This window comes from Gymnoscopelus microlampas, assembly GCF_963454915.1.
Source record: "Gymnoscopelus microlampas genome assembly, chromosome: 1".
Classification (NCBI taxonomy): Eukaryota; Metazoa; Chordata; class Actinopteri; order Myctophiformes; family Myctophidae; genus Gymnoscopelus; species Gymnoscopelus microlampas.
The window spans coordinates 44598328-44741486 of NC_139962.1; the positions used below are offsets into that span (position 1 = coordinate 44598328).

Here is a 143159-nt window from a genome sequence, read left to right on the forward strand (position 1 = left end):
ATCAGTAGTTGTAGGCTGTAGAATGAAAAATAATATTAGTTTTATTATTGTCTTGTTGATGGCGAGACAACCTCTAGAAATCAACCTTCAGAATCTGGTGAATTTAGGTGTAGCCTACAAATAAAAGAAACAATTCAGGTCATACTTCCAAAACCAACCAAACTGGGTCAGATAGCCTTTTATGTCAGCCTATGACTCTACAGAGGCTGTCAGAAGCAGAGTACCCTGCAGAAGTTGGACAAATTGAGTTGTTAGTTAAGCACAAGCAAAAGCACTCTGTGTAGACACTCCTCGGACAGTCAATAGTAGGTGACAAAGAAAGCTGCTCAAACCCCCTCTTACCCACCTGGGGTTCAGCTGTAACCTTATCCACCAAATGGTCTTAGCTACACCAGCCCCCAGCCCAACAAAAAACAAACCACCAGGCTTGATAAGCTGGCAACAGGTGCAAGCTGTTCCAAAGCCCCCATCCCAAATGACACCCCCAACCCCCTGCCTGCCTGCCTGCCTGCCTGCCTGCCTGCCTGCCTGCCTGTCTTTTCATCATTGTCATTGTATGCCTAGCCAGGTGAATCAATCGTGTGTGTGTGTGTGTGTGTGTGTGTGTGTGTGTGTGTGTGTGTGTGTGTGTGTGTGTGTGTGTGTGTGTGTGTGTGTGTGTGTGTGTGTGTGTGTGTGTGTGTGTGTGTGTGTGTGTGTGTGTGTGTGTGTGATTTAGCAATAAACTTAATTTCCATCCGTAGTCCCACAAACAAATACACCACAGCAACAACATGACAATACAGAGAGAACATACAACTGCTTAAAACTAATTTTAAGGATAACCTACCATAACTAGTTCAAATCCAACAAAAAAATACACATACCTACCAAAGTCTAATACCTAAACAATAGAATATCTAAAGCCTCATTTGAAATGTCTAAGAACTCATGAAAAGTCAACGCTTTATAACAATAATGAACACACTAAGCATTTATGACTTACACGGTCAAGTGTAAATACATTGTAATCTGCTTATTACACTGTATAATTACATTTATAAGCACTTATAAGAACACTATAACACTATTAAGCCTTTTATAATTCATTATAAGGTCAAAGTGTCAGTTTCATAATCACTTGGTCGCTGGGTAGGCCTACTGACATCACAGACATTTTGGTGACATCAATGAGTGTATAATTCCCATAGTTGTAAAAAAAAAAAAAAAACAGTATTAATGTTAAATGCAGATATACTGAATATTGTTTTATTTGTTTGATTTCATTATAAGTAGCTATTATCAAAGAAGTGTGATGTTAACTCCATGCACACACACATGTAGCCTACAGTCAATGGTGCACAAAAACTAAAATATAGAAGAACTCGGTGGTCTTTTGCTCTGGTCTGTTTCTGGATTACCATTGTCGACACGCTATGGTTATGTCTCCCCCTGCTGACCGATTACCTATTTACATGAGGACCTGTAGAGGTTTGTGAGAGGGACAGTCACTACTCTCACTCAGTCAAGCTTTTGTCTCAATGTTATTTGTGATGCAATTCTGTGATATTGTCACATTTCCTTTCAAACTAATTTGGTGGTGTATGTGTGGATTTGGGACAGGTTATTAGTCAATAGTCTGGAAACAATATTTTTCTATGCTTTTTAATTATTTCCATACTTACCCAGACCTGGAAATGACTCAAATCAAATTCCACACTTGTGTAGGAACCTATGGTAGGATCCCTGTGTACAGCTCTATGCTGCTCCCTGGTGCCAGCTGTAAAACATTACAGGTGTCAAAATTCTAGAATCTTGGGAGAAACCACTGAACATTCTGGAATGAAGCTTAATGTGGTATGAAGATATAACCAGTGGTGGAAAGTACATTTACTCAAGTACTGTACTTTGGTACAATTGAGGTAATTTTTACTTTAATGGAGTATTTCCAATTTTAAATACTTTTACCCCGCTACATCTCAGAGGCAAATATGGTACTTTTACGCCACTACAAATACTTGAAAGCTAGTTGTTACTTTGTCGATTTTATTATTACAAAGAAAGCATACACTAACCACTTCATCCCTATAAAATATATACCTCGGCTATTTGAAAATCGCTGATCTAAAAGCTTACAACACGTCGCATCGACAATGCGATGCATTGTGGGCTTGTCGATCTGCCATTTTCAAAAGATTTTTAAACATTTTGAAAACTGAAATGGGACATTCTGCATATAAGAGTACTTTGTTTGGTACTAGTTTATTTTGATGCCAGTACTTTTATTCAAGTCAGTTTTGAATACAGGACCTTTGCTACTTTTAAGTAAAAGAAAACTGAAGTACTTCTTCCATCACTGATTATAAACTGGTTGAATTGGATTGTTAGTCACGGTCATGTTCAATATTTTCGTTTGTCTATCGGCCCCTTATGGACCAAATGTGCAAATAGTGTTTAATGATCCGGAAATAAGAGAAAAATAAAACATTACATGGCTGTTTGATTAGGAAATGACAAAGATGCAGAATAAATGTGACTCAAATGAAAACAGACAATATGCTTTGTTTCTTTCCCCATTTTATTTGAAGGAAATGCATTTTCTCAGTTTACCTAAAAAAAGGACTTGCACTTTGTCATCACAAAAACAACTGTGAGCCAAGATCAATGGGTTGAATTAAAAACTTTGTACAGAATCTTGTCCAGTTAAAAAAAAAAAGAAAAAGCCACAATGAACACAAAGTTTGTGTAGTCGTGTGTGTTTGTGTTGTACAAGGTTCAACAGTAAGCAGGTTCTGTCAGACACACGCACGAAGACGTAGACACGTGGTAGGTTCACCCTATACGATCACCAGGGAGGGTTACATTCCTGAAGGATTCAAGCAAACACCATGGGTGTTTTGATTGTGTTCATCGAATCCTCTTCTGCTGTCGTGCGCGGTAGATGTCATGTACAGGTGGGGCTATGGCTCCCTTTTCATCTTCCTCATCCGAGTCGGCATTGGGCCTCTTCAGTGACTTGTGGTTCTCCATGGCGCCGTTGCCCTCGCCACCTGCATCGGGCTGTCTGCCTGTGATCAGCTCCACAGCGGCCTCGCACGCTGCAAAGCACACAGAAAAGTGATTAACATTTATTATGTCATGGGGCTGACACAAACTAACATGAAAACAGAAGAGCTTTGGCTTTGACTAGTGGTTCTCAAAGTGGGGTCCCCAGCAACATTTGTTAATATAGCATCAAAATTATTTTAACCACTTTAGCCCTAAGTCAGCTATTTGAAAATAGTCATCTACAAGCTCACAATGTGACGCATCACAACGCGATGTGAGTTTGTAGATTAGAAGTGTTGAAGATTTTGAAACATTTTAACACAAATCTTGTACCCTGGCAGAATATATTTTCAGATGAGGGGCCAGCCAAATACATTAATTTGGGGGTCCTTGACATGAAAAGGTTTGAGAACCAGTGGACTAAAGGGTTGAGAAAAGCAACTTACTCTCAGGAAGTGTGCATCTCCTGAAAGATTCCATGAGCTCATCGACTTGAACAAAGGGACCCTATAGGACAGAAATAAACAGACGCCCAATTGTTGAAATTATACGGATACGCCAATGGCTTTTGCTTCTTGAAATTCATCAGCTGTTTTGCGTGCTCGGCTGTTGCAGCTACTCACCGTGAAACATGTGGGTGGAGGAAGGAGCTTCATGAGGACAACAGCAGCTGGAGGGACAGGGAAGACTCCACCAGGAACAGGGTGTAACCCTGGAGCTGTGGTTAACATCAGACAATTTCAGACATGCGAGGACAAATGAGTTAATTCTTAACTTAATTCTAGTTGTTTTTTTCTTCAATTAAGGTTTATGATCAAGCATAGGTGTTACATACGGGCAAGGTGACGGGGCTGAAAGGGGATCATCTGATTGGTGTCCGGTTTGGGGTACTCAGGTTTACGGTCTGCTTCGTCCTTAGAGGGTGCAGACGGGGTCACCACCGTCTCTGGGAGTAGTGCAGCGAGTTTGGCACGAGATACATCCTACAAACACAACAGATGACACAGGGTTATAAAAGAAAGAAAATATCTTAGCCGAAGGAAAGGCAGGACCTGTTAAACTGCCTAAAACAAAGGACTGTAGTGTGTGTACACACCTTGTATCCAAGGGCTTTCAGTTCACTGGCAGAGCAAGGGTATAGGTCCATGAACTTGTATCTGTCTACCAGCAAGGCAGTCTCTTTGCCCTCATATTCGTCCTTAAAGGCCGTGAAACGCCTGCGCTCCACTTTCAGAATACTAGCCAGGTCTCCTATGTTGCTCTCAAAGGCCAGGAACCGAGCCCAGATCTCACTGAGGGGGGAAGTGAATAAAAAGTATTAGAGACATGGATTAGCACATCAACCACACTTTAACACACACACAAAATGTATTCAATATTTGCCTTTACCCAGATTTTTCAGGCGACAAGCTTCCTGAGGTGAGGACACGCTCAAACAGTACCCTAGTGTTGTTGTCCTCTGGAGGGAGAACACAAGAGGATGGAGGAAAAGTCACTCATCAATCTTACATTTGGGAGACAAAGCCTCCTGCAAAATCTATAGCCACCACAACGTGAACAAAAGGTAAGTGAACCAAAGTTGAAACTCAAAAGTATTAATGTTATAAATCCTCTCTGCGCTCTAGCATCTATCACACTATCAATATAAGTTATACATGTACAGCAAAACTAAAAAAAAAGGTTTTTAAGGTAGCTTTGGATGCCTGACATTCCCTTTTCTACATATGTATAAACTACAGTATGAAAAGAGTCAATCACAACCTACCGTTAAGGTGTGAGAGGTAATCAATGTAGGCAAGAATGTACTCTGGAATGTCACCATATTTCTTCAAACCTAGTTCAAATATCTTGAAGGCCACAGATTTATCCTGTGAAGAGAGACGAGAGGATTTAAAGACTGATTCTAAGACAAAAAATAACCACATGAACTCTAGCATCCCTATTCTGGGGCATGTCATAATAGGCGAACATTCTGCAAAAATAACACATCTACTGTACAAGCGCACTATGCGTTGCAACGCATTGTGAGCTTGTAGATTGGCTATTTTCGCTATTTCACGTACAACGAAGTAGATAGTGCTTAAGAGGTTATGGAGGCATGTGGTTATGGCTCATTTTGTTTATAATAAAACTACATTTTAACTGATTAAGGGAGAGTGGGAGTATTTATGTCTTCACCTTGCTGCAGTAGTATTCCATCAGCGCCGCAGTTACATAGACATGGTGACGTGTACGTGCGTCCTCTCTGGCCTTCTTGAAGATGGTGCGACCCATTTTGATGCCCTCTGCCCTCCTGGCAAACTTCATGTACTGGATGTAGACCAGAGTGGGGTCGATGTCTTCAATGGCCAACAGTCGATTATAAATGCTGTGGACCTTTTCATGTTTCATACGACTCTGAGAGGAGCAGAAGTTAAAGGATTTGAAAATAAGATCAGACAAATCAGTTTACCTCTAAATTACCAATGTATTGCCGTTTGTCCAACATGTACACTCACTTCTTCATAGTCGGCAAAGGAGAAGTATAGCAGCATGTTCTTCTTCAGAAGAGTCGCAATGGCACGCTCGTAGATGTTCGCTGCCTCGTCACTAAACAGCTTGGCATTGTTCATGTCCTAAAAGCCAATAAAAAAAATAGGTTTAATTTTGAAAATTTGCAGATTGGTTATTTTGGGTGTGTGACACTTCATGCTTAGGCTTAAGATGTATTAGCATCCTCTTACCCCCTTTTCTGCCAGCAGTTTGCTGGACTGCTCCAGGTATTGTGCTGCCTCATACCATACATCAGGATGGTGGCCCAGCACAAGAAGGCACTGCTCATAGGCAAACATCACTAGAACACAAGATGCAAACAAATGTTGAGATGGCTGCGCTGAATATACCAAGATATATTCAATATTATGCAAGACCTAGTGACAGTCACAGGCTGTTGTTTGGCCAACGCCGAGTCTTAAAACATGTAATAGACTTATGAAAATAACTGAGGCTTGGGAGGAAGGAGCACAACTGATCAGACCATACTAAAGTTGCCAAGTTCTATAAATACAGACTGGACCTATTCCCATTTGTGGTTCAGACTTTCAAATCCCTCCTACACTTAGTCTCAAGCCTTCTCTCTCCCCCTCTGGGGGGGCACAAGGACTCCAGGCCAAAGTATCCAGTCTCAACCCCATCTCATCTCACTCCAAAGAATCCAGAGTCAACCCCCATCTCATTCCAACTAAACCAACCGACTGACCAACTACCTAACTGAACAACCAACCAGCTTCCCTCAAACCATAGACCACATATATTGATAGGTTTTTCAGCCTATTCTGTATCATGAATCCAATTTCCAGCCTATTCTATACAACCACAATGAAAAACTATGTAAAGAAATATAAAGTTGTGGTCCTGGCCTCATGAATTACAGCAATATCCTCAGCTTGTCTGCACAAATGTAAAAGATCTACATCTGTCTGCCTTTCCACTGTATTAATACAGAATTATGTGCTTGGTCTATGGACTCCATAACAGGTCACCTCTCTTTGTAATTAGGGTCTGGTCTTCTGTGCGCAGTGGGTTGCTTTTTTCCCATTGGATGTACTTCTTCCACATTTCTACTTGTTGGGCCTCCTGAGGAGAGTTCTGGGGTGGCACTGAGGGTGCATTCCTGTCCAGACCCTTCATCACAGTTTCATACTCCTGCATTACATACACCACACAACAGTCCAAGATTAATTTACAGACACATGAACGAAACACAGATTTGTTTAAGATTCAAAACTGATGATTTATTTATTTTTTGCCACTCCACCGCTACATCTCACCTTTGCCACTCTCCTGGCATTCATGTAGTCTCTACTGCGATCTTCAATCATCTTCTTTGCAAGGTGCACATTGATGCCCTGTTCAGAAAAAAAACATAAGTCAGCGTGAAAGACCACTCATATTTTTATGAGTATAAATTCAATAAACATAAATGGGTAATTAAGGCGTCCATGTCCATCACCTCCTCATATTTACTATAATCTCTCCACAGCTGCTCGATGTTGATCATGGGGTTCACACAGCCCCTCTGGTATACCCTCCGCACTGCTGTGATTCGCTGGTTCTCTGCGTAGGAGCCCACCGCTTCACTAATAGGACACACAATGAAAGAACCTATAATTAAACACTGGCTCACTCCGTTCATATCACACTGAAACAAGTGCATCATCGCTTTCGGTCAGAAACCTTGTATATCCAAAACCGTTACTTTTCAGAAAATAGTATTTGGGTCATGTTATTATAGCCAAAAATGTAAAGCAATGATATTCTGAAATGGCTAAAATAGCCTCCATAGGACTCCGTAGTGACCTTGTATATCCGCTATTTTTGCGGGACACTTTGTCATACGTTGGAAGTATAAAATAGGGCATTCATTTAAGAGGGGACTTTTTTAAGAAATGCATATTCTGCTTACACTCCTTTGAGGAAGTTGATGTAGTCCACCCAAATCTGTGAGATAAAATAATAACTGTTAGGTGACAGCAGCAGCGAGCTGAATAAGCATATTTTATCATTTCACAGTACCATGATGACAAAAAAATACCTTAGTAAGACTTACCTGGTAAGACATGATTTCCATGCCAATCTTATCGAGGGCAAAGTCATACGCCTGGGCCATCTTTTCTCTAGTGGGCAAAAAGAGTTTAGACTGGAGTACATTAAGTGATTAATTTGTCATAATTTTCTTTCAAGGGTAATTCAATTCAAAATCATACTTGTAGCTTGGCAGCTTCCCTTTGGTCTCTCGGACATATGAGAGGTAGCATTTCCACAGGTCAATGTGCAGGACTTTCATTAGGCATCTCTGAAACAGCTAGAAAGGGGAAAGTGGAAAGCTAAGAGTGACTGTACTTAAGGAACTATATAAAAAGGATTAAATGAATAATAATTAAGCGCAATCACACATGACAGCAGTGAAGGAGTGTGTTATGTGAATGAGTGATGTTATTGGCTGAGCAAGATGTAGGGGGAGGCAATGCCTGGTGGGTAGTTGCATTTTGAGAAATTATACTAATAATAGATTGTAAATGTGAAAAAGACACAGTCAAGGCAAATTGAAATGCCTCTTCCTAACACTATGAAACTATTCTATGAAAAGATAGAGCGGATACATTATTTGGGTCCCAAGATTGTGAGACAGTATACAGTTTAGATCCTTCTCTTTCACATAAACAGATATGGTCAATTGAACAAAATAATTCTTGTTAAATATTTTAAATATATTCTGAAAAAGCTCAGTTCAAAAGTACAACTACAAACAAACTGCAAGTATTGCCAAGTCTAAGTTATTACAAATTACTGATTCTAAGCTACAGAACTAAAATGAAATAAACAAGTCTGCCCACACAAACATCTAGTTCTGACTCTTGATTGTGGCCTTGACCTTTTTGGACCCAACTTTAATCATCTCTTCGGGGCAGCCTACTGATCAGTCTCAAAGTTTGATGGAAATCTGCCAATCTGTTCTCAACTTTGACAATGACCTTTTCAGCCCAGGCGAAATTTGTTATAATTTCTTAAGTGTGGCCTACCGTTTCATCTTTCAATTTGAAGAAAAATCTGTTCCAATTATTTTCAGTCATACCTTGATAACACAAAAGTTCATAATCTCTTCGAGGCAGCCTACTGATTATTCCCTACCAAGTTTCATGAAATTGTGTCCCTCCAATCTCAATCTTGCTAACAAAGAGATTGATGATTGATTTACTGCAGATATTCCCGATTATCATACTGAAGTAATATCTTTTTCCTTCAAATTCAGATTAGCCAATTATTTGTACTCTTCTGGCTCACCTGCCAGTAAGGAGCCTTCCCTGCGAGGTCAAAGGGCGCCTCCGTCCTACTTCTCCAGTTAAACACCCTCCGCTGACAGATGCCGCCACAACCCATAGGAGCTGCTAGCGCAATGACCAAGACTGCCCTCCCCACCAAGCTATCCCTCACCCTAACACAGCCAATTGTGTTCATATACTGTAAACGTTCATCCAAGCGTGAAACGTGGATCTATCGCGGTGGATTCAAATCTCTAGACTCCGCGGTGGTGGACAGGTACTTTACCCCTACACCACTGAGTGCTCTTTAATCTAGCATTTAACAATGATTTCACATTGTCTTGGCTTTTTATAATTCTCCTATTTATTAATTTATTCTTTAATTTGAACTTGTATTATTTACATATTGCTTGTTAATACATTTAGTATTTTTGCCTTTTCTATGGGCTGTATGTAAAGTGCTGACAAAGTTAATATAAACACTCAATATGGTACCCGTGTTGAGATGCATTTTATTCAGTAAAACTGTAAACAGATTCTCAATTTTTATATGGGGATGTTGGTGTTAATGCAAATAAATTAACAGCATGTTCCTCCTTAGCATGAGATTTGGACAGGTTTGAAGGCTGTAATTCTGAACAGTCTGGAAGTAATTCAGTTATATTACATAATGCTGAAGTGTACTGACAGAATCCACTAAATAATCCACAAAAATAAAGCAGACCTATATTACCATTCAATTAAGCCAGACTTGAAAACGGTAAATGGAACATCTTTCAACAATCTGAGATTAGACTTGGTATGTTCTATGTTAGGGGGTGCCCTTCATGTTGCTCAGGCCATACGGTATGTTTCTACGGTTGAAATGCTTAGGTATCATTACTTTCAACTGTAGGGGGAGATGTTTAGATCATTTTGCACTCTGATCATAATCAATTAAAGGGCAACATATTTTAGAAAATGGTAAAAGAAAAGCCAGACATTTAGAAAAATCAATCATTATGAGTGTAGGTAGGCCATTGGGCCACATCAACGAAGTGTTCTGTGGGTGGGCATTAAGCTTTCATTGATTAGACTACCGGTAGTTATAATCAGTGACTAACTAAATTAAGAGAGACATCAGAAAGTCCTGTGAGAGAGGCTGTAGATGTTTTGATTATCAGTGAAACTAGGTATTCGTAGCTAATGAGAGGACTTGGGTGTGATGACTTACCTTCTCTACTTTGTCATAGTTTTTAGCCTTGATCTGTGAATAAGAGTGTAAATGCATGTTAATTCAACATCTTCTTAACCAACGGCTTATATGAACATGCATTCATGCACACTTCCCAACTCTCTCACACACACAAAGCCTTATAAGATCAACAAAGTGAATTTCACACAAGAATGACAAATGTCTTTTTTTATGTTGAGGGGTTTATTCTCTTTGCATTTGTGCCAAATAACCTACAATTTTAAACACCTCTTGTCATGTGTTCCAGAAACAAATCCTGTGCAAAGTTTGAAATAAAGAACATTAAACATATTGAGTATAATAATACAATAATAGGCCACTCAAACAGAAAAAAGCTCTTCACAGCCTCCTTTCAGGTTGTTTCCTTAGTAAGTTATTGCTATAATAAAGTCTCTCTGCTTCCTCCTTATGGTACTATCCAATGCATACAGGAAAAGTGTTCCTACCACACAAGAAGACCACAAGGAAACCTGTTGGCCAATACCACACAGGCGGTGTATATGGGTAGAAACGTTAAACTACTGTAACCGTGTTATACAATTGTGGCCTAACTCTGAAAAACGAATACAAATTTAAGCAGGTTAGGAGGACAGGGTCATGCAGATTCCATGGCCAGGAAACCTCTCACAGTAGCTGCCCAGCGCTTTGCTGTCGATCTCACACCGATCAATAGAAACGGCAATTGTAAAAAGTTACCCTGTTAAATTGCTACCAAAGCAATAAAATGTGTATTTAGGAAGCCACTATTGGAAGATATACCTGGTTAGAAATGTCTAGATCAGAAATTAAGACAAATCATATTTTACCAACTACACTTAACATGTTCATTGGAGCTACAAGAACCAAATTGATACCTACAAAACAGCGCAATATCTGTAAATGTATATTTACAGATGAATAGCATGCTATTAAGGTCAATAGCAGTATCTATAAAATAAATGGCAGCGTTTGAAGATGTATCGCACTGGTAGTATGAGAACCTTTCCAAGGAGACATTTTAAGTTAAGTAGCCAAGACAAACAAAAAGTTTCTAAAACCTGACATTGTCCATATACATTTAATGTGCCAGTCCTCACAAAAGTACAACCTAGTTACATTGCCTTACAATGTTGCCTGTGTACCAGGCCCCCAATAAGCAAATGGAAAAGAAAAAAAGTTCCACAAATGAAATGCAAGTCTTGACCATTTATTGAGATGAATCAACAAAGGTTTGACATTTACCTACATAGAATATTGTTACCCTGAATTAAATATCGAACCCTGCAAAGTCACAAGATCATAATAGCTAGATCTTGATTGAATAACAATGCCTCCCTCTGAGTATTGGAGGAAATGCTTTTTTTCTGAAACAAATGATGTGCTTGTCAAACAATAAACCAGCCTGTCCTACTCAAAAACACACCACAGACGTGAGTGGGACAAAAGCTGAAGTGACTTTCAGGTAAATCACTTTTCTGGAGAAAGCCAAATTGGCCTAATGGTATATGGATTAAACTGAGTCAGTGCACATAAGGACACATCTGCCTTTATAAAGCAATGCCACAGATGCAATAATTCAAAATGCAGTTTCTATGGTTACATGTTTTATTACACAATGTTAGCAAATCACTCTGCAAAGCATGGGGTTGCGATATACACAAAAGGCTCAGTGCAATGCAAGCTTTTCTAAATGCTACTGCTACCAACATTTCTTAGAAGAGGAAAATGAACTATATAAATTTAAGCCAGAAAGACAGAATTTTGCACAGGATTAGAAGGAATTTACTGACCCTAAATAAAGCATATTGCTCTACAATGAAGCCAACTAAATGCTAACCTAGGTTTAGATAAATCAGATGGAAATCTGCAAATAGAATTGTTGCAATCCCAAAATGTTCATGTTTGCAGACTAACGACCATATCTTCAGGAAAGTGTGCACAACTATCATCAAGAGATAACCACGAAATACAGCATAAATGCTTTCAAGTTGCATCAATAACAAGTCCAATTCAATATATTTGGTGCACCTAACAATAAGTTGTTAATCAAGTCAATTCTGCTGAGAAATGGCAGAAAAATAGGTCTTCATATTGGGTAGTGCTGAATACACTATCACTTCCATACATGGCATAATACATGTATAAATCAATTGACCAAATTGAAATAAAATCAAAGATTGGCTATAAATATGGCCTGATGAACAAGATTATCCACCAAAGATGGGGCTGAGAGAGAAGAAAAGTTAAGTCTTGGTGAAATTAAACCTGCAATCTAATGTCACTTCTGGCATGCAATCTAATGTCACTTCTGGCAATCGAAACAGTGTCTCACTGTATGCGATGCCATTCTAGGACAGCACTTAAATACACAGCAAAATTCCAATATTCTTTCTTATGGCAATCTCACATCACAGGGTTCAGATATGTATCACTACGGAAAACATGGAGGAAACAAAGAAAATCAGTCTTGGGGTGCCTATTGCAGTTGATTTTTATTGTCTACTTTTAATTGTATCTGAGACAGTACAGTAAAAGATATATGGAATCCTCCCATTTCATGAATTTATAGGACAATGTGGGCTTTCACAGTCAATGGACTGTTAATCAAATGTAATCTGGTCAAAAAGCTAACTATTGTATAAAAGGTATAGATATTAACAATAACTTCAGTATCCCCATTCTGGGCATGTCATAATAGGCAAAATATTCGGCAAAAATAGCACATCTACAAGCTCACAATACACCGCACTGTGAGCTAGGCTATTTTCTACAAAGATTTGGTGTGTAGACCAGGGGCGGGGGAAAAAAAGATGGGGACCAAGACAAGTATAGATGGGGGGGGGGGGGGACCCCAGTCAAATAATGATATAGGGTTCAAGTGGTTAAGGAAGGGGTCATGTGCTATGCTTGTTTGCATAGTACTTACCAAAATAAAATGTAAGTGAAAGGGGCCATGTACTAAGCTTGTTCACATACTTACCAAAACAAAATGTATTAGGGGAACTGACTGTTATACTCCTGATATTAATCATTTGTTGGTTCCAATAATTTGCTGGCGTTACCTGCAGGTAATGGCAAGATTTGCTTTGACACCTGTTGGGATAATGGTAGCTCTGGTCCACAGCGTTAGGGAGCGCTCCACAATATGCAACTGTACATGTATTTTCCTCATTGAACAGGAGAACAGCATCTACACTTAAGTAAAACAAATAAATAGAGAATTTACTTTAGCTACTCACCGAAAAAAGAAAAACGACCACTGAAAACATAGGGGGAAAGAAATGCCTGTTGATGGCATAATTGAGTGAATCAAAAGTTTCTCCGTCCGGTGGATCGTTTTATTTTCTGGCTAAAACGTGGATTTTACAGAAAAAGTGGGTGTGAGTTTTCCCACCGTGGAGAAAAGGCTTTCAACAATCAAAGACAGTCTTTTTTTCGGTGAGTAGCAAAGGTATATGCTTTACTTTAATGTAGACATTAATCCCGTTCAATGAGGAAAATGCAGTCGGATAGGAGGAACTCCTAAGGCTATAGGCCAGAGCTAGTGATACAGCTAGTATTTAAGGTTATCTGAACTGCAAAAAGGGAAAGGGGATGATTTGAGTGAGTTTCTCTGGAGGAAGCTAGGCTAGCGAACTGTACCAACATGGGTGCTCAGCTAGTTAATGCAGTCCATGCTAATTGTGAGCCTGGGTTTGAATTTGACCCCTTGTCTTACAGCTCTTATTTCTCTGCCCTAGGTCATCTCTCTACCCTGACCTACCTGTAGTAAGCATTAAAAAATAATCCCAAAAATATATCTTAGCTTCAGTCTATTATATTCTCCAAAACGTGCTTGGTGAACCTCACTCTGTAGCCTGCATTTAGTCTAAATGTCTGGAGGAATGGGGCATGTGTCACTGCTGAGAATACAAACAATTAATGACTCCTAAACCTTTGACCAAACCCTGTGTGAATTTACGGTTAATAAAAAGAACTGCTGTATATTCTGAGTTATGATTCAGAATTTCTGCTGGGGAATAGTCTCAATAAATGCACTCATGGAAATTAAATAATGAAAATGCATAACAGTGCAAAAGAAAAGCAAACACCATCAATAACTGATGGTATGGGGAGAAAAGATGGGGGTGAATGAATCTTTTGTCATGTAATAATTTGGTGGGGTGGGGGGCTGACTCAAGTGAGTTGGCCACAAAGAAAAAACCTCAGCTGTCTTTCATAGTGTATTTGTTTTAAACAAAAATTACCCCAAAGAAATGACACAGGAGGCAATAAATAGACACGACAAGTGAATAAAAGGCTAATGCACTCCAATACTATTAAAATAGTTTTAATACTGTTGCAGATCAAACATGCAACAAATGCACTTTACCCCATTTAAAATAACGGCGCATATATGTATTTTAAAACCCAGGAACAAAAGCAGACTTTTTGAAAAAGAAGTCATTAGAGCTCATTTTCCCTTTCTTGGCATTTAAAGACACAATCCTTATTTCGCCTACCATATTCAGATCACACTCAAGGTTGTTTTTAGACATTCCATTGTTTGGTTTGTTTTTTGTTGTTTTTAACCCACTCAAATTAACTTACCAATTGCAGCTGCATATCTCTACTGTGATATCTATAGGCTATAGCAAAAATATGTATTCAACACTGTCCCAACTCATTTGTTGAACTTTAGGATTGTGGCTCTAAATTTCAGTCAATTTTGAAACATTTTGTTTGTGTGAAAGTCACATTGTTGATCATGTTAGAAAAATGCCCAGCCATGCACACAAAGAAATAAAAGATATTAACCTCAGCCTCAATGAATAGTTTCCAGAATCTGCCAGAACTTGGGAACTGGGTGACAAGACGCTCATATGTCTTCCTTGCTTTATCTATTGGTTGGTTCTGAAGAATGAGAATGCATTTACATTTATACTAGTTAACAAAAGGATAAAACACTCCTCCTATATGGAAAAGGATGTCATGTTTATAACTTTTTAACCATAACCAGTCCCACCCTCCACCCTTGTCCCAATGTTATACAACCCCTAGGAATGCAACCCTGTGTCACTAAACCTGTGCTTCTCGAATCAGAATGCTCCATGCGTCAAGGTCATATGGATTTTCTTCCAACTTCTTTTCAGCCTTCTTCACCTTCTCTGGAATATACTCTGCTGCAGCAGCCTACAAGAAAACAAATTCACAGGGCAGAAATATACAGTTAACAAATGCACTTTAAATGCCATTTAGAGTAGAATGCCCACTTTCTTCTTGGAACAACCATAAAGCTGATGCGACAATAAGAAACCAGACAATGAAATCAGTTTGCACACAGACTTTGGGGCAAGGCAAGTTTATTTATATAGATGGTATAGAACATTTCATACACAAAAAGCAATTCAAATGTGCTTTACATAAGTCAAACAGGGCATTTAAAATCATACAAATACATAAATAAAAACATAAGAAGACCTTGAAAAGGATTGTAGGATGAAATGTTTTAATAAAGGCCGACTTGGAGCTTCTTCTTTTTTTGCCTGTATGTAAATGTAGTTATTGTTGGCACATAACTAAAAGCTGCCTAGTGTTTCTTTATTCTGGGAACAGTCAATAGACCGGTCCCATACAACCTGAGACTCTGATGGTTCATAAAGTAAAATAAGTCTGTAATGTATGATGATGAGATAGATAAGATGTATTATGTGGCCATAAATCATTCAGTGAATGATTTAAAGACAATCACCAATATTTTAAAAACAATCTAACTCATTGGAAGCCAGTGCAAACAAATCTGACATTTGGGTGTAATGTAGACTGGGATCAATTTGTTTGCAGGTAGTTGGTGGCTGATCGATCTGGAGCTCTCTAGATCGGATATGGAAACGGCGCTTACATGTGTATGGCGGGCTCATGATCGGATCAGGATGCAGAGCAGTAAATAGAAACCAGGCTTTCCACAGGTACTGCGGAAAGCCTGGTGAGGCGAGGTCTCAGGTTATGAGTTCTGCTTTCTTAATGTTAGACCCGACTGTGTCTGGACCTCTAATAAAGGAGCTGCATCTGTTCTGACCTCAAGCGTGTAAGACAAACTGGCACAAAAAGGCAACAAACTGATCCATGCAAAAACAAGGCCTTGGACAACATGGAACTGATTTAACCATTAGAGGATATAGATAAAGTAGTATTTTAAACAGCAATGCTTAAGAAGTACACGCTTTAAGAAAAATAGTAAAATTGCATTGCTTTGAGTTTAACATAAGAAATACAATAGAGTGTATGCAACCTTGTCTGTTTTCTTGATTGTAACCCAACAGAATATTCAAGTTAACCGTAGCTAGTTAACGTGGGTGAAAGGTTAGCCAACCAGTGACAATGTATTTCGACGTGTTGCACCTTCGTCTTAAAACGTGTCAATGTAGGCCTACTCTACGTCATGTTTTTGGAATAACTCGACTGCATGACGTGGTTAACTGATATATACACCCAAATAGCAAACGAGTCACTCTGAACTTTTGTAGATTTCTGCAGTGCTTTCCTGCTAAACAAGCTAACGTTAGCAGCGTGGGGCCTGCAGACTGCACTGCAGTACTAGAAGCGTTTCAATGTGATAGCTCTTCAGTTAGCATGTTTATGCTAAGCGTTCCAATTGCCTACCTGGTCGGCTGCTACTTCGGTGGACATGGTTGGGGGAGAATTATCTAGATGCAATTGCAACAGGACGTAAACACAATAATATGATAATAATATAATATTCTAAAACGGCTAAGAAATCGGCATATCTTCAAGACGACGGGGTTTTGGCAGGCGGGCGCTCAGTCACTGGCCGTTCTCTCAAAATGGCGAAAAAATGGTTTACTTCCTCCTTGTTCAGAGCCAGGCCAAATTTAAACGTCTTTCAGCCGCTAGTGGAGCTATTGAGCAGGTTGGAACCTCCGTAAGCTTTGTAAGGTAAGGTAACAGGATAGGTGGCTATGGACCATATGGACCAGAGCTAGGTGGTGGGTGGACACTAGGGACATCTGGGCACCTCGATGTAAAATTGCCTATTTTGTCCAAAATGGAATAAAATAGATAATTGAAAAAGTATACATGACTAGAACATTTCTACAATTGCTACAAAATCTGTATATCCAGTCATTTTGGGGCATAAACAAGAAGTTGAAGGATAAATGTATAAGTCTGATAATGGTGTACGGTGCATGTGCATGTTCACATCATGTATACTTTACATTACTTAAGACTATTTTTCAAATATATATTTTTTGTACATTTTCCACAAAATAGCAAATTTTACATCGAGGTACCCTAGTGCCCACCTATCCTCTATCCGTTTTTTTTTGTTGGTCAAAATAAGTATTAAATAACTCAATATTCTGATAGTCCTCATTGATATAGAGTGTTAGTTCAGGAGTCTCCCTGTCTTTCCAGCTCTTCAGTAAACATAAATAGCATTTTCAGGTCAGGAGGATACCAATTGTATCCAATCAGGAGAGAGAACACACACAGGATACAGATTAAACAAGTGAAATTGGAAGTGATGACACAAAGAAATTAGACAATTGAAGCTGATAAATTGGTGCTGTCTCCTGATTGGCTGAAAAATTGCAATCCCCTGAAAATGTATTTTCTGTTTATTAAAGAGGTCAAGAGACAGGGAGACCCCTGTTACTTAGCTCTGGTCCAGAGCTACCTGTTACTGAACAAACAACAACAACAACAAACAAAAAAACGTGTTTTAACCAAAAAATATCACTTACCCTACCTTCAGCAGCTGCAAACACTAGTATAGTATTTCATCATCATTATTATTAATTTGTTAGTAACCAGGCCGATGTCCATTAGGAACGCATTGTCAGATTGTTCCTGTTGTCAGAGTGAGTGTTTTTGACACTATGTTTTCTCATGCCAATAAAGCTCCTTTGAATTGAATTGAGTACCCTTTGTCAGAGTCTACTAAAGTATTATTACTTGGTGCAGTACCCACTGCATTGTGAGCTTACAGTTATCCATCTCTTTTGTGCATCGTCATATTTCAGATCTAAAGTCTAAACAACCAATGAGTTGTACACTAGCCTCTCTTATAATAGTACTTGAGGCCAGTCTATGACCTTATACTGATGACATCAGGGCTCTCTGAGACACTACTGCTACACATACATGGGTATAAAAGAGACACAGACAGACAGGTACAGAGATTTCCATATATGGGCATCAAAAGGAGATCTGCTGATCTGACCGACTTGGTGCATCACTCCCTCGGGTCTTCTGTGATGCACACACCGAGTTTGAAGTGGGTCGGGCCCCATACGTATATGACTATAGTAGACCTTTATTGATCCCACTAGAGGCCAGTCTATGACGTCATATTGATAACATCAGGGATCTCCATACATGGGCATATGAGGTAAGCAGTTGAGCAATTTTTTGCTTGAATATTGTATTAGACACAGACATGTAAAAACAGCACGAGTACAGTCAAACTCTTTGTCTAAAAGGATAACTCCAAAAAAGTCCTTGCGGTCTTGTTTCCATTGGGGTCCTAGGTATTCAATTCATCAACATATAAAATAGCACCAACATTCAATATCATCACAAATATAAAACACTATATGTACAGAGTAGGGAAAAAATGGGAGGGGGATGAGGGGATTTGAGGGATGGGGTCAGGGCATTCCGCACTTCCGCTGTAGAAGGAGAAGTTGCCCATGTTTGTTTTATGGGTGGGTGGTACCAGATCGTTGTTTAGCCTGCAGTAGTCTACATTTTCTACAAATATGTACAGTATAAAAACTATTGGAGGATGATGCAAAGGACACTTAATGGCTTCACATGTTCATTTGTTGACACTTGTTGAATGTTAACCACTTTAAAACGTATTCTTCAAATGAAATTTACATATTTTACCCCCCGCTGTCATGGCAATTAGTAAAGCATTGGGTATTTTGCATCGAAACCTATTTAATTGAATTCCTCAACCCCAAAAATGTACAATTTGACACCAATATTATTACTATAGCTCTAACAGAAGCACAGATATGGGGTCTGGTATATAGTGGTTAATTGTCGTCAGCCTTTTTTTTAAAACGCCTATATAAAGAAAATGAAGGGTGATCTAACTTGTCTCTTTGGATATTTTTTTTTCCTATGGCCCTAAGGTACTTCCATGACAAAGGGAAAAGTAAATACAAGTTTTAGAGGGGGGGGGGGGGGTTAAGTTACCCTGTTAAAACATTTTATTTTTTTTAATTAAATGTCCATATTTTACCCCCCGCTGTCATGGCAATTAATGAAGTATTCGTTTTTTTGAATTGAAACCTATTTAATTGAATTCCTTGACCCCGAAAATGTACAATTTGACACCAATATTATTACTATAGCTCTAACAGAAGCAAAGATATGAGGTCTGGTGTAATAGTGGTTAATTGTCGGCGCCATTTTTAAAAACGCCTATAAAAAAAAAAGAAGGTTGATCTAACTCGTCTCTTTGGATAATTATTTTCCTATGGCCCTAAGGTACTTCCATACCAAAGGGGACCTTTGTATCATGACTTGAAGTCAAATGTTGCTTACCACCTCCACTATATGGCAATAATTAAAAAGCATAGAAAAATATTGTTTCAAGACTAATAACCTGTCCCAAATCCACACATACACCACCACGTTAGTTTGAAAGGAAATGTGACAATATCACAGAATTGCATCACAAATAACATTGAGACAAGCTTGTCTGAACATTTTAAGTTATGCAGCGATGTGCTCTGAAAAGGTAAACTATCTTTCCTGCATAAGGAAACCATAATTGTATGGATACATTCATCGTCAATGAATAAATTTGGTTGCACAGACGGCGTGATTTTTTTTTCTTTAACGACTCATTTTCAGTTCTTATGAGACAAAAATATGGGAAGAACAATAATATATTTTCAATCTATCAAAAGGGAAATAATATGAGTATAGGTCGGACTGTTTCGGTTTCAGTTTACTTATTTATTATTTACTTTTATAACAGCCAATGAAGCAAACTCAGTGGACTTTAGTTTTCTAGTTCAGTGGTGAATTGTAGATGATCACTTACGTTACTGTGTAGGGGACATTGAAGCTATAGTTATTTACATTTACATGACTGATTGAAGTAGTAAGACATGAGAACAGTAAATGGAAGTACAAATTCACAATACAAGGTCTACTAAACTGGAAGGCTCATAAAGCACTAAGCTTGTTGAAACCCAAATCTGGGTTGAACATGATCCGTGGAGCTGCCTCTGTTGTTACGATCGTAGACTTCATTTCATGTCATCATTCATTCAAACGAAAAGTAAAAAAAAAAGTTCAACAATTTTTTTAAAGAACTACAAGCTCACGTGTCACATTGTGAGCTTGTAAATTGGCTATTTTCGGCACGTGACACCATTGTACGACAAAGGCGTTGGTTAATGGTATATTACACTGTCAAACATGTTTGGGGTCATTTCAATGTCTACTGAGGAGGTTGGGGTTCAATCCCCGGCGAGTCATACCAAAGACTACAAATTTGGTACCCAATGCCTCCCTGATTGGAACTCGGCATCAAGGGTTGGTTTGGGGTTAAGTCCCTCTGACATACAGTACTGGCGTCATGTCCAGGGGGTGTACCAATTATCTGAAAAGAATAACATGTAACATTTGGATGGTTGGATGGACAAAGATATTTTTGGCATTGAGCAGTGTCCACATAACTGCCATTTCATTTCCTGCTGAAAAAGACTGAAGATGAATAGCATTCACTGATTTGCTGGCCAAAATGACGATGAAAAATTCCTGTAACTTTTGTTCCAGTTCAAGCACTGTCCATGTCCTACAGTACTAGCCTGGTAAACCACCCGGTCGCGGAAATCGCATTTTATTTGATTTCAACGTGCGATTTCCGCGACCGGGTGGTTTACCAGGCTAATACAGTACATGACTTTCAATGAGAAAATTGGACAATGAATTTAATTATATGAAGATAGGTTGACAATGGGTGAAGTCTTCCTTTAACCACTTTCAACCTGGTGTCCCTATTTTTGGCATAGGATAACATTGTTTATCGTTTACAAAAATTGCAGATCTACAAGCGAACAATGCGATTCTGATACGATGCTTGCTTTGTCAGCTTGTAGATGGTTTATTATGGCTTAAGTGGTTAAGGCATCGCTGGGAAAACAATGAACAATCTTATTCAAACTGCGTTCTCTTTCTATACACCATGCACATGGAATGAACAAAATATGACTTAAAAAGCACGTCCACCTTAAAGGAAAGATTTATTGAAAACTTTACAAAAACTTCACTTCCATTTGAACAATATGTAAAAATAAGTTATCCTTTTCTGTACAAACAATGCTTTTGTCAGGGCAGGATTTAACCACATTAACCCTAGCGTCATTTCTGAGGCACACATTCACCGATAATAAGATGTAAAAGCTCGAGACACGTTGACTATTTTCGGCAAAGAGGTGTAGAGGGAAATTCTAGACCCTAGAGGATCTGTTATAGAGCCATGGAGGACCACGGTCAAGTAGGGTTTAAGTGGTTAATCTGCTTTCATTATCCTCTTGTTTCACTATTTACAATTCCTGTCGGTGTTTGCAGAACAAACCTGAACAGATTAACATGTGAACACACTACATAATAAAGTCAGAATTCAAACACAACTGTCCTCCCTTAAAGGAGTAGTTCACCCCAAAAATACTTCTTTCCTATCAATGACACACCCCATGACGCCTTGAATTCATGGAGATTTTTTTGTTTGTTGCATTCCTGAGCCAATAATTTGATAGACTGAGAGAACGAGCCCAATCGATGGTCTTGAAGGGCGGATCCAAACCCAGGCGCTGGATTCCAACGCCGCTTCCTATTGCTTCACCAATCTATCTCCCTGCCCCCCCCCCCCCCCCCCCTCCCCCCGGCCTGTGCACGGAGCACGCTGACGTCAAATTTAGAGCGACGCCCCTCTGCACTCTGATTGGTTAGGAGATAACAAGGTCATAAGACCACCATTCCTGCACCGTTCTCCCAGGCTTTTTTTCTTTTGTAACAAAAAAAAATGCATGGGTTTCCGAGGCTAATAATTTGACTCACTGGACTCTTTGAGAATTCGCCGGTCATCAAATTATTGGCTTAGGAATGCAACAAAAATAAAATAATATCATGAATTCAAGGCTTCATGGGGTGTGTAACTGATAGATTTTTTTGGGGTGAAGTTAAAGCAGTTCTTAAAGCAGTTCTTATAGCAGCCTAATTACACACACAATGCAACCTTCTCTGTTAAGTCACAACTCTCACCCAGATATCAATTTGCTGATCCCAGAAACCCCCTGGGTGTCTCTCAGTCGATGATTGAACGAATGTTGGTGTGTGAGTGTGACACATCTGTGATGAAACATGGGTTTGAACCCACTTAGCAGTCATTGAAAGTGGAAGCTCCAGTAGTGCCTTGCTCATCTGCCTCACACTTTGATTGAATGTCCTCTGGTTCTCCACCAGTGCTTCCATCTCCTGTACCTAAGGCTCTTCTTTGCGTGGATAGGGGGTTTGAAGAGCTTCCTCTCCACGCTCTTCACCTCTTCATGCAGGGTGGCTGCTCTCACCTCCAGCAGGAAGGAGAAGAGCTCCAGCAGCCACACATAGCTTCTAGGTAGCACGGATGACTCCAGCTCCTTATAATGGCTCTTACATTTTAACCTACAATGATGACAACACAGACACACTGAGAACTGGCACAGCATTGTTCTTACAGTAATTGAATCATACTATATTTGGAATAAACATGACTTTACTATATGCTACTGCAGAAAGTGAGAAGCAATAGAATAACAACCTAGAAATGACTATATGAGTATAGTTCATACATGCTAAATCATTATTGAATCAGCTGGTGATCAAAACCATTTTGCATGTGCATTCTACTGTTAGCTCGTGCCTTTTGTTCACTTTATACACAAATGATTGTGTCAGCTCACAACCCAATCAGTGTGTAGTTAAGTTCTCTGATGACACCGTTATCCTCAGTCTACTCACAAGTGAATGTGACATCAGTAGCCATATAACTGGAGTGGACAGGTTTGTAGGATGGTGTGATGAACATCACCTACACATTAATGTAAGGAAAACCGAGGAGATTGTGGTGGATCCCAGGTCTATAGGAGACCACACCATGATCACCATACATGGTCATGACATCAAACAGGTCACCTCCTATAAATATCTAGGAGTACAGATTGATTGGGAAATGAGCTGGCACACTCATGTGACAAGTGTGTGTGGAAAAATACAACACCAGCCTTCATTTTCTCCGTAGGCTTAGACTCTTTGGTGGATGTAGAAACATAATGCTTATCTTTTACAGAGCTAGTGTCAATTATGTGAATTGTAAGATATGGTATCACCAGTTGGTTTCGGAAACCTGACGGTAAAGAATAAATCTGAGATCTTTAGATTGGTCAAAATGGCAGGGAAGATTATAGGTATATCCACACCCCCAGATCATTTTTGAGCAGTCTACCATGGGCGGGCTAAGAAAATTGTGTCTGGCCCCTCTCATGTACTATATATCCTGAGTATAGGTTACTGCCATCAGGTAGGAGGTACAGGGCCCATGCGTGGAGTTATAATAGGGTCCCTCTGTCAATTACACTCCTCAATGGAGGGCAGACGGCGAGGCAGAAGGTAAATGGGTTGTACATGACACTTATTGTTTGTCTTGTACTGGATGGTATTGTGTATGTGTAACAGGCAACATTTATTCATAAGTTTCATTTAAGTAACATGTAAGTCTGGAAAACTTACATGTTATAGTGCATGAGTGAAAGGCATTTATGTCACGCCTGACCGGGTAAAAAGCAGGGGTAGGTAATGGAAAACTCAGAGCGGGGGGTGATTACAGGGTGGAGAGAGGGGGTGGAAATTGGTGGCCCCACCCCACTCATATCATAATCTGATTCAGATGGTGTTTTACTCACTTTGTCTTACAGTCCTTCAGGTCGGCGTGCCAGTACTTGGTGTTGAGGAGTTTCAGGGCTGCTCTCCTCTGAGCTGACACACAGTTCAGGCTCTGCTCATGAAGACTCGGCCCGTCTGACCTACCCTTAACTTCCTCTCCCCCCCAACGGAAGATAAAGCTGGAGGGAGAGGAGGGCTGGGGCCCCGTGGCCCGGCCTGAAACCGCCTCAAAGGAAGACTGAAGCTGCTCTACCACTCCTGGACACACCATTGTATGAAACCGATGTCAGTATAATTATGCTTTTTACTGGCGTTTGGCAGGATATACACTAAATTTGTTAAAAAAAAATAGTAACAATGAAATAACAACAAAAAAGCATTTTCATTCATAGAATGTAGCTCAAAGCTTTACACTGTGGAAAATAAAGCTGACAAATATGTAGGAGGAGATATTTCACAGCTAACCTGCTCAACATATCAGCAAATAAATGAAGACAATAACATAAAGCACTTACTTCTATGTTTCAGAATAATAGAGTCACAACCCTTTCCTCTAAGAAAAGCTTTTTTGTGTGTCCACTGTTTCCTGTAACAGTGAAGAAAACATGCACTGAAAAAGTTTGGTAATAAATTGACAAACAGACTAATAATACCATAATACCATACTTATATTATATCACATAACAAAAATAGTTTGTAAAAATACTTTCTTGTCTTAGTTTTCATTATTGTCTGTGAAACCTGTTTTTATACAGAGCTATGGAATTAAAATTGCCATTGTTGGTATTTCTTAACTTAGCAATTATTATTATTATTACTATCATCATCATCTCGCAATAAGTCTTACCTAGCAGTGAACTGTTTCCGTGTGTGTGTGGCTCTACTCAGGGCAGTCTGTAAAAGTCTGTACCACCTCCTCAAATTAAAACTCTTCTGCTCTGTTAGAAATAAATGTACAGAATGAAACTTCATTGTGCCACAAGTTTAAAGTCACTTTAAAGGTTTAGGTTTCACTGTGGTGGAATTCTAGTGTAAAAGACCTCCGCACACCCAGTCAGTCTCAGAGCAGGTGCGTAAGCGACAAACAGTAGATCAAAGAAGGAGAGATAGCCGCAAACTGCCACTTGCTCGTTTTTAAGAGAATTTATTATGTAACAACGTTTCCGTCGTGTAGACCTTCCTCACGTTTGCGAACCTGAGGAAGGTCTAAGGAATTCAAAACAGACTAGATCCAATAATCATACACCCAAAAGGTGCTTTCCTGCAGCATGGTGCTGGCTCAACTCGTCTTGCCTTTTTCGTTTTTCAGTTAGGCCAAAGTACCTGGTACTTTTTTAGCATCTGTCGAGATTCCAAGCGAACTGAGGCGACACCAAAAGGTGAAAACACTGCAGACTACTGATTGGTCAGAGACAATTGTCATCAGCGTGACTGTCATGATGGACAGCATGGAAGCTCCTAAATACTGTGAAAACTTGTAGACTATTTATAATAAATGATGATAAATCAATTCTGAGCAACTGCATGACCCATTTCTCACCTAAAATGTTATCAGGAACTCATTTAGTTTGACTGTACATGTGAAATAGATACCATTTCCAGACAGCATTTGCGTAATGCAAGTAGAATTAAGTTGACTAGATAATATGCAGTGGAAACGTGACTAAACACCAAAAGACACAATAAGGGATAATTTAAAAAAAGCTCAGTGAATGCCAGTAATCTAGCTGGTTTTACAGACCTAACGAAACCTACCTGGGTGTTGTTTATCCATGTCCCCTGCCTTGCTGGATAAAACCCTGAAAGACAAACATGAATCATGATTGTGGAGTAAACGCAGTACAGAGAATTAAAACATGGCATGATTCAATGAATGCCTTGGTATTCTCAGCTTATCAATCAACCCGTTATCATTTACAAACCCAACCTCATTAACAGACAACTCTCAATGCAAGGCATGGCAAGTGTATTTCTATAGTACAAACCAAGTAAACACAACAGCATCAATGCTGCTGATCCAGTTTAACTAAATGTGAAATGTTGACTTAAAAGTGTTTAAGTTCCTTAAAAGTGTGAGTGTGTGCATGTTACCATTCTGTGTGGTCATTGAAACCAAAGAGCAGTTTCATTGTGACGATGATGGTGGCAGCAGTCTGCAAGTCATAGCGAGGAAGAGGAGAGTTCATAGGATCCATCGTGTTGATGGGCTCATCTGATAAACCAGTCTTCTCTATCACCCAGCACACCCATTCATACAGCTGATCTGGAGAAGGATAGAACTGTCAATACATTTTTTCATTTTACACCACCGCTGATCAGCATTCAGACACAACAGCATTCAACTTTATGCACCCACTGATAGAGAAGATCTGGAGACAGATATAACATTGTACACACCGATTCATACAGATGATCTGGAGACGGTGTGTGTGTGTGTGTGTGTGTGTGTGTGTGTGTGTGTGTGTGTGTGTGTGTGTGTGTTTACCAGGCAGGTTGATGTGTGTGAGGTATCTCAGACTGAGCGTAGCAGGGTGCAGCAGACACTGACTGCTGATTGTAGGGAAGCGGGGCAGCTCCATGAATATAGCCAGGGCCTGGGCTTCTTTATGCACATCCTTATAGAGAGGAATGGACTGGAACCCCCACACACACACAAACACAAACACATACACAATCTCAGTCAGCTTCTCTGCCACTGAAACCTAAAAATACCCCAAAAGATGTCATAGATGCTCTCTGGTTGTGCCCATTGGCTCTAATAAAAAAAATAAACAATGAAACAATAAACAGCTCCTCTCAACAGGGACAGTTTGGAGGAGCCCCAGCAGTGTCGAGGGGTACAGGGGGCTTTCAGATGGGGCCAAACACGGAACATTTGCCTTTGTGATGACATGCACATTGAAGCAGAGTCTACTTTCGAGTGGACAGACCTTCTGGTTACGGGATGCTAGCCCTGAGGTTGTTTGTGTAGAACACTCACCGTCATCCTGAAGAATAGAGTATCTCTGCCAGTGGGTTTCATGTCTTCTGGAAAAAGGTCATGTGCGTTCACATAGGGGATGTGACCTTCACTGACAAACCTATAGACAGAGCACAATACAAACAACTGTGTGTATCAAAAATGTGTTCAATGACATCACAGACAGAACAGTTAGTCAGTCTATGCTAAATGACACTTGCACTAAGTTAAATTAGTACAATGTTAAAGACGCACTGAAGTGACATTTTCGGTCATTTTATTTTGAAGGTTCAGCCCGAAACGTCGGCTCAACGACTCTAAACCAATCAGAAGGTCCCATCCCTTCAGGCTATGGGACGTTGGATCTCAATCACTTCAGCCGTGCTGGCACACGGCTAGTGTTTGTTTACAAGTGAGAGAGACGGCCAGTGAAGCACGTTTGCTACTACCTGGCTTATTTCTAACCTATAATGTTTTCAGATACATATTTTAGTGTGCAGATGAAGTTTAAAATGAGTAATACACTCATCTTCAATGAGATTCAAAACGGAGTATCTCTGTAATTAAAATCAGCTGTGTTTGAAGAACGTGCAGCTATGGGAATCAAACAGGTGCATGTAATCAAGATTCATTTATATTCGTGAAGGCTGTATTATGTCCAGGGGTGCACATAACTGGTGCGCAGGTGCGCATGCGCACCCAAAATAAAAAATGAGCACCACATCAGACGACGCGAGGCGCATTTGCGCACCAACAGCTGGGACAGGAATTTCCAAGCTTTTATTTTTTAGCAAAACTAAAAAATAAAAGCCTGGAGATCGAGGACGCATGCTGCACGTGATTGTGTCAGTGTCTCGCATCGCCTCGCAGCGTGCACGCAGCCAGCAGCGGCTGTTTAAAGGCACTCGTCACCGATGATGAACGCACCGTGATGGTGCAAAACATGCCGGGAACGTCCCAATCTGGCGGATAAAAGCAGCGCAGCACAGGGCACCAACCTCACCAAACGATATGAGAGAGAAAAAAACGGCGAAAATCGGCGGATTTTTCAAGCAGAACGTCCTCTTTTTTTTTTTTCTCTCGCGCAGCTGCCCCCCCCCCCCCCCCCGTTGACAAAACGGGACGGGACCATTTATTTGATGCGCACCAAGTCACATCTCCAGGTGCTCTTCTGAGCACTAGCCCTAAAAAGTTATGTGCACCCCTGATTATGTCATCACGCAGCACGTTTTCAGGAAGTAATTAAGATTGGCTTTTTAGGGACTTTATATGTAAAAATACACAAAAATGTTTTATTTTTATTTTTTTTGGCATCTATTGTTAGGTATGCCCATATGATGACCACGGATATGCTCTAAAAGTGTGAAAAACATATTTTTCATTTCACTACACCTTTAAGCCAGTCTCAGGGTGTCACCAGTTTGAGTGATGCACTGGGTCTGGGAAAATCAATTATGTCACAACTTTAATATTCAGATATTTCCTATGGACCACAGATGGCTAATTCCAAATATCCTAATATTTGTACACTCGTTATAAAGCGGGTTGCAATTCAAGCATACTTTAAACATTCAGATGTTTCATTTTTATGGCGTGGCTCTGCTGGTGTCTAGTCTTTCTGGAGCTAATCTTGCAAACCTCTTGACTGATCAGTGCCAAACTGCTTGTGCACACTGTGAGTCGGCCACAGAAGTACCTCCGCAATATTCTTTCCATATATGTTTATACTTTTGGAAATATTACCTTTACATTTTCATAATCGGATGTCAATTGGGCTCTGATTGGGCTGAAACTATGCCCAAATTTGGGTGGTAGTGACTGTCTGGGTTATGAATGGACATACTTGTCTTAGTAAATACTTAATCGTTATTTTTACATGCCTAGATCATCAGCAATAGCTATGAGTTTCACTGTTCACTTTCTTCAGAGACGAGATGTCAGTGAAATGTATAGCTGATTAAGTTATGGGTAAAACATTGTTCTCGTCAAGCAGTACATACTAGGTGAACTATTTTAAAGATCATTATTTCTATTTGCTTGTGAGACAACGCAAGGCAGTGGCCAGTTTACAGTTGGCTTGACTCTAAATGGACATAAAGATCTTTATCATTTTCACCAATTGCGACAAACCTACTTGACAAGAACAATGTTGGTGTAACCAAGAGTGAATCTTATATCATCTACAATGCAACTTTCACACAATGGCATTGCTGGTTTTACACAGACAAGATACCAGTGCAGCTTCATGTTTGAATGACTAATCGTATTTTACCATAAAGTGCTGACTTCTGCAGAGATAATCTCACTGCAAAAAAACCTTGATTTGATTTATTGGCTAATTTATTTAGAACTAGTAATCCGACATTTGCTAGGAAAATGTGCAGAATATCCCAAGCTTATAAAAAGCTTGCTCGTTGAGAATAAATTAAGTTGTAAGTTAAATGTTTGTTTAATGCATGGTACCAACCTGAGTAGTTCAGACAAAGTCATGCCCTCTCTACACCAGACAAGGGCCAGGTAACAGAGGGCCAGCGTCTTACGCATGCTCAAGAGACTCCCGGCTCTTTTCCGACTCTTGGTCAGGTACTTTGCTGCATCGAAGGAACCCGAAATCACAGATTCGCATTCACTATCTTCCGTCTCTTCTCCTGTAAGAGAAGGGGCAGTCACAGCATAAAAAAGAGAATATTGGGAAAAGAGACAACAGTAGAAAGCTAAAAGAGGAATGGAGGATGTTACCCATTCACTATCCTTCCTAGAATTTTCAAAACATGGTGCAAGTTTTGAACAAACAACCTTCTTGTCAAAAGCCCACATCTCTAACCTCTAGGCAAACTTGTTTATCAACAGTCCTCTTATGGTTATCTCCACCAGTTTGTGTCTGTGTGTGAGTGTGTGTATGTGTCCACGGCTAATATCGCAAACCATTGGACCGATCAGCATCAAATGTCTGGTGCACGCTGCCAGTAGGCCAATAAACTACCTCTCTTGAAATATTTTAACTTAATATCATAATGATCATAGTCCAAGGCATTCGGATCAGGTTGAAACCTTGTCCAAATACAGTGTCATATGTAACGTCATAGATACAGTATGTCATATCATACATCATAGACTGGCCACATATTTCCAGGTGCAGACACAGAATGCACTCCACTGAGCACATGAACTTTTCTAGTTTTACAGAAGCGTCAGTCAAGTCTACTGAAACATTTATCACGTCAGGGATCAGAACCCCTGTGTTCCAACCTGAGGTATCGCCTGTGTCTGAGAACATGTCTGAGCGCCTGTCATCCTCGCTGGACAGGAAGGAAGAGTCCATACCAACATCACTGCTCTGAGACCGCTGAGGGACAAAAGACACAAATCGACAAAGACAACAGGTTAGGCTCTCTGATGTAACTTTGCATAACCTCTGATATATAAAATAAATTAACCACTTAAACCCTATATTCTTCATTGACAGGTGTCCCCCAGGGTTCCGCAGTTTTTCCCAATCTACAACATATCTTTTTGCCAAAAATAGCTGATCCACAAGCTCACAGCTGATCACATTGCGATCGGCTGTTATTCTTAAGTGAAAGCATATGGGTCTAAAAACAAGTGTCCAAACCTTTATGACACTGGTGTAAATACCATATATCACTCACCATCGCCCTTTTCAAGTGTGAATGCCGTATGGGATTGTTTGTGTACGCCTGTCGACTGGTCTGCAAGTACATCCTCCACAGCTGACACAATACATCCTAGATTAAAACATAAGTAACACAGCTTGAGATGAACTGAAACTATGATTTCTCATATTCTAAGTTGCTTTGGACAACATAAATCTATCAGTTACAGACAGAAAGAATAACAAGTACATAGAATGATATAAGACAGTCAGAATGTCAGACTGTAAAACCTTAAAATGGGGATTCACTCCAAGCTTCAGTAGAGCTTCAGCTTGATGCTTCAGGATGATCTGAAAGCCCTCACAGACCATCCACCGTTTCCGTGGGCCAGATTCTGAAACACATGAACAAATTGCATGTTTTTCTCCTCTGATTCTGATTTCAATACATCTAAAGTCTGTAGATGTTTGGGTGCAGTGTTTCGTTTTAAACAACACAATTAACAAATCAAAAAATTAACACCCTTTAGTGTTATAAATGTTAGACTATTCCAATTTCATAACAAATAAAGTATAATGCATGCAGCCATATACTACACAACCACTTCTGTAGCAAATAAATCATAAGCATAGCATACACACTGAATCCATTCTTCTCCGACTAATTTCAATTTCTTTGTCTTTTTCGGGCAAGAAAACATTACTGGCTTCAATCATTAATTAGTCAGTTCATTCAATGAGCATCCTCACGTTTTGCTAGAGGAATCTCGTGGACAGAAAAGAAGTCTGACCAGGAGATAGACTTCTTCTCCTTTGATGTTTTATCGGTCTTTGTTTTCTTTTTCTTTGATGTTTTATCTCTCTTTCTTTTCTTCATCAGAGTTACATCAGATGTTTCCCCAGCTGGAGCTTCACGCTCTGTTGACTCCAGATCATGATTTAACTCTTGGTTCTTGTTTTCACATTTCTCCTTTCTCTCCTTTTTCTTTTTCTTCCGTGTTGGAGTGTGGAGCATTGCAGTGTCGACAGGAGGAGGACTGACATCTCTGGTCTGGGAGGGCAGATGCTCCAGATTTTCATCATTCTGATTTTTGTGGATTTCTGATTTGTCCTCGACTTTTTTATCCTTTCTTTTCTGAGACAGTGTGTCAGACGTTACACCGACGTTTGCAGAAGACAAATCAGTGGTCTGTTCCTCATCTACATCCTGGCTGTCTTTTTTCTCTTCGTTTTTCTGAGAGTCTTTACTCCGTTTATCCTTTTTCCTCTTCTTGATCAACGGTGTGCCTAATGTCAAACTGGGTTCCTCACATTGTGACTGTTGGAGATCTTCACTATTTAAAGTATTGCCGTTCTCTGTGTTTTTCTTCTTTTCATTGAGTTTGTTATCCTTTTTCTTTGATGTTGGCATGTCCAACATTAAACCGATTGGTGGAGTTGAACCACCATCACTGATTTGGGCCTGTGGCTTGTCACCTTCCACTGGCTCTGTGTTTTCATCATTTAACTTCCCTTTATCCTTTTTCCTCTTCTTTTTCCGTGGTGTGTCCAACATCAAATCGGGTTTTGGAGCAGATCCCTCAACATTGATTTGGGATTTAGGCAAATCAGTGCTCGGTTCCTCATCTATTATTACATCTTGGTCGTCTTTATTCTCTATGTTTTTCTTGGAGTCATTCATTTTTCGCTTCTTCCTCTTCTTTATCCGTGGTGTGTCTAATGCCAAACTGGGTTCCTCACATTCTGACTGTTGGAGATTTTCACTATTTGAAGCATTGCCAGGCTCTGTGTTTTTCTTCTTTTCTTTGCGCTTTTCAACCTTTCTTTTCTTTGACACTGGTGTGTCCAACATTAAACCACCATCACTGGTTTGGCTCCGTGGTTTGTCACCTTCAACTGGCTCCATGTTTACATCATTGAACTCCTGGATAGTTTTAGATTTTTTCTTCTTTTCTTTTCTTTGACACACTAAACAGTCTTCTGGAGCATTACAAGCAGGGGGTTGTTTACATCCATGGTCATCGTTTAGATCTTGGTTATCAGCTCCTTCATGTCTCTCCTTGCCTCCTTTCTGTCTCTTATTCGGTGTGTCGTTTGATGAACAGTTGTCGTCCTCCCTGGTTGTTTGAGACTCCTGTTGCTGTTCATTTAACTTCAGTTTGGCTTCTTTTCTTTTCTTTTTAAGTTTCTTCCGTTCAGAGATCGACGGGACACATTCCGCTGGCTCGATGTTTTCAACATCCGTGAATACTTTTTTCCTCTTTTCTCCATTTTTGTTTTTAGATAATTTGTCCGTTGGATGCGTAGTAATCTGCGACATATTACAGAAAACTTCTGTCTGCAAGGTGCAGGATGTGGGCAACATGTGGCTAATGCTAATTCAGTAAAATAGCCCGTCTTGGCTCGCGTGCAGACTGCAGAGAAGACAGGTTTATACTAATGTCTCCTCAACTTCAACGTTGTATCCTTGGGAACGATTGTTTCGTCGCTGTCTGGTTTACATGACTAGTTACTTATAGCAATAGCATGTTTAATAAATGACTCCACTACAGCGGCCATGACAGTAACACGTGTTGTTGTTCTTCACGGCGTGGTTACGTCGAGTTACGTGACAGTGTTGCCAGATTTTGGGAGAGGAATAAGGAACCAGGTCTATGAAAACAAGCCCAAAAGAAGCGACTACTAGGGTACGGTTGAAATATTTTAACAACACAAATCTAGTACAGGGGTCCCTGGCAGTGCTGGCACAACATGTTTTCAGATTTTCAGATAATTTGGGGGTCTTTGACATGACAATGTTTAAGAACCACTGGTTTAAACAACATTTAGGAAGCAAGTCTAAATAAGCAATTACACTTTAGAAACAAGCCCAAAAAACGCAATCACCAATATTTACAAGCAACTTTACAGAAAAACAAGCCCAAAGTAGCTTGTAATAAGCGGACATGGCAACACTGTTACGTGATTGCGTAACTAACCTGCGTCGCGCTATTCTCGAAATCTTGATGGCCGCTTGGGGGCGTAAGCGTGCTGCATGTGTGTACTTTCATCACTGTCCATGCAGTGATATACTAGAATGCTCCAAACTCCATACCAACTATCCAACCAGTGTCCAGTGGTGGAAAAAGTACTCAAAGGTTTTACTTAAGTAAAAGTATCAATACTGCAATGTAGACATACTACTGTTACAATATTAAGTCTGGAATTAAAAAAATACTTGAGAAAAAGTACAAAAGTACTGGTATCAAAAATGTACTTAAAGCACCAAAAGTAGAAAAGTACTCATTATGCAGAAGGTCCCATTTCACAAGTTTTCAAATGTACAAAAATCTTTTGAAAATAGCTGATCTAAAAGCTCACAATGCATTGCATCGCAACGCATTGTGAGATTGTAGCTCTGCTATTTTCATATGGCCGAAGTGTATATAGGCCTGAAGTGGTTAATGTATGTTTTGTAATAACAATAAAACATCCACAAAGTAACTAGTAACGAAAGTTTTCAAATATTGTAGTGGAGTAAAAGTAAAATATTTGTCTCTGATATGTAGTGGCGTAAAAGTATAGAAATTTGTTAATAATCCAGAAAAGTAAAAGTACCTCAAAATTGTACTTAAGTACAGTACTTGAGTACATATACTTAGTTACTTTCCACCACTCGAAATCTTGATGGCCACTTGGAGGTGTAAGCGTGCTCCATGTGTGTACTTTCATCACTCTCCATGCAGTGATACAGTATACTGGTCCAAACTCTCACTTTGTCTTCTTTCCTTCAAACTTCCTAGTCGCTTCTACATACATACATTGCCTTCTCATGACCATACTCATGAACATTGATGGTTTTCATTCATATATTCACTGGCAACGTATAGCTGTACACAAATCCATTCTTAAATCCCTTGGTGATAGTCAGTCACATAGTATATTCATTCATATATTCACTGTAAATGTACAGGATATTTTTCTTTTCTCTTTTTTATGGAAATAACAAAAACGATGGAGCTCGCACAAAAACAAATTTCTCCCAATGTTTTACACCTGTAAACCTGTGATGTGACAATAAAGTTGTTTCTGATTATTAGTCTTATTCTTAAGTCATCTTACACATTTTAAACTTACAGTCAAACAGCAAAACAAAACTCCTGCCTTCCACCTGTTTGTGTGTCATGATGTGTTATTAAATAAGCGATTATGATAATTGTACCATCCTGGTGAGTAACTAACCAGCTTGTTGATGGCGTGCACTAGCTGCTTTGCTGATGGTGGTAATCCTGCTGAAACCAAATAGGAGTGAGGGGTCCACGACCTCCCTGGTTCTCTGGAAGAATACAATAAAATCGAACAAAACATTTACTGCATTTTGGTGAGGAAATTGACCTTTGGCACTAATGTGTTAAGAATTGAAATGAGATGCAATAAATGTGACTTGCTCCACTGAAATTAGTTGGACGTTAGTTGCACCTTTATCTAACCAGTCAGTGCTGACCATTCACCAAAACAATACATGTTGGCAGATTTTTCAGGAAGCCATTGGATTCCATTCATCTCAGTATGGTATGAAAATCAACTAGCAGAGACTTGAAGCTTGCTTGAGATAATTAATCCAAAGCAAGACTTTTCACTTTGCAGTTGCTTTTTTGCCAACGTTATGTTATTGTTGTTTTAATGCATTTTAAAACGCAGAACGATTTTAAAAGTCCTGCCAAGAATTGGCTATGGAGAAAATACTGATACAAAATTCAAACATCCATGATTTTAAACATGCAGTGCCAATGAGGTTTAGCCAACAATTACTCAATTATTCGGTCATGTTCTATTAATCAAGAGAGGTTTATTTGTCACTCATTCATAGAGGTACAATAAGCAAAATGTTGATTTAATGATTACAGCGAAAATGTAAGCATAGGCAAAATCTAAGAATATAGCCATTTACAGAAACGTTTAGCCAAAGTTGTGAATAGACACTGACAGCCATATGGTCCTTTAATTCAGAACAAATGTGTATTAACAAGGGTAGCCTGGCACTGGAAACAGACATGTCTTGTGTAAGGAGTAGGCATGATCACTAAGAGTAGAGTAGACAAGTGGACTTCGCAGTAAGTTGAGGTTCAATGGGTCCTCAGCGTTCCTCACCTCGATAACATTAAGGCAGGTCCTGCAGTAGTATCTGCCTTCATCTGAGATGCCCCAGTCCACTGCCGAGCACTGCTCACATGGTACTCTGTATGCACTCTGAAAGAGGGGTACAACAATACCCTTAATACCAGGGCTCATCACAAAATGTTGAACTTTGGGTATTACAGTTCAGTGGTCAAACAGGCCTTTTATCAAAACTGAGGTTTTGGTCAGATAAACTAAACAATATACTATACTATACAAATAATAATTATTGCCTCTCTAATATTATTACTATTGAATGATAGGCCCTGTCACTGTCGATCATATTGAGGTAAAAAAAAAAAAAACGAATTTCATCCACTTCTTTACACCTGTAAAGCTGTGATATGACAGTAAAGTTCTGATTCTCAAACATAGAATCACAACACACACATAGACCAGGTCTTGAACTCTGATTACATGGTACTGTACTGTTTTTGTTAATATGAAATCTAAACCCTTATCATAACCTTTGACATTCAGAGCACAAAAACATCCTCTACTACACAGTTATCCACAGGAGCGTCTAGTCTAGCCCTGAAACATGATTGTCATACAAGCGTCATGTGAACCATGGCTACGTCTAGTCCAGTGGTTCTCAAACCTTTACATGTCAAGGTCTCCCCTTATCAGAGTTACAGACTTGTAAGGGTCCATTTAGAACCCCTAAAAGGAAGAGTCCCTAGAACCCACTTTGAGAACCACTGCTCTAGTCCACAAGAGGCTCATCTCTATCGCTTACAACAACACACTGAATATTATGTCTTTAGCTTTAATGTCTGTTTCATATCAATCCAGGAGGAGAGGTTGTAACGGTTCGGTCATTCACATCACAGAACCTAGTTTACTTTTGTCGTTTTGCGGCTTTCAATCTCTCTCATACTCACATCTCTAAAACTGTTATGAATCGTTTACACAGTTAATTGTATACGTTAAAAAGCTCAACATTAGCTCAACCCACCGATTCTTCGTCGTCCATGATATCAGCAGTACATGTTTAAGCTGTTTCTATCCAATTTTACTTTCTAAACGTCGCTTCGTTCAGTTCAATTCACATCATGAGAACACGTTGTGTTGTTTAGACTTTAGCGGGATGGGGAATTACGTCACTTTGCCTCGCTACCTTGTGTTACATTAAAATCTCTTCCGGTCATGAACACAGAACTCAATGGTTGCGTTCCTGGCTCTGGTCCATAGCTAGCTGTAGTTTACAACCCTCGTAGACGTATTTACGATTCTGACGTCTTGAAGACGTCAGAATCGTAAATACGTCTACGAGGGTTGTAAACTACAGCTAGTCCATAGCGTTAGAAAATAGCCGATCTACAAGAATAGCCTTAAATAGCCGATAGCCAAGCTTGTTGAAAATAGCTGATCTACAAGTGAGCTTGTAGAGCAGCTATTTTCAAAAGATCTCTAAACAATTTGAAAACTTCAAATGGGACATTCAGCATAATGAGTAGGCTACTTTTACTTTTGGTCTAAAAGTACATATTGATGCCAATACTTTTGTACTTTTACTCAATTTTGAATATTGAACTTTCACTCGTAACATTTTGACATTGGAGTACATTGGAGTATTTTGACATTGTATTATTGATACTTTTACTTGAGTAAAACATTTCAGTACTTTTTCCACCACTGCCTTTATGAGTTCTCTGAGTCTGAGAGGATAAAATTGGTATCCCGATTCCCGATGTGAAAATGTATTTCTGTTTAGTAAAGAGAGACAGGGTTACCCTGTTACTGAACACTAGGCAATGATGACTATCAGAATATAGAGTTATAACACTCAACTAAAGAAAATCACTTAATGCACCATTAAATTATCCCTTGGATTTAAAAATGTGCAAAGTCAATTTCTATCAGCAGAGGGCGAGATCACACTGTAATGTGTGTTTCCCAGTTGTCTTGCACTGCAGGTCCCTGGGAGATTTCATCAGTGCAACTGGGAGCACCTGGCCAGTCTCCCATTGATGTTCAAAATATATACAAAAAATAATGATCATGATTATGTTTGCAAGTAAAACAATTACACAAACACATCAATGCCCAATTGAAACAAGGATCTTGAAATTGTAATGTTGTTGTTATTTAATGGCAAACCCTTGTGAGAAGTCTGATCTGACTTATTAAAGCAAAAACTGACAGAATATATTGGAGGGAATCCCCCTCTTTCTTACTCGAAAAATGACGTGCTGTTGTTTATATGTTATGAAACAGCTGGTTATCGTCAGAAGGCAGTGAACAGGGGAATTCTTAGTGTGGACCATGGCTGAATACTGTCTGTGTCCTAGTGATAAATGTCATGGCACTGCACATCAATGTGATGTGATTTCTCCATTAAACACTGTGTCCTTGCTATAAAATGTGCAATATATCTATAATGTGTTGATAGACAATTGCTGTTGAATTCATTAAAGACCTGTATATGTCCAAGACACTTGTATGGGGCTGCTATAATGTTTTTAATGCCACCTGGAAATGAGGAAGCAATGAGCATTATACTCAACTGTGGATTATAATCCACTGTTAATGCACAGTGATGACCCATCCCATACACATACAACTAAGAATGTAACAAAAATGTCTCTTTTACAACCAGTCTGTTATGAGTGGTTGTAAACCTCTCCCCACTCCCCCACTCTCTCCACGTGGAGAGTTCTTTCTTGAGCTGAGCGGGAGGGGAAACGATAGATTAATCTAGGCCTACTCCGGGTGGAACTGTATGAGACTTATGTCCTTTGTGCCGGTAGCTTGCTATGAGTAATTTACGAGACACACAATGGTCACTCTGCCAGGTCAACTTTCAAAACAACACACAGTTAATACCTGTACACTTCAGCTTGGTCACTGACTTTCCTTAGTAACACTGGTTATTGTACATATTGCACTGTTGGCACTGGCACATTTTTGTCTAAGCTTAGGTCGAGACATGGTATGGACAACTGTGACTGTGAGTTCTTTTCTTGTATCGGGGTATATTGTGCCCGCTTTTGCTTTGGGCGGTATACTGTGATGACACTGTGACCTTGTGTTTTTTATTTATTATTCTGCATAGTGCAGGCTATTTGTGTAGACTTGTACACTGTTTTATTGATGGTGCATTTGTATTGTTGTTTGTATTTCTTCCCTCTGTATTGCTGTATCCTATAATATATTTATTACTCTGTATCTGTAACTCTGTAACTCTAACTGCTGTGCTACGTCTTGGAAATTGAACTTGCCGTGGGATCAATAAAGGTCTGTCTGTCTGTCTGTCTGTCTGTCAAATGTTCAGACTTAAATTTCCGTTGTTCTTTTCTCCAGACGTTGTTATTGTCCTATGCATCATATTATGTATAAATAAGAAACCACATGGATACAGCAAGGGGCCGTCAGCCAATCCTGATATTTTATATTCCCAACACAAACCACAAACCCTGTTACACAACCACAAAGAATACATTCATTGAAACAGGATATGCAGAACTTCTGACCTTCTGCATACTGGCTGTGGACACAGGCTATTGTCAAGAAGCATTGCTCTGTGACACCACCAGAGCTTTCAAGAACACTTTCTGTTCGTATTTGTCCTCGGAACTGATCGAAGTATCCAATGACAGTCCACAGGTTCATGGGACAAGTACGTCCTTAAATATTAGATCATGACACATTTCTCTACACCTAAACAAATTCACATTTACGCAGACTTTCACATTAAAATCTTCATATTCATGTAATCTCTCTTTACACCATTAACATTTATACATCTTTACACCATTTACATATCTTTGTTCATCTTTTCTTTACACTATAATACATTTTATACAACATATTATTCAACATATACTGTACATATCCATTTAGTTAAATGTCAACACAAGGCAATTTACTCCCAAAATATTGTACATAGATCTCCGGGTGGCCTTTATAGAACTGTCCAAGCAGCCGGCTTTTCTCCTTTGAGGAGAGTTTAGGGTTCTCATGAATTGTCCGGAGTAAAGACCAAAGTTCTTCTTTAGTAGTTTTCTGTGCGTTTTCCACGTAGGTTTGACAATTTACTCTTTTGCAGTATGTCGTGCCTGAGTGAGAGGTAGGAAGAAAACAGTGAGGGTAACGTCTTTACATGTCGTTACAAAAATAAATGAAAAACAAATGTTCACTGAGTCAACTGAACATACATGTAAGTTAAAACAAAATGACACGTTGGTAGCACTTTGTTATAGTAATAGTTACCTTGCCATGATGTTACTCAAATAATTCTTTTGGCGATCAACAGTTATAGGCCTAATTTGTGCCTGATTAAATTTTCCGCCATTTCCTTTTCTTCAAAACACACTCTTTGTTACTACTCCTACAGATTTTGTCCAAAACTCACACAAATTGGTAAATCGTTCAGATCCCATTCCAATTGGCTATATTGGCCCAAATATGCAGGCCCTAGGTGGGCAACCCGGCCTGGCGAAGACCTGTGCTCTGAGGAGCACACTTTTCTAGTTTACATTTGTTTGGATGCTACAAGAGTGACTTTGAGTCCTGTTTTACCATGCAATGTAAATCAATGCGGAGAATATTTTGAACTATCTGTCACAGCCTCTGCCACAGTCTGTGCCACACCCATTCGCCCAGTGCCCTGATGGTTTATTGTTTTCACCTGTGTTCAGTGTGTTGCTCACCTCACCTGTTCCCATTCTCCCTAAGTGCCTAGTCTATATATAGAACTTGACGTATGCCTTTGTTTGCTGATTTGTCAGATTGCTCTACAGTGTCTTGTATGACTATTCCCTGTTGAAATGTGTACCTATTAAGTCCTAGGCTACACGTGTATGGATATCTTTCGTCTCCGTCTAAAACAATCCCTGTCCACATGACAAAGATCTCTGTCCACACGTAAATGCAGAAACGCATTGATCAGCAGCAGGCTTCAATTTCATATTAGATTTTAAATTTACATTTATTCTATATATGAGGGGCCAAATACATATATACATTTGTAATCACATTTTAAGTCACAATACTTCTACAATTGCTACACATTACTGCAAAACCTGTGATATTCAGTCATTTTGGGGATAAACAAGTCATTGAAGGATCAATTTAGGTCTGATAAAGATGTACCGTGCATGTTCAAATGCAAGTTGCATACACGTATGTAGCCTAGGCCTAAGTTTAAGTTTTCAAGTAAAGACTATTTAAGTTTATTCCTCGTTTCCTGATTCCTTGATTTCTGCATTTGGGTCCTTACCTGGTTTTGAGAGTCCTGACATTATACATTTCTAATCAACAGAGCAACTATTTGAAGATATCTTGACAATATTTGGTGTTACATTATGGCAAGTTAACTACACAACCAAAACATCTCCATCAAAGTGTAATTTTGCTCTAAAAAAGAAGAAAATCTACAAACCTGTTGCGATATGAGGATCTTTCCCCTTTACAATATTCCTTAGTTTGTTGCTGACTAACTTGTGCAATGACGCAGGAATCTGGCAAAAGAAAGGCAGAGTGTAAAGATGTAGTTTGCATCTATTTTGATTCCACCAACACCACAAGTGTGCATCCCCAAAACCATAGTGACACCACTAAACCATGCATCCATTTCAACAAATCACAAATGGAACAGTCTGTTTACTAACTGCAATCATTGCTGGAGTTAGAATCAGATAGTGTATCTATCAGAGATAGGGTTGCCTGGCTAGCGTACAGATATGCCATATTCTCTCAACCCACATTTTACTGTGGCAGCAGACACACACATATTGAACAATCTCCTTTATGAACTCCCATTACAAGTCATTTCCAATGTCTGAGAAGTACGCAAGCGTGCTTATAAACAGCCTGGGTAAATAGCGTTTTATCAACCCGGTGTCCTCGGGTCCTCCCACAGGAGTCATCTCTCACGTAGTTAGCTTGTAGTGCACATAAACACTGGCACGAGGGCAGAGTAAAAGGGGCCCTCACCTTGAACACATCACAGTGATTATCCAACATGAAGAGAACCATCAAGTCCACTTTCCCTTTGGCCAGCCTCCTGCTGTATACGATGGCACTGGAGAATGACCTCTTTACTGCCATCCTGTTTTCAACCTGAGAGACACATCTGGGATTAGCAAATGTCAAACACGTATGCATGCACACACACACACACACACACGCACACGCACGCGCACGCGCACGCGCACGCACACGCACACACACACACACACACACACAGCTCACCTCTTTGTGCAGTTTGACCTCTAGTGGTTTGGCAGCAACAGCCATGAACCTCAGGAGTCTGCGTAGCTCCTCCCTGCTGCGAGAGCCCTGTAGCTTCAGGCTCAGCTGCAAACCCTCCAGAGCCTGCTCTTGCTTCCCGTTCACTGACAACAAACACACAAAGCACCACGATGAACAATCTGGACTTTGGGGTTCTCAGCTTACTTACTGGGTGAATGGGAGTGATAAAAATTAACATGGGGATCTATGCTTTATTAAACACACTCTCTAGCTTTGAGTGCATTTTTACACTGTAGGTGGCTGTGAGTGTGTGTGTGTGTGTGTGTGTGTGTGTGTGTGTGTGTGTGTGTGTGTGTGTGTGTGTGTGTGTGTGTGTGTGTGTGTGTGTGTGTGTGTGTGTGTGTGTGTGTGTGTGTGTGAGTGCGCGTGCGTGCGTGTGTGCGTGCGTGCGTGCTTGAGCGAGCGAGCGAGCAAACCGCTGGACAAATCTGTGTCAAATGTCTAGCGCACGCTGCCAGCAGGCCAAGGAAGTAACTCTGCACATGTTTTAAATTATGTGCAATATTTAACTTTTTACAACTTAAATCTCATAATGGAAGTCAATGACGGTCTGATCGGGCTAAAACCCCCAATATGGATAATCAACGTCATAATACTGACGTCATGGTACTGAAATGAAGGTGCTATACCTTAGCATTGCGACTCACTAATTTGCCTCCAAGGTGATAAAACATCAGAAAGCTTTGACAGCTTTGACTCTTACCTAGGAGTTCAGAGATGCCAGAGTGGATGTCAAAGATGTGGTTGCTAAGCAGAGGAGGGTGATAATGTGTGTGTCCATAGTGCCGAGAAAGGATCCCGTAGAGCATCCTCTTGCACTCCGCCTGATCTTCAGCACAACGAGCCAACCCTCTGCTGACCTCCACCACCAGCTCATCAGGCAGGAACTCCAAACAGTCCACCCCCGCTGACATCCACTCATCAGCCTTGTAGCTGTCAAAGGAAAGGGGGTCATATTCTTTAACATTTTTGTTTAAATATTTAATTAATTTCAGTGACATTGCTATGCTGACATCAAAACAAGAAACAAAAACAAACTAACAAAAACAAAATAAAAATGAATAAGTGTGCTGGTTGGAACTGGTTGGAAAGTTGGAACTGCAGTTATTCCTGTACAGATTGCTGAGACCGTTTTTTTTGGCCAGGCCTTTGCTGAACCCCGGGGCTTGGTTCCCCAGGCTGCAGCCCCTAAAGCCGGGCCTGATCTCTTTAGGATATTCAGAGGTTGATTTGTTATTTTTGTTTGTGTACAGTATATTATTTACTTGTTTATGTAAAATATGAATATTTTATTATTTCATTACAGTTTTTCAGTTTTTACACGGGTAAACCAAATCTGTGTTAAACAGCAGTATTGGAGTGTGGTATTCTGCACCAGAAGAAGACCATTTAGGTGTAGTTACAAGCCCTGAGGGAGATGGGAGTTATCATTTTAATCAGAGTCTAACCTACTCCACTGGTTCACTTGTTCAGAGAGACACTTAAACTGACCATACTTATCTAATAAACACAGAGACGCCAAAGGGTAAAAAGACAGAAACCATAACACCGCAAATAAGAAAGATTCTTGCATGCAGCCACAGACACACACAGACACACTCACGCACCACACACACATAGCAAGGCCAAACAACACCAGCTCTGTTATGTAACACCTAGGACATTGGTGGACATGTGGGTGCGAGGGAACAGACTGGATGAATGAAGAGAGGAGATTCCTTAAAGGTTTTTGTTGAGAGGAGATACGGAACACGAACAATGAATCATTCCATTCTAGCGTTGTTCAACCCGATGCAAAGCAGAGAGCCAACAACCCACTTAGCTGTGATATAATCACAACCTATCACAGCCTGGAGTGAGTACTTTTGTAAAATGGCAAATATGGCAACATGGAAAATTATAGACAAAAGGTTTTTAATAACAATTGTTGCAAGAATAATTAATAGTAGGCCCTTCTGGCTAACTGTACAAACAAGGCAGTTGCTATACAACATTTACATTTTGTCAATCTCATCTTTGCTCTGTCTGTTGTACTTTTTCAGGTGGATATTTTCATGCATTTGTCCTTTTGTCAAGGACCCCCCAAGTCAATATGTATTTGGCCCACGGATCCCCATCTGAAAATATTTTGTTACAGGGAACCCATTCAAGATTTGCAATGCTTCAAAAGTATTCCACATTTTTTTCAAGATTTTTTTAAAATAGTAGATTTGCAAGCAAAGTTGTGAGCTTGCAAATCGGCTATTTTCAAATAGTTGATGTATAGGGTTAAAGTGGTCAAACTGATACTGATGTAATAACTCATTTTGCTGGGGACCCCCTGGAACCTCCTCAAGGACCCCTTGGGGTCCCCAAACCCCACTTTAAGAGCCACTGCTCAATCCACGCTTCCATAGTTAGGCCTCCAGGGAGGTCAAATTTAACCTTAAATGTTGTAATTTTGTCATTGATTACTGTTTCTTTTTTTCTTTTCTTTTCTCTTGGCTGTAATTTTTGTGGTATTAATACCGTTTCTCAGGGAAATATATTGCACTAAAATGTCCTTGCATTTTGGTTGATTATTGGTTGATATGAGTATCTGTTTTCCTTTGATATTGTGTACTAGTGTCTGTGGTGTCTTGTTGTTTGTTATATGTTGGTATGTGTGTGTGTCTTGAAAAATTAAATAAAAGCATTTGAATAATAATAATTGATTACTGTTTCTATTTGAGACATTTGTACGGTTTGTAGCCCTAACAGGTTTTTACGGCGTGGCTCTGCAGGAGGAAAGCTGTCAATAAGAGTCTGGAGCTAATCTCGCAAACTTAAAGACCAATCAACAACGCCAAATTTCTTGTGCCACTCATTTTCTTTTCACATTGGGCTGAAGCCTTACCAAATTTGGAGACATATGTCATAGATATGTCATTAATCTCTCAAGACAGATTCTGCTAACATAGCAGAATCTGTCAGCACCACTGCCCTAAACATGTAGTGTTATTGATAGTAGGCCCGGAAGGAAGTGGACTAAGAAAGAGGAGGAGTTCCTGAGTCTACACAAAAAAGGGAGGTTGTGCCCCCAGAGGCAAAAACTAAGGATAAAAAATATGTTTTCCCTTTTTTTTTTACGGAATGGGTTGATATGTCATAGACAAATGACATCATAGATTGCTGACGTGACGTCACAGGCAGGCCATTTGAAGCAGAGATCAACAATTCTTAGCCTCAGAGTGATATGGAACTGTATAAAGGAATTAGACTTCATTAGACTGCTGCTTGTTTCATCAGAAGCATTGGAAAAAATCTTTTATACATACTGTGCTTCGCTGAAGGCCTTGAGAACCTCTCTGTCCAGGTAGCTTGATGTGTAGAGCAGGGCTGGATCGCTGTCCATGTCACGCTGAGGAGGCCTGGACCTCTCCTTGCCCTCCAACAAGCTCTCCAACAGGGGCAGCTCTATCAGCTGCAGCAACCTGAACACCGCCTGCTGCCTCCACACCTCATCTACCACTGAGAAAAATATAGAGAATGAATGAACAAGCATGCACATGCGCACATGCACACACACGCACACACACGCACACGCACACACGCGCGCACACACACACACACACACACACACACACACACACACACACACACACACACACACACACACACACACACACACACACACACACACACACACACACACACACACACACACACACACACACACAATCAAAAAACATACAATATCCATCTAACCTATGTGAGTTGTCCTGACCTGAAATGAGCAACGCAAGTTCAGACAGGAAAATGTACCTGAAGCTGATTGGACCACTCAATAGAGCACACATTTAAAAGCAGACCAATCATCTTCTCTACACCCTTGTGTGAAGCATTTAAATGTTGTACTCAAAGTACAGTTACAGCAGCCCCTCAGGCTGCTCTCCTGCTGCTGTGCCGTTGACAGGAGTCACACACACACACACACACACACACACACACACACACACACACACACACACACACACACACACACACACACACACACACACACACACACACACACACGCGCGCGCGACACTAATGTGCTTACATGATATGAAAGGCTAAATCTAGTATGATCTTTATATTAGCGCAGTGACTGCAGTCACATGACAACACAGCTTATTCCAACTCTATCTGTCTTCACTAAGACACTTACACTCTTGTGAAAGGCCAAGGTTGATCATCTGAGGGGTGATGGTTGAGTTCAGGTTGAGGTTTCCAAGAACATCCTCAAGTGATTTGTCTGATTTCACCGGTGAGTGGGTGGAGTAACTCAGGTCCTCTTGTCTGGAGAGTCCCAAATGACAGCAATCAGTAAAAAAATAAATAATCATACATATTATTGGAACACATTTAATATTGAGCTGCTAATGTTTCTTAGCACAACTAATTGCCTGTGATTAATTGATAGAATTGAATAGAAAAATTAACTGGAGCCTTTCTCGTTGCCTTTTTGACTTTGTTCCATTCACATCAACAAAGCTAAAGACATTAAGGTTTACAGAACAACAACTCGCCAATTTCCAGCTTTGACCAGACAAATTCAGTTATATACGAAGAATGAAGTTCTGTTCAAGTTCTATAATTTCCATGTTACAGCACATGAGTCTCATTTTAAGCTGTCACTCTCAGCACTTCACATCACAAGGGTGAGAACAGGGGACGTCGAGGCCATGTGAAAGCACTGCCTGGACCAGACCTCCTGACTGTCTTAAGTTTATTGCTTGCTCTATAAATTAAAAAAAATCATTATATTAAATGTTTTGACATTAAAATGAACTGGAGCCCTTTTCTTTGTCTTTCTATCTGCCTCCGCCTTTCTTTAGTTCTCTTCTTAACACCTGACCTTTCAACAAGAAACACAATTCATGAGACAGATGTTTTATAATGAAGAGTGGGGATTTATATCCGGGATGATCAAGTGGTTATTTGTAACCATGAGAACTTAATCAGAGATGTAACTGAATAATGAGCATCTAGTGTTTCGAGTCGGGTTCACTGCACTTCAGAGAGCCATTAATTTAGACGTTCAAGTCCAATCTAAAGCCCTGTGGGATTTGGGATCAACTCTTTAATCTGCTATTGGGAGGGAAGGAGACCAAAGCTAAACAAATACAATCTGAAACTGTTATGCCTTGAGGTGAGGTCTGTACCGTTTACTATGGTCATTGTCGTTCCTCTGTATGCTCGAGTCATAGCCACTCTCGATGGACGTGGAGTTGACGTTTGTCAGTAAGCAGGGGTTGGCCACCGGGGTCAGGAACCTGTACAGACTGAAACTGCTGTCCTCAAATGCGAGTCGCCTCTTCTCTTTGCCAAACACCTTGGTGCCCACCGCCTCGATCACCCGCGAGTCCATCAGGGCCTGACAAAGGCGGACGGCCTTGTAGCGGGGCACCTCCTCGTCGCCACAGAAGCGGCTCTGGATGACATGTGCCAACACCACGTCCACAGCCTCTGAACCCAGGAAGCAGTCATGGTAAACCTTGAGGTTGTGACGTCGCCGCTTGACCTCCACACAAGACTGGAGGTTGGAGATGATGCTCCCCCAGATAAAGGTGGCTCGGAATGGCTTCCCAGCCATGTCCTGACCCTGATCTAAAGGGATAGGGAGGGGTGGGATGGATAAATAAAACCGCATGGTGGGAGTGAGAGGAGAGTAATCGTGGGAAATACTTTAACTAGCCAACAGAATGTAGAGGCATATTTGCCTCAGAATGATCTGAGAACACCATGAACTCTGTAAAACTTTAATTTAGTTAGCAAACATATCAAATGGTTTGATCAGTGCTATGGTTATGAAGCCAGCCTTGCCAGCATTTAGATGCATGTGAGCTGCAAATGCTCAATTCCTACAACTCACGTATTAGTATAACTTTGTATTACAAGTTACGATCACAATGTTTACCAAATACCATGTTCCTCAAAAATAAAGAATCATGAAAGTTTATTTGTCACTACTCAATACAAGTAGAAGCAGCAAAATGCTAAATTGTGTGAGGTCCGCAAAATACTGTGTAATGTCAACATAACAACATAACAACAATAGCGATAATAAAGCTAAGAATGAAGCTATGAAAAATCCATGGAAAATAAGGATAATATCACCAATAGCAACATCAGCATAACAATGCCATGTTTCACATTCTCTTCTGTTGTTGTTGTTGAAGTTTACCGAATCCACTTTTCTGTAAACACTGTGACTTTACTAATACAAAGTTGAGCTCATCAATTCAGTTGTAGGAAGGAATTGAGCATTTGTAGGTCACATGAATAAATGCTGGCAACTGGTTTCATAACCATACCACTGATCAGAGCACTTGTTTGCTAATTAAATTAAAGTTGTACAGAGTTCAGGTCAATGACAATGTTACATAATGTGCTCCTATGCAGTATAAAACAGTAAATATACAGTATTAACATAGTGTCCACCTAAACATTGTTATCCTCAGCACACAAAGGGCTGCACAATTAATCGAAAGTCATCAGAAATCATGATTTGAGGTTTCTCGGTTATATAATTGTGAAATTAATAAAAACATCTCATTTTGTCAGCTATTGGACCTTGCCCTCGTCTCCTTATTACACAAGGATTAATATGTATAGCCCTTCTTCTATCTAGCTCACAGAGGAGCAATAAAATCACAGATATGTTAGACATATTTGACCAAAGATATTGACACGGAAAAGCACAATCAGCAACAAAGACATTAAATTATAAAATCATATTGTGTCTCTCAACTTGAGAAATGGTGATATAATGTGTTAATGTTTGAATAGCACATAATGTTGGTTCACCATGGTTTAAGTACAGGGTCTATGGTCTGGTGACTATCATAGCAGAAACTAAGCAGAATCTTGACACACACGATTGCACATGCACAAGGAAACAGATCATCCAAAAATGCAGCCTCCGTCCAACGCTTGCACAATGATCATATTGTAAGCATCCTCTCGTGAGAGACATCTCAATATGTTCCGTCCCATTGTACTTTTAACTGGGTGGTCGTACACGTAACACACATACGTACACTCATACACCCACAGCTACACTACACACTCACACACACACACACACACACACACACACACACACACACACACACACACACACACACACACACACACACAGACACACCAGCGTCATTGAAGTTAATTAATGACAATATATCAAAATGCACATGCAGACACAATTATTCACAGTCATGTTCACCACACCACAACACATCTAATGTCGCCATCTGGGTCTGATTTGACTTAAGGATTTATAAAACTTGATGCTACCCCCCCACCCACACAGACAAAAGCAAGGAGAAGAGTCAAGAATAGGGGTGGGGGTGTTAGGGTAGCATTGGGGAAAAGTTCTTGCCTCACCGCCGTGGAGACTTACCCTCCACGGTGCATCCGGCTTGGCCTCCAATGAACACAACTGGTTGTTCACGGGCGGGAAGCCGGGCTAGGAGGATGTTCTCTGTTACTGCCCAAATGACACCTACAGGTTGGTTGGGATGACTGCTGAGCAGGGAGAGGAACTGGGGGGGTGTGATATGTATAGCATGTCCCGCCGCATGTGTTATGTCCTACCAGAGAAACTTCTCGCTGTCAGGTGAAAAGAAGCGGTCGATGACTTCATGAATATCAGAGAGAGACACATGCTCAACTACAAGCTCCCACACGACTGACTATGGGCGTTAGCAGGGAAGGATTTAACACAACTACACAAGTGTAAAGTAAATTGGGAATTGCCATACTTACTATACTGGCGGGAAAAAAGAATAAGGGGAGGAACTGCAGCACCACTGCTAACATGTCAATGACACTGACGTATGTGTGTGTGAGAGTGTGTGTGTGTGTGTGTGTGAGTGTGTGTGTGTGTGTGTGTGTGTGTGTGTGTGTGTGTGTGTGTGTGTGTGTGTGTGTGTGTGTGTGTGTGTGTGTGTGTGTGTGTGTGTGTGTGTGTGTGTGTGTGTGTGTGTGTGTGTGTGTGTGTGTGTGTGTGTGTGTGTGTGTGTGTGTGTGTGTGTGTCTATTGTGGCTTTTATGCTGCGTCCCCAAGTGGGAACCATTTGAAAGTCTGGTAAGCAAATGTTTGGGTATAGGTTCGAGGAGGAGGAGTTGAGAGACTCACAACAGGGACAGGAGCCATAAATCAGGTCTTAAAAACACTGGCATTCGGAATCCCCAAAGGATGACAACAACACACTCTACGACTGTTATTAACCCTTTTGTAAAAGAAACACACACACACACACACACACACACACACACACACACACACACACACACACACACACACACACACACACACACACACACACGTGGACAGCAGAGCACGCTGCAGAACAGATGTTACCCTCTCATTCTAATTTCCTTATTCAGAGGCTGCACACGACAACGGGTACAGATGAAAACATGTAGTGGACATTTATCTTGAGGAAATGCCCTTTGATTACAATCATTTACATCAAACTGGCTATTTCCTTCCGGGAGAAGAGACTGTACCCAAATAAATCCCAATTTGCATATCAACAACTGGGTTGGTGCTATAACAACCTGTCATGGCTGATAGGATGATGATGTAAGCTTTGTTGAATTACTTAAATGTAGTCTACTGAGTGATTGGCCATTTGTCAAGACACAACCACTATGAGAATGATTTCTCATGTCATATCATATGTCCCATGTCAGGGGGGCCTTGGATATGATCAATCAGATAACTGAAAACAACTCATACATACAAGGGACTAGTCGCCATGGCACAGGTTGGATAGCCTGGTAAACCCCTCCCTCCGGATATCTCATTTCTGAGATTTCCGGAAGGGGTTTACCAGGCTACGGGTTGGATGGATCCTAACAGCCCCCTCTGCCATGGGAACCTTGCTATCCACTCCTGTCACCTCGTGTTGCCTCCACCAACAGAGATTTGAGCCCCAGTTTGCATAGCTGTCTGCTCGCTCTGCCGCCAGTCTCTCTCCCAGTGATGCAAAGTAACTAAGTACATTTACTCAAGTACTGTACTGTACAATTTTGAGGTATTTTTTACTTTACTGGAGTATTTATCTGTATCTGAATTATCTGTACTTTTACTTCTACTCCCCTACATCTCAGAGGCAAATATTATACTTTTACTCCACTACAATTATTTGAAAACTATAGTTACAACTAGTTACTTTGATTATTATTACAAAACATACATTAACCACCTCAGCCCACTTTACACTTTGGCTATTTGAAAATAGACGATCTACAAGCTCACAACGCGTCGTGGGGCGACGCGTTGTGAGCTTGTAGATCTGCTACTTTCAAAAGATGTTTATAAATGTTATACACATGTTAACTTGTGAAACTCATTCTGCATAATGAGTACTTTTACTTCCGGTACTTTGAGTATATTTTGATGCCAATACTTTTGTACTTTTACTCAAGTCAATTTTGATCACCAGACTTTTACTTGAAACAGTGTTTCTACATTGCAGTATTGATACTTTTAGTTAAGTGAGATATGTGAGTACTTTTTACACCACTGGTCTATACTGTGTGTCTCCCAGGCAGCAGCAGCAGCAGCAGCAGCAGCCTGGGACTCCCATCACGTTCCCAGGCTGACTATCAGCTCAGATGGGATCTCCTCTCATCAGAACACTGAGTGTTTGCACACAGTGATGATGGTAAATAATCGCAGAGGGAGCAACGCTGTCATCACATTCACAGCAGTTTATCCTCCTAATTATTGTGAAGATACACAAGTGATCACCACTTGTGTATGCTACTACTACTCCGTGGTGTAAAGTAACTAAGTACAAGTACTGCACTTAAGTACAATTTTGAGGTATTTTCTTTTACTTTATTCAGTATTTATAATTTTCAATACTTTTGCTTCTACTTCACTACATCTCGGAGGAAAATGTTGTGCTTTTAAGCCACTACAATATTATACCTTAATGTAACTTAGACTTTATAGTTACTTTGCAGATTATTACAAAACACACTAACTAACCACTTCAGACATATATTTCGGCCATTTGAAAATAGTCGATCTACAAGCTCACATTGATACACACTTACTTTAAGTATATTTTGATGCCAATACTTTTGTACTTTTACTCAATTTTGAATACAGGACTTCTACTTTTAACAGAGTATAGATCTACATTGCAGTATTGATACTTTTACTTAGTAAAACATGTGAGTAGCCTACTTCTTTCATCACTATATTATAACGGGCAAGTGGTGCAACAGGACTAGGGATAATACGTTTTTATAGAAAGCACGTGAATTATTAGTTTTTCGTTCCTTTTCTTTTTCTCCTCTTTTCTATGCTATTCCCCTGAGGCCAGAGTCAGGTGTCAGGCTCAGACTAGTTAAATAGCCTGTAGCCTAAACCGACACAACACGAAAACTAGTTTGTTTGGCTATTGGTGTGTTTGAATGAATGCAAACATATTTGTGTATTAAAAAAAACACAGCACTGACAATGTGTGCAGTCACACCTTTCTTATAGCCTATCAAACGGTTATATGCCTTTTGCATCATTATTCTGCAAAAACTACATAATTATAATTATATATGCACAGCTAATCAGTTATTGCAATAAGAAGTGCTATTAAAAAAGACTCGGTATTACCTGGTGGTCGGTGCATATAACGTTCCCCCGTGCGCTTCACAGTGTGTATTAAAGCCTGCCATGCAGCTCTGGCCGTCGATAAAGTCTCGTCCCTGTTGTAACGTGAGTGAGTGACGCACGCTCTAGTAACAGCTTCTAACCCGAAACCGTTCCCTCCTCCTCCCACCCCAGACCAGTACATTATTCATGTCCAGTTACACCAATGACACCTCTCTGCGTGGTGCTCATTAACATGATAATGAAGCTCCCTTTAGTCAAAATACCCCTCACCCCTCCCCTCTCTCTTTCCCCTTTCTGCAAGGCAGTGCACGCACGCACGCAGATGCACGCACGCATGCACGCAGGCACACACACACACACACACACACACACACACACACACACACACACACACACACACACACACACACACACACACACACACACACGTGCGTGTGCGTGTGCGTGTGCGTGTGCGTGTGCGTGTGCGTGTGCGTGTGCGTGTGCGTGTGTGTGTGTGTGTGTGTGCACATTGCACACACACTTGCATGGATATGCCATTGAGTTATTTACAACTACACAATTGTATACATTTATTTGATATGATATGTTACCATGTTTATACTCCTAATACAATTAAATAATTAAAAGGCAATTGGAATATATTGTGGAAATAGCTTTCATTCTCCAATTGCATGTATGCTGATACTTTGCTGTTCATTAACATCCATTAGTTGATACAGCCAAACAGTGGAAACTGTTGGCTATCACCCAACTCTACAGGCTAGTAGGTAAGATCAGTTCAGAGAAGAGAAGAGAAGAGAAGAGAAGAGAAGAGAAGAGAAGAGAAGAGAAGAGAAGAGAAGAGAAGAGAAGAGAAGAGAAGAGAAGAGAAGAGAAGAGAAGAGAAGATTTATTGCAAAAAGGAAAAATTGTGACAAATATCGAGTGGTCTGTCTCTCAAACAGGAGGTCAGGTGTGACACGCTTCACTTCTTACATTAAATACCTTACCAAGGAGGCTCAGGTGTCAAAGCAGCCATTTTGCTTTTCCATGAGAAACCTCTTTAGAATTACCTACTGTACACAGCCATTGTAAATTGAAATGGGCCGTAAGGACTGGAACAAATCTCAAACTGGGCCAAACTGCTGAGGACTTGAACTGAATAGCCTTCCTTCCTACTTTGAACTTTGAAGTGGAAAGTAAGGTGACACTGTAAACACGAGATGTGCAGGTGTCACAATGTTGGTCACTGGCTCACGACGTTGAAAGGATGACTTTGCACGGTATTGTCTGTTTTGAGACAAAAGCATGGTGCAACAGCTGAAGAAGGCACTCATGACAAACCAGTTTGACCACTGTCCTAAAAAATATGAATGCATAAAGATGCTTTGTCAGTGGAGACAGAAGGTAAGAGAATGAGGAAAAGAAGAGAGAGAGCTGCTTCCAGCATAAAAAATGTCCTTGATCTGCAAAAGGTTTAGCCATTAAGACCTACTAGGAGGACATGGCTAAACCAGCAATTCTGGATCAGAGCCCACTTGAAAATCTTGAAAGCGTATACTGACCCACCCATCTGAACAGCCACGTAATTGGCCCCACCCATTACGTCTGATGGGTGGGCCGCGTGCATTTTCAGAGCTTGTTTATTTACTTTATTTTTTTCAGAACACAATCCATCGATTGTGTTCTGACTTGGATCAATGGAACCAATGTAGTGTACACAGTCCTTTAAGTTGCTACAGTGCCCATGTATCTGTCAAAGTACTCTCACTAGAATGAGAGACGCCCACAGGCACAACACTAGAGGTAGCCCCACTGATCTTGTACCCCCCAAATTTGGCACAAAATTCATGGGGATGAATGCATTCTACTATTCTGTCACCAAAAAGTGGAATGCTCTACCAGCAGCCATCAAATGGTGTGACTCCCTATCATCATTCAAAACTACCATAAAAGACCACCTGTCCACAATTTACAACAGGACCTAAATAAGTCTTGCCACCACAGAGTACCCTAGTCCTACTGTATGTAATTGAATACATAGGACCACAATATGTCATCAATGCTTTTTTGTGGTATCCTTTTAGCATAGCCGGCATAATTGTACTTGCAACATGGCTTTTAGTTACATTTTTACATTAACCTTTTTTATATTAATGTTATAGTATCAATACAACCTTGGTGTTTTGCCAATTATTTGGGGTCCCTCTTACAAAATCCTGGCCCACACGTTTTGGGCTTTGCTGGTTTATTGCTGGTTTAGCCATTAAGACCTACTAGGATGATATAAAAATAGCCAACACCATTTGGAGAAGTGGGCTTGTGACAGGAAGGTCATCAGTTCAAATGATCAGACTCCCTGGGAAAGGAAAGTAAATAAGTAACACTTTTCCCACTAATAAAAAAACGTCCATTAAGCTTTCCTCAAGGAATCGAACCACTGACTGCTCGAGTGGACATAAGTAGAAAGGTTAAGACATTAGTAATAAGACATTAGTAAAGACTGGTGTTATATTTAGACTAATCTGAGTTCCCATATGTAGACCTACTGGGCAGCATGCAGGTGTGAATGTACTGTAACTTTAATGTGAAACAGGGTAGTGTTGAAAAAGAGCATGTGTGTGCGTAGCAAAACCCTGCCTTGAATAAATACAGACAGTGAATGATACTACAGGCGTATGAAAGCATACAAAATATAATCTAAAGCTCTCTGGGGATGGAAAAAACATAAAAAGCTATTTGACTTCTTGTAAATAGTATGACCAAATGTTACATGTTATGATAAATAAATCTGAGCTATAATGTATAAAGTTGCAATCATTTCCCTCTGCTTGGTCTTCTGTCACTAACATCCCATTCCGCCAGAATAGCAAAAATAAATAAATAGGGATGACAGGGATTAAGTAAAAAATAGGGATTATGTGAAATGTTTTGGTCACATGTCACAAATTGACCGAAGGCCGATACACACCTTACGTATCTTAGTAACAGGTGCGTATAGAATATGAAAATCCAAATGCCATCCAATGCCTTAATATAAACTTGTGGACTTACCTTTTGTTAATGGCGTATTCAATTCTGTGCGTGGTTTATATTCCAAAATATACAAGCCCAAAGATGGAAGATAACCCCATCATATCTGAGTTAGCTCTGTGTTTTAGTCAGCGAAGCAGCATGAGTATCATTCAGAGGGTGCCAGAACTGGTTCTACCACTCTGAGTGAATGCATTGCTGTCAGATATGTGGGTATTTTGTAAACCAGTCACAGAGGCTATGAAGAGAGAGAGAGAGAGAGAGAGAGAGAGAGAGAGAGAGAGAGAGAGAGAGAGAGAGAGAGAGAGAGAGAGAGAGAGAGAGAATTTCTAACATTACTCATACTCAGTCAATCACAATCACAATCAGATTAGCTGGCAAGGTCAAATCTATGTTTGCTCTCTTCATTTCTGTCCCAGGAAAGCCACGTTTATTTCCTGTACACTCTCCTTCAAACGTACGTATCAGTTATGCAGTGTTAAGGGAAAATAGCTGAAGAATAGCCATGAGCAAAGATAAGATGATGACAAATATTATTTAGAATTGTCCCAGGGTGACAGACAATATTACAGAATTACAGACTTACCACCAATCCTACCCTTGATGCAGAGTGCCAAGCAGGGAGGCACTGGGTACCATTTTTATAATCTTTGGTATGACCCGGCCAGGGATTTAACCCCAACATGACCTCAATCTCAGGGCGGACACTCTAACCACAAGACCACTGAGCTGGTTAGAAGGAAATATATGAAGACACCTTCATATAAATTTAAGAATGTAAAATTCATGACTCCGACTGGCAACTGTTCAGGAGGGAGCAGAACAGGGAGGGATAGTGATAGGGTGTTCCTCCACATGCATTACATTCTCCCACTGAAACTCCATGGGAGATAACAAACGTCTGGCAACTTCAGATGTGTATTGGAGTAGACACATGCTCATCTCACACTCCCTCATGGCCAGTTGAGGGGGTTGGTAGGGATAGACTGTATAGGTTGAGAGGGTGGATGTAGGGTTTGTTTTGTTTATTGTTTTGTTATGTCTGTGTGTTTGTTGTTTTAAGAATAGAATAAGAATATTCCCTGAGAGGCTGAGAGAGAGTGACAGACAATGTATAGGGTAACTCATTTTAGTTTGAACCCCAGCATCCATATTCTGGGGGGAACGCTAGCCAAATAATAGCAGAGCTTAGAGAGGTTATTTTTCGCAAAGAGATTTGGCGTGTGGAGGGAAAAAAGCTGTCCAAGAATGTTTTATAAAGATATTTCTGAGGGTTACAACTACAAGTGTGATTAAGTTTATGTTTTTCTATGTTGTTTTCTGGAGGGAAGCTTAATTTGATAAAAAAGTGTAGGACAAGAATGTTACTTCTGCCTCTGCCTTTTCAGTCATTACCAAATACAAGTCTGTCTGTATTGTTTATACCTATTGTACATTATATTGTGCTGTTAAATGACTGAATAAAAATACTACTACTACTATTGAATTTCTTTTTCTTCATATTTTAGCTTTTTCAGAATATCTTTATAAAGCGTGGGATAGAAGGAGAAGGGTGACTTATAATAGATGAATTCCTTTATAAATGTGTATGTATTCTATGTGCAGGTATATATAAATGTATGTACTGTATGTGGTTTGTTTCAAATCAGGCTGTATTATGAGTTGCTGGTTGGGTGTACACTGGAATGTCTGTAACTTTGTTTTGTTTTTTAGTTTAAAATTGATGTGTCTGATAATCCCATGAGGGATGGGTCAAGAAATTGTCCGGACACGGAAATAAAACATTCATTCATTCATTCATTCATTCACTACTACTATACTAAGAGCCCAAGGAGGCCCAAACTGACTGTTCTTGGTTTGCATCCTCAGGTGAAACTGACTGGGCAAGTGAATGAGACCTCCAGCAACTACTTTATCGAGGCAACTGAACTCCCAACCAGTCCCACCTAACATTTCACACATAAACCCATCTTGGTTCTTCTTCCAACAGTATCTAGGAGAACCAAAGGTTATTTTGTCAAATATCTAACAATACAGATAAACTGGTTAACAGCCTGTCCGGAACTCTCCTCCCCACCAAAAAAACAGCTATATTAGGTAATAGGTTGTACTGATGTTTTGACAGCATCATGTCCTGTCATATTTGTTGCTCTACCAGCTCAGGCTTAGTAAACACCCCTCCATTGGGCCATAGTCTGTTCACTCTTTCACACACTGCCTCAAAGGGCCTCTCAGTCCATCTCCCACATGCAAAACTATGCAACACATTAAAATTCATATGCGTTTCGGCCCGGAGAGCAGATCTTAAACAACCATCTCTACCCAGTGTTGCCCGTATTGGAATCCCAACAGCTCGTCTGGTTGGTACTCTCCCACCCCCGCTGCTCTCAGGCTCCGACAGACAGAGGACAGTGCCGTTCTTCACTGAGCTGTTGTCGGAGCACAGGGAGTCTATTGTGTTTTGGGGGTACAAATAATTCCACATTGTGACGGCCAAGCTGGACAATCATATTTTATTCAACAGGCCACAGGCTCTTACCAAGGACACAAAGTCCGGGCGCCCGTTCTGAGTGAATAGTTTGGTCATGAGAGCATGGTGGGCGAGCATCAGTCAGAGTGTCCCGCCTTGGAGTGTGTCCTCCCTCACAGGGACATAAGTTCACACTAACTCAACACACACGCACGCACAAGAACATACACACACACATGCACGGCCGCGCGCAGAAGGGGAGGTTATACACTAACTGTCCCCTCTGTGTTGCTGTCCAGTGTTTTTGTTGTGTCAGACACAATAGTCTACTAGCAGATGGAAATAATGAATCAGATATTGCAGTGCTCATGGCAAAAACATTTTCAGTTTCTGTACAGTACAGTACAGTACAGTATATAGTTTCTGTATACGAAAACAAAAATATACACTTCATGATCTGCTTTACTTTCAGTGAGACACGTATGAGAATAGCTCCTCTACACCTGTAGCATATTCAACTAGCATAATGTACTGGCTATTCATTCATCTGCTGATAAAGGCAGTGATTACTGATTAGGCATGCATGTTCCGAAAGCAGTTTGGCTAATAGCTGACAGCAGGGCAGGAAACAAACTTGTTATTTTCAAAGGAATGTACTGCATGCTTTATGTGGCAATACAGTGGAAAGAGACAGGAGAGATTAGAGAGGGTTTACTATTACAGGTCATGATACTTAAACCTGTAATGCCATGAGTAACATGCACATTAGCATGTGCATTGATTGACTGACAAAGCAACAAGGACACCACTAAATTAACCTTTTAGCCCTGCAGTGGGTGAGGTGGGAGTAAAGTGGGTCAGTCGGTCTGTTTACATTATGTGTTAATAATGTAATCAATACACAATATTTGCTGTTTTAAGCACCGTTAGTGAGAGGCACTGGGGATGCAGTTTCAGTCGGTTCAAAACTCTTTGGTATGGTTGGGTCAGTTGGTTCCGTTACATGTCGCCTTTCCAACGGTTACTAACCCTAACCCTAACCGCACGCGGAAGCCACGTAGTCGGAGTAGTGGGATGTCGGAATTATGAGCGCAAACCGTTGGTTCAAACCATTGGTATGGTTGGGTGTAGGGAGCAGTACTGCCTCAAGGGGACCAATAGGGCTTTTAGACTCTGGTGGTGTTTGCAATTCAACTCATTGAGCATATTGATGCTCCTTGAAAGATGAACCCTGCTGATTTTGGTGACGCCATGCTTTCGTCTAGCACAGGGGTGTCAAACATTCGGCCCCCAAAGGGGTCCAATGCAGCCCCCAACATGATGAAAAATTGGGCCAACAGTGGTGCTAGAGTAGTCTCTAGCACCCCTTAGGCAAAAATGGCTACCTGCACATAAAATATCTTAAAATTCAAGCACATTAATGCTCTGTAGAGGACAGATCCTAACCATTTGAGTAACCCCAAGACATTTCCTATAGCGCTACCCTCAAGTCAAAATATCATCTTTGCACACCCATTATCTCATAATCTAATAAGCAGATTGCAGGGTGAACCCTATAGATATTGGTGACCACATGGCCAATGATGGCAATGGGGGTCGTTTCGAGACACTTTGATCCACTTGGGCTTAGCTAGGAGGTTTTAGTCACTTTGTCTGTCAAAGATGATTGTTAAGACTGATTCCTTCCATGCCAAAATAAAATGGTAAATCATTCATTCCTACTACTTTGAAATAATCAGGTATTAGGTTAGCATTTAATAGCCTATAGCACAACTATAAAATGTGTTCATCTTACAAATTATTTGTGCATGGCATGGTTAAATGTCTGAAAAATAATCCACTTAGATCAAATATGAACTGTAAATGAAATGCATATATGTAAAAGTGGTAATTCAATCCGAAAAGTAATGTAGTAGTTTTTATTTGATGTACATTCATTCTACTTGTTTAACAATCACAGTGTCCGTGTTAATTAAGTAGGAAATTTATTTTCACATCAGAAAATAATTGCAGTGTGAACACTTGAAGAGTAAGAACTATTCAAATGTAACTTTGTGGACTGTTCCTGTAGTAAAGATGCAGTTTGTAAGATTTAGACCTTATGAAACCCACATGGATTAACATCATAAAGCTCTTGGGTGAAAAGTCTGCCATCATTACACTGTTTGGTACCACTACAGGCTTTTCAATATGTGTTGTCCCAGATGTCTAGAAAGCATCAAACCAAAAGCATACATCTTAGCATAAATACATAGCTAACATCATCATTAGTATGTTAAGTAATTATGCCAGATACGTGACCACACTTACGGCAGTGCTTTCCATAAACTTTACAAACTGTATCTTTCCCCCCAAAAAAAGAAAAAAGAAAAGAAAAAAAGGTAATTGATATATAAAGGGTCCATTCAGGAAATATCTCTGCGGGAAAAAAACAAAAAAGCGTATTACAAAATGTAATGACCAAGCAACCAATATAACAATATTTCCTTCTGTGAAAAATACATCTATTTGTGATAAAATGTAGGTTATGTCTGTAAAGATAGAGTACAAAGACAACGTTTTTCTTTTACCCTTAGGTACAAGGTAATAACATTTCATTACCAAAAAATTATCATAGAAACCAGTATTTGAATTGCACCAACTCTATCAGCATAAAAAGTCATGTTGTAAGCCAAGGAGTTATTGAAGCGCATGTATCTTATTGTTTATCAAATTCTTCCTTAAAAAGAATTGCTACAACAAACTCCCCCCTTACTCTTTTATTTTATTTTTTTGTACAAAATATACATTATATATATATATGTATGTATATATATATATATGTTTGGCGCACCATTACAAAAATGGATGTTTTACGTACAGTATACATCTATACTCGTATATTTTTACAGTAAAATCAACTCTGTATTCAGGCCTACTTATAGAATGGCTGATAAAAGGCGTACTGTAGGTAATAAGGATTCTGCATTCTGATTTGCGTGTCCTCTACTCTCCTTATCCTAATTGCTCTGGCTATCTAGTGCATGCGCATTGGTTATCATCCGTCATTATGTTTTACCAAACAGACTGATTCTTAAAAATAAAAATAAACTAAACATATAATATAGATCTATGAAAAGGTCCACTAGCAGGTGGTGTGTAACTACAAAAAACAAACATGAGGACAAGATGAAGGGTTACAAGGTCCTCCAAAATGCTGGCCACCAGCAAAGTCCATTGCGTTGATTGATCCAGTTAGTGCCATCTAATTGTAAGGGATGTGGTGATCCATGGACTCCATCCACCACAGTATAGGCTACAGATCTTCTGCCCCAAAATCTCTTAGGCATGTCAACAGACAGGTCCCCTAGATAGAACCTCTCAATATGAGGAAGCAGAGCCCCACTCTCTATCCATCATCATGTGTTTGTGCCAGGACCAGACCACCCACTCATTTTCAGTCTTAAGTTGGCAGGGCTTTCCTTTCTGTATCCATCTCCCCCTCAGTTGGCTGAGCTATCGGCAGGCCTGCTGCACTTGACTGAGAAGTTCTCCAAAGCGGTCGAAGAGCCCCTCTACCCAGGCTCCGTTCTGCAGGCACATCTGTACCGTCTCCTCCTGTCCCAGCTCCCCTGTATGCACCCGCAGAGATGCTATCTGGAAGGCAACACCAAAAGCAATTGTTAAGGGAGAGAGACGTGCGTACGTAGAACAGGCTTATGCTGTGAATAACCACAAGATAATAATGATTTGGTCTTATCGTTTTTCTGTGTTTTGTCAGTATTGTATGTATTGTGCATTATATAAGGACACATCAAAATCCTTAAGCGTTAAATTAACTCTTAGGAGTGTACACATGAAACCAAATAACTGTTATGGGTCCATCTGAACACTTTTACAGAGGTAAAATGAATACAGAGTGGGATAATATTAAGAGAAACGCATGTGCCCAATGCACAGCTTGCTATGAGCAATTATTCATTCACACGCACAACAACACATGTCCCTGAAATGTGTGTGTACCGATGGCTCACCTCGTCCTTACACATGAGGTATGTGTGGTACTTGTAATGTTGCAACGAGTGGTACAGGGAGAACCACTGGGTTTTCTGCTGGTCCACTGTGTATTCCTTGAAACAGAAAGGAACACAACACATACATTGCCAAGATATTTGGAAAAACTTAAATCATATTAGTCTATGAAAGATCACATAAGAAAGAAAATGTTGCTTGTAAAAGGAAACGTGAGAGAATCTGAATTGTTGTATTATGCCCTCTACTGGACAGATATTGAAAGTGAACAATGGGGGCCTTATTTATCCAATTGCATATTCTGATTAACAAAAACAAATTACTAATATACAGTGAAGTAGAAATAAAGCAGTTTTCTTTTTTGCTGTAAATATTTGCCATATATGGTAAAACATGTCAATCTTAGTCATGATAAAAAAAAAAAACAATACAGCATCAGAGCTGCCATCTACAGGTTCCAAGTTTCACCCCATTTTACCTTCTTGCCCTGCTTATAAACATGCCATCTGACTCTACTTTTGGAGCTTGTCACCTAACAAGCCTTTATACCAAGGAAGGAAACTCAAGTGCTTATTTGGCAACTGCAGCGAGATGGTGCTACTGCCATTTTGGACCAAACTAGCCAACTTGCTGTCTAACGAAGGTCCACGCAAAAAGTGGCATGAAGAAAAACAATGCATGTTGTTAAATGAAGTTAAGCCTGTGGAGCTACTAGTTCAAGCAGACAACTCAAAAGCAGAGCCAACTCAACATCAGCTGATCTTTCACATGCACGCTTCATCTGATTGGGGCAGACCATTTAAACCTCCCTGTTACCTGCTCATTCTGTTTGCTGCTGCTCTACTATATTTCTGCTATACAGTGCTGCTTTGTGCTTTTCTCTGTGACGTTCGTGCAGTCCTACCACCAGCCCAGCATCTACCTGTGGACTCTTGTTTCTATACGATTCCCTTAAGGGGGTCTTGCTTTTTCATTCCCTGTGATATCTATTTGGTAGATCAGGGAACCTTTTTGGGCCCAAGGACCCCCTGCACAATTTTCAAAACCTTTGCGGTCAGATCTGTGTTGTAGGTGGAGAAAGCTCTTCAAAGTAAACCAACAGTAAATGAGTGAATGTTTAGTAAAGTATCCAACCATTGTGACATTTTGAAACGTCTTTGCTGTGGCAGTTTCGTCAACACAGGACTAGTCCAAAATGACTTCTATGTTTCTGAATACTAGCACATCATTTCCATTTGTAGCTTGTTTTAGGTCTTACCAGCGGCACTTTGTTGGCCAGCTTGTAGGGCTTCATGGTCTTCTTGTTGTAGGCCTTCCCACTGAGACGCACTTTGAAGGCTGGGGTTTCTCCATCCTTGGTCAGTTCTGTTACCACAGAGATCTCGGGGAAGCTGTCTAGAGCCGTCTAAAGACATGGATGAGACACATTTTTCAGAGACACGATCTTGTGATGCCATCCTTGAACTTGTAGTTTATTATCAAAAAACAGTTTGTGCTCGTCTTTGACCTTATTGCGTACAATAGAAATAACTTCTAAGTATACTCTTAAATGCAAAGATATGCGAATTGTTTTTATATCGGCACGGAAGGAGGACAAAATACAATAAAAGTGTATCTACGGTAACAGAAAAGCCACAAATCGTGTCATTAAGTCATCACGTGAACTTTTATTCTTGTCCCAACTCCCAACATGATTTACAAATCATCAGCAAAAAACACTGATAAGGGTAATAGACCTTTAGGAGCTGTCCCATATGCAGTTTGGGAAGGAGGCGTTTCCTGTTGTCAGTGATCATCCCATCCACCCTCTTCATATGAGGCAGCAGCAGCTCATCTGAAATGAGACATGGGGAAGCAATCCATTTTAGACTGGCCCTTGTCCTCTGTGATCCTTTGTTCAATTTCCCTCTACTGCTGGTGTCATGTCACTCTTAATAGGAACATCTGCCTCAACAGTGACCTCAAATGTAAATGTGCTGACCATTCTCCTTTTCCAACGCCGTCAACACGTCCTCGTCCAGGGCGACGCTGATGAGCAGCTCCACAAAGCTCCTGAACGTCTCCTTCATGGTCCGTGTGTTCAGGAACCGCGAGCCCAATGGCACTGGAGGACTGAACTCTTGGGAGAGAATGATGTGATGAGAGAAGCAGAGAAAAAAAGAGGAGATTTAGATCATAGTCCTCTGTGGGGTTGGGGGGGTGAGAGAGAGAGTAGTCAAAAGGTTTCTTCACCATCTTCACCGCCCTCCTCAGCGGAGGAGCCTGAAGGAGTGGTTGAGAGATCCTCCTTCCACTTCCTCCTCTTCTTGGGCGGTGGTTCTGCCTTGGACTTGGGGTGTTTTGGCCGGGGCTTCTGGTTCAGGGTGACCAGGGAAGGGGCTGCTGTTAGGCCCAGCAAGGTCTTCACCTGAGAACCCCTGCGTAACATAAGAACAACACAATAGCAATTCAAACCTTGCGCCCCTCCAAAAAGAATCTGAGAAGACAAGAAGGATTTAACGTTTCACTCCATCGGTCCGGTCATTCCTTTGCAGCGGTAATGTTAGCATAGAGTTTATGTTGCTATTAAAGTTTCTATTGAAGCAGTTTTGAAAAGACTCTCAGGAATAATGAGAAACTAAATGGAAATTCAGGCTTAAGGAGCTTGCACACTTAAGTCAGTATTTTTCGTCTGCGTTTGTTTAAATCCTAAAATTCATTAGGAACAGACACCTTGCACACTGAGTCCAATGCATATTATTCTATTAGTTCCGAAAATTTCGCAGAACAAAACAAAACCGTCATCAAGCTACAGCAGTGAGGATGATCGTGTAGTTCTCTCACTTGTTGAACACAAAAATAAAAAGGAGAGAGCAAACTCTCTCAGCAAGGAGAGTTTCACCTGCTGATCAAGGGAGAAAAGGATTATCCAGATGGTTTCAATGTTTAGCCAATTTCATTGGCCCAGTTTGATGCTTTGCTATAATACCCGAGCCACATTAAAAAGACCACCAATTTGATCCTGAACAGCGGCTGGCAGAAGGAACACACACACAAAGAGTTTAATTGGCACTCCAAATGATGTCATTGCATCGGAAAAGTGTGTACTAGGTAAGGAGCCTTTACTGAATCTATACTGTAGGCTTCATTGTTGAAGGTAGGTTACAGCCTCAAAACACTGCAACATATAGACAAAATTATACGAGAAACACAGAAAATCAAGCCTGATCCGACGGACAAAAGTTTCGAAGGCAGTATGTAAACGTGGTTGACACAATGTGAGGTAGCATTTATTATTTTAACGTGTGACGAATTTCGGAATAGCCTTGGAATAGGAAATTAATATTAGAGGTCAGCGTTACACCAAACTCAAATTCTGTGACTGGCTTTTGATTGATTAGGGGATGAACTAATAATCACTGAGGATTCCCTCTTCGGCAACGGCCTTCTCGAAAACAGCTGCAATGGAACACTAAGACTGAATAATAAAGTGAAAGGAAATGGAAATCTTAGTATCAGGCTAGGGGTTACAACTTACCTAAGAGAGTTCATGGGCTTGCAGCGTGGCTTGCGGCTGCAGACTCGTACATACTCCCTCTTGTTGACAGTGTCTAGAAACTTCACATACACCCTCTGGTACATGGTCTTGGCATCTCCGAAATAGCCAAGATACTGTGCAGACAAAAATATAAGCAAATATAAGTAAAACAAATAAGATAGTATAAGCAACAGAAATAAATTAAGAATAACATTACCTCTATGTTTACATCCCCTGCTTACTAAAACATGCTCATATTTGACATAGGGAAGAGCGTATGGGCATGCATGTTTATTATGGTGTGTGCGTGTGTACTTACGCTGTTAGTGGCCGAGAACACCCTCTTCCCATCCCTCAGCTCTGGGACAAACTTCTGCAGCAGAGCCTTCTGGACCTTCCAAATGGCTGGAGGCTCCTGCCCTGCTCTCATTGTCACCTACACACACACACACACACACACACACACACACACACACACACACACATGTGCATGCGCTTGTGAACACACCATTAAGTAGTAATGTTTCTTTCCTTTCACGTGGTTGCTGGATGTGGATTCAAGACACGTTGCATTTAAACTTTAGCTATCCGATTGCAAGCTGATGTTAGTGCCAGATGTAAGCCTTTAAAAGGCAACATGCATCACCTCCTATAGGCATGTTCTATGTTGTCCTTCCCTAGCCATACCTTAAGGCTCTCGATATCCTCATTTCTGACGACAAACTCATCCCTCTCGCGGTACATTCCCTCGCCCCCGCTGTCGGACAGCTCTTCATCAGTCAGTCCCTCAATGGCCACACTGGACAACTGGACAGCCAACTGGCCTGGTGGGGCCTCCTTTGATCTCTCCTGTACTGGTGACGACAGGACAGGTGACGACAGGACAGGTGACGCAGTCATTCCTGCAGAGGCTTTCGTCATTCCTGCAGAGGCTTTCGTCATAGTGTCCTTGGGAGCGGCCGCTGGCTGCAGCTGGGTTTCAGCAATAGACTGGGGCATGATACATAGGGTCTGCTCTGACTTCATCACAGAAGTGGTGATTCTGTTGTCTGCAATAGGTAAAAAAAAATTGGTAAAGTTCAGTAAAACAAAGTAAAATTCACCCAGTCAGTGTAAAGTCAAATTCTTCTTATTATGTATGCCTATTACCTGTAAAGTGCAGCAAAGTAGCTGTGCATGCCAACCTGTTAAGGCCAGGTGCAGGATAATAATGTGAAAAATAAATAAATGGAACTACACATACTGGATTAGAGCTCCCAATACTTATTTTAATACTATTAAACTGAGCCACGTATCGACCAAACAAGGTCTTCATCAGGCATGTATGAATATCCTTTTCTTTTTAATGACCTGCCATGAGCTAAAAATCAATCCCAGCCGTGTTATTGTTCCAACCTTGCACGTCAAATATAAATAACGGCAGCTAGTGAGTTAACGGTAGCTAGTGACCTTTCACTTGTTTCTTTTAACATTCCACTATTTGAACAAAATATATATATATATATTTTTTGAAAGTATATATTGTGTCTATTGACTTTGCATGTCATTTATGAGAGGTATTATTACCTGTCCTGGCTCTCCTATCTGAAGACTCATCCAGGGCAGAGAGGGCTGATGTGATGCTGTTGCGCAGGGCTTGGTTCTTCCCAGTATTCTCCTCCTCGTCGGAGCTAAATGATGGCAGAGTCTCCAGGTTCTTCTGCAGTTCCTCGTCCAGTCGTTTCTGCTGACCGCTTTCCCCATGGCTCCTCTGTGGACTCAGTTTGGGGGGCAGAGCAGGCAAGGGGCAAGGAGACTGTTTAGATGAGACGGAGGGCTTTCTGGGGCGACTGATAGTGCGTGTAGGACTAGGAGAGTAGTGTTGCTTGGGGCCAGATTTGAGGAAGTCCAAAAATGAGCCCATGAAGCCTGTCTTCACCTCTGGCTGCTTCTCTTCCACTTCCCGGATCTTCTGTCTGATCCTCTCCTGCTGTTGATAGCCATCATACACGGTATTTGAGGAGGAGGGAGAACCGGTGTCACTACCCCGAGAGTTCTGCCGCTTGGCCTGCCCACTGCGCTTGGCTGGTCTGCCCTGTGCACTCTCCTCCTCCAGCCCAGATGGCTTGGATAAGCACTTGCTACGAGCCTTCTTTTTTGGAAAGCCCTCATGGCCTGAGGACTCTATGAGGCCATCCTCCCCTTTGACAGACTTTGCATTCCCCTTGGCAATGTTCTGGAGTCCTGAGGGGTCATATGCCTGGCGGGTTAGATGGTAGTCATTCTCAGCGCTTCCTCCGTCTCCATTTGGGTTGAGGTCTGATCTAGTGTTGGGGTGGACAGGATGTCCGTGACAGTCTGTAGTTATCTGACCTCCATTTAGTGTCATTGTCATGGTGTGGGAGTTGTTGTTGGTGATGATTGGCTGTTGTGCTGAGGAGAAACTAGGAGACATGTGTCTCATGTCAACAGTTTGGAAGTGACCCTTGGAGTCTGCAGGGTTGGCCATGACTGCTATTTCCCCTTCGCCAGCGGATGCAGCTTTGACAAAGTCCTGTGGTGTGACACCGCATGCAGCCACTGTGGCAGCCAGGATGTCGTCAACATTGGAGAGAATGTTCCTATCATCTGCCAGCAGCATGGAGTCAGGGAAGCAGATGGAGTTGAGAGTAAAGTGGTTCTTGGCATCATGTGACTGCTGATTGGCAGACTGGCCATAGTGGTCCTTTGATGCTAGGTGCTTTGAGTCCGCTGTGCCCGAGCTCTGAGCTGAAGCTACCACGCTCTGCTGGCTCCGGGTCTCATCAACACTGGCACTCATCAGGTACTGGACCTGCGCTACCTTTGATGAGTTTTGACCAGAGTGGACAAGGGGGTGCTGTAGCAGAATCATCTCGTTGCGCTCATGCAGAACCTGACTGTTAGGAAGCCTGATGAACTGGGTCAGAGGTGCTGGAGCCTGGTTATGACTCTGGTGGTTTTGTTGGTGTGGCTCAGAGGATTTGAGCAGCAGAGAGTGATGTTTGAGCAGCTCTGAATTAAGGGGCGAATGGGAAGATATAATACTGGCGTTAGTAGTTTTGGGGTTAGCTGTTCCCTCACAGCTGGCACTGCTTAGTTGGATGTGCTGCTGGCCCACAGAGTCCATCCTTGCATTCTTTACCTGGGCTGCGTTTGTCTGGCCTAGTCCCATAAACTGGTCCTCAGAGCGCGAATTGCTCCGGATTACGCTCTGCGTTTTGTAGCGGTCATCCATTTTGGAGACAACGTAGACCACGTTATTGTGAGCAGCCATATTGCTCTCAGCTGGGGTCTCCATGGAGACTTGCTGGAGCGCCTGCAGGTCCTGAATAGGAAGCTCTTCAAGTTTTTGCTTGCCATAGGACGGCTTTAGGTCCTGCACCGAGGCTCTAACATTGTTCTGTAAGGCTTGTGCATGAGGAGCTGAAGAGTAGCTGGGTGAGGGTGCAGACAACAGGTATTTCTGGGACTGTGTGTGCTGCTGGGTAAGAGCATTATCTGTTTTACCTCCCAGTGAAGATTGCATCAGAGTGTAGCCCTGTGTAGAATTTGATGTAGATAGACTCTGGGCACACGTGGATGAGTAAGAAGAGTTGAGGGATTGTCCTGTGGCATAGCTCAGAGATTGAGAAGTCGAAGCTTGCCCCTGTGACTGAGATGGGTAACTCACGTTAGGGGCGACCTGAGAATGAGAAGCAGGGTAGCTCTCTGAGAGGTTCCCCTGACATAACACCTGGACTTGGGTTCCATACTGGGCCTCTGGGTCCTGTTGTAACACAGGACTGGAAGAGTAGACCAAGGTCTGACTAACAGATGCCCCGTTGCCAGAGAAAGAAGGCAGAGTCTTGTAAAGGGAAGGCAGTTTATCTGTGGAGGAGTGGGAGGGCTGGGTGTGGGAGGTGATATATGTTTGAGAGAGACTGTTAGACAGCAGACTGGGCAGCTGGACTGACTGCTGGTTGGCAATCACAGAGTTCTGCTTTTGTCCAGGGGAGGAATAGCTTTCAGGAGAGCCTGCTGTCAAACTCTGTGAGTGCCGATGACATTCCCCACCCTCTGAGGGGTGTGGGGCTAACTTGGAAGAGCAGTCTTTAGCCTTGGTCCCCAAAGTGGATGAATAACTCTGAGTTGTTGACTCCGTTTTCGGTTGCGAGGCACCATTGACCCCCTGAGAACTGTCCGCCCCCGTGGCAGGGCTGCACGACACAGGGGTCTGACGGGAGGGGTCCTGCTGGTAGGACCCCTCCGCTTCACTACCCGAGCCCAAGTACCCCTGTAAGGAGTGCTGGGAGCTGGGTAGCTGCTCTGAGGCCGCGTGGGTACTGGAAGGCCTCTGATGGTGTTTGATCACACTACATTCCCGCTGAAGTGCTCTCTCGATGGAGCCTGAGAAGACTGGGGCACCATAAGGCTGGGGGGCTCCGTGAGGGATAGGCAGAGTAGAGGGAAGCAGACTGAACTGAGGCTGGAGGAGGTGGGGGGCTGACTCCTGGGCAGAGCGGTACGTGGAGGATTGGATGGGCAGTGCGGAGCCCAGCGAGGGGGCAGAGAGGTGGTTGAAGGCCAGGGCAGAGGGGAGGACAGTCTGGCCGGATTTGAGGTGGAGGAGGGGATCGTGGTGAGAGAAGAGGCCATTGGTGGACGTGCTGAAGGCAGGGTCCTGGAGGGCTAAGGAGGGGGCGGTGGCATAGCTCCGGGAAGGGAAGGCACCAGTGTGCTGATAAGAGGACAGAGTGGCAGGAGAGGGAAAAGTGGCAGTAGATGGCAGAGCACCAGTCAAATACAGCTCTGTGGTCGAAGAGTTGGCACCTGCATTAAGAGAAACCATGAGAATATAAGTAAAGGGGGTAGAAAACATTAGGCAAGGTGTAGTGCTGAATGCGTATGGAATGAAACAAACCACCAAGTATTCATATTTCATGTTCATTTCTATTTTTTATGTTATGTATCCTTTTATCCCAATTTCTGCCATGAATATTGATGAATGCATTGATAAACACTTCAACTATTATCATGGACAAAGTACCTGCACAAAAAACAATAGGTACATGTGTCCATGTCCTAGATTATATGAATATCTATCTATAAATTCATGGAAAGTGTGTGTCTGTCTGTGTATCAGTCCGGGGCATAACTCGGGCACTGTCCATACAACAAGTACAACAGGTATTTCATAAACAAGCGGGGCATGCATTCCCAACTTGCATTAGTTCCGAGTAGGCTGTTGCCCTAGTAATTTAAATGAACAGACAACAATTTATTTGTGTTACGGTTAAACGGAATATGAAGCCTACATGTACACCGATTGAAAATATATGAATCATAATACTAACTCTTGCAAATTCATGGCAGGAGGCTGCACATTCTTTCTCAGGGGGACAAATGCTCTAGGCTGGTCACATAAAAAGGCAAGTCTTTTTTAAGTGTTATAGAAACAAGTCTATTTTCCAAATAGGAAATTCTAAGTTAAAGTAATTTAGTAGCCCTAGCAGATCTGTTCTCACCAGTGGGCCATGATGGAGTCCTGAAAGGAGGGAGCAGGGAGGCACCAACAGGACCAGCCTGAAGGCTTCTAGACTCCATGGCTGACAGGAAGCTCATGATTGAAGTCTCAGAAGTATTACCATCTGAGTCAAACGCTCCTGACAGACCTACACGGGAGAGGAAAATAATCACAGAATAAGACACAGATGGAGGATTTGTTACTGCCATTGCTGAGGTCAGTCCAAACATATTTGTCCTATATGTTTGTAATAGCTCAGCCAAATCCTGGACTAGAATGAAAAGATGAATGTGCATAGCATTTCCAACTGACCTGCAGGATGATGTGACGTGGTGTAGGTAGGAATCTGATGGGTTGAGACGTAGCTTTGGCGCTGGAGGAGTTCTGTGTCAAGATGACTTGCACCATAACTGGAACTGCAACAAAGCACATATAAAGCGCTGATCTCCAAATACCCAAATCACAAAAAAACCCTATGAACTTAAGGAAAGCAATTCAACTCACAACTTTATCTAGTATCGATTATTTGTTATGTTTTTTCTTTACTGTTAGATGTGTTCCCTCCTTGCTCCCTTGTCCCCCCCCCCTCTTATTTTCTTTCTCTTTCTGAAAACGACAAAAACAAATTGATTACTTGATATCTGCTGAGTGACACTCATAGATCTATTGAACACCATGCACCGTTTTAAAGATGTTAAGAGTTCTATGAAGCTTTCAAAAATGTATCATGTGCATTGGTGTCAATTCACATCAGTCACATTTAAATCGCACATTAAGAAAAACTCAACCACTTAAAATGGGCAACATCTTATATGTGCCATTCTTCTTATATAAAGTAGAATGGCACAAACATGTTAATGGATCACAATAATTCAGTCTGTCTCTCACACCCCATTACATTTTTTCTATAACTTGCTGTTAAAGTATAACCTTACTGTCTGCTAGCTCTACATTATCAGACCCACAGATCTGCCTATAGTCTTCTTTGATAATACCATGACGAACACACAGTTCTCACGTTATACTATATCAGACTAATCCTATTTAAATAGGGCACCAAGGTGGCTAGGAGAGAAACGCTTTTTTTTGTCATCGGATGCTAAAAGACAATGTACAGTTATGCTTTTGCAATGGTGTGGGTTTTGGCAAATCGACAAAAATGTACAATATGAAAAAGGTGAAACGAATAAAAAAGCAAAACACTGAAGATTAGGCCAAAGTCTTATTTGGAAAAAGTGATGATCTGTCCCTTTTCTCCTGGGGATGGGACAAGACACAATCAGTCACAGACAGCCTGATCTCGCCAGGAGGCAAACAGCTGTTGAAGAAGAACATTGAACTGAGATGGAGTCATCTGCCCCCATCCCCAACACACACTCACTCCATTCCCCCCTAATTTTCCCTTAATTTTAAAGCATGAAATCTAAGAAGCAGGGGGCAGGCTTATAGCCCAATGTACTATATCATTCTTTGTCAAAGGGATCAAGTTGAGCAAGTTCACCTGTATTTAAGAAAGGTTTCCAGGCTTTGTACAGGACAATCAGTAATGAAATAGCCTAAAACATTTCCTTATTCTGGTGTCACAGCCATGACTTTTTTCAACATCAGTTGAGCAAAGTTATGATATATATAAGAATATAACAATTACAGGTTCAAGGCCCAAGTCATTTTGGCCCCAGAATACTAATTGGCAAAATATAGCTCGTTATAACAGAAGCAATAATGATGTAATAAGCTATATCTCTATCTTTTTACCTGAAAGGTCAATAATAAGGGTCACTTTGTCAAACCCATTGTTTTCAGTCAGCAAAAGTAAATACAACACAGGTCACAAAGACCAAAGCATTGTTAGTCTGAAGACACCAATGTGTGTGTTGCATTGCATCATGTAGTATACACATTAATAGGAAGAACGTGTGACAGCAATCTCGTGTGACAAATACAATGACACGTTGACTATAAAATGGTCATGGACATCATGGTTACCTAGCAGTATTGCCGCTGAGATTAATACGATCAATACTTTACACAGCCTCCTTTGCTGAAGGTGGTTTGTCTTTATTAAACAGGCACCAATAGGCCAAGAAAATAGGTCATTTATGGTGTGCTAGTTAGGGAGCTAGCTACCTAGCATGACGGCCAACTGTATTATTGAGTGGAGGGAGGCTAGTTAACATTGATCCACAGGGATTCCTTCATGCTGAGACGCTGCTACTACATGGTGACACCAGGAGCACAGCAGCTCCGACCTAGCAACCACAACCTCTGGCTGTGGTTGCTAGGTCGGTGCGCGACACACACATTTCATTATGTCACGCTTAACACACGGACATATTATAATAAGAGCTAACGCTGGCTAGCTCAGTGTGTACGTGTGTGTAAATGTATGTGCGGAATGTCGCCCAGGTAACAACAACGCGAATGCACCTAGCAGCGTTTATTCCACAAGTGTCGTACTGTACGACCAAAATGACGTTTGTCCAACAAACAAACGACGTGCTTTCAACTGAGAAAAGTCGCGTCGACACTTTCACTGAAAGAATCGTCGTTTTTTTTATGTCGAGCGACAGGAGTTCAGTCACTACTACTGTCACGTGCCAAATAAATAGCCGATCTACAAGCTCGCAACACGTCGCGAACTCTACGTGTTGTGAGCTTGTAGATCTGCCTTTTTTAATGGGGCACGCGATAGTGGCTCGTACGACATAAGGAGAAGACTACTGTTGCCAGATTTTGTGAGAGAAACAAGCAACCCGAGCCCAAAAGAGGCGACTAGGCTTCATGAGCAGTTTGAAAATAGCTAATCTACAAGCTCACGACAACGAGCTTGTAGATCTGCTATTTTCAAAAAAATCTGAAGATTGAAGATGCGAAAAATTTGGAATATTTTAAAAACATTATAACACAAATATTGTATGGGGGTCCCTGGCACAATATTTTCAGATGGGGGGGGGGGGGGGTCTGCGGACAAATAGACATTAATTAGTGGGTCCTTGACATGAAAATATTAATGTTTAAACCACTGGTTTAAACCTCTCATTTATACAGTCTATGGTTTAAACAACTAACATTTAGGAAACAAGCCCAAATAAGAAACTACACTTTAGAAAACAAGCAAACAAAAAAAAACGCAAAAACCAATATTTACAAGCTACTTCACAGGGAAAAAAACAAGCCCCAAAGTCGCTCATAATAAGCGGACATGGCAACACTTAAAGCAGGCCTTCCATCCAGACCATCACCGTGTTTTCCCTGTGGAAGGTGACCCGCCCTGAGCCGCCTTCCCGTAGTCTTCATCTCATGTTTATACCTTTGCTTGATGCTCGCTGCGGCGCTGCGCTCATAGGAGGCCCAGGGAGACACTGACGGAGAGGAGGCAGAAGAAGAAGCTGGCGGCGGCGGCGGAGGAACCAGCTCGTCGGCGAAGCTGCTGGACGACGGCGGATAATTCCGGTCCATCATCCGGCGAAAGAAGCTGCCCCTGTTCCCCGACGACAGAGCTTAGTGGAGCGGCCACGGCCAGCAGCACACATCATGGTGGTATAGCAACCAATACAACCAGCAAGCAGTCGCCGACCAAAACAATCACATTACCAAGCGCTACACCGAGAGAGAAGCCAGCGCCCGACGCTGTGCTCTTTGCTATTGTTACACACTCACGGCTGGAGAAAGTGTGATAGCTTCTTCCTCTTCTTCTTCCTCGGAACGAAATGTGTTAATAATTGTTCACATCGGGAGGAGATGATGATGTCCACATTAACTGTGCTGTGCAGCGCTGCATGGTTTCATGATGTCTGTGCCCCCATGTTGGGTCATTTCCCAGGATGCACCGCAAACACTTGGGCTTAGAAGTTTTTATTTGACTCCCATTATACCACCTGCATGGTTGTTTTACAGTTACACTTTATCATAGGATTTATATGATTGTTTATATGGATTATGAATATTATATAAGAAGGGGGTAGGCGTAAATAAGTCTTTACTTCTTCCCACTCGCTTTTTAAACATGTTGGGGATGATTCATAATCACATTTTAAAAAACAATGTTTTATTTACTTCATTTGTTTTTATTTTGTTTTTTACCTGAAAGTTAAAAATAAAGGTTATTAAATCAAATCACAGTCATAGCAGGCTATGGAGGTTGTTATACACATTACACAATAATGTATCAATAGCACAGTGTGTGCGTGGGGTTGGGGGTGGGGAATTGACCACTCTAGGCTTCAAATGTTTACATAGTGAAAATGACAGCAGAGATGCTTAATTGACATCTATACGTTTCCATTAAGTGTTTTCAATATGAGAACAGGAAAATTGTACATTTTATTGCGTCGCACATTTTAAGGGACATACTTTTAGAGAAAGAGGACCCCAACCAACAAGACTGGAAAGGTATTCAATTGTCAGATTCATTATTTTGTATTTAGCTTTTTACCTACACACATAATTATATACAATCATATTTGTGAAGTTGAGGGACGAGGGGAGATTTACCAAATCTGTTAAGAGTATATTTAATTTGATATGCTTATGAGTTAACTGCAGTCTGACTGCACCTAACTCATGTATGAACAGGTGAGTAACATTTTTATATTATGTGGATGAAAACAAAAACAGTCCATTTAAAACAAATCTTTATTTAAAACATTTGACTGTTTTCAAGTAGTTTTGCTTACAATCACTGAGCAGCAGGAAAAAAACACAGCCTTCAGTACATTGACCCATAAGGTCATCGTGAACTTTGGCATCATAAGTTAGAGACATAATATCTGATGAAACAGGAAGATTTAAAGTAGCTGCTTTCCAGGGCCCAGCTTCTTCCTCTTATGAACCTGATTTCTTCATTATGTCATGATTATCAGACATCAGTGTCCAGTTGATCTGTCCATACTGCTTTATCCAATGTCCAGAAATGAAAACTGTATCCAAACTATACTTTAAGGATAGTAACAAAAAAGAAAAGACAAATATTTGGTCTTATGTTATCCCGTCACTGGCTGAACTTATAACATTGAAACATGGAAGGTATTGGACTTTAGATTATGTCATTTCGCTCGTCCTTTTATGGACGTGTCATAAGAATCGCTTTTGTCATCATTAATTTTACTGAGATAAACTTTAAAGTCTTCATTCAGAATCACATGAGTATACACATTAATAGGAAGAACGTGTGACGCAGCTCTCTTTAATTAAAATCACAATATTCATCTTACATGGTAGATGTGAAAGTTTCTTGTTGAAAATACAAATAAAAACTATTTAAATAGTCGTGGTAGAACAGTACTAATTTTAGCTTGAACATTTCTACTCAAGCTGAGACTTGCTTAAACACTTTTTTTTCTCCTTTCTAATTATGTGGCTCCATAGACATGACTCCATCAATGTCAAAACATGGATGTGTTAAAAAACAAAACAAATTCATATAGACTGTGTGTGTGTGTGTGTGTGTGTGTGTCTATGTGCAGGGCTATGCTGAAAATGTGTGCTTGTGCTCAGCTACTACCCTGGATAAATAAAGAACTAAAAAATAAAAAGATAAAATAAAAAAGTCACTATAGTGAAACTTGCCATAGTGTGAAGATACATGGACATATGCCATGTTACTAGTCTGTCGTCAATCATGCAATATTTGTCTTTTAACCCGTACTAAATATTTTAGTTATTTATCCGTGTTTTGACAATGATGGATTATGTCTTTGGAACAAAATATATTTAAAAAAATCTAATTAAAATAAATTATAAAGCTTTGGTAGTATCCTTTAAGGTTAGCAATATGTCATTCCCAGTTGCAGCATTAACTTACGACACATTGGTTTCTTCATTTTCCATTCACTAACATACATAATATATAACAACCAACAGTAAAATCAACTATAAAAAGGGGCACCTGGCATGGGCCTACAATATGAAGCATATCAAACATTACAATTCTTTTGTGAATAGTTCTACTTACTAGAGGTAACTAAAAAGGAGTTAAGGAATGCACACCGCTGTAATAAAGATTTCAAAAATTTAACAAGAGTTCATGCAAAATCGTAGGCTCCTGACGTGACCATACCAAAGCTGTACATCTTGAAAATCATAGGCTCCCGACGTTAACATACCAAAGCTGTACATCTTGAAAATCATAGGCTCCCGACGTTAACATACCAAAGCTGTCCATCTTGGAATGTATATACAATTTGAAGTAGACCCTGAAGTAGAGGTGATTTTAAGATGTAAAAATGTCTGTTTGATGTTGGCAAATATGTAGATGTCTTGTCCCCAACATGCTATCGCCGAATGCTTCCAGGTCGTGAGCTTGCAGGAAAACAAAAACAATAAGACAATATGTTAAAATAATTTCTTTAGGTTCTGTGAGTATGCGTAGGTGTGTCCTCAGTCCTTTCACAAGTAAGGATTTAATAAGTCAGCTGATGTATGTATGAATAACTGCACAAATACCCAGGATAGGGTGGAGGTGGGGCATCGTGTGGTCCATTCTTGGCTATGGCCTGCTCATAGGAGGGCAGCCCTGGGGCTTCAATGTCCTCTATTGGGGGTGGGACGACAGGCTGTAGTGACACCTCCTCCAGTCTCCGCATGATTAGAGATGCATTACTGCGCCTTGGTCGTGACCTCATGGAACTGAACGAGTTGAATAGAGGCACACATACTGATGCATTAACTCACAGGTGCATAACCTTGGGTGTAATACACAAGTCAGGATTTAATGACTGCTGCTAGCAATAATGTTATAATAAATTACTTTTCACTCACCTGGCACGGGAGAAGTCATCCTTACATTTGCCGTGACAGAAGTACCAGACCAGAAGGCCTATAATAACAACTGATATCCCAGCAGCAATCAAGCCCACAAGAAGGGATGTAACATCCAAACGTGATGGACGCTTTTCCTTGTCTGTGCACCAACACAGATCAAACAATGTTAATATATGGCTGGTATACAGTATACACAACATAGGCATAGTTAGTGGAAGTGATGTGCAAAATAGTCAAACTTAATGAATGATTGCAGAGTGTTTCTGGAAAACAACCAAAATTGGCCCACCAAAACACTACCTAAATAGTTGTCCGAGAGGTTTTGACTCATGACAGTAATCTACCATGTAATTATTTGAACAGGTTAGTAGTGGAACAGGTTTGCACCAGCAGTCTATTTGTCTTGCAATGTACAGCACAACACAACTGAACATATTTTATCTATAAACATTCAGAAATAAAGATGTGTGACAGTCCTGTATTTGGGCTTCTTAATTTAACCCAACATTCCCTTTCATTCTTTGATCTCTTACCCTCTGTGTACTTCTTCCAAAAAGCTTCCTGCAAAATAAAAGATCAACTGTTTATGGAATCAGATGTCAAGGTTTGGTTTCTGCAAATTATCATTCAAACGCCTCTTCTGAATTCATGTTTCCCCATAAGTATAGATCGCATCACTTAACTGTATCCTGGTCATTTTCAAAAACCTCTCGTGCTTCCTCATAGTTGCAGACTTCTTCATAACACTCCCTCTCCAAATTTCCAGGAGTGAAGATCTCAAAGTCAAAGCGATTGAACAGTAGGTGGCGTCTCAAGAACTTATTTGCCTCCTCTTCTCCCACAAACACTAAAAGGTTTACTCAGTTAGGTTAAAATGAACAGAGATTGACATAAGTCAAATACAATCAACATAAATAAACTAGACATTTGATGAGGTCATCTCACCTTCCTGGTTCTCTGATCCTGCATTCAGCAGCGACCTCTTGGTGCAGGCGAGGTCACCACAGGACAGTAGTTGAAAGAGCAGAAATAGATAGAAAAACATGCCGGCCATGCATTCACCTGTTCAGGTGGAGCATTGATTTGTATTACTAGATAGCACAGAGCCAGTGGTGGAAAAAAAGCACTAAAATGTTTTAGTTCAGTACAAGTATCAATACTGCAATGTATAAATACTCTGTTACAAGTAAAAGTCCGGTAATAAAAATTTACTTTGAGTAAAAGTACAAAAGTATTGGCATCAAAATATACTTAAAGTACCAAAAGTAAAAGTACTCATTATGCAGTATATGTCCCATTTCACAAGTTCGTCATGCATACACATCTTTTGAAAATAGCAGAACTACGAGCTCACATGTTGGAAAGTGATGTGTTGAAGTGGTTAATGTCTTTTTTGTAATAACATTACAAATCTTCAAAGTACCAAATAAAGTTTTCAAATAATTGTAGTAGAGTAAAAAGTACAATATTTGTCTCTGATGTAGTGGAGTAGAAGTAAAAGTATAGCAAATTGGAAATACTCAAGTAAAGTAAAAAAAATACCTCTTAAGTACAGTACTTGAGTACATGTTAGTTACTTTCCACCACTGTTTTTTTAGCACGTACAGAGCGTAGTTATCAAACACACCCAGCTTATCAGTAGTAGGCAAGGCTAGTGTATTAGCTGGTTTCGATTTCGAAATCTTCAGGCGTACACAGATCAATGGCCTATGGATTTTCATGTTCAGAAAACTACAAACAAACACAAAAGCCCGAACATTGACCATATTCGTTAAAGTTCTTCATATCAAATAAGACAACATACTTAGGAATTGGGTTGGGTCGTTTAACCACAACGCCGATCAGGTGGAAAACGTGTCTACCTTAAAACAGCTGAGGTGTTGTCGTGGTGGAAGTTCCCTTGGAAAAGTGACATACCGCAAAACATCATATGTAAACTCCGTGTTCTGGGATCATTACACTAGTCAATGAGAGGCACGTGTGACATTTCCAGGCGAGCAAGTACTTTATTATTCCAAAACCACCGTTGTTGTCTAGCAGAGTAGCAGCTAGCCTCTTACGTTCAGATACTACCTGTGTAGTACTAGACTGGCTCAGTGGACCCAGCCAATCGAAAGTTTTCAGGTTCACCTGGAAACAGACAGTGTTGCCATGTCCTCTTATTATAAGCGGCTTTGGGCTTCTTTTTCTGGTTAGTTTGGGCTTGTTTCTTATATATATTCTGGGCTTGCTTCCTAAATGTTGTTTAAAACAGTGGTTTTCAAATTAATGTACACAACCTAACCCTAACCCTATAAGTATTTTGTGAGCCCACCAGATTAGTCGATTATTTCTCTCGTAATCTGGCAACACTGGAAAACAGACTAACCTCGCCGTCACTCCGCACCAGAGCCATAAAGAGAGTTCTGACACTAGCGTCGACTCCCATTGTAAGAATGGAATGCGGAAGTGCTCTGTCTATCTCAATGACATAGTTCCAATGTTTGGAACTGTAGCCCATAGGAGGCCGCTTTGCGGCGAGATCAGAGCGTGTCATTACTCTCTTTTCTACACTCTGCTCCGCACCGCAGTACCTGCGGAAAGCCTGGTTTCTATCTAGTGCTTCGTGCACAGATCCGGTATAAAGCCCGCCTACTGTATCCGGTAATTTGAACAAACAACATACACGTACTCACGTGGGTCGTTTTCGTATCCGCTCTAAACCGGATCTAAAATCGGCAAAGTGAATCTATTCCAGTGTACATAAAAAACGATTCTCGGACACTGGGTGGCACCCAAAACCAACAAACATCTGACCCGATAGCTCGTACAATGATCTCACTTGCCCTTTGGCAGAGAAATTCAAAAGGATTACTGCAAAATTGTTGAATGCCTTCCCACGCACGTAGTCACCATCAAAACAACCTTATTAGCGCTGTTGTTGGGACCAGGATCACTTTACAGCAGGCATAAAACAGCACTACACCCCCTGGTCAGATATGTAACAGGACAGGTGGGCACCAAGGAGGAGTGGGCACTTCGGTGTTAAATTGACTATTTTTTTTCCAAATTGTAAAATATATATATATATATATTTGGAAAATGTTTTTAATTAAAGTAAGGTATACCTGATTAGAACATGCTTAAACATTCGACAATTAAGGTCTAATATTTCTACAATCGCTGCAGATTGCTACAAAACCTGTAGGCCTATATCCAGTCATTTTGGGGCATAAACGAGAGGTTGAAGGATGAAATTAAGTCTGATAATGATAGTGCCCACCTATCCTGTATCCAAGAAAGCCCTATATTCCAAAATACATTTCAATTAAAAATCCACTAAGATTTTGGAACCAATAAAGTTGGATAAAGTTTTATAAACATTTTAGAAGAAAACATCCAGGAGTCTTAATAGGACTAGTTCCAAAATCTTATTGGATTTTTACATGGATATTTTTATTTTATTTATATATTATTGATTGATTGAATACGTTATTAAAAGTTGCAAATAGTACAGTGGTACTATGATACAATGATGCTAAAATGATAACACAAAAAGCCAGAGGGGCTTGTTTCCATTGTGGCCCTGTGTAATGTACAGTAGGCCTGCTGTAACTGTATCCTGTAACTGTTGTCCCATTTACCATTTACCTACTGTATAGGATTTCATATTGGAATGTCAGTGTAAAGGCTCCATTTGTTTCCATTTGTACACTCACTCACTCACTCTCAGTGTTATAAATGAAATAGATAAATGAACACTGATGGGTTTACTGTGTATCAGTAGATAGAACTAAACAGAGTCCACAACGACTAATAATAGATAATCTGGAAAAGTGATGACCTTCAACCTGAGCCACTTTGGGTGACATATATTTCCTCCCTTTCACATGGACTGAATTCTTATGTTTTGTCTTGCAGTCACTGGCTATGCAGAGTGACCCCCTGTCTGATACAATTTACTGGGATTTAGGGGACAGCTTACTTTAATGACCCTTTAATGGAGCAAAAAGAGCCCCTATGTCATATTTCACCAACCTGTGTTTCATTCCCAATGCTCTTTTTATGTTCACAATGTTGTCTCTGCTTTTTAATGGGAGTGTGTAAATTACTCTTGTAACACAATGCTGTGCTTTGGGAGTATAGGCTTTAAGATCCTTTTAAAGACACAGAAAACCTCTTATAGCAAAATTCAAAGTAGTGAACTCAGGACAGGAGTCTTAGCCTGCCCTATACCATGCAGTCCTTGTATGGGAATAAGGCACTTCATGGGTTTCTGAATTTGCCATACAGAAGTAACCTTGATAAGATTCACTCTGTAAATACAACACAATTAAACACCAAGTGACAACATAGAGACTGTGCATCACAGCAGACAGTGTACCCGTTTCTGCCTGGCAAAACATGATGTGAACAGTAGTGTTTATGTCTCACACTCCATGTAAATAGATATATCTGTTTCTCTAGCTCAGTGTTTATGTAAAGTGGAGATAGGATGCAATCAGCCATTTTCTGGCTGACTACTGAATGGTGCTAATTGAAGTGTAGTGAGAACCCCTCTCCTCGCTGGGACTTGGCTGTGTCTCTGGATAATGTCAGAATTTTAGATTTACCCCAAGGAATGTTGATACAGAGAAATGGGGTGAATGTGAAATTCCAGACTTTATCTAGTGTGTGATGTGAGATGATATTACCCACTTGCGCCACACATAATGGCACCGTTATAATGATTAATAGAGTTCACTGTAGCTGGGGAATTCATTTAGCTCTCTTTGGGACATCAGCTCACACAGCAAGGCTTGCATTCAAGTTTATGTGAGGGTGATTGATAATTTGGGCTACATTTGCCAAAGGGGCACAGCCAAGTAGTTTAGCACATTATCAAGATATCAGCACATTTTCGTTCCACTCTCCAAACATTTGTAGAACTAGCGATGATAAGAAAGGGTCACTAGATATGCACCACATAGACCAACCCCAGCATGAGATGGAGGGATCTTAGAGACTGATTATTGTTTGGGATTAAACATCTCATGTAGTTGTATGATGTGTATGGTATGTCTTGTCTTGTTATACTCGTCCGTAATGTAGTTATTGGTTTAAGAATGTCCTTGTAATGTCTATTGTATGTCTTGTCAAAAAAATGTTGCATCATCTGTCGAAAGAAATTCTCTGTTTGTTTGTCCACAAAAGAAAATAAAGTACAAATCATAAAAAAAATAAAAAAAAACATCTCATGTAGTTGAACAGAAAGAGAAAAGGAACCGTCTGGAGGTAAAGAATCAGAATACATTGAAACAGAGATCAGGACACAAGGCTTTGCTACCTTTCTACTAAAGCCAAATTCCTGGTCTCTCCAATTGTTCCTATCTGCTCCCTCTACGCTCCACCTTCCGGGTGACTGTGATGAGGTTGTGCTCCTGAGAATGTGTTGTATGATTTACTCCCCCTGATAAGATGTGGAGATGCTGCTCCATGTGGACATGAGGATAGAAGTGAGGGGTGAGCTTCTGCAGACTTGGGCTAAGGATAGTGACATCACCAAACAAACAAGTTTGATGGTTAGTGGTCAGTAGAACGGCTTTGGGACAAAGCGGTCTCCTAATTTGTCTCTCCGTGTCTAACCGTACAGATGATAAAGTCCCTAGTTCACAGCAGCAGTAAAGGACTGAGAATCTTGCAACCAAAAGAACACCTAATGCACATTGTATCTACATAAAATTGTATGAACAATATTGCAGGACCCTGTGTCAAAGTAAAGTATTCTCAGTGATGGAGAATAGGAGAGAATTCCTTGCCGCAGTACAATTAGAATGGTATCACGGCTAAACAAAAGGACAACCGCTTAAATTTACAGCCCGACAACCATAGAAGCAGCACTGAGTGGGTTGGGTGTGGAAGGGAAGCACTGGAAGAGTGCAGTGTCAGTAGTCTGCTCTTTGTCAGTTTGTACAGATTTCATCACAGTCCCCAGGGGCAGAGAACTCTAACAGACCCCTTTTACACCTAATGCCTGGGCTATATATCACCAGAGCTCACATCCTAATGCTCTGGACTACTGCCTGAAAACAGATTTGAGCACAAATTGCAAAACTTTGTGGGGTGAATTTAGTTTTACTCACTGGGCAAAGGCAAGTAGGCAAACCTAATTTATGCTTACGGTTAATAAGATATTATTAAAAAATGAAAATGTAAAAAAATCTGTATGGCAGATTCCGAAAAACATTTTCCCCAGTTAAGGTTGCGGCTACCCCAACTTTCAGCAGCTGTCACGGGTTCCTACTGTATAAGTGAGCTGAATTTAACCTTATTGGAAATGTGTTAGTAGATACCTTGACAAACACACTGGTGAAGACATATCCTGGCAAATAATTAGATTTTCGCAATATTCCCTGACTGGTGTCACCGAAAATAAATAATGTTCAAGGTAACAACGCAACGATCGATGCATAGCATCACAATAATTTTCAGTGACACCATTGTGTGATCAAGTATAAATTAGGATTAAGATCTGCAACTTGCACACGATCTGTGACAAAATCAAGAGAGCAGAATGCAGAATGATGACTAACAAGCAAGAGATGTCTGGAGCTTTAAGAGGTCCTGGGTCAGCCTGACCACAAGCTGTAACTGTTGATGCTATGGTCTGATCTGACCTCAGTTGATGGGGTCATCTTAAGGTCATGTTATCATTGTCACCTCTGCAGTTTTGTTCCCAGAAAACCAGCTCTTTTGTCACATTTAGCAAGCTCACCTCAGTCACAGCTCATCTAATACTGCCAATCTGTCCTTAACAAGAGCCAGATGTAGCAGACCGCTGGACTACACACACACACACGGTTCGAGTCTACCCTGTGCTACGATCCATCTATTTATGAAGGGGTCATGTGAGCTTAATGTCCATCAACAACCAACTACTTGGTTACTAGTACAGTATATTAGTGGATATAACACATTATTTGAATGTATCATTCTGCTTTTCAGAGAATTAACATTCTCTGAACGCAGTTTATAAGTAGATGCTGCAACACATGGCGCTTAACGCTGCACCTATACTTGCATGGCTCACATACAAATAGCTTCATCACCACATAGCTTAATTATTAAACAAGTGAGGCAATCACAGAATATCTCCACTGTTTTTTTATTTAGCTCATATAAAAATGGTGATCAATTCAGCCTGGAAATGAGTAGAGCTGAGCGGAGTAGAAGAGTTGGTAATCTAGACATGAGGGGAGAGGCAGCATTAAGCAGAGGGCGACAGGGTTTGCAGGCTGGTCTTCACGGTTGCCAAGTTGCCCTTCCAGGAGCTGAGACTGTCAAACAGCTGCTGCCACTGCTGCTTGCCAAAGGTGCGGTGTGTGCTGTGGCTGATAGGGTGGCAACAGAAAGGGTTAAAGTGTTAATTTCACATAAGAGCAGGCCAATGACACAAACTGATGTTGAGGACACATCTTACATCATCAAGGAAAGATGATACAAAGTTACATTTAACAAAAATACACATGCAATTGTCCTACATATCCTTTTTATGAAGAGTAAATAAATGTGTAAATAAATAAAAACTAAACAAGCAAAAACCTAAGTCTACAAGACAAAACACTGCATTTACAGTTCCGCCAAATTCAAAACAGTCGATATGAGCAGAGCTTTACTTGCTAAGAAATAACAATTACAACAAAATGCGACCACAATATAGTTACGGCTTTGCTGATTCAAGCAGATATTTTCTCAACTGCTTACCTCACAACAACCTTTCGCTGTGTTTGGTCAATTTTGCAATACACCATCTTGGTCCGAACGGCTACAGAGAAAAAACGCATACAGGCAGAAAATTAGAGACATGTTCAGCAGAAAACACGGAGTGGCTGTGTCCACCAAAGCATTTTTCCCCCCGAGGCTAGTGTTATGTTTTTAATTGTTTCCAAGGAGAGTGCCACGTATTTACGCTGTGCTAGGAACGGCAGCAGCGGGATGAATCCATGAGCATCTAGTTGTGCAAGTTTGGTGTTTTTATCGGGTCAGAGAGAGTTGAAAATGCTTCGACTTTGGCCGTTTGGATGAGCGTTTTAAAAGAGCCTTGTGTTTTCAGCGAGAAAAAAAAACCGCTTTGGTGGACACATGGCCTGAGAGCTCTTACTAAGGTTGTCAAAGACAAGCAAACACAGTCACGGATCCATCTTCTTCTTAATTCTATTTTTGTTTACTGTTCCTGACAAATGATATGAGCGAGAACAGTGATTAAAATGCAGTCTATTAAATCAGACAGAAAGATAGCAATAAGAGAGAAGCATCCAAGCTATTGCCATAAAGATACATAATAAATGGTGTTGAACACATTTTTTTTTTCTTCCCAAAATTATCTGCCGTCCAGACTGGACCCTTTTGCCGGCCGCCTGTTTGACACCCCTTCTGAACAGGAAGCTAGGTACGTGAATTTTCTTTCCCTTTGTCTTCACTAGCCTACACTGCTAGAAAATGCTTCGATATACTTGCAGACTGAGCATAAAGATTCCTTTCCGGTTTAGTGAGCATACCGTCAATGACGAAGGCTTCAACATCCTCAGCACCAATCTGTAGTTCCTGTTGCATGGTGTCAAAGGAGATCTCCTTGAATTCCACCGCCATTCCCATGAATGTCAACAAACGCATCTTGGCCATGTTTTGCTCATGGGATAGGCCTGGAAAGCAACGTACAGGGATCATTAAACACACACACAACAGACACAGTCAATTACACATAACTCTGGGAGTTTCCCCATGTTTTAATTGCATCACTAGTCAGGAGCTTGTGGTCAGGGAAATGTACACATTAACACAAACACCATTCCACAATGTCTTTTTTTTGAGAGCCCATCCTACGCACTCTTTTAATTACACCATAGCTTAAGTGGTGTGTGACAAGAGACACACTGCTGATGCGCACATTCCTGGGCTGTGTCAACAGAGCAGTGGAATAGCTTTGTGTCGGTGTATTTGATTCATATTATACCCACTGTATCCAGCTAAGACAAAATGTGTTAGGTCTCTGTAATCAATATTGTGCACGGCAGGTGTGCAGAATCTATAGACTTTAATATCTGTAGTTGAGGCTACTCACCAAGAGAATCAATGAAGTCTTTGCAGTTCTCGTAGAATTTTACATAGGCTGCCAGTTTTGCACTCACAAAGATGGTTAATAGCTGTGAAAGTGACAAGGAAAGAGGGGTGCACTCAATACAAAGAGAACTTTGATAACTAAGATTTATTAATGTGAAAGCTGCTAATAGCTGTCAAAGGAAAGTGATGAGGAAGAACTGTTGTATGTCTGTACATTCCAACATTCAGTGAAAATGAACTACAGACAGTGCATACAGGCAACAGGTGTGTTGCTATTTCCTAAAGACCCGTGTGTCCCTTGTGTTTACACCCTGTGTCCCCTGTGTTTACACAGGATATACTGTATGCAGATATAAACACATTTTATTTTCTGATAATACCAGAGTGGAAATTTAAGATCAAATTAGCAGGCATCAACATACAGCGCTTATTTTTCACTGCACCCATCATCGGTGGGTTGTGGGTTGCGAACTGCTCACAATACGAACCATGCATGTACACAACCTACCCTCCTCAGTCCTTAGACTACTGAAGTCCCTAAAAGAGGCAATCTAGCTATCATACCAACCTATAAACCATACGTAAGTTCTCTGGCTGAGGTGCATAAATATTATTTTTGAAATGAAGGTTACCATCCACTACACCCTGCCCATTTAGCCAACGTCTACTCCTGTAAAGGCCATGCCCACTGGCATAGGTCTGACCCCTCCAGTACGGCTGACTTTATCGTGTGTACCCAATGAATCACACTCACAAGTTAGGTCTACGCCTACATGTGGAAAAATGCACAAACAAAAACACATGGAAGTGAATAAGATTTACTTTCTGTGAAAATCAAACAAGTCCACAAAAAAATCATATCTAAGAGATTTTAGTATATTTTAATGCCTTAATTCTTTAAGAGAGAAAAATGTATATTGATTCGTTCCACCCCTACAGTATATTCCCTGCTTCCATCATGTGTAGATCTGTAGGTATGATACAGAGCAGATCCTCCAGTACTCACATCATGAATGAGTTCTCCCTCAAGGAAGCGAACCGGTTTCAGGGCCAGAAGGTGGTCAAACAAGAAGGTGTTGGGGTCTTTCAGAGCGCGGACAATACATCTGATAAAGAGAGGACAAGCACATGTCACAGCCCGTCATTTATCTCTTAACAACATGAACCCTAGCATCCCTATTCTGGGCATGTCATAACGGCGAACATTGACGGTAAATAGTCTACAAGCTCACACCGTGTTGCAAGATGGGGTGTAAAGGGTCAAAGGAGAGGACCAAGTATAGACCCCTGTTTGACCCTGGTCAATGAAGTATATAGGGTTTAAGTACAGGTTAATAGTTCAAAAGATTGAGTCACAATTGGGGGAAAAAAGGTGTTCCATTCTTACTTGTGGGCATCAGTACGTGCATGTGAAGCATTGTCTTCTGTGTAGCTCCCCAGCAGTTCCACCATCACTTTTGCTGCAGGCTCACTGTCGAGTAACACACACACACACACACACACAACTGTTCATAGACAAATCAAAGGATTTTCTTTTTTATCTTAAATCAGAGAAAGACACACCGTCTTCACAGTAAATTAACTGGATGGTATAAGTTACCTTTTTTTGCAGTCCACCAGTGCCTCATAGACCAGCCTCAACAGTGTGTGTTTTTTTTCGGTGGTCAGGTTCCAGTCAATGATCCACTTGCGCACCTGATCAAGAGCAGACATATTACATAATGATATAATTATCGTCGGTTTGGTCTTAAGGCCGATGCGACACATTGTGAGCTTGTAGATTGGCTATTTTCTGGCGAGCGACACTGTCATATGACAAAGTATAAATTAAGTGTATGTCGACTAAGACTTTCTAAATTGATTAGTCATTTGTTATGCTTTTTTTCCATTCACATATTGTAAACTATATCCTTTAAAGGGTAAGACCACTTTGGTAGAGGTTTGGGTTGTGTAGTTACCTCACCATGGTGTAACTCCAAAGGTGGGCAAGAAATAAAAAATAATTGCTCCATTGATTAGAAATTGATAATTCAAAATATGCTCCTCATTGACTTACATTGTACGGTAAAACAGCTCTCAAAGTCACTGTTTCAGTACATAAATGAACCCAAACATAGTTGATTCAGACAATATAGAGCTTCACCAAACCCAGTACTGTTTGTTTTTTTAATAAAAATGTAAACTTCCTGTTGATTTTACTATTTGAAGATCTGGATCCGGATCCGCGGATCCAGTCCGGGTTTTCTACTTATTAAAAATGGCAAAATCAACAGGAAGTTGACATTTTTATTAAAAAAAAAAACAGTACTGGGTTTGGTGAAGCTCTATATTGTCTGAATCAACTTTGTTTGCATTCGTTTTTGTGCTAAAAGAGTGACTTTGAGAGCTGTTTTACTGTACAATGTAAGTCAATGAGGAGCATATTTTGAATTATCAATTTCTAATCAATGGAGCAATTATTTTTGATTTCTTGCCCACCTTTGGAGTTACATCATGGCGAGGTAACTACACAACCCAAACCTCTACCAAAGTGGTCTTGCCCTTTAATTATGCCAGTCTATAACTGTCATTATTACACGGCTTGGTTGAATGCTTGGTGTTGATTTGTCAATCACTTAATTCAGTGGTCTATTATTTTTACATAATGACCGCAGCTATCAATAACACACCCCTGCAGACACCCCCATTCTTTTTCGCGGACCCACGGTTCTTGCATTTGTTTGATGATAAGGTTAGAACATAGTTTTAATGGGGTTACGTTTAGAAATAAGGTTAGGTAGGTTTAGGCATAGTTTACTGAAGTTACGTTTGTGAATACCGCCGGATTTGCTCCGGGGCGACTGTATTTTAGGGCGACTGTGTTTTGGGGCGAGAGTTTTGGTATTCTCCGTGCGTCTGCCAAGCAGCACTCCTCCGCTCAGAAACAGCGTGGAGATGTTAAATTAACGTCTCAGACAGACGTTAATATATATTTATTTAGCGATATACAAGTAGCTTAGAAGATTGTAGTAGCCTTTGCCCAATTGCCCATAAAAATATATACCTAACCGTTGCATCATGATCCATAAATTAACAACGAGCCTCGCGTCGAGTCATTCATATCATTTATTAATTAATTGAGCTTATAGGTCTCTCTGGAAGGCATTGTAGTGGTAGATAACTTTAATCTCACTCAGTATTATTGAGAGATTGTTGAGAAAAACAAGCAATCTTTGTGGATTTCTCATAAATAAATATAAACACCGGCCTGGGCCGCAGCGTGGCGGTCCAGGCACCCTAGGCTGCAATGCCAGCCTGACAGCGTGTCGCGGGTTCGACTCCCGATCCCGACGACCTTTGCTGCGTGGCACCCCCCCATCTCTCTCCCCATTTCCTGTCAGCCTACTGTGATCTATCAATAAAAAGGCAAAAAGCCCAAAAAAATATCTTTAAAAAAATAAATATAAACACCTTTACCGCAGCTGCGCAGCAATTGCACAATCAGTGAAAATATTAATGACAAAAACATCGGAACATCGGGGGAAAAAATTACCGATGTCCGATATTGACATCGGGGTCCAAAATGACCGATACATCGGGCTCACCGATGTATCGGTCGGGCTCTAGTCTGTTGCAGTCTGTTTGGTGGAGAGTCACCTTAAGGACCAATGACTAGGACAGCCATAAAATAAAAACACCCGACACTTAAAGGGTAAGACCACTTTGGTAGAGGTTTGGGTTGTGTAGTTACCTTGCCATGATGTAACTCCAAAGGTGGGAAAGAAATCAAAAATAATTGCTCCATTGATTAGAAATTGATAATTCAAAATATGCTCCTCATTGACTTACATTGTACGGTGAAACAGCTCTCAAAGTCACTCTTTTAGCACATAAATGAACCCAAACATAGCTGATTCAGACAATATAGAGCATCACCAAACCCAGTAGTGTTTGTTTTTTTAATAAAAATGTCAACTTCCTGTTGATTTTACTATTTGAAGATCTGGATCCGGATCCGCCGATCCAGTCCGGGTTTTCTACTTATTAAAAATGGCAAAATCAACAGGAAGTTGACATTTTTATTTAAAAAAAAAACAGTACTGGGTTCGGTGATGTTCTATATTGTCTGAATCAACTTTGTTTGCGTTCGTTTTTGTGCTAAAAGAGTGACTTTGAGAGCAGTTTTACCGTACAATGTAAGTCAATGAGGAGCATATTTTGAATTATCAATTTCTAATCAATGGAGCAATTATTTTTGATGTCTTGCCCACCTTTGGAGTTACATCATGGCAAGGTCTCTCTCTCTTCTTTCCCCCAACACGGTCGAGGCAGAAGGCCCCCGCCCTAGAGCCTAGGGTCTGCCTGACGTTTCTTCCTGTTGAATTAAGAGGGAGTTTTTCGTTGCCACTGTCGCAAAATTGCTTGCTCAGGGTGGGATGTTGGGTCTCTTCTCTACATGTAAAGTGTCTTGAGACAACTTGTTGTGATTTGACACTTTAATAAAATTGAATTGAATTGAATTGAAGGTAACTACACAACCCAAACCTCTACCAAAGTGGTCTTGCCCTTTAAAGCCATGACAATGATGAAAACTCAAGTACTCTCAACTGAAGTTGAGATGTGAATACATGACAACAACATTGTTTCTACCAAAAGATATTTTTATCAAATTGATTTTTTTTTTTTTTTTTTTACAACTTTATTTTTAGTATTTTCAGTTATTAAGACATACAACCCCACATATACCCCACCCTCCCCGGTTCCCTCACAGAAAATTATTTTTAACATGATGGGAATCAGATACAAATTGTTTGGATTTGTTCAATCTCGAAATAAATAAAACGGTTAAACTTGGGGCACCCGCTGGCCTAGCGGTCCAGGCGCATACCACATATAGGCTCTAATCCAGCCTGACAGCGCGTTGTGATCCCTACGACCTTTGCTGGGTGCTCCCCGTCTCTCTCTCCCCCTTTCCTGTCCTGTCCTATCTACACTGTATACTATCAATAAAGGCAGAAATTTGTCAAAAAGCACTAGGCCACCTAGGCGTCTTTTCCTTCTAAATATCAAAAACAAAATTATGACCTGTTGCAAAGTGACTTCTTTCTAAATCTTAAGTTTCAATATTGAAACCTTGTACCTACACATTTAATAACTTATTGCCCTACTTTATACTTTGACGTATGATAGTGTCTTGCAGAAATAGCCAAGCGCACAACTTGACCCAATATGACGCATTCATAACTTGTAGATCTGCCATTGAACTTTTTGTTTTTATGTTTGCATATAATGACACCCCCCAAAATAAGGACAGGAGGTTTTAAGGGGGTTGTCTCTGGATTCTATAATGAATTAACCAATATAAAGTATTAACAAGAGCTTGTGTCTAAAAATAATAACTACATTGGATACATTTTCTTGTTGGACATACAAGATATCCGCCTGACAGCGTCAATGTGTAGTGCAGTGTTTCTGGTGACTATGGAGAGTGAGTCTACCTGGTCCAGGTCAGTTGGGATGAAGGCGATGGCATTATTGGTAGCTGCCACCTTGATGAGGCCGCAGAAGACTGTGTACCTCACAGGGGTGTTTTCATCCATTCCATGGAACAGGTTACTCAGCCTGTAAAATAATGCAAAAGTCACAGTTGGGCTAACAGGGGTGGGATTTCAGTGTTTTTTCCATTGGACTCCAGAGTATCTTCACCTCGCGCTTTGGTTGTAATTCTCTGTTTGTGGTGCGTCTGCTTTACAAAATGGGTTAAATGATTGAAAAACAATATAGCAGAGGCCTGCATTTTGAATAAAAAGACTGAATATAGGTAACGATCAAGTCATTTGTGCAGAATAGTTTTTTGACATGTTTAGACAATCTCCTATATTAAGTATTTTCAGAATGTGTCTGCTCTACATTTTACAAGTATTTTCCTCATCTGTTTTACATCCAGTGAGTGTATATTCATAGCTTGAATAAAGTACAGGAGAGAGGTGCTGCAAAGCATTTGAGGGAACTAGGTGATGAGGACTTACAGCTGCATCCTGAGGGAGGGTCGTTCTCCTTCACGAAACTTCACCAGTTTCTCACATAGGCTCTCAATGAGAGCCTCCTGCTTCTCTGTCTCCAGGATCAACAACAGAGACACAATACTGTTCATCACACTCTCCACATCTGTAGATAGAGAGAGAAGAATGATGAATATACAGTATATATATATATATATATATATATATATATATATATATATATATATATATATATATATATATACATATATATATACACACACACACACACACACACACACACACAAGCGGGCCGACTAACGTATGCAGGATGTGGGAGGTTGTTGAGTTAGGGTGAGTCACACACTGTCAGTGTCAATGACATTTTAAATGCTTAGTGGTATGCCCACACTTGCACTACTGGGTCAATCAGAAATTCAACTTTCTTGTCACATGATCATCAGTGTCTACGGGTGTAAACAAAGTGGGTGAATTTGTTTTTGTTACTTTCAGAAATAAGAAAAGAAGAGAAGAGGGGAGCAGGGGAAAATAGATAAATAAAATGAAACAGTTTAAGAAAACATGTCGAGGATGATCACGCTGGGCAAGACCTAGCCGGTTGAGTGTGTAGACAGAAGTACCGGAATTTGGCGGAAGTACCGCCCAAGGAAATGACATTGACGCTTTACAAATGTGTTTACATTCTCCGTCAATGAAACGAGTGTTGTGATTGGTCAAAAAACATTGTTTCCGGGGAAACGTACGACGGAGTCCCGCCCCTATAGACACTCTCTGTATTAGGTCGTGACCAGGCTTTTCTCTTCGCAGATGAATAAAGGCTGGGAAAGAGGCTAGAGGAGAATAGTATAGAATAGTATCCATACTTTGTCAGGTTCACATAGGATAGTAGACCACATAGGTCACTAACTTTCACAGGTAAACATCTGCATGGTAGATCCTCAAGGAAAAGTTTAAAAAAAAGGCCATGGCCAGCCCATGTTCAAACAGTCTGATTGGTGATTCTGATGGTGAGTCAATAGAGTACAGAAGTCCTGACGTCACTCTTAGAATCGTCTCATATAAGAATTGTGGTCCAAAAATAAACAAACTGTCTCTGCGATATCGTCAGGGAGGAGGCTCTGTATCGTTTATGATAGTCAGTCACTCATATTTGAAACAGTCTGTTTCTGGCGAAAATTTTACTAATTCGTCGGAAGTAACATTCGCGTTTTCTAACCGTCAGTTGATGGTTCATATCATTAGAGTGAAACCGCCGGGGTCATTTGTTTATTATTTGGAACAGTTCTTATTTGACGCGATATTAAACACGTCTATGGGAATTCAGAACGGGGGGGGAAAACGCGACCCAGGTAGAATGTGTAAATTACGTCAGACTTCGGTGCTCTATGAGTTACTATGCATGTTCTTACAAAGTCAGAGCACCAATTTGAAAAACTAAACAAAACAGGCATGGCTACAATACGATCCAGAAAGGCTTCATAAATATCAATATTACCTTTGTCATCATCCTTGAGACAGACATCACACGCCTCGATGATCTGAGCCAGATCCACATGAAGTCCTCCTTCAGAGTTCTCCTCTGAGATATCTGCTCCTTTAGACTTTATGTAGGCCCTAAGCTCAGAAGCCTGGTTAAATAGAAAACACACAAAGCAAACTATTAATGTAATGTTACGCTGTACTAATAGCACCCACTGCTCCTAATAGTTGCTGTAGTAGCTGGATAAATCTGCAAGGACAATTTATATTTCACATAATGTGCAAATATTCAGTGACAAAAATACCCCAAAGGAGTGGGAACCAAAGTATAATTATATAATTATTATAAGGGTGATGTAAGTGACATTGTTAAAATAAATGTTAAATAGCTCTATATTCTGATAGTAAGCATTGCTATGGAGAGAGTTTGTTCAGTAACAGGTCTACCCATCTCTCAATTACTTCAGTAAACAGAAAATACATTTTCAGGTGGGGATACCAATTCTTCCAATCAGGAGAGAGAACTCATAAAAAAATGGAACTGAACCCTATGAAACAAAGGTGATGAATGGGTTCTCTCTCTCTGATAATTGGATGAAATTGCAACCCAAAATAAAAAAAAGTTCTCTTTTGACAAAGAGCTGGAGAGACCCCTGTTACTGAATAAAGACTATACTAGTTTAACATATGTCACGACATGAGCTGTCCATCCACACAGAGCAAAGCAGATGATCACATCACAACGTAAAGCAGCTGTAAGTGTTGCAAATGGAACAGTGGAGTAACGTGCGTGTTTTCTCTGGTTAGCATTCGCAAGATAGCTAGCATGCTAAGCTATGTAATTGGACAATCTGTGTGACAATGTGTGCTATCGACAGCATGGTCAATCACGTATAACCACTTCTGAAAAGGGTTAAAGTTGTACCTGGTCTTCTTCTGTAATGTCGATAAAAGCCGGGACGCTCATTTTGTGTGTTTTATGGAGCTGTTATCAGATCCACGCTCACAGCACTGTAGAGAGACCAGCGGAAAGGAACTCACAACAGCGCCGGTGTGGAAAAGATTCTTCTTCCGGTTCATTTTGTTAAAGAGACAGAAGCCCTTTTTTTTGTTACAGCCATGGAGTTAAAATATGGTTACAGTTGACAGCTGAAAGCGAACATAATTATCTTAATTTAAAAAAGCACAAACTAACTACTTCAAAAGAACAATGTTGGTGTAATTAGGAGATTAGACAGGGAATCTATATTTTATATACAATAGTTGAGGTCTGCATGGGGCTCTGTGAGACTCTCAAACTATTTAATTTCAAGGACCACCATAACTCTGAGAGTGTACAAATGGAACCAAATGGACCCGTACGGGTCCATTTGGTTCCATTTGTATACTCTCAGAGTTACAGACCCTGTAAGGGTCCACTTGAGCCCCCTCAAGGAACACTGAGGGTCCCTGGACCCCACTTTTGAGAACCACTGCTCTAAGGGGCTGCCTCAGTTACTGAACTTGCAGTTCATGGATGATGCTTACAAGTGCTTACAAGGTCATTATGATTATGCATGCACTTCATGGTATCACAACACCTCCAAGGCCCTAAAAACAAGGCTCCAAACATCCCAAAACAAACTTGTAAGGCTACTTCTTGGCCTCAATTTCAAAACCCATCTAACCCATGCCCATTTTGCTAGGCTTGGATGGCTTAGGGTTGAGGACAGAGTACAGCAACTTGCTATGGGCCTGGTCTTTAAGATACACCACAACATTGGGATCCCCCTGTATTTGTCAAAATACTTCCAAAATGTTAATCAAGTCCATGATCATAACACCAGAGGCAGCTCCACAAACCATGTTCAACCCAGATTTGGCACAACAAAGGGAATGAACTCTTTCTCATGCTATTCATCTAAAATGTGGAATGCCCTACCTAAAGGAGTAAAGGAGTGTAAAACCCTACTTACTTTCAAAAATGCCCTAAAGATACACCTTCAGGAGGCTGCAATTCAAAAATGGCCCCTGTCCAAGTCCTAACCTACCCCATGTCCTAACCTAACCTACCCCCCCCCCTCTCTTTCTTTTTTGTACATATTTTTCACCCTTCATACATCATACCAGTAACCTGTAAACTGATTGTATGACATTCTGTATAGTAGTGTGTATAACTGTCTGTCTCTTATATGTCAACATGATTTGTGTGCATGGGGATCTCATCTTAAACAAGCTACGTGCTTAACTGAGCTATCCAGTTTAGTAGACCTTGTATTGCGAATTTGTACTTCCATGTACTGTTATGTACTGCCATGTACTGTTCTCATGTCTTACTAAATAAAGTACATCAATCAATCAATCAATGCTGCTGCTACCAAGATATTGGTGACACAGGATGGATGCCATGGCAATTACTACCACTTACAGCAATACCAGTGGTTCTCAATCTTTTTTAATTGCAAGGACCCCCATAAATCTGAGTTAAAGACCTGTAAAGGTTCCATTTGGAAACCCCTCAAGATACCCTGAGGGAAACTGTCACTGTACCCCCACTTTGAGAACGACTGGTAATGTAGTAAATGTACTGTAACTGACATGTCTGTCAGTGGGTACATTCACCTGCCCCCAGACATTCAATTGACCCATGATGCCCCATCTCATCTGTGACCAGGCAGCCGGAGCTACAGCGAAGAAGGGGGATGTTGCAGAATGATGCCGCTAACCCATAAGGTAATATTTTGACGTTGTTGTTCAACTGGATGCTGTCATGCTTCCCCCCCCCCCCACAAATGGCTTTAAAAATGTCCCAGTGCTGGATAGCTTCAACTGTAGACAGGCTTATGACAAAGACTTCCACCTCTGTGTCCCAATTTCAGCCATTTATTTTCCATGTATTTATCGCCTCACTAGGGGATTAGGTCCTGGATGTCATGGATGAGAGTTACAGAGTTAAAGGTGATTCTTGGGAGAGGTTATCTGATTGAATTACATCCCCCTGTGAGGACCACCGTGACAGGCCCCGGTGCTTTCAACCAAAAAACAATGCAAGCGTCAGGGGGGCACATTTTTAAAGCACACACACACACACACACACACACACACACACACACACACACACACACACACACACACACACACACACACACACGCTGACCCATGGACGTGCTCCCTAGGCCTCTATGTCAAGAGGGATTCTGTGTATAGTTGCCATGACAGGCCACTTTGTGATTGAGGTGATTGAGGTTAAAAGAGTAAGTGGGGCTCCAGTTCACTATAAGACCAAGAACTGAAGTTGCCAGCATCAGGTGTCAGGCAGGTTGTCCTCTGAGGTGAAGTAAGTTTAGCATCATCCATATTAAACCTATTGCCTATTGGCTTGTATTGAATGAAAAGAAACCAATTAATGTGTGTGCTCCTGACTTCTAAAATGTAGCGAACAAACACTGAACAGTCATAATTCTTCTGTCATAGAACTTATATTTCAAAGTATTTCAAAGTTTATTATTATGTGTGTTGGGGTTCATATACCAAGGGGTGAGAGAGAGAGGGAGAGAGAGAGAAGGGGGAGAGAAGTAGTGGGGTGGGTGGGGGCTGCAGCCATTTTATAATTCCTCAAAAACATGCTTGTCCGATATTTCACATGGCAGTTGCAGTTAAGGAACTGGATTCTGTTTTATTGCACTTCAGCAGGATAAAGATCTTAAAATAGTGTGCTGAGGGGAAATGGCTGGTGGAGTGTTTCACCATAGTAGTTCATAGGATGCGTCATTCCGTTAGGAAGGCGAGTGCCTGGTACCAAATCCCACCCTCACTCTCTCCTTGCCCTTGTGCGCTGTCACAGTCAGGAATTTATGGCTGCTTCTCCACAAGCGTGCTTGTGTAACTCTGAGGCTTTCATTAGCTGATTAACAGCTGTTGTCAAGTGCCTGGTGTATTTCAAGTCCTGAATAAGAGATTTGGAGGCTTTGAAGCTCCAGGTGCACATGAGACATTGTTTTGGTCTTTTCTAAGGTCTAAAAAATGCTAGGCAGTGATATGATGCTTTAGAAGTCCATATAATGTACCTGGCAGTACAGTACATCCTGAAAATAATGTGGTCATTGTACGAGCTGTTGAGAGAATCTTGGACTGAAGCTAGAGACATTGTACCTGGTACAACTATTAGTTTATAAGGGTGTCTGTCTGTTTTGAATCATTCTAAGACTGCCCTTTGCTTGACACTGTATTCTTCTAGTTAGTCATTTGTGTTGGCAGGAGACATCACCCATGTTTACAGTATGTTGCACTGATGTCTGATATGGTGTAACTGTGTAGTATTTCTGGCTAGATTTTTGTGGAAGTGCAATAGTGCATTGGCCCTTTTTCAGGCAGGCCGCATCAGTCAATGTTGTACATTATCTTCATGTCATGCAGGGTTTGGGTTAGTGTTAGTTTTGAGGGAACATAGAGCTAGCTAAGGCATCATAGGGCTGAGGGAACATAGGCACATTCATTGTTTGGGGGAAACGTTTCATGTGTGTGTGTGTGTGTGTGTGTGTGTGTGTGTGTGTGTGTGTGTGTGTGTGTGTGTGTGTGTGTGTGTGTGTGTGTGTGTGTGTGTGTGTGTGTGTGTGTGTGTGTGTGTGTGTGTGCGTGCGTGTGCGTGCGTGCGTGCGTGCGTGCGCGAGTGCGTGTGTGTAAGAGAGAGAGAGAGAGTGAGTGAGAGAGATAATGTGTGATGGGAGAGCAAGAGAGAAGAGAGAGTGTATGTGTGATGTGTGAGAGAGAGAGAGAGAGAGAGAGAGAGAACAGAAAGGCAGTCCTGTGTCCAGAGTGAAATTTAGTAACAAATAAAAAAAAAAATGAAATTTAGTCACCCAATCGGCATTTATAGCCCCTGAGAAGAAGAAATAAAGTAGGCAGTTTGAACTGGATCAGTATACAAGTAGTTAACCAGCAAATCACTGGGAAGTTACTCATGCGATGAATCCTGACAAGGTCACTGGCTGATAGATGAGCCCATGCAAGGGGATTTTTCAGAGGCTGTGGAGGTGAGGTGAACGGTGGGAACCAGACAATTAGAGGGTGGAAGGTAGGCAGCCATGTTGGATGATGACTATGAGATTGATTTACATGGATACTAATCACTTGGCTGCCTGGCAGGGAGGAATATACACCTGGGTTCAGCTAACCCAACATACAGCCATTTATCTTTGAGCAGGCTAAGCAGGCAATTAGCCAGCAGTTTAAGAACTGTTAGGATTAGGCGGAGATAATGCTTTTGCTGTAGCTGTCTGTGTGTGTGTGTGTGTGTGTGTGTGTGTGTGTGTGTGTGTGTGTGTGTGTGTGTGTGTGTGTGTGTGTGTGTGTGTGTGTGTGTGTGTGTGTGTGTGTGTGTGTGTGTGTCCGTCCCTCCGTGTGTCTGTCTGTGAAAAGCTAATCTCGCATGCTGCTGATCTGCTTGATGGTGGCACCACTATAACAGGTCGCTTCACGTTTTGGGCTATAACTCTTGGACCGTATACAATACATGTTTTTCCCCCTGGATTCCTTGGATCATGATGCAATTCCCCACATATCCTCTATTTAATATTTTCTTCAAAACACACTTTTTGCTACTCCTACACATTTTGACCAAAACTCACATAAATTGTTATATGTTATCTTTGGAGTCATGCGATAAACATGTATCATTCAGATTTGTCATATTCCATTGCGATTGACAATGATTGTCGTCCAAAGTTTTAGGGAGGGGCCCATTTAACATTAAAATCATGAAGATAGCGTCCAATCTACCCCACATTTTTATCACGCATTGAGGGGCCTCTAAACAACAGAGCCAAAAGCGATTTCACATACAGACCCATAGAGGGCGCCACAAATGTTACAAACGTTACTGTTACAGAAACATGATCTTTTTCACCTAATTAGGTACACATCGTCTCGAGAATCAATGACTCGAGAATCAATTGCCTTGAACAAATCGTGTCTTTTATTTCACACAAACATGCCATATTGTGAACATCCAATCTTTCCTAAATTGGAATCGCATGTTGAGGGGCCTCCATAGAGTGCACCTCCAAAAGCCCTTTCACTTCTGCCCATAGGGGCAACCACCAACATGCAAAGTTGAACCGTCTGTCACACAAACTCTGTTTCCCCCTGCAGCATGTATGCCCCCGCATATATATACTGTATATAGGCTATAGTAGATTAATTATACCCTGTATTCACATGCAAACACATATGGTTTATAATGGAGCGTATTTTGTTCAAATGTGTGTGTGTGTGTGTGTGTGTGTGTGTGTGTGTGTGTGTGTGTGTGTGTGTGTGTGTGTGTGTGTGTGTGTGTGTGTGTGTGTGTGAGTGTGAGTGAGTGAGTGCGCATTCATGTCACAAGGTACTGAATGCCTGTGGCCTACTTTGTTAGCTGTCCTAGTGATCAATTTTCTGTTCCGTCTGTAGATAATCAATCACACTAAATCCATGACTGAGTAAAATGAGGTGACACACTTTCCTTTGTTAGTTTAATTCCTTCTATTCAGTGCCTAGATGTTCAAAGAGTTGATATGAACCATCTCAGGAGAAATGAAGATGGTATAGCCAAATACCACTGTTATCTTGCCATATCACCTAATGAGCACATGCCAACTTCATACCACTCCAAAGACTGCAGCGATCAATCAAAGTGGATTCACGGTAGTGGTGTTGAGCTATCTCAGGTCATTAATTCCCCCTATGTGGAATGTGTGCTCTGTCTCAACCCAATGGCCACAGCAAAAAAAGAAAAAAGAAAAAGAAAAAAGCCACAATCTTCCAGGAATTCTGACGTTCCCGTCTGGATTGGTCCAGTCAGCGGAGCAGGAATGGGGCTTTGTAAATGATGGATTGGTCTCTTGTCATCAGAATGTGTTTATATTACACACACTTACTGCCTGGGAGGAGCGAGCAGAGGTTCAAAAGGCGGTTAAAACAAAGAATCAAATTTGTCTTCATTTGGGGATACAGTATATCTTTTTTTGTCTCAATGGTAGATGGTACATCTGTAGATTTCAGAAATACCTGTTAAATGTAGTATACCTATAAAACAAAAGTACTCTCCTCTTGAGAACCTCTTTACAGATTCAGTCAAAACTGGTGAATAAGACAGTGACCTCACTGAACTGACGGTCATAGAGATCGTCATAACAGAAAAGGTTCCCTGTTTATAACTTCCCGAGTTAAGGCGACACCTGATTTCTCAGAAAGCTATGAGGAATTTGAAATTATTTGCGGTTTACATGTATGTTCATGTAAACAAAACAAATCTGCACACCAAACATAAATCCTCTAACGTTTCGAGTCACCAGGCTTCCCAGGAAGAGCCTGGTGACTCGAAACGTTATGGGATTTATGTTTGGTTTGGGAATTTATTTTGTTTACATAATGTGCCCTTCTTTAATCCAGCACCCCTGAGGTATGGGATGTGCGTGTCTTTTGCAACCTTTCTCATTTTCATACGAAGTTACTATATGAAGTTACTAACTAACCACTGTACAAAGTGACGAATGAAAGTATGATGAAATAAAATGAGTGATAGTTCAAAAGGTCATTCAGGAATGAACAACCGTTTGAACGTGCTAGGAAATGTATTTTCAATGTTCTACAACACAGATAGGTAAAATGTCCCCCCCCATTGGAATTGAGTTATTTATCGTAATAAAGCATTTATTGAAAAGTGACATTTTTGTTCATTCCGATCCTTAAAATCAATCATCATAAGTTACCTTCAGAATTTGAATTCCACCCCATCATTATGAAAAGCATCAGATCCATGAAATAAACAAAAAACAGCTTGCACACCACAGGGTTCCAATGTCATGATGACATTGGAACTATAATGTTATTTATTGCAGCTACAATAAAAATAAGTGGACCCTTATTTGGTTTGAATGTGCGGCCAAGCTCCTATTAACCACATGAACCCCAGTGTCCCTATTCTGTTCATAAATTAATAAGCGAACATTTGAAGTAGTATGTAAGCCTTGCCGAGCCATAAGGCCCATAGGGCATAGGATTCTGTAGCGTGAGGTGGCTTGATGTACAAGTACATCCCCCAACCATTATGTACAAGTACACCCCCGGGCTCATGACGCTAGTATGTCACAGGAACTTACCCCCAATTCAACCCTTGATGCTGAGCGCCAGCAGGGAGGCATTGGGTCGCATTTTTATAGTTTTTGGTATGACCCGGCTGGGGAATCTGAGCTGGAACATTTAATAGAAACTAGAGGTGCAGGCCACGTAAATAGGCAAACATATCTACAAGTTGCATTGGGACGCATTGTGAGCTTGTAGATCGACTATTTCCACTATTTGACTTAAAACGAAGTATAATAGGGTTTAAAGGGGAATTTTGGACCACAGTTTTCTTACCTTTTCTATGATGTCATGCGCCTCACCGGAAGTCTCGCTAGACAAGATTGAAATCTCGTCTAGCGAGACTTCCGGTTTAGCGCATTCAAGACAATCACGTTGCATAGTGTTCTGTCGCTATGAACGTCAGATCTAAAACATTTTTTTATGAAAACTATTAAAATATGCGATCGAGCGCAAAGCCTATTGCTGCGCGTTTTTAGCTGTGGTGGCGGACCCGTGATGGAGTTATGAAATGTTTCTACTGTACCATTCATCCTATGATATCATAACATCATAGAAAAGGTATGAAAACCGTGGTCCAAAATTCCCCTTTAAGCGGTCAAACAGATTCGTACAAAAACTTTTTCCTGTCAGTTCCCCAAAGAATAACCTAATAATGGTGCTCAAGGGTATGAAAGCATTGAGGAACTGCTGAAGTTCTCTGAAATGTTTTCTGATGACTGTTTGTGTATAGACCACAGCTGCTAGGGTGTGACAGGGTGGAAGAGGCTGTGGTTTACTGTAATGGACTGATAGGGGTGACCTTGGTCTTGACTCAGAAGCACCTGCTGGGATGAAACAGAGGTTATGGGAGTTTCTATAGAGGGTCAATGAGACAATACTATAATGTGTGCTTAACAAATATTCTTGTTCATGTATACATTCATGTTCCTTCATGAAAATCAAAACTAGGCCCCATTAACTCATTGGTATCATATTGTCTGCAAAATTAAGAATGTATCTTATATTAAAGGATATATCCTGTTTAGTGAATCTACCAGTGCTGATGTGATGTCTTTTTCAATTTACTAGGAAGTTATAACTAAGTCCACAGCACTGGGACATTGCTATACTTTGAGATTAATTTTCTTTGAAAGGAGAGACTAAGCATGTTTTTAGTTTTACCATACAAGTTATTTTATTTAATCTATATGTTGTTTCTGCCACGATGTTACCTTTTGTAGTGTGAAGTGCTTTTTCTAAGGCCTAAGTGCAATGCATTTTTCCTAGTGTAGGAGTGTCCAGCCATAAGTGTGTGAAATGAGCTTCTTTATTCAGTTAAAGGTCATAAACAGAGAGCATGCATGGGGGGGAGAAAGCAGGGGTCTTCAGCTTGCTTGGTCATACACTGAAGGATCCAGAGTGTTAATTAAACCCTAACTGTAAAAACAGAATAAATGAACTCTCTGGTCTCTTGTATAGAAACATCACAGACAGATACTAGAGCGGTGTTGTGTCTTACACAGAATCCAATCAAATGTCTGTTCTCTCTCTGATCCTTCTCCACTCCTCTTATCTGCAGTCTGATATCCAGGTCACTTTGAAGTTTGCTGAGAGTTGATAAGACTAAATTAAAAAGTGGATGTTGTTGCCTTACGTTTGGGGGTGATAGAGCGGTTGGACAAGAACAGACTGTCCTCGTCTGACTGTATGCACACAAACAATTGTCCAGACAAGCTTTTGCTGTTTAAGCTTAGGGTTAGGGTGACCTGCAGTACATTTAGCTATGGTGGTTATACCCAATGTTGATTCTTTTTATTTTTTGCAATTGTCCATGCTTTATTTCAGCTAGATACAGCGAACAGAGAGACAGGAAGGGCGAGAGAGAGGAGGGGGGAGGGGGGAGTGGGGCGGGGGTTGACATGCAGTAAATTGTCCATTGTGATTTTTGAAAAATATAAAGTTCTATATATGAAGCAATCATTAAGAACATCAGTAAATAAGTAAGTAGTGTTCAGAGTGGCTTATTGTCTGTATTGGCTGAAAAGGAGCTAGACCCCTGGGTGATGGATTGCTGAGGTTAAGCGCAACAAATATCAGCCATCAGCTTAGTTACCCAAGTTGTGCTATTCATATGCTGAGTTGGCGGTGCAAAAGGCGAATGTTCTACTGACTGAGCTACCCGGACAGTGTGATGAACATCAATCTGTTTATGTAACTGAGAAGGTGGTGAGGACATGGAGGACTAATGCTCTGGCTGAGCTGTGTTTAAATGTACTCATTTCATAAAAGCCACTTAGATAAAGAGGAACTGACTATAGTTACTTCACATTGCTGTATTTATGGGTTTGTCTGTTGTCAGCTTGTTATCAATGCTTACACAGAGAAGAAAAGAAATGAGTGTTCTTACTGATGGCATCAGCACATCAAAATAACATCTGCAGCGTTTTTGTTGTTGCTAAACTCTCTTCAAGGCCCTTTGTGATTTCACAGTGATACTGTTTACTGATGACTAATTTCACTAAATCATAACTAAATCACCACATTTTAAAGGTGATATTGATTAAAAAAGAAAATTGTGGATGAAATAATAAAATGAAAACAGTACATCCACAAATATTTGAAAGGGGAGCAGAATAGCAGTATCACTTTCCGCCCGCAAACAATATTTTGTGAAATACTTTTGCCGGTTCCGAAATGATTGTGATGTGTAGTGTGACATCTAGTGACTGAATGCTGTCTGTAGCACATTTAGCTCACCAATATAGCTCATTAAACCTTACTAACAAAAAACACACATGTGTTATCATACTTAATACACAATGTGTCCCTTTTTGGTAGTTCTCTTCTCAAATCCCCCTTTACGTGTGTTTGTACTCTACTGCCAGTGTATGGTTGATATGTGTTCCTTCACAGTAAAATCCTCAGTGTTCACTTAAAAAACAAATGGATTTTGTTCCATTTTTTCACTTTCCGAGTTAAATTACCACCATGTATTTTATTGTGTTGTTAAGGGTCAGAGGCAATATTGACCGTTTCCCTTCCTCTCCACAGTGGTGTTGTTTTAAACCAGCAGCTAGATTGATGTGAAGAATGAGAGTGTATTTGGGGTCTACCATCCGTCATAGGAAGTGAAAGGGGTTGTTTTCTCCTGCTGGCCCTCATCACCTTTGATGAATCCCTGCTGATGAAGACTCCACTGGGGAAGACAGAGCCAGCGTTCGCCTTGGGTCAGAGGTAATTGCATTCTTTTTCCTTTCCCATTCTTATTGAGATTTTTATATATAGGAACAAACTTTTGTGTGTTATTTTAGTTTTTAGAAATGTTTGTAGTGGGTGGACCACGCAGGACTTTCCAATAGTTTTGGGAACAATTAATTTTCTCAGCTACTATTTTCAAATGGGCTACATGGACATCTCCAGAATGCCTTGGTGTTCCTTTGGGGATAGGATCTGCCTTTGCACTCATTTTTGTCCTAGAATAGAGTGAGTCAGAGATCACCGTGTCCCCTTCATGACCACAGCTCCCCATCTGAATTGAGTCTTAAAGCTGCAATCCGGAACTAATCCGGTTAATGAATAACATTTCATTTTAACCAATCTGTATATGGAGTACCGAATGTTAATACAGTATAATTAGCACATCTATAGTAATGGGTAGGACACCTACTGGGTGATGAGTAGTACTGCCTGAAGATCATAAGTGCTATGTCCCCCCCAGCCAAGCGGGGACTGCATCTTGGGCTAGCGGTTGGTCTCTCGTGTGTGAAAATCTGGGTTCAAATCCTGGGTAAGACATAAAAGTTATGGATTGTAGTTTTAACTTTGAGGATGTGTTGCAAGGTTATGAACACTCCACAGGATGTTTTCAGCTGGACTCTCCTGCTGAAAGACGTGTAATCGCTGGTCTTTACTTTTTTAAAGAGTTGGTAAAAAGAAGGGACTTTAATGTAACCTACATTATCAAAACTTGTGAGAAAATATTCCATGTGTCAAAAGGACAGAAACAAATCTGATGGACAGTATATTTGAAAAGAAAAAAAAGAAAAACTTTTAAAGACCTCAAAAACCTTCTAATGATTCTTTTTGAAATTGGGTCCTAACCAGTGCTCCTAGTAGCCTACCTTTTTAGACAAGCCTAAAGCTCAATTCATACATCATTACAAAAGAAGTGATCTACAAGTCAACCACATGAACGCTAGCATCCCTATTCTGGGGGGAACATTCAGCGAAAATATCTACAAGCTCACAACGTGTCATGTTGCAATGCGTTGTAGATTTGTAGATTGTTTATTTTTTGGTTTAGAGGGAAAAAATAGGGGGCCTAGTATAGACCTCTGGGGGACTCCGGTCAACTAAGATTGGGTTTAAGTGGTTGCAAGCACACTTTGAGGTGCTAAAGTGCTGTGTGCATGGGTCCGTCTTCTAAATGTAGGAGATGTAGTGTGTGTGTGTGTGTGTGTGTGTGTGTGTGTGTGTGTGTGTGTGTGTGTGTGTGTGTGGGGGGGGGGGGGGGGGGGGGATAGGCAGTCAGGAACAGGCCTTTAGTCATTCATAACTTGTGTTGTGTTTTTGTTATAAAAAGAAATCCTTCCACATGACATGAACATCCAATGCAGTGTGGGGTATCTTACAGCTATCGGCTAATTACCTGCATTATATTATTATCAGAAATTGAAATGTTATCTAATTACTTTAATTTAATTTAGGATTAATTTGCCACCAAAAGACAAATATTCATAACAATTCATTCCAATTTACTGAAAGTCAGAACTTTTGTTAGTACAATTGACTGCATTAATGCAAGATTGCATCAAAATAGCATCAACAAAACTGTAATGTCTATAATGTCACAATTTTAATAACATTGTCCCATTATTAACAATCGAGAAACTATTTCCTTAAGTTTTCAATAGTAACCGCAATGTAAATTGCAATGATTATAGTTTGCTTTTTTACAGTTAATGGAATACAAAAAACTTCTTATGTTTTTTCATAAATGAATGCCTACTTTGTGTAAAACAAAATTACCAAACAAAAAGCTCACAACCCATAGCATCGCGACGCGCTGTGAGCTTATGGATCTGCTATTTTAGAAGTTTCTTGAAGTGAAAGTGAAAGATAGGGCAGCATATATTTAACCAATAAAAAACATTAAAAAAAACGTGCAACTAACTAAAATAGAACACAGGTTCTTTTTTCCCATTTCCTGAAAAGTAGCCGTTTTGGACATACAAGATTTCCACCCAACAGCGTCGATATTATACCACTGTGACACGAATCATTTAAGAGAGGGGTACAACTCAACTCCCCATACAAAGAGCCATAGCAGCTGTGCTGAAACCTTCTCTGTGATACTGCATTCCTCTGAAGTTCCACACTGAGTTAGGTTTGACTTAAGGTCAGCACCTCTATTTCTTAAACACACGCACACACGTACGCACGCGCACGCGCACACGCACACGCACGCACGCACGCACGCACGCACGCACACACACACACACACACACACACACACACACACACACACACACACACACACACACACACACACACACACACACACACACGCATACGGTACATACTCATATTCTGCACACACCATTGACCAACATACACACCCACATACTCACACGGATGCACACACACACTTTTTTTTTCATTTCAGCTGCCCCTCCTCACTGCAACAAATATCATTTAGTATGATATGGCACTGCTCCAAGGCTGTCTAAATACTAAACCTCATGCAGCTTTGTGTCAGCCTATATATTAGTATTAGCCTTTATTAACAGTACAGCTTTAAATATATAATACATAAAAACAATTATTTTATGTTAACAAAGTGTTATATACTCGTTTTGATTGCAGAGTAAGATGTTGTCACTCCTTCCTTTTTTTTATTATTTAGAAAATCGTCTATATTCCAGGGAAGTCATGAGACAGAAATGGTGATGAAATGCATTCACACTGAGGCCATACAAGGTTCACACACTTAACTACAGTGGGCTATATAACGTTGAATTAATTAAAGCTAAAATATTTTTCTGTTTTTTGTTTAGTGATTGTCTAATTGACACTGACATACTTGAAGGCCCAATGCAGAGCCCAATGTATTTGATCATAATTGTTGCAGGTCTCATTTTAATGGTGAATGGTTTCATTCTCTTACAGAAACATGCCCAGCAGTCTCACTGCTTTTTACCAAGAGCTCTAAGATAAATTGATCCAACTATCGTGACATTTATGGGAGGGCTCCCTATTGTTTACATATGGGTTAAAAATGGGCAAACTTCAATTGAATAAAAAATGTGACACAAAAATCCCTCTAAAGTCCCTCTAAAACATACACACACGCACACGCACACGCGCACGCGCACGCGCACACGCACACGCACACACACACACACACACACACACACACACACACACACACACACACACACACACACACACACACACACACACATACATACATGCGCCCAAATACACACAATCAAGCACACATGTACACAGACAATGGGAACACTACATGTATAAAGACAAACTATGAGTGGACGTGACATTAGTCAGAATTTACTGAGAGCTGCAGTCTTATGTCTGCTGGGGGAAAAGAAAAGGGAGTCATCTTTTTCCAGACGTCCTCCTTGCTCCTCCCACCTCCCCGTGAGTAAGGCAGTATTTGAGCCTTCAGGAGGGACAAGGCACTGTTGCCCCCACACTATCCCACTTGGTGCAGCAACACATCCGTCCAACATCCATTGCACTTGAGCTTTAAATTGTCCAGACTTTGGCCTCTAGAGTTAACCACTGTCATCACTGCACGTCAGACCGACTGCTCAACAAAGAATACCATAGTGGACGGAGAGAAACATGGCTCCTTAATGGACACTGGTGTTTGTTCTTGTGGAACACTGTGCTGAGGAGAACACAGGCTTTTTCCATCCTATTTTATATTCTGCTGCACTTTTGTGGAGACACCTTGTTCAATCAGATCTTTAAAAGGGGTGTGATTTATTATTATTTATTTTCCCCTGGTGGTTCAGTGTATTAGGATATCAGCTCTTTCCTTGGACAATCACTGGCCGTTCGCTCAGATGCTGACTGAGCCGTGCGGGGCCATGGGCTCCATGGGGTCGGACGTTCGGGACCTGACCCTCTTACCTCCAATGCCTCCGGTGCCCTCCTTACCAGGGAGCAGTGGTGGCTGCGGTATGCCTGTCAGTGGTGGCTCACAGTGGACCCAGCTCCTGGACCTTCACCCTGGCTCTCCCTACAGCTCTCTACCGCCGCATCACTCTCTCATCAAGCAGGAACCAGGCTGGGGCGCCGCAGACCCCCTGGAGGACCCTCACTGTGGTCTGGGGGCTTTCACGGTGCACTTCTCTGGTCAGTTCACGGGCACAGGCCCCTGTGCCCAGGGACCCAGGGTGTTTCCTAATGGAACCTACCTCCCCGGCTGTGTAGACAGTCCACCAGCAGCCAGGAACCAGGGTAAGCATACTGCTCATCTCCCATGCTCACTACTCATCCAACGCTTCTTTGGATTTTATGATCTTATAATCATGTTATCACCATTAAATCTACGTATTACCAAGGGCCATATCCTTTATCTGACTTTAAGCAGTGTGCATCTTTAATTGTATGTGCTGTATGCATCTATTATGTGTTATGCATTATAAATGCCCATTTGGGTTTGATACATGTTGTTTCTAATGTGCTATATTGGGTCAGAAATCGTCCAGTCAGTGTTGTATCCACTGGTACAGTACTACTCAGCTTGATCTCAACTGCTTCTTTTCTTTTGGCCTTCGATTCAACTAACTGAAAATACACTTTGTTATGCTAGTATGGAGAAAAATGTTGGGCAAAAAGGTGCAGAGTGTAATTAAATTCTATTACAAATTGTTATGACACTGTACATGTTGAAGCGATCATTTAGAGGATGACATTTGTCATTTGTCCAAACTGATAATCTGGCAGTTAGAGTTAATTTGGCCTTTTTATATCTCACCTTTGTACTGTATGTGTTTATTGAATGGATTAGCATTAATCCAGAATATTTTAATTTAATGTGCCAATACACATACAGTATATCTATTGTATAAATTAAACTGTTACCCTCACGATTAACTCCTCAGGTTTCAGACTTTAAAGTAATTTATATATATATATATATATATATAAAAACACACACACACACACACACACACACACACACACACACACACACACACACACACACACACACACACACACACACACACACACACACACACACACACACACACACACACACACACAAGCTGTAGCAGGTATTTTATTTATGGTAACTGTTTCCCTGCATATGTTCACATTACTGACACAGTATAGCTTGAACTGAATCACAGTTTGATTCTTGTAGAATCAAACTTCCAGTAAGAGTGAGCATTATGTGCATACTATGTGTTTGTGTAGAGGACCATGTTGACTAGGACAGTCAAGGTTATGGATTGGGCATGGCAGCTATACAGGGCGTGGGAAAACTTGCCCACTGATTTCAACTCGCTTGAAAGGACTTGTCTGATAATCTGTATTTGTGAGTGCCATAGAATACGATAAAGAAACAATGGTTGCTTATGAAGAATTGTCCTTGATGGTGTCTAATTAGTGAATGCAAATGTATTTGTGTGTGTGCCATATAGTATGTTTTTTTTGGTATGTTTTTATGTAGTATGTTTTTTTTTCTCATAAGAGAAAGTCCCTTTCCTTAAACAAAATGAACCCTCAACCATAATACACATTGAACACACACACACACGCCCAAACGCACACACGCATGCATACACACGGACACAAACACGCACGCACGCACGCACGCACGCACGCACGCACGCACGCACGCACGCACGCACGCACAACTGATTAAAATCCCAGATGATGGCCTTTAAATCCTCAGGACAGAAATTGAGAATGTACTATAACATAGGTCTCGGACAATCCCATATTTTTTGTTGTTAAAACGATAAGTTGAAGTCATGCGTTTGCTTTATTACTCCCATTAGTATTTGGGGATTTTTTTTTCTTCTTTACCCAAGAGGGGTCTAGTCTTGACCTCACAAAACGACCCAGAGGAAATAAGCCGTTATTAATCTTAATTCAAATTTAATTTCTCTGTTTCCTGTGTCATTGATATGATTGTATCTTCTGTGACATAATAGAGAAAAACTAAAACAAAGATTTGCTGATGTAGCTCAATGTGTGTTTGTCTTTACACAGTAAAATCCTGTGTTCATTTATCCGTGATCTCTGAGAGTTTACAAAATGTAACTAAACGGACCAGTAAGGGTCCATTTGTGCACTCTCTGAGTTAAATGAACACTGAGGATTTTACTGTATATTACTCAGAGGGCTGGGTCTGCAAGTGACTGCTGACATGCAAGAGTTTCAGAGGAGTCTTGTTTACCCAGTTGAAAGTAGATTTTGATGAACTGGTAGCATGAGCACTGTGCAGGGCTACAGGGATTTAAGGAAGAGAAGACAGCTCACTCTTCTCAGGAACTTTCCAATAACCACCCACCCACCCCCCACCCATACACACACACACACACACACACACACACACACCGCACACGCACACGCACACGCACACGCACACACACACACACACACACACACACACACACACACACACACACACACACACACACACACACACACACACACACACACACACACGCATGTCATCATGCAGTACTTATAACCCAGACATACATGTTTGTATCACTATACTTGTGAGGAGGACATTGACATTTTAGGACGGCATTGAAAATAGCTCAAAATAGGTGAGAATTAATGTATAAAAGAAAGAATGTATATTTCTCTAATTCTACTATACTTGTTTGGCCCTCACAATTATACTAATATATAACACACACGCACGCGTGCGCACACGCACGCACGCACGCACGCACGCACGCACGCACGCACGCACGCACGCACGCACGCACGCACGCACGCACGCACGCACGCACACACACACACACACACACACACACACACACACACAAGGCCCACCCCACCACCCCTTTCCCGGCTGAGGGGTTGTGTACATTGTGTGTCTGTGGTGTCAGTATTGTTAAAGGTATTTATTGCCAGGCTGAGGTGCCTGCTTGAAAGTGTTGGGGTTCCCATGACAACACATTACACTGGATGACTAGTGTTTGTGTAAACACTGAAAACGTATTTTCAGCGACCATTAAATTTAACGTTTCAACCGCTATGGTCTGTGTAAGTGTCTCTGTGGTTATTATCATTAGGGTAAAGTGACTTTTAAATTGAGATTAATTACAAATACAATATTACAATTAGGTTGCCTTGGGAACCAACAGTTCCTGAGCCATGTGGCTCATACAGTAGGTCTTTCCATATCTTGAGGCAGCTTGATGTACAAGTACATCCCTGGACATGATGGCAGTATTTGGTTGGATTAAGGCAGTGGTTCTCAAACTTTTTCATGTCAAGGACCCCGAAAAAATGTATTTGGCCACGGAGGAGTCTAAAAATATTTTGTGCCAGGGACCCCCAGAAGCAAAGATTTGAGTTACAAATGTTCGCTTTAAAATATATATATTCAAAGATTTGCACACATTTTCAAGACTTTTCAAAAATAGCAGATCTACAAGCTCATAGCTTGTATATCTGCTATTTTTGAATAGCCAAAGTATAAAAGGTCATAATTATTCTGATGCTATATTTACACATTTTTCTGGGTACCCCCTGGAACACCCTCAAGTACCCCTGGGGGTCCCCGGATCCCACTTTGAGAACCAATGGATTAAGGGACGGACCCTCAATCCAACCCTTGATGCTGAGTGCCAAGCAGGAAAGCAGTATACCATTTTTTTAAAATACAGTATTTGGTATATGACTCGGCTGAGGATTGAACACCATCCTCCCAGTCTTAGGGCAGACACTTTAAACTGAACTGAACTGGTGTATTACAATTAAAACAACTGATATCCTTAAATTGTCTTGTATTCTGTGTAGTTAAAATAGTGATAGGTTTTATTTTAGTAACTACATTGTGTTACACTGTAAACACTGTAATTACAATAATAACACATTTTTATCCACAGATTATTTGTAATCCAAGAGTTTCAATTTAATCACATTTGTTAGTTCTCAGTTTGGTTTAGCTGAGCACCCATTTTAACCCAATTTAAAATATTTCTGTGGCAGCCAAATCATCTTTTCCACCTATCATAAATATTAAATCCTCGTGGCCAAAGAGAGAAGAAAGAAACAGTTTGTTACAGCGAAAGAGGATTTAGTGGTGGATTGATAAACTGCTCAGTGTTGCAGCCCTGCCAAGGACGTGGAGCCTCTACCAGGCATTCAGATAGAGCTGATCAAGCAGAGGAAGCTTTAAGTCTGCCTCAGAATGGGACATTAAATCACAGAATCTTTCTTCAAAATATAATATTGCCCGTGCTCTTATTTATTCATTCATTCATTTATTTATTTATGTATTTCTTTCCCAGGCTACGGAGCTGTGGGTTTGGATACCACCCCCAGTTATGGCCACACTCCGTCTCACCACACCCCGCAGCTGAGCAGCCTGTCCTTCAAACATGAGGACACAATGTCACCGCAGAGCAACATGGGTAACTATCTATTCTAGGTGCTTATATGGTTGTATCATAGTATATTCTGTGTAAGTGTTTGGTCACCGAATTGACTCATGAGCCTGATAACCCTCCCTGATGCGTCAGCCAAGTTATTATGCAACTCATCATTTCTCATATCAGAACAATATTGCCATTATTGCTATATTGTTCTTTCTCCCTGAATCTGTCTCGGCAATAAGCGCTTTTTCTTTCTTTCTTTCCTCTTTTTTCTTTCTTTCTTTCCTTTTTTCTTTCTTTCTTTCTTTCTTTCTTTCTTTCTTTCTTTCTTTCTTTCGTTCTCTCTCTCTCTCTCTCTCTCTCTCTCTCTCTCTCTCTCTCTCTCTCTCTCTCTCTCTCTCTCTTTCTCTTTCTCTCTGTACATATGGCTAACGGCTTTGTGAATGATAACTGGAGGAAGCAGCTTTATGTGAGACTGTTTGAAATGTCATCATATTGTCTGGGGAGCAATATAGTACTTGAACCTGAAAAGGAGCACTGTTTCTGATTGCTCCATGTACTCTTTGAAACGTCTGCATGCCCGCAAGCATCCATTTGCACAGTGCTGGGTCTGTGTGTCCTCATATGTATGTGTGAGTGTGTCTACGTGTGCCTGTTATATCTTTAAAATGAATTGCTGTTCATCCCTGAAAATGGGAAGTTTGGATAACTGCTGAATGGAAATGTGTGTGTGTGTGTGTGTGTGTGTGAGTGTGTGTGTGTGTGTGTGTGTGTGTGTGTGTGTGTGTGTGTGTGTGTGTGTGTGTGTGTGTGTGTGTGTGTGTATATGTGCGTGCGTGCGCATGTGTTCACGTTTCTTTTTTAATGTATATTGATAAATATGATTATTAATTACATTACACAATAAAATCCTCAGAGTTAATTTATATTTATTTTGAATGTATTTATTATTTCCTTTACCTGATAATGTATGTCAGATATTTGGGGCATGAAACATTTCTTTGATTGAACTGTAACTGTAACAGTAACTGAGTGACAAGTGACCAGCGCCTTTTTCCCTCAGCTGACCAACAGTATCCAGCCCCCCCTCCTATGTTTGGCTGCCACAACCCTTCAGAATCCTGTCCAAGCAGCCAAGCTCTGCTTCTAAGAAACTACAACAGGTACGCTGCTACAAGCAGCTATATAACACGTGCCATCTAAGGGTATTTCAAAACACCCTAACATTTAAAATGTGTGTAGGAGTGTGGAGATTGTAAACCCATTTATATTCCTATTCATATTTACATTATGGCTTTCTTATCTGATGTGTTTGTTACCTTTTTATTGCCTTAGTATTGGGAGAGTGTTAGTGACATGTTTGTGGATGTTGAGCAGTGGTTCTCAAGGGCTCCTTGAGGGGGTTCCATTTGTAGACTCTCAAAGTTTAAGTTTGAGAGGAAGGCTGGTGGGTGGGAGTGTGAGGAGCAGAACGTGGTTCACCTCTCAACAGGCCTTGAGGGCATGCAGCCTGTAATGACATACTCCGTAGGCAGGATACAAGTGCAGCTAAAACAGTTAATTATATTAAATCCATGCTGAGGTACAAAAGCTTCATGCAAAACGTAGCCACGGAAAAACAGAGTTCAGCAACAAAAGTTAGAGATTAGAATGAGCTACAGATGGAACCATGAGCGAAACTAAAGCAAGATGAATCAATAGAGGGGTATATAAAGGGGGTGAATAAGGGGAGAAACAGTTTATCGAATTAATTGATTCAAAAAAAGTAATCGATCGATTTATTATCGATAGAGGGGGGGGTGGGGACACATTGTGAGCTTGTAGATATTTTCACTATTTTAGCTTGACACCATTGTATGACGAGGTATAAAATAGGGCTTAAGTACAACTGCAGTTACACTCCCTTCTCGTCCCTTCTAACCTTCACTATTAGTAATCTTCGGTGAACAGAAATACAGAATCAGACAAATCTATTTAGTAGCTTCAAGATGATTCGATTAATTGAGAAAGTAATCAACAGAATAATTGCTGAGAAAATAATGGAGATCTGCATATACTAAGAGTGAAGACAGAATGTGATTGGCTTATTACCAGGGGAGCTATTGGTCAGGTCTCACTGGCTGAGGGGAAACAAGTGAGGTGAGTACTGATTAGTTTTTGACGGATATTCTGTCAAACAGTGTCATCAATGCTAACCTTTTTTTAAAGATTTAATTAGTTTATGAAAAACACAAAATTCTAAATGAGCAGATCTACAAGCTCACTCCAAGTTGAAAGTGGTTAAAGATTGCGACACATCGGATCTGTATAATTGCAGATACTGATACTGAGTAATATAATGGCAGATATATTGGCCAAACCAATATATTGGTATGGCTCTGATTAGGATGGATTTATTCTGTTTATTTTGGCAGTATTAAATCTTGTTGGTTGGAAATCCAGTGTTTATGAGCAAAAAAATCAGAATTGAGGTGAACAATCTTACGCCAAATGTTTATACTTTGTCGTATGACAGTGCCACTCACAGTGAACAAAGCAATGCAATGACAAGGTATACATTTGCCACACCTCTGCCAATCACAGGCAGGGCCAAACCCCTCCCCGCCAGGGGTGTGTGCCCAACAACACTTCACTCTTTTCATATTCCAGTGCTATTAGCCAGCATACTCATCCCACTCCGTTCCTCCCTCTGGTCCATTCTGCTTTAACTTTTCCCCCTTCTCGTTAATCAAATCAATACTATAAGATTCTTTCCACAAACACCACATGCAACATATTCACTCGGTTCCTCTTGTAGGTTATTTTAGAGGTGTAAACATGCTCTGATGATCCTAAGTTAAGCCCTGCATCTGGCTCTGCACACAGTCTGGATCGGGAAGTCTGATTTGTTCCGAGGTTAAGTGCTGCCCACTGGTGCTCAGCAGGCCAAAACAAACAGAGGGTGATCTACTGCCGATCTGTCTGAATCCACCGCGAGGAGAAGAAGGAGAGAGAAAAAAGCAAAAGAGAAGAATGCTGGAAAAAGTAATTGTTACAAACGATTACGAATGAAGTATAACGGAAATAAAGTATAGCCAATAGGTTAACCATAAACCAGACAAGGGGACGACTCTTTGAACGTATTTATAGTTTCATCAAAACACCATGAAATAGAGACTACATTCCCTGAATGCCACAGCACTTTTTTTTGTCGGAGAGGGGGAACCTGTGAAACCAAAATACCGGAACAGCAGTTGATAAGAGGGGGTGTGCAACGGGATAAAACTGTTCTGCTATTAGAAGTCATGGAATGAACTGGAAACCCTCAAACACTAACACGCGTGCGCGCATGCACGCACACGCACACACACAGAGTATGTGAGATGTCAGTAAGTCTCTCAGTAAGTTTACCATGGTGTCATAGCTGATTAGAGCGCCATCGCCATGCTTCCCGTCAAGGACTTCTGGGGAAAAGCGTTCCAGAATTCCCCTGAATGGGTTCCCTCCTACTCCTAATGATACTGAGGACAGAGTGATGTCATGATACACTGGACCGTGGTGTGCTAGGCACGGATGCACTCAACCCTGTCTGCTGTACATTCACACATTTTCTGTGTGTGTGTGTGTGTGTGTGTGTGTGTGTGTGTGTGTGTGTGTGTGTGTGTGTGAGAGAGAGAGAGAGAGAGAGAGAGAGAGAGAGAGAGAGAGAGAGAGAGAGAGAGAGAGAGAGAGAGAGAGAGAGAGAGAGAGAGAGTGATCCACCACGTTGAAGAATGGCTCACAGCCATTCTTCAGAGGAGTGGGGTGGGCAGACAGGATGTGTTAATAGGACAACCGTTTGGATTTCCCCTCAATGCGATCTCCTCATTGGCCATGCAAGCTCAATCAATCAAACACACAACTGTCCAGTGGACAGAAGTACTCAAATATTTTACTTAATTAAAAGTAGCAATACCACAATATAAAAATACTCTGTTTCAAGTAAAAGGCCTCTGTTCAAAACGTTACTTGAGTAAAAGTACAAAAGTATTGCCATCAAAATATACTTAAAAGTAAAATGTTTGAAAATAGCAGATCTACACAGCTCACAACGTGTCGCGATGCGATGCATTGTGAGCTCGTAGATCGGCTATTTTCAAATAGCGTACGGATAAAATAGGGCTAAAGTGGTTAATGTATGTTTTATAATGTAATAATTTACATCTGCAAAGTAACTAGTAACTAAAGTTTTCAAATAATTGTAGTTTAGTTAAAGTACAATATTTGCCTCTGAGATGTAGTGGAGTAGAAGTAAAAGTACTGAAAATTGGAAATACTCCAGTAAAGTAAAAGCACCTCAAAATTGTACAGTAATTGAGTAAATGTACTTAGTTACTTTACACACTTTTTTTTGCATATGTGCCGTACACCAAGAGAATGGTACAGGCCTGAATGCTTGACCCTGACAGTGAGGGAGTCCAGTTATTCTGTTGATGTTATGTTGTTACGCTGTGGCGGGTGTATTTTCCTGGCATGGTTTGGGGTCAACTTGTCCCCAAAGTTATTCTGAGTGACCTGAACTTTATCCTACAGCATGAAACATCACTATTCTGATGGGAGTGGTCTCTCTCTTCCAGGATGACAATGCCCCTGTCCTCAGGGCACGAGGATTCACTGAATGATTTGAAGATAGTATGAACATGCTGTGAATCATATGTTATGGCCTTCGCAGTCACCAGATCTGAACCCAATTCAGCACCTATGGGAGCTCCCCACCAACATCATCAAAACACCAAATGAACGAATATATTGTTAGAATGTGTTCCATCCCTCCAGTAGTTTCAAAGAGTTGTGCAATATTATGCCAAGGCTCATTGAAACTGTTCTGGCAGCTCATGGTGGTTTAGAACCATACTAACATAAGACACTTCTGGTATATTAATCCCTATATAAAATATAACTAGTTCACAGTACCATTAACTGCATATGTTTGTATGTTGTAGTGACAGCCTGTACCAAATGGCATCTCAGCTGGAGTGTGTAGCATGGAATCCAGTGAACACGCTTGCATCTTCCATGAAAAGGTGAGTTCTGTCTCACACCAATCAAAGTACTGTACACCATAATGGCCTTTACACTGAAGGACCACTGTCTATCTGTCTGTCTGTCTCACCACAAAGACTTTGAATTGAAATGAACTGTCTTTTCTTTCCACCACAGCAGTCATGGGCCAGGCTATGACAATGACCCTGTGGTTCTCAGCTGCAGTGCCCAGTACCACATACACACACATGGTGTCTTCAGAGGACTTCAGGTTTGAGTTACACATAGAAACATGCGCAAGCACGCACACTCACGCACACACACACACACACACACACACACACACACACACACACACACACACACACACACACACACACACACACACACACACACACACACACACACACACACACGCACACACACACACGCACACACACACAGGCACGCACACACAGGCACGCACACACATATTCTGTGAATTTCCCAGCCCTAATGTGTTGCTTTCTTCCAGGATGTTCGTCGTGTACCTGGTATTGCTCCCCCAGTGATGAGGTCATCAGAGACCAATGAGAAGCGTCCTTTTGTGTGCGCCTATCCTGGCTGCAGTAAGAGATACTTCAAACTGTCCCATCTACAGATGCATGGTCGCAAACACACAGGTGAAATTTATGTCATCTTCTACTATACTAACACTTTTTATTTCATAGCGTTGTTGGGTAGAAACTCCATATTTCAACTTTTTAGTTTTTTTCTCCGTAAATTAACGCCCTATTGTGTTGCACAAAAGTAGTGAAAATAGCATTTTGAGCTTGTAGATAAGCCATTTTAACTATATTTAAAAATGTTGGAAGTTTAAGTAGAGTGGTTAAGTCTGTCTGTGGGTTTTATAGATATTAAACCAATGAAAAGTATTAACAACAACTATGACTAATAATAACTACATTGGATCCATTTGAACACTGGTTGTTTTTTCCGTTTCCTGAGATGTAACGGCCGATGACAGCTTTTCATAGAATAAAAATGTAATATCATTCAAAAGTGAGGCATGACGAAAACACATTCATGTCTTCACAATTGTATTTATCTGTGGTGATGATGATGTTTTAGGAGAGAAACCCTACCAGTGTGACTTCACAGACTGTGGCCGCAGATTCTCCAGATCAGACCAGTTGAAGAGACACCAGCGCAGACACACAGGTACTGTATGTGGTTATCAACCTACTGTACTTAACATCTCTCCTACTCTCCTCCTTCACTCACCATGTCACCTTTAGATATACTTTGAGCTGTATTTGTTAATTGAACTAATCAATTTAATCTATTATTAAAATTTCGATTTTGATAAAAGAAATTCTATAACAACAATAGCCAATCTATAAGCTCACAACGTGTTGGGACTTGTGATGCGGTGTGAGCTTGTGGATAGGCTACTTTCCCTATTTTTGTACGACATCATTGTTCGACGAAGTATAAAATACTGGTTAATCAGACTAATCGATTTAGTTGATGATAAACAATTAATTTGAATGTTTTTGCATTGATTCGTTGATAAAAAAATAAAACAATTATAAAAAAACGTTCTTCTCGATTAATCAAAAAAGTAATCAGCCCTACATTTGTGCAATTGAGTTGTATGCTGCTGTCTCATTTTAGTCACTCAGATGATACATTGCTGAGTGTGTAATCATGTAATCTCACTGTTTAAACTTCTGACCCTTACTCCACCCACATCTTGTTTCTCAACTCTATGTCTCAACTCTATGTCCTCCACAAACACCTCTGCCTGTGTGTACAGGAGTGAAGCCTTTTCAGTGTGAGACGTGTCAGAGAAAGTTTTCACGGTCAGACCACCTTAAGACTCACACTCGGACTCATACAGGTAAAACAAGTGAGTTTACCTTTATTTTCTACTTCTCTTTTGTTTCATATCATCAACATGAACTGAATAGCTTTACAGTTGGTTTGAGACAGTCATTTTGTTCCCCCTCCCACCACCATTAGGCTATCTAAGTACAGTTTGCAGTTGTCGGGTGTTCAAGATGCTGAACACTCAAAAGCAATGACTTAATTGATATTTCTCTTGTCTATCTACTTCCTGGTCAGGCGAGAGGCCCTTCACCTGCCGCTGGTCCAACTGTCTGAAGAAGTTTGCTCGTTCTGACGAGCTGGTGCGCCACCACAGCATGCACCAGAGGAATCTGACCAAGATACAGTCTGCCATCTAAGCTGCAGGAGGTGTAAGAACATTGCGCCAGTCAGTGGAGGAAGGCCTGGTCATTGGCATGTGGTCTTCAGCTACCAGACTACAGCACTGGTTCCTGGGTCTTCAAGATACAGCTCAATTAGCACTTGCCGATGTGATTATTTTGATTTAGATAAAAGATGGAGATTATTTCCCTTCTAATATGTAAAGTACCACAGTCATTCTGAGCCAAGTTAAACAATCTGCTGTGAGATGAGCAAATTGTTAACCCTGTAAACCTTATACTTTGTTGTACTGTATGTAAAAAACGAATAGCCGATCCACAAGTTTGCATTGCGACTTGTTGTGAGCTTGTAGATCTGCTATTTTCACCAAATGTTCACCTATTTTTGCCGAATGTTCACCTGTTATGACATGCCCGGAATAGGTACTATAGGGTTCATGTGGTTAATACGGTATTTGTGATATTTGAATACACTTGCACTGGCGTATTGTATTATTGTGGGAACTGTGTCACTATGAAAATGTGCTGGACCGTATAAACTGGATTTAGGAAATGGAGGGCGCTGCCACCTATTCTTCAATAAGTGGAACACAAAGAATTATTGCTGTGGGGAATGTAAACTTCTTTCTATTCCTGCAGGATGATGCATAGTATTCACATTATTGCTTTGTATATATGTGATATATTTGCTTGCCTTTTTAAACATTCCATTTGTATTTTTGTATGTTTTTACATGTGCATTAAATGTTAATACACAAAATTGTCACGGGGTAGGCTATGAGTAATGTGAAATTGGTGTGTGTGTGTGTGAATGGAGCCATTGGTGTTATACAGGTTAAGAGGCCACCTATGGGATGGGGTCAGACAGTAAAACAGCACCCCTCTGTGACTCTGACAGGGTGCAGGTCTCACACTCCTAAATCTCCGACACACATCTCCATAACTAGGAACATCTGGAGGCCAATACATCTCATTATAAAAGACACATACTTTAGTGTCAGCAGGCAGTACTTCACTATCAGCCCCCTAGTGCATAGCCTGGGCCCCCAATACACACACATGACATGCACGTGCATGTGCTTGCTCGCACGCACGCACCCACGCACGCACACGCGCGCGCACGCACGCACACACACACACACACGCACGCGCGCGCGCGCACACACACACACACACACACACACACACACACACACACACACACACACACACACACACACAAATGCTAAATGCACTCCCATTATATTTAACACTTAACATTATAGCTAGGCTACTCAACTTGAATTAGATACTGAGTGTTACTTCCGCAAGCCACATGATGGCAGTATTAACCTTTTTGAGGGAGATGAACGCTGGTTGTAAAACATACATTTCAGACAATAATCTCTTACATAAGATGTGTATGCCCCTTAATATTTGCTAGTATAGAGCCTATTTCTGACCCACCACATACATATGTTTTACATTTAGGATATTTGTATGTTTATATAATATGTTTACAGCAAATAATAAGACATAATCACTTTTAACCATTTTCGTAGGCCTACACTGACTTCATGACAAAATACTATGTAGCCTACTAATGTTTCTATTTTGTTGGTGTTATGTCTTGTCTTTTCTCTAGGCTATAGGCACCACAACTAATTACTAGCCATCACTGATGATTGTTGTTAGAAAAAAATATTGAGTCTTGAATAATGGTCATTTTAAACAACCCCCTTCACCATTATTTTAGTGGTAGCCTACTGAGTGGCCCTAGTAAATGGGCTGCATTTATAATGCCTTCACTGCATTTATAAGCACTTTACAGTGCATTACATTCACCCATTCACACACTGACAGCAAAGGCACCCTACTAATTTGGAGCAGTCAGGGGTCCAGTGTCTTGCTCAAGGACACTTCGATACAAAGCCGGTGATGGAACTGGGAACCTTACATTTCCCAGGTGGCCGCTCTACCTAGTCCTGAGCCATTCCTGCCCCATCATAAACATACTAATCTTTGAAAAAAACAAACAAACAAAAAAAAACATTAAAGTTGCTGCTGAGTACACCCAGGCTATTAAATATGCATGATGTGGACGGAGTTCTGTGTCAGCTTGTATGCAGGTCTATAAGAGAGTGATACAACCACAGCAGGTATGTTAATAAAATATGACTTTGCTTTGGCTCTGGGGAATGTTGCATGGCTCCGTGGGCTAATGATGCCATATATCTAGAAAAGCAATCTAAACAAGCACGCACAGGCACAGTATATTTAGATGCTGCATATATGGTCTTACAGTACATGGAAACCAGAGTGCACCTCTGCGACGCATACACCCACGCTGACATACATGCAGGCATACGCATGCACACCTGCACCGCTTGATTCACATACACACAGCAGACCTTGATACATGCCAAACAAGAACAGAAAGATTAAAATGCCATCCTTTTATTTCAGGGTCACGGATCAATCATTTGAAGTGGTGGTTCCTGTGATTCGACTTGTTTTCCAATCCGTCTGATGGGTGCGAGGAGATATCTCTGTGATGTTCTGTTTTCCCCGCTCCTCGCTAATCCAATGCACTTTGATTAAGGAGTGCTTCTCTTTGGTCTATCTCTGCAGGGGCACCGGGGAAGTGGAGAGAGATCAGAGGGACAGTGGAGTTGAACATTTTGCTCACTTCAGTACACTCTTAACTAGAGACCGCAAGAGCGTGAGCAGCCCATGCCTTAAATGTCCTCATTCATTATCGTTATCATTATCACACGCACTCAAAGAGACGTTGACCTCGACCTTGCATTGATCCACCTAATCTAGATTCCTTGCTTGGTAGTTTGATTGAGGCTAGGCCCTGATCCAATATGCTGTAAATTTAAAAAGGATAAGAATCCGGCCGCACCAACCATCCCGAATGCACGCTCCCAGAAATAATTTTACTGTACACGATGCGCACGAACACAAACTCATGTTTGAGTGCTTCACTTGAATCCGCCAATTATCTAGCATAAGATTCAAATAGTATAGAGGACTTGGATATCTTCAGGAGAATGTCCAAAGCAAGTCAAATCTCTGATTCCGCCTCTTCTTGCTTGGCAGCACAAACACACATGCACACAAACGAACAAATACATACATTCACACGCATGCTCACACAAAATACATTCCAATCAGATGCACACCCACACACACACACACACACACTCACACACGCCACCAGATGCCCCCTCAGCTGTAATGCTGGCTGTTCGCCCTGAGGGGTGTAGGCGTAGGTAATCTCAGGTGACATACACCTGGTAACTCACAGCCCAAGACATCTGTAAGACAGCAGGCCTGCAAGCTCCATGTCCTCCAGTTCTACAACCCACCTCATGTGGAACCACGCACACTCTATCCGAGACCTCTGTGTGCTTTTCTTCACTTGGTGTTCCATTGCGTCTCTACAGGAGAACAGCCCAATCTTTCAACACGCCAGTCATCCTGTGCGGTGGTCCCAGGTGCATTCAGCATCAGCATACGGCTCCTGCTGTGATTCTTTGCAACAAATATTACCCCAATTTAGCCTCTCAGAGCTGGCGGGGTCAATAAACATGGAGCACACAGGGGCTTCTATGAGCCCCAAGGGATTGTTAACAAGGTTAGGGCCCCAGAGAGGAAACCCCAAGGCTTTACAAGGAGGCCTATGAGTGTGTGTGCAAAAACAATGTCACACCAATAGGAGGCGCTCTCAAGGATTGTCACAGTGTTTACTGAAGCATAACTATTCTTAGTTGTATTCACAGATAACCCCCAGGCTCACTCTCTTGTGCAGAGCTGCTGCTCCCCGTCTGAGGGGCCTGGGGGTTCTTGAGGGTATTCCCCCTGGTATCGCAGGGAGCTGGAGGGGCTCCGGTGTACAGGAGCGTTGGGAGAGCAGAGCCCTTGAGGGGCCTGGAGCTCAGATGGGGCCTGGAGGGTAAACTTTCTCACACTGGGAGCAGACACGGAAAGACACAGCGAGAGGGAAAACACCTTGAGAGGAGTCTGTCAGAGGGAGCAGCCGGGAAAGTCCCATGAGGGTACACAGGCAGAGAAAAACATGCACATGCACACGAACACGCACGGACACACGCACGGACACACACACGGACACACGCACGGACACACACACACACACACACACACACACACACACACACACACACACACACACACACACACACACACACACACACACACACACACACACACACACACACACACAGCACACACACACACAATATATATACGCCTGCGGGTACACACAAGCTTTTTCTATATGCTTTTGAAATGTTCCCTTCTTATTATCCATCCATTCATCTGTCTGTCCGTCCGTCCGTCCTTCCGTCCGTCCTTCCGTCCTGTCACCTCCATCTCCTTTCTGCCTCCTGCTGTTTCCTCTCCACTCTTCACTGGAAGATGCTGTGTTCTAACAGGATTAGATGTGTCTCCATCATGTGAGATTTGGGATCACAGGACCAAAGGCCTCTCCGGGGGATGGAGGGATGGGGGTGTACAGGGAGACGAGGAGGGGATGGAACAAGACCTCCTCTCCCCTCTCCTCGATCCCCAAAGGCATCCAGATGCTCGGGCATGGATGGGGGAGAAGACGATGGGAGCAAGAAGAGAGTGAGAGAAGCATGGTCAAATGGAGCGAGATCAAACATTGTGTCCGAGGACATCTGTCTCCCTGGGACAGCAGTGTCTCCGTCATTTACTTGCACCAACTACAAAACAACTTAGTCGGGGTCACTTTGTCTTTGGCATCCGGTCTTTTAATTAAAACTTGAAGTTTCTTGGTGCATATATCGTGTAAGATAAGGCAAAGTCTGACAGAATGAGTGGGAGACTAAAGCGGAGAATCAGCCATGTAAAAGCTGTTTGAGACTGATTTGAGTCTTTCTGACCCCCAGTCCAAAGGACCTCAATTTCCCCAGAGGCAGTTAGAATTAATTATCAACTCACTAGGTTTATGGCTTCTAAATTGAAACGTATTGCTCTTTAAAGCCTCTTCTCTAATTGTGTAGCCATTAATGGCCGATATCCTATCTACACTGCCTTGATGGGCACATAAAAACTCACGATGACGGATGAGCAGAAGTGCAGTTGTTGAAAGGTGGCCTATTGTTCTGACTGAGCACCACTAGAGGGAGTAGAGTCCTGTGAGAGAGGAAGAGAGAGAGAGAGAGAGAGAGAGAGAGGGAGGGAGGGAGGGAGGGAGGGAGAGAGAGAGAGAGAGTAAGAGAGAGACAGAGAGAAAGAGGGAGGGAGGGAGGGAGGGAGGGAGAGAGAGTAAGAGAGAAAGAGAGAGAGAATAAGCTTTATTTCTCAGTGTACAGTAACCAGATGACATATGAAAGATTGATGGCTTACTTCGAGCTTTGTCGTCAAAAATTACAAACATGCAAGTCCCTGATTCCATCCACATGACACGCACAAGCATACACTGAACACAGGATGATCATTGGGGGGGGGGGGTTGAATGTCGAGATATTCACATAACAAGACTAAGAAAAAATCTTCACTAACAGCCTAGTTTCATGGCAATCTGCCCATGAGATTTTTTGTGTGCACGTGGACATTTTGGCCTATGGGTGGCGGTTAGAGAAACAGTCATGGGTTCACCTCATGGGGTCACCAAAATCAGTATGTTCATCCTCCGGAGAGGATGAAGGTGCACAGCCAATTCCATTACAATCCAACCAGTAGTTATTGCAATATCGTGTTCTGGACCCAAATGTTGGACAGACGGTTAATCCATCCTTAAAGCCCCACTGCTAGCAGGGCTAAAAATAGTTATTTGGACTCATGAGTGAGAAAATAGAAATGAGAAAAACAGCACATATTGCATTGTTTATCACAAAGACAAATAAGCCTCTGTAGCGTATATTTATTTAACACTAGGCCTAGTCATGTCTGTTAATTACTGGCATGGTATTTTCTTCTGAATATTTTATTTCATTAAAATAAATTGAGATGCTCACCACCACTGCTTAAGTGAACAAGACTAAGTGAGTAATGTACTGTATAGGGAACTGATGGTCTTGGACATTAATATGCTAGACTTTATGACCCCCACCCCATTCCCAATTCTCACCCAGCGGGCTCATCATTATCAGTGGAGATTGGTTGATGTACATAGACACTCATATGAAAGCCGTCTGAAGGCATTACCGTACACACACTTCCCCATTGTGAATGATAAGGAACTTATCATAAACAGGAGGGGCAGCACTGTTAAACATGACCGCAAGGCGAGCCATGGAAGGAGTGCGTGTGTCTGTTATACATGCAAATGGGTACATTTGGTTTCCTTTTACATTTTTTGTACACTTCTAATACACATCCACCTACGCCCACAGATGTACACACAGATGCACCCTGACACATGACAAAACTCATGTTGTGTGGGAAAGAATATTGAGCTACTTAGTATTTTAGGAATCCAAATTATTCAAATGTATAAGTCTGGATTGACCCCAATGATTACACAAAGCAATGGAGCATTAGAAAGTGTAATAGCTTTTGTCAGGACCCAAGAGGAACCAGAACTTTAAATATCTCTGCAGACAACACCTCTCCTTTTTTATCAGACCTGCAAAGATGAATCTGTAAGGGAAACTCTATTCATGTATGACACCATGCAACTGGGGCCAGCAAATTGTTTACCTGTTTTCTGTAATTCTGAATGGATTGTGTGTCAGCCTTGCACATTATGAAAAGAAATAGCAAAAAATCCTATTCAGCACCAAACATATTCAGTAAATAGCCCTATGGACATTTCCGTCTTCCACGGTCCTTGACTGAGAGTAGATGTGATCTACTGGCAATGTTGAACTGCTTGAAGAAGGTCCTACATTACAAACAGCATCACAGCCCACACATACATCCACTGTCCCTTGTTCCTAATGAGCTTTATCGCGTTGGTCCCGCTTGACTTGTCTTGCTAACTGGCACACATATATCCATATGTTCCACATGAGCAGGCAGAGGGGACAGGATGACTGGCTAAGGACGCTTTCTCAGTTACATATGAGTTTTACCGCAACAGCCAGGAGCAACAGCAAGTCAGCTAAACTCCATCTCTATTGTGTGTGTATGTGTCTGTGCCGCAATTAGTCACTAACAGCTTTAACAGTGTCCCCATATCCAGTAGTTTTTAATGCTCATTGAGGCAAAAACGTAAAGACATCTACAAACATCAGGGTCTCCCCATCAACACTGTCTGGCAGTTGGCTTTTCTATGCCCATGTCTGCATGATGCACATGAGCATATGGAAGCACACAATTGTGTGTACACACACGCAGACACAGCACAAGTTAGGAGGATGGACTCGTTCAGTTAAGCTCATGATTCAAAATGGAACCAAATGGCAAGTGAGGTCATGAGAGAGAGAAAAGGCAGTGTGAGAATTTAGAAGAGTAAGGAACAGAGATACTGGCTAAATCTGGAGGGTGTAAAAGTGAAAAAATGTATGTGTTCTTAGTTTGGAATTTCATCACTGGGATTCGGTCCCCGTGAATGAACAGTCTAGTTTCCATGCCCTGTACAGACGGGGGAGAGCATATAATGTGGAACACATCTCTAAAAGATCACTGAGAAATAAATGCAGGATCTGCAATACATGTTTGCAAAACTAAAGAAATAGTGCATACGCATTTGAATTCATGCAAATAGGTACAGTAGATGCTTAGTGTACCTGCCAATTGTCAAAGATCTCTTATAATAATGTGTTATTGCTTGAGTAAGGTTGGAACATATATTTCTTTAAATACTTGTGGGATTTGCAATACGCATTTCAGAGATGATAGATTATTTTTAAAAGAGCAAAATACAAATATGAGGCATTTAAATGAAAGACACACAAAAGGGTAATTTCAAAATTGTGTTTCAATGTTCAAAAATGTAAACTAATACTGCATAATATACAATGACAAGCACAAGTTTTTGCATTTCAAGCCAATATGCCACTTACAAAGCTCATCCTAGAATAGATCATTTAGATGGGGACAGGAGGGCAAACCCCAATTCTAAAACACCAAAAGGCTCAACAAGAAATTAACATGAAAGTCTACCAATAAATACACAAAAACCTATACCGAAAATAAGGCAATAATCTTTCACAGGCTATACTGAAGGAACAATACGTGCAGAGGCCATTCCTTTAAGACACATTAGTAACAGTTCTTAAAACATTTAACTAGGAGAATCTCAACAGAAAAAAAAGCAATGAAGTGATTTGGCAGGAAAGTGTAAACAAAAAACATAATTTGTGTCTGCAGTACAAAAATTTGATGAAAACAATATATTAGATGAAAGGCAGCATTTTACCAGTCTTCATTTGACCACTGTATCACTCGCAGGCCATGACTCACTCAAGCTTTACGACAAATAAATAAATCAATCACAAAGTGTTCTGAGCTGTGCTTTCACATTTAGCTTCACCATAAAAAGACATGTTCCTGCTGCCCATCAACCTTATATTCTTGCTTGTAATAACATATATAAGGTTCAACTATCTACACATATCTATGAGGCAGCTAAGCCCAGCAATGTGGCTGGAAGGCACCATCGATCGTCTTTAAAACAACTCCTCTGGTGTCTGGTTCTATTCCTGAATGTCAGAAACACAACCAGGCCAATATACAGTATATATCCTAAGACAGAACCTTAGTGTCAGTGGTAAGACCAGTCCTCCTCCCTCCTGGTGTCGGTTACTGGGTAGGTATCTTTGTCTCCAAGCTTATCTGTCCAACTAGAGGAAAGGATGGAAAGGACTGAGAGGCATTTGCAGTGGTGGCAGGGGGCCAGAAGAGTTTGTGATTCTGTCTTTGGAGACACAGCTTTTTGAATAACTCTCGTCTCTCACACATACACACCACGCACACTCGTTGCGAGCTCTCCCTGAGAGCTCAGAGCTCATCATGGTTCCTGGTAAGGTCCTCTCCATAGTTGGTAGCCTGACTTCCCACAAACATGTTCCAGTTCTCCAGGATCTCCTGCTTGGTAAGCATCTGATCCTGAAAAGAGACACACACATGCCACTGGATCATTAAACTTGAGAAGTCTGAGAATATTAGTTAAATGTTAGATGTGCAGCAAGTGATTTTGTTGTTGTTAAAAAAAAGTGTTAAATATCTCTATATTCCCAAAGTAATCATTACTATAGAGTGTTGTTCAGTAACAGGGGTCTCCCCATCTATCCAGCTCTTTAGTAAACAGAAATGTTCAGGTCGGGATAACAATTTTATCCAATGCAGAGAGCGAACTCATACAGCTCACAGGACAAACAAGAGAAGTTGGATGTGATGAAACAAAAACACAAATGAGCAGAGACAGTATTTGAACAGGAACACAATCAAACTGAAGCTGATAAATGGATTCTCTTTCCGGATTGGATGAAATTGGTGTCCCACCTGAGAATGCATTTTTTGTTTACCAAAGAGCTGGAGAGACAGGAATGATACCCATAACTATCAATTTTTTGTTACCATCAGAACATAGAGCTTTAACTTTTAGACAAAAAAACCCCAAACATTTACAGCACCTTTAATGCCATATGCTTTATATGAAAGATGCCAAGCCTCTGCACTGGAGTAAGTCCATAAAAAAAATATATTTTGTACCTTGTCCTGGTCTGACTCGTACACTAGATGTCTGGCCTCGGCCTGGGCATGGTCGTAGTCCTGAGGTAGAATCCATTGACGGATCTCCTCTTGATCCATCTTCCCGTCCTTGTTTAAGTCACGGAAGTCTGAGAATTGGTCCCTCTCAGTTTTGACCCAATCTGGCTCTGGACCGCCGTCTTCGTGGGAGAACATGTCAGCTGAAACCACAGAGGAATATAACATTGGAAGCAGGGTTATTATAGTTAAGTAAAACTAACGCAATAACAAAAACTGGAATTATAATAAAAACGATAACTAACTGAAACTGTATTATATTTTTACAGAGCAAACTAATCATAGAGAAATTGTCCTTAGTTTTAGTCTTTGTCAATAAGGGCGCAGTTACACCGAACTTTAAAACCTGCTTTTACTGAAATTGAACACAAAAAATGAAAACAAAATAAATATATATATATGATGATAGAAATGGAATGGCAAATATGAAACACAAAAATATTACTTGTCTCATTTGCATTTCAATAACTATTCAGCAAGAAGCACACAAAAAGCCATGCGTACAGCCGTATATGAAATGTACACCATTAATGATCACAGCTTATTTATTGTAATCAAGGGTTGCAGATGTGCCAAGTAGAGACAATCAGACGCAGCAGAAAGACATTAAAGAAAGTTCTGTGGGTCTAAAAAAATACAACCATGCGACATTCTCTAGACTGGGGAATGGAGTGAGTGGGTTTATATCACGTGCAGGCTCACAGAACTTTCCCAGAGCTTCCAACAAGCACGGCTTTGATTCTGTAATTAGGACACGAAAGAACATGGGGCAGAATCTATTCCTCTGGGATGTGGGGGAAGCCCCCCCCCCAAAAAAAAAACTACAGGACGAAAAACAATACTACCGGTAGTGTCAATTAACTTTGTCAGTAAAAACTGAACTGGCAGAGAAAGATTATGATAGTCAGAACTTAACATGGAGAAGCAGTGCATGTGCAGAGTTTTTCTGCACATATCAGGAATGTATTCCCAGAAAACTGTAGGTCTGCTACGTCTGTTCATTTTCAATTATTTTTGTATTCAAATAGACTTTTATGTGTTGCTTTTGCAGTATCCTAGTGCTCTGTGTCTTGCTTAATGTTTTGTGTTAAAGGACAACTTTAGTTTTTTACAACCAAGGTTTATGTTTTAGATTGTAATTAAAGTAAATAAAATATGAGTGTTAAAATTTTTAAATGTACTTCTTTCTATAGTTTTAGCAATTTTCGCGATCTTATTTACAGTGGGCGGGGGCATTCTGTCCGGTGGCTAAATATGTCTTTTTTTACACAATAACGTGGCGTTTTCTTTATTATTATTTACAGTAGCTCTTCTAGCCCCCAATAACTCACATCTGGCCATCAAAGACCACAGGACCTTTTTTATTGTGTAAAAAAGGCATATTTAGCCACCGGACAGAATGCCCCCGCCCACTGTAAAAAAATTCGCAAAAATTGCCAAAACTGTAGAAAGCAGTAAATGAAAAAAAAAGTACACTCATCTTTTATTTACTTTAATTACAAGCTAAAATATAAACCTTGGTTGTAAAAAACTAAAGTTGTCCTTTAAGTACTTTGAATTGCCTTGCTGATGAATTGTGCTCAGCTATACAAATAAACTTGCCTTGCCTAGGCTAAATTGTGAATCGACTTGCTGATGAAAATGTTATTATATGTGTTATTATCCTGTAGCATATTTCTTTGCCTGTTAGAAATGACTGTCAGTCAAACTTGCACGTTGTTAACAGAATATTGCTGAACAACCAGGAACAACAGTGAGGGTTTTAGGTTTTGGCTCACAATACTTTGGAATCTTGACGCTGAAGGGAGATTTGGAAAGCACATGTATGGAACTCAACACTGTGCTGTTGTTAAAGGCCAAGTGTGCCAGGTGTACCTCCCTCAAACTAGAGGCCTCCAAGTTAGATGAACACTCTGGACTTTGTTTTATAATTATTAAACGCAGATGAGCCGTACAGATGAACGACTTACCAATATACTCATCCTCATCCACATGTCCATCGCCATTCTTATCAATATCCTCCAGGGTTTCCTGCATACAAATAGGAAGTATTGATATCATTAAAAGGGGAATAAAGGATCAACAGCAGTCTAACTCTTAATGACGGTAATAAAATAGAAACTCTGAGCTCCAGGCAGTACAAGCAAAGCTATGAGAATCTTCTTAACCCTGGACTTTTGAGCCCTCAGAATCAGATTAAGTGGAATTTAATTGATTTCATGTGGTTAACCATCAAACTGTGTTAAAACAATAGCAACCTAACAAACGGTCTTGGAACATTTTCGGAATCTACCCTTGTCTATTATATTGGTAAAGACTACCTTTGTTTTAGTCAGATACAATCACTGAAGATGCCACTACTTGAGCATGACTTTGGTAACACTCAGTAACATTTTAAAAATGAACAATTAATAATTAACTCTGTCAAATGGATCATAAATTATTTTATGGACACTGAGACGGTGCATTACTTGCAACGCAACTCTTGTAGCCAAATTTATATTTAAAGATGAAGTCTTAAGTGGAATAGTCAGACTATCCCACTAGACGTGTTCCAAAAAAGAAGAACAAAAAAAGATTATCATTTGCAGGCAGAGTTAAAGATTCATTATGAAGTTATCCAAATGTAGGACATTTATCCAAATGGCTCCTCAACCCAAACAAATTGAACAGAAAAGGCAAACGAACTGTATTGGATCATACTTCTACAGTTTACAATAGTCACATAAGTAGGTGCAAAGAGAACAATGTAGTGCCTCAAAGAACTAGCATACGGGTAAAAAGCATACGGGTAAAAATCAAACATCAAACCAAGCAACTAAACTACATGCTATGCTAAATAACATTCTTAATGTTGTGGTCAAGGTCAAATCTAGATAACGAATAAAACAAGCACTATGAACAATTAGTATAACTAGCATCTATCTAAGGATGACAAGAAGGGACACGAGGAGAGAGGAGTTCTAGGGGGTGAGCTGGAGTCTAAAGAGGTGAGTTTTCAGACTGCGGTGGAAAATAAGGAGTGAGTCTGCAGTTCTGACTGCAAGAGGGAGTTTATTCCCCCTTGCAGTTCCCCCAAGTGTCCAGGACATATAGAGCGTTGGCCAGGGTGATTTCTAAATTAAAATGTGCAAGTGTAATGCTCTCTAGTAACTTATGCCTTCTATAAACTCAGCATGATCTGCACCCTATGGTTTGACTCTGTTTAATCACACATCATGATCCTGTGGCAGTGTGTGGAGGACGTACCAAAATCACAATATCCTTCATGTGGTCAAACTCCTCGGGGTGGAGGAATGCTGTGAACTCCTCTCTATCAGCAAACAGATCCCTGTTCAAATCTGACGTCTTGAAACGCCTCTCGTCACGAGGGAGCATCTTCTTAAAGCTGAACTGGTCGGTTGCATCGTCAAACTCATCTGGGTTGGCTGCCAAGATGGAAGGAAAATCAGGATCCCAGAACACTAATAGTGAACTCAAAATGTGTTGCGAAATCTGTATAGAAAACTTGATAACTTAATATAACCACATCCTCAACACCCTGTATGGTCTTACCAAGGTAGTAGCCATACGTGGCTTGCTTGTACTCCTCCCACGAGATCTGGTTGTCTTTGTTCAGGTCATAATCGGTCCACACCTTGGCTACATTCTCATATACATAACGCTTCTGGACTCTTTTTATCCAAGCCTTCAGTTCACTGGTGGAGATTAGACCATCGGCATCACCGTCTATCCGGTCCACTATCTTACTGTGTGAGGTAAAAAGAGTACACATGCAGCAACATTAAATTATCATTTATTTAAATATTTGTTTTGATTTTTATTATAATCCAAATACAGATGTGTCATGGCTTATATATTCTGACACCCACTAGCAGCACCTGTAATTGTCAAGTGGGCAATATAGTGGGCACTCAACTCACTCAACTGACAGGCAGATAGGTAATAAATATGTTTTTTATGGGCCAAGTTTGGATGTAAGAGTTGTCTGACTTAAAATTAGGAAACTCCCATTCGACAAAGGACACACACACTCTCTCTCACACACACACACACACACACACACACACACACACACACACACACACACACACACACACACACACACACACACACACACACACACACACACACACGAAAACATGCCATCCTGGCAGAGAAAACAAGTGTATGCTTAGATCTCAGTTGCCACGTTGTGATGTTGCAATTGCATAGATCCTCCCCTCAGTCTGGATCATGACAGGAAAGGGAATTCTGTGGGAAAGTGCCAACAACACAGACGACGCCCATTCAGCCAACTCGTGTGTTACATGATGCCAAATGTTCTCATCACTGTTGTAGAGAACATAGTAGCTGAGCTACTTCACAACTTTTCTGTGGGTACATTAAACATACAGTATGTGATAGCAGCTGTATGCTTTCAGCAGCTTTCTCAACTGTCTGCAACTTTGCCACCATTCAAAAATGTTTATTTAATGTGCTATGTATAATTAAGAGCTTGTTTAACTAGGCAATTAATCCTTGGAACGTGTGCGGATATCACCGTCGACTCTCCTTTAGGCATAATAATGCCCCATTATTTCATTGAGATATTCTGACACGCAATATGTCTCTCAAGCACCACTTATTGTGAAATGTTAATGCCCCGAATCTAGAGAACTACACGCAACAGTTTTACAGCAACATTACTATAGTGTCCTCGGCCAATATAGCCATAATTGGCTTTGAATGTATTTAATATCTACGATTTCCGTCCCAGTGTCTCACAGTAGCCTAATACCTAGCCATGGATCACACGACAATGGTCGTCTGTCACGACCGTTATGAATGAACTTCAACCTGGTGTTTGTATGTTCTCCCTTTTTGGCCCGTACATCTACATAAACGTCAGATTTCAAATATAAAGTGCTTACCCCATGGCCACGGATGTTACAATTATGTAGGGGCCCACAGAAGTACCCGTATCTTCCGTATTGTTCAATAAAAAGCATTTTAATTCAATCGGTGGCCATTTCTACATAAGAGTTATAATGTATCAGAGTGTGATACACCTCCCAACCGATAGGGTCGCGTAGTTGAAAGCGTATGGCGAAAATGGCCACCAATCGGATTAAAATGATTTTTATTACACAATACGGAAGATACAGGTACTTCTGAGGGTCCGTACATACTTGTAACATCCGTGGCCATGGGTATCCACTTCATATTTGGAATCTGAACGTTTATGTAGATGTACGGGCCAAAAAGGGAGAAAGTGCAAACACCAATGTAGAAGTTCATCCATGACTGTCATGATATGACAGTCATGTTTCAGGGATACCGAATACCATGCATGCAGAAGATGCAGGGGATGCTCTGGTCCAAATTGATATAACATGAAGAAATCTCTGATCCAGATGAAGAGCTTTATGGAATCTGAGCCTCTTACCCAAGCCTGTCCTGGCTCTCCTCGGGGGTGAGCTGATCAAACGTCTTGGCCTCATCTTTGCCCAGAAAGGCCTCATGGTCGTACTGGTAGCTCCTATTGTTGTCTTCGTGGCCGGGTTGTTGCCTGCTCACTTCTTCTGGATCGGGGATGTGGTGAACCCTTTCCTTTCTTAACGTTGGCTTGCCATGGGCCACCAAGGCAACGGTACACAGAAGCAGCAGAGCACCGCACACGTACCTTAACCTACACACATCCATCATCATCATCACCAGTGTGGCAAAGGTTGGGTTTTCCTGAGGTCAGGTCAGCTGTTTCTTTTCTGAGCTGGCCTGTGATAATGGCACTATGGAACACAGGATTTGTAAAAGGTAGCTCGATCGTGGATCCCTCCACACAACAATTTATTTGCCTTTACCAATGGAGTGCAACACCGGCAGAGCACCCAACAGCAAAACCTCAGCACTGCCTCCGAGTATTCAGTTGCATTTAAGCCTACAACACTTCTAAGAACAACTACACTTTTCGGCAATCTTGTCAGGTTGGTTTGCTGAAAATGGTATGCAATCAAACTTTGTTTTCACGCTGCCCGACGCAAAGCCAATCATATTGGTGATTTCAGACAAATCCCCGCCTCTTTTGTTGAGAGTGCCTCTGCCATTGGTCCATCGGCTGTCGGTAACACGAGAGGACCTGCGGCGCCACGTTGCAAGATGACACGCAAACGCGCTGGAGTTGCAAGCTGCATAGCCCTGATACATGACAGTCATGCATGAACTTCAACCTGGTGTTTGCACTTTCTCACTTTTTGGCCCATACATCTACACAAACGTTTCGATTTAAAATATAAACTGTACCCTATGGCCAAGGATGTTAAAATGATGTACGGTTTCTCAGAAGTACCCATATTTTCTGTATTCTCCAATAAAAAGCATTTTAATCCAATTGGTGGCCATTTTTTCTGTATTTTTTCAACACTTTCAACTGCGTGACCTTATTGGTTGCGAGGTGTATTGCACTCTGATACATTATAACTCTATGTAAAAATGGCCACCAATAGGATTAAAATGCTTTTTATTGAATAACATGGAAGATACAGGTATTTCTAAGGATCCGTACATCATTTTAACATCCGTGGCAATAGGATAACTACTTTATATTTGAAATTTGAACGTTTATGTAGATGTACGGACCAAAAAAAGAAGAAAATGCAAACACCAGGTTGAAGTTAATCCATGACGTTCGTATGGCTAAGCAAGCTGCAGGCTGGAGCAGTCAGATGCCTGCAAAAATGAAATAGTTATTTTCCAGCGCACTGTACCTGTGCTCTGCCTCTGCAGCAGCTGGGTGGATAAAGTATGCTCAAGTAAATACCAAAGTATTCAAAAGTACAAATTACAAAGAACATTTTTAATATTTCTGTATTGATATTTTATAATAATAATAATAATAATAATGTATTTAGGACATTTCCCCCAAAATGTCTAATAATAATAATAATTTTGAAATTTTCGAAAATAGCTGATCTACCAGCTCACAATGAGTCTTCGGACTGCAGTGGAGAGGACTGCAAAGTTCTAGGGAAGGTAAATGACTCACTCAACAGTCCACCGCCCTACACGTTTTGCACCATCTAATCATAAAAAAAATCTGAATGAAATTATGCTCATTCAAGAGTTGAAATCAATGCAATGACTGGATGTTTGATTTCAACTAGGCTATGCCAATTTCACACAAATATACTTTATGCAATGTCTGTAGGCTAGCTATATGATACATTGAATGATGTACCGTATGACAGTATACAGACAGTATATGCACAGAGAGGATCTAGACTAGTTCATACTTAAACTGGTTATTCATAAGTTGAGAGAGAGTGCAACTTATGAACGTCAGGCTCATCAAATATTAAAACACAAGAGGGACCAAATATGAAGAACATCATATTAAAAATGGCACCCTGTTCAGTGTTCATTCCTTTAATGCAACAGTTCTCAAAGTTGCGTCCAGGTAGGGGACCCCATAGGGCCCAGGGGATATAGCATCAAAATCAGTTTAACCACTTTGACCTTATTTTATAATTCAGCTATTTAGAAAAATCGTGAAGAAAAAAAGTTCCCTGGTACAATGCCTTTTCAGTTGGGGATCCTTGGCCAGTTACCAATTTGGGGGTCCTTGACATGAAAATGTCCCACCCCACTGTGCATGTTTGGTTGTTGTCATCCAAGTTAAAGGGAGTGTATGATTTTTCTTGTTAAAATAAGTGTTGAATAGCTCTAGCATCTAGTAAACAAAAAATACATTTCAGGTTGTAAGGAGAGAGACCTCATATATAGGCCTAGGCTACAAGATAAACTAGAAAGAGGTCCGCTGGGGAATGCATATCTCCACCAGGCGGGGTAACCTACCCAGGGATGTGTAAGTCAGCCGTTAGGACCTGACACTATATGACATACCACGGTTCAACTTTTCACATTTGTGGTGCCCCCTATGGTCAGAAGTGAAAGCGCTTTTGGATGTGCACTAGAGGCCGCTCAACATGTGATTCCAATTTGAGGTTCATTGGATGTTGCTTTCATGTGGCTTTTTTGTAAACAGAAATACAAATGGAAAAAATGCTCCTCGTACCACAGGTCTCCGCCAGGTTAGGTAGGTTATTGTGGGCCAGCAGTGTTCGGAATTCGCCAATCAGGATGGAATATGGACAGATCCGTCTTGATCACTGGACTATAGAGATAATGTGTATTGTTTTGTGTGATGTTTGGACACAATTTGCAGGAGTAATATGAAAAAAATAGGGCAATGTTAAAAGGGTGATAGAGAGAATGTGCATGCAAAGTTTCCCTGCGATCGTTCATGATTTGCGGCATTTTGTTAAAAACGGGCCACTGCTGCGGTAGAAATTTCAAGTGGTATTTCTTCCTCTGCATAGTGGGAATGTGCGTGCAACATTTCACAGAAATTGCACGCTGTGTTCATGATTTGAGGCATTTTGTTAAAAATGGAGCACTCCTGCAAACTTTGAAAGCCAATCTGTATAGAATATGAAAAATCTTAAAGCCCTGTTTCGTTTAATGACTATATAGATACTGTGTACCGATTTGCATGATGTTTGGACAAAATCTGTAAGAGTACTGTCATAAGTGTTTTTCAAAAATCGGCCTCCTGTTGGCGCTATAACAGGCCCATGTGAAAAATGTGGGGCAGAGGTTCTGCTCTGGTATCCAGGGAGTGTGTGTGCAGTTTCGCTGCGATCAAGCCAACAGTGCTGGAGATGGCGGACAGGCGGACGGACGGACGGACGGATGGACGGACGGACGGACGGGGTGCCTTCGGCCTGGCGGAGACAAAAATAGGGCCCTCCCCCAAATGTTGAAATCCAATTACAGGCAAACGTTATGTAATATCAAAAAGCTGTTAGACACCCATTGTCACATGACTCCTGAGATCACGTGTAATTAATATGATGCACCTCAATATGTGATTACAATTTGGGGTTAATCTGATGATTTTTGGAATTTATTGTTAAATAGGTCCCTCCCACAAACTTTACAAGCCAAGCCGTATGGAATATCACAAATCTGTATGATGCTGCATGATTATAATTTGAGTCCAGACCTAATGTGGAACAATGTGAGGTTTGGACAAAATCTTTAGGAAGAGTAGAACAAAATGTGTTTTGAACAAAATGCAAAATGGCGGAAGATCTACGTAGTTAGGTGGAATATAGTCTCGAGCCAGACTGTTGATGATTCCGAATTTTCAGAATTAAAAAAAATCTGTCATACAGTCTGTGCAAAGGAAGCATTGAAAACGATACGGGACTAAAGCGAATGGTCCGACTACTCCCCGCTTCCGTTTTGATATATAGCTTGCTGCTTATCAGAAATGGGAATTCATTCATCAAATATGTTTTAAAGATATTTTAAAATATATTTTCGTGAACGGAAATGACGAACAGATGACAGCTAAGCTTTCTTTCTCAGCTAGTTCCAGACTATAGCATTCGAAGATTGTGGAATAGTTGTCTGGCTATCCGAGACTATGTGGAAATGGGCATGTAATTCCAAGGAATCCAGGGAAAATCTATTTTCATGACCTGCAGTTCAAGAGATAAAGGCCAAAACCTTGTTTTGCTGATGATTCAGCCCTCTCTATAACTAAAACGTCTGCCCTGCATTTTTCATTTCTGCCTTTTATAGCACCACCAGGAGGCCGACTTATGTGAAGCAATTTTTTGGGCCCGTTTTGAACAAAATGCCTCAAATCATGAACAGCGTCCAATTGCTGTGAAACTTTGCACGCACATTCCCACTATGTAGAGGAACAAATACCACCCTTTTCACATTGCCCTGTTATAGCACCACCAGGAAGACGATTTTGGCCAAACAAATGTTTTTATATTGCTCCTACAGATTTTGTCCAAACAACACGTGATCAAGATGGATCTGTCCGATGTTTCCTATTCCATCCTGATTGGCGAATTCCAACACTCAGTTTACACACACATTTGCACTCAAAGGCTTTTCTGTGTTTTATACTTAGTTTTGACAGAAACTTACAAATATATGTGTACTTTTGTAAAGGCAATACAAAACACACCTGGACACGACAGAGAACGTTTTAAGCCACAGCATTGAACTGCAACAGAGTAAGATAGTGTGAGATAGCGGCAGTGTGAGAGAAGAGCAATCATATCTCAACTGGAGGGCCTATAAGAGTCCATTATCCAGATACTTCCTCTCAACATGCAGTAACATTGGAGAGTCTGTACCCTGGAAACAACTTGCTGACACTGTCAAGCCTAATCACCCTGCATGGCCAGGAAAAACATGCATTTTGTCATTAGCATAATAAGCCAGCACATGGCACTTTGCTGTTTTGCATAAACTGTACACCCCAGTTTATGATTATAAAATGACCCTGGGGCTAACTGGCCTTTTTATTCAATTAATGAATAGTTAATGTATTTAAATTAGCCTTGCCCAGTCAATTCGAATCAGTGTGTTGTGCGGAGATGAGGAAATATAAATATGTTTTCCCAGTGGGACACACATCTCTTTAGTATTACTGTACAATTTGTATTTGACGGTAAAGTTTGAGATATGTTCAAATTGCTTAATTGTTTAATTTGAGTTTTGAGCCGCATCACATCAGCTTGAATTTCAAGTTCAAATACTACCTGTCAATATAATGATCATATAATTTCCTTCTTCTTTAGCATAAGTAAAGTAGGCTAATTTAAATCCAGGTATGGAATTAAACATTTTTGTTCGCTTTGGGTCAGTAGTCCCACTTTGTGAAGTGTATAGACGTATATTTGGGAAAGGTAATCGGGAAGTTTGAATTAATCCCATACAATAATAGCATGGATGAACAACTCTAGGCATTAGAGAATAAGTGGATTGTGGATGGGGCTTTCATCATGAATATTTCACAGAGGAAAGGGAAGGGGAGGGGAGGGGGCCACAGCTACAGGGATGTTCAGTTAACCATGTGATTACACACACTGCAGAAGGCATTTGGTTAATGTGATTATGAAAACCCTATGCTGAGAGACACAGAGCATTAGTGTCCAGGGTTGTACAGTCCTGTTGTAGCCTCTTCCTGCCACGTCCCGTTATTATTTGCCCATATTTTAAAACTGTTCTGATATATCCCAGATATTTGTGTTTAAGCAGTGATTCTCAACCTTTTTTTGTTACAGACCCGTAAGGGTCCACATGGACCCCTGGTGGTCCCCGGACCTGATATTGAGAAATAATGTTTTTAAGGATGTCAGTTTTTGGAGGAAGAACACAATCATTTATTTCTGCTTATAATGTTGTACATTAAAGCTTTAAATGGTAATTCTATTACACAACTAGAAAATGGAATGCCTTGTACGGTCTGGGACTTTTTTTTGACTATGAAACAGTCTCTCCTTAAGTCATTCTATGACTATACAGGCCACCACATGGAATTCTTCGGTGTATATTGGACTGCAGGTGCTGCTGCACTAGCACAGTCACTTATGTATACATTGATATCTTCTGCTAAAGGATGTCTCACCTGCACAAGAGACAAGTGATTATATTTCTTCATTTGTTGCTACTTAACCGCCTCATTTTATTGTCTCTGCCAGGCCGGATGGAGAATATGTTTTAGCTCCTGTCCGTCCCTCCGTGCGTCTGTGACCGTCCATGTGTGTGCGTCCGTCCGTCTGTGAACAGCTAACCTCCGGACCAATTGCCGTGAAACTTTACACTTCCAGTAGGCCAAGAACCTCTGCCCCACATTTTTCAAATTGACGCTATACCAGGCCGCTTCACATTTTGACCTATAACAATTGAACCATATAGTTGTACAATCAAAAACAGGATTCCTTGGATCACGATGCAGCTCCCCACATAGGCCAGCAACGCCCATTTTTTTTTTCATTTTTCATATTCGATTGCCATTGGCTATGACTGAATTACAAAATTTGCGGGCAACAGCCTGGTGGAGACCTGTGCTCCGAGGAGCGCACTTTTGTAGTTGCTTTTGTTTTTTTTAAGTCCTTATCTGTTACTAGCCTATATCTGCTGCTACTTTAACTGCCAAATTCCAGTGCCAATTTTAAGGATGCTCATATTAGTAATATTTTACACATCTGACCTATTTTCCTTGTGTCTTTCTATCTCTATTATTATTCCCCTTCCTTGGAAGTTGTAAATAATGGGAGCTTGTA

General features: G+C 40.9%; 8 protein-coding genes across 16 annotated transcripts; 1 reads left to right on the plus strand and 7 right to left on the minus strand.

The window, feature by feature from the left end:
* Positions 1 to 2533: 2533 nt before the first annotated feature.
* Positions 2534 to 16860, minus strand: cstf3 (cleavage stimulation factor, 3' pre-RNA, subunit 3). The gene is made up of 20 exons (XM_084057478.1): positions 16684 to 16860; positions 15106 to 15213; positions 14839 to 14934; positions 10042 to 10074; positions 7773 to 7870; positions 7616 to 7682; positions 7472 to 7506; positions 7019 to 7145; positions 6837 to 6914; positions 6549 to 6711; positions 5751 to 5860; positions 5526 to 5642; positions 5206 to 5424; positions 4793 to 4895; positions 4417 to 4486; positions 4124 to 4319; positions 3863 to 4010; positions 3651 to 3745; positions 3474 to 3534; positions 2534 to 3077 (listed from the first exon to the last, which is right to left on the minus strand). Exons 1-20 carry the CDS (start codon positions 16708 to 16710, stop codon positions 2887 to 2889), a joined length of 2142 nt encoding a protein of 713 aa, XP_083913604.1. The 5' UTR covers positions 16711 to 16860; the 3' UTR covers positions 2534 to 2886.
* A 5131-nt stretch (positions 16861 to 21991) lies between these two features.
* On the minus strand, positions 21992 to 36803 carry taf1b (TATA box binding protein (Tbp)-associated factor, RNA polymerase I, B). 4 transcript variants are annotated; one of them, XM_084064111.1, is made up of 15 exons: positions 36676 to 36803; positions 35691 to 35789; positions 34782 to 34875; positions 30852 to 30955; positions 30584 to 30693; positions 30197 to 30282; positions 29415 to 29595; positions 26969 to 27068; positions 26474 to 26621; positions 26080 to 26251; positions 25744 to 25787; positions 24836 to 24926; positions 24504 to 24574; positions 24009 to 24246; positions 21992 to 22731 (listed from the first exon to the last, which is right to left on the minus strand). In XM_084064111.1, exons 1-15 carry the CDS (start codon positions 36691 to 36693, stop codon positions 22497 to 22499), a joined length of 1791 nt encoding a protein of 596 aa, XP_083920237.1. In that variant the 5' UTR covers positions 36694 to 36803; the 3' UTR covers positions 21992 to 22496. The 4 variants fall into 4 exon arrangements, with proteins under 4 accessions (XP_083920237.1, XP_083920236.1, XP_083920235.1 ...); XM_084064110.1 differs by lacking the exons at positions 34782 to 34875; positions 35691 to 35789; positions 36676 to 36803 and adding an exon at positions 31311 to 33162 and having other exon boundaries at positions 21993 to 22731; positions 30197 to 30293; positions 30598 to 30693; XM_084064109.1 differs by lacking the exons at positions 34782 to 34875; positions 35691 to 35789; positions 36676 to 36803 and adding an exon at positions 31311 to 33162 and having other exon boundaries at positions 21993 to 22731; positions 30197 to 30293; positions 30595 to 30693.
* A 2287-nt stretch (positions 36804 to 39090) lies between these two features.
* On the minus strand, positions 39091 to 55785 carry depdc7a (DEP domain containing 7, paralog a). 2 transcript variants are annotated; one of them, XM_084060088.1, is made up of 9 exons: positions 55645 to 55785; positions 47141 to 47585; positions 46144 to 46274; positions 45272 to 45464; positions 42679 to 42908; positions 41916 to 42058; positions 41658 to 41783; positions 41104 to 41182; positions 39091 to 39778 (listed from the first exon to the last, which is right to left on the minus strand). In XM_084060088.1, exons 2-9 carry the CDS (start codon positions 47569 to 47571, stop codon positions 39564 to 39566), a joined length of 1548 nt encoding a protein of 515 aa, XP_083916214.1. In that variant the 5' UTR covers positions 47572 to 47585; positions 55645 to 55785; the 3' UTR covers positions 39091 to 39563. The 2 variants fall into 2 exon arrangements, with proteins under 2 accessions (XP_083916214.1, XP_083916213.1); XM_084060087.1 differs by lacking the exon at positions 55645 to 55785 and adding an exon at positions 52609 to 52686.
* A 4213-nt stretch (positions 55786 to 59998) lies between these two features.
* qser1 (glutamine and serine rich 1) lies at positions 59999 to 75127 on the minus strand. 2 transcript variants are annotated; one of them, XM_084066690.1, is made up of 13 exons: positions 74785 to 75127; positions 71437 to 71540; positions 71126 to 71272; positions 67188 to 70430; positions 66309 to 66670; positions 65941 to 66057; positions 65622 to 65755; positions 64337 to 64521; positions 64086 to 64223; positions 63841 to 63938; positions 63363 to 63509; positions 62107 to 62202; positions 59999 to 61729 (listed from the first exon to the last, which is right to left on the minus strand). In XM_084066690.1, exons 3-13 carry the CDS (start codon positions 71220 to 71222, stop codon positions 61589 to 61591), a joined length of 4758 nt encoding a protein of 1585 aa, XP_083922816.1. In that variant the 5' UTR covers positions 71223 to 71272; positions 71437 to 71540; positions 74785 to 75127; the 3' UTR covers positions 59999 to 61588. The 2 variants fall into 2 exon arrangements, with proteins under 2 accessions (XP_083922816.1, XP_083922815.1); XM_084066689.1 differs by having other exon boundaries at positions 74435 to 75127.
* A 614-nt stretch (positions 75128 to 75741) lies between these two features.
* prrg4 (proline rich Gla (G-carboxyglutamic acid) 4 (transmembrane)) lies at positions 75742 to 80259 on the minus strand. Of its 3 annotated transcripts, none has more exons than XR_014601023.1 (8): positions 79691 to 80259; positions 78832 to 78948; positions 78570 to 78733; positions 78420 to 78447; positions 77884 to 78025; positions 77569 to 77751; positions 76278 to 77424; positions 75742 to 76240 (listed from the first exon to the last, which is right to left on the minus strand). XR_014601023.1 is itself a non-coding variant. In XM_084060385.1 (7 exons), the coding sequence occupies exons 2-7, from the start codon at positions 78938 to 78940 to the stop codon at positions 77397 to 77399; spliced, it is 654 nt and encodes a 217-aa protein (XP_083916511.1). In that variant the 5' UTR covers positions 78941 to 78948; positions 79749 to 80258; the 3' UTR covers positions 75742 to 77396. The 3 variants fall into 3 exon arrangements, 1 of the variants encoding a protein (XP_083916511.1); XR_014601024.1 differs by having other exon boundaries at positions 79749 to 80258; XM_084060385.1 differs by having other exon boundaries at positions 75742 to 77424; positions 79749 to 80258.
* A 4726-nt stretch (positions 80260 to 84985) lies between these two features.
* Positions 84986 to 95505, minus strand: eif3m (eukaryotic translation initiation factor 3, subunit M). The gene is made up of 11 exons (XM_084060692.1): positions 95371 to 95505; positions 94462 to 94594; positions 92973 to 93111; positions 92442 to 92565; positions 88565 to 88659; positions 88352 to 88435; positions 87971 to 88070; positions 86966 to 87047; positions 86403 to 86546; positions 85609 to 85669; positions 84986 to 85235 (listed from the first exon to the last, which is right to left on the minus strand). Exons 1-11 carry the CDS (start codon positions 95410 to 95412, stop codon positions 85112 to 85114), a joined length of 1128 nt encoding a protein of 375 aa, XP_083916818.1. The 5' UTR covers positions 95413 to 95505; the 3' UTR covers positions 84986 to 85111.
* Positions 95506 to 109618: 14113 nt separating this feature from the next.
* wt1b (WT1 transcription factor b) lies at positions 109619 to 121356 on the plus strand (the record flags this gene model as incomplete). 2 transcript variants are annotated; one of them, XM_084067077.1, is made up of 9 exons in its annotated part: positions 109619 to 110015; positions 114044 to 114166; positions 115191 to 115290; positions 119089 to 119169; positions 119306 to 119399; positions 119643 to 119790; positions 120239 to 120328; positions 120927 to 121019; positions 121235 to 121356. In XM_084067077.1, the coding sequence occupies 9 exons, from the start codon at positions 109619 to 109621 to the stop codon at positions 121354 to 121356; spliced, it is 1248 nt and encodes a 415-aa protein (XP_083923203.1). The 2 variants fall into 2 exon arrangements, with proteins under 2 accessions (XP_083923203.1, XP_083923204.1); XM_084067078.1 differs by having other exon boundaries at positions 119309 to 119399.
* A 7858-nt stretch (positions 121357 to 129214) lies between these two features.
* On the minus strand, positions 129215 to 136990 carry rcn1 (reticulocalbin 1, EF-hand calcium binding domain). Its single transcript, XM_084084846.1, has 6 exons — positions 136454 to 136990; positions 134581 to 134774; positions 134275 to 134453; positions 132996 to 133056; positions 130969 to 131168; positions 129215 to 130362 (listed from the first exon to the last, which is right to left on the minus strand). The coding sequence occupies exons 1-6, from the start codon at positions 136717 to 136719 to the stop codon at positions 130255 to 130257; spliced, it is 1008 nt and encodes a 335-aa protein (XP_083940972.1). The 5' UTR covers positions 136720 to 136990; the 3' UTR covers positions 129215 to 130254.
* Positions 136991 to 143159: the final 6169 nt, after the last annotated feature.

Excerpts from the sequence above, each read along its gene's own strand:
- prrg4 (XM_084060385.1), bottom strand. The coding sequence starts at position 78,940 with ATGGCCGGCATGTTTTTCTATCTATTTCTGCTCTTTCAACTACTGTCC. Across the intron at positions 78,026-78,419 it reads TTGGAAGAAGTACACAGAGG|ACAAGGAAAAGCGTCCATCA; the intron begins GTAAGAGATCAA and ends GTTGGTGCACAG. Across the intron at positions 77,425-77,568 it reads CCACCTCCACCCTATCCTGG|CTCACGACCTGGAAGCATTC; the intron begins GTATTTGTGCAG and ends TTTTCCTGCAAG.
- rcn1 (XM_084084846.1), bottom strand. The coding sequence starts at position 136,719 with ATGATGATGATGGATGTGTGTAGGTTAAGGTACGTGTGCGGTGCTCTG. Across the intron at positions 134,775-136,453 it reads GAGAGCCAGGACAGGCTTGG|TAAGATAGTGGACCGGATAG; the intron begins GTAAGAGGCTCA and ends TACCTCACACAG. Across the intron at positions 133,057-134,274 it reads TGAAGGATATTGTGATTTTG|GAAACCCTGGAGGATATTGA; the intron begins GTACGTCCTCCA and ends ATTTGTATGCAG.
- eif3m (XM_084060692.1), bottom strand. The coding sequence starts at position 95,412 with ATGAGCGTCCCGGCTTTTATCGACATTACAGAAGAAGACCAG. Across the intron at positions 88,660-92,441 it reads TCCCAACTGACCTGGACCAG|GTGCGCAAGTGGATCATTGA; the intron begins GTAGACTCACTC and ends GCTCTTGATCAG. Across the intron at positions 88,436-88,564 it reads CTGGTGGACTGCAAAAAAAG|TGAGCCTGCAGCAAAAGTGA; the intron begins GTAACTTATACC and ends GTTACTCGACAG.
- taf1b (XM_084064109.1), bottom strand. The coding sequence starts at position 32,925 with ATGTTGCCCACATCCTGCACCTTGCAGACAGAAGTTTTCTGTAATATG. Across the intron at positions 30,294-30,594 it reads ACTTGAAAAGGGCGATGGTG|CGGTCTCAGAGCAGTGATGT; the intron begins AGTGATATATGG and ends TTTGTCCCTCAG. Across the intron at positions 24,575-24,835 it reads CGGAAACAGTTCACTGCTAG|GAAACAGTGGACACACAAAA; the intron begins GTAAGACTTATT and ends TCACTGTTACAG.
- depdc7a (XM_084060087.1), bottom strand. Across the intron at positions 45,465-46,143 it reads CCTTGGCCTTTCACAAGAGT|TGGTAGATGAGGTGTGGAGG; the intron begins GTAAGTGTCTTA and ends TATTTTTCTCAG. Across the intron at positions 42,909-45,271 it reads AAGGCCTTCAGCGAAGCACA|CTACAAGGCTGATGAGTGGA; the intron begins GTATGTATAAAA and ends TTCCTTTGACAG.
- qser1 (XM_084066689.1), bottom strand. The coding sequence starts at position 74,586 with ATGATGGACCGGAATTATCCGCCGTCGTCCAGCAGCTTCGCCGACGAG. Across the intron at positions 71,541-74,434 it reads GCAGCGAGCATCAAGCAAAG|TTCCAGTTATGGTGCAAGTC; the intron begins GTATAAACATGA and ends GCTTTGTTGCAG. Across the intron at positions 64,522-65,621 it reads AAGCCCATGAACTCTCTTAG|GGGTTCTCAGGTGAAGACCT; the intron begins GTAAGTTGTAAC and ends TATGTTACGCAG.
- cstf3 (XM_084057478.1), bottom strand. The coding sequence starts at position 16,710 with ATGTCCACCGAAGTAGCAGCCGACCAG. Across the intron at positions 14,935-15,105 it reads TTCTGATTCGAGAAGCACAG|AACCAACCAATAGATAAAGC; the intron begins GTTTAGTGACAC and ends CTCATTCTTCAG. Across the intron at positions 7,507-7,615 it reads TGGAAATCATGTCTTACCAG|ATTTGGGTGGACTACATCAA; the intron begins GTAAGTCTTACT and ends TTTATCTCACAG.